Source organism: Calypte anna, chromosome 5A (genome assembly GCF_003957555.1).
Source record: "Calypte anna isolate BGI_N300 chromosome 5A, bCalAnn1_v1.p, whole genome shotgun sequence".
NCBI classification, from domain to species: domain Eukaryota; kingdom Metazoa; phylum Chordata; class Aves; order Apodiformes; family Trochilidae; genus Calypte; species Calypte anna.
The window spans coordinates 41,280,033-41,393,416 of NC_044251.1; the positions used below are offsets into that span (position 1 = coordinate 41,280,033).

The following is a 113,384-nucleotide window of genomic DNA, read 5'->3' on the forward strand; positions in this document are numbered from 1 at the left end:
TCTTTTGGGTTGTTTTGGGGTTTTTTTTTGGATATTAAATGCTGTGTCAAAGAGATTCTGCTCTCTTGAGGATTCACTGAGGATTCACCTCTCTCTCCTCTTGCCAGGCCACTTTGCAGCCCTGGTTAGCTTCATCTTCCTCTTCTGCTTTGCCTCTTTTGTCTGGAGACATCTCTGGGGGCTTCCAGGTGAGATTTGGTTGGGGGTTGGGACACCCATGAGGGGAGAAGTGTCACAGCTCCTGTCCAGTGAGCTCCAGCAGACCAGGGCACACTGCTGGGTGAGCTAAGCTGCTCTCTGCTTCTCACCCCAGGCCCCTCTCCTGTCTCTTCTAACACCCAGGACTCCTCAAACCTCCTTAAAACTGTTTTTGCTAGTTCCATGTTTGAAAGAAGAGCAGCTCAATGGCCCTCTGCTCTCCTCTCTCCGAACCTTCCTCTTCCTGACCCCATCCCAACTCCTGATTTCTCTCTCATCCACCCTCACCTCTCTCCCTAGCTTCTTGCCATCCTCTGTCTCCCCTCACAGCAAGGTCTGTCACATCCTAAGGACAATCAGCATTATGCCAAGCACTCATTTCCCACTCCAGCACCTTCCATTTTTCTTTCTCCCCTTCACATCCAAGCTGGCAAGAAACCATCACAAAGAAAAAAAAAAAAAAGAAAAAAAAATAGCTGAACAGGAGCCAGCAGTGTGCCCAGGTGGCCAAGAAGGCCAATGGCATCCTGGGCTGGCTCAGGAACAGCGTGGCCAGCAGGTCCAGGGAAGGGATTCTGCCCCTGTGCTCAGCCCTGGTGAGGCCACAGCTTGAGTCCTGTGTCCAGTTCTGGGCCCCTCAGCTCAGGAAGGAGATTGAGGTGCTGGAGCAGGTGCAGAGAAGAGCAAGGAGGCTGTGAAGGGATCCAGCACAAGTCCTGTGAGGAAGGGCTGAGGGAGCTGGGGGTGTTGAGGCTGGAGAAGAGGAGGCTCAGGGGAGACCTCATCACTCTCTCCAACTCCCTGAAAGGAGGTTGGAGCCAGGGGGGGTTGGGCTCTTTTCCCAGGCAACTCTCAGCAAGACAAGAGGGCAGGGTCTCAAGTTGTGCCAGGGGAGGTTTAGGTTGGAGATTAGAAAGAATTTCTTTCTGGAGAGGGTGATCAGGCATTGGAATGGGCTGCCCAGGGAAGTAGTGGATTCTCCATGTCTGGAGATCTTTCCAAAGAGCCTGGATGTGGCACTGAGTGCCATGGGCTGGGAACTGCAGTGGGAGTGGATCAAGGGTTGGACTTGATGATCTCTGAGGTCCCTTCCAACCCAGCCAGTTCTATGAATTCAGCTGCCTTCACTCTGTCCACAATTGCCTCAGTGCTCCCAGCACCTGCATTCATGGGCTTTCTGGGCATTAGCACAGCCCCTCTCAGAGCAGAGGTGTGTGCTGGGCAGGCTCCCAGAATTAACCAGAAAGCAAAGTCCTCATTTTCTTCCAGACCTCTGCCTTACTCTGCATGCCAGATTCCCTTACCAGGGATTCCCTTACCAAGGGAATTCAATATTCCCATATTTAAAGCCCACTGCTCCTCAGCCCCCTCCCCTGTGTCCTGCTGACCTCCTTCCCCTGCACTGAGGTGGGATTTCTCCTTTCCTCAGGAAATGTTGTTTCAGTTTCTGTTTCTCCACACTGTTTCTGTTCCCTGGCAGAAGCCCTTCAAGGAAAGCTCTGCTTCTGGTGGCAGCCACTTCATTTGCAGACCATTCAGCCCCGGGGCTGTGCCATAACAGCTGCTAGATGAGCTCCTGCTCCTCCCACCACCACCTCTCCTGTCAGAAATGCATCATGCAGGGACATTTTGGCCAGCTTTGATGGGAAGACATCCAGCCAAATGCATCTTCCTGAGCCTGAGCCACCAAATCTCCAATTTCTGATCCAAATCAGGGAAGAACAAGATAAGCTCAGAGAAATGTGGGTGGGAAGTAGTGTTGTGTAAGGAAAGCTTCCTGTTCTCTCTCATCCCAGACTGAATGATGAACTGATTTGAGCAGAAACCTTCCAGAATATTTGTTTGGAGGCTGCAAGGTGGCCAGGAAGACATCAGTGGGTGAGATTTCAGCTTGGGAAAGAATCTTGCAGACTCAAGAGCCAGGCACAAAAGGACCATCTCCTGCCCTCCAAGTAGTTACCTACTCCTGACAGATCCAGATGGAAATCCCCACTGACCTCCTGGTTTTAAACACTTGGCACCAAACTGGGGGTTGTTCCTTGTTTCAAGGGACAGCCACTGTTGTGCTGATTGAAACCCAGGTGCTGTATTTTAGTAACAAGAAACCTGTTGTCCCTTTTTCAGTTGCTCCACCCTTTCTAGTCACAATCTCCCTGTTGAGATCAAACTCAACCCACACCATGCCAGGCAGCGCCACAAATAGCCTTGTGGCACCTTGAAAAGCAGGACACATCTCTGCCTCCAGCAGGAGATGGGGCTGGCTGGCTGCTGGCAGAAAGCCCACTGCTAGTTAACTGGGGAAAAAAATAAGAGTTTGAAATCAAGCTGTTTTTTTAATTTTTCTTTAAACAAGGGATCTCAAATGGAGTGCTTAGCATCAAAGGATCAAGCAGAGTGGAAGAGAAATAGCAGCAAGAGCATCTAATGAGGCAAAGAACAAGACTCCTGACCTGAGTGAGTCTAACAAAGCAGACAGCACTTCCAAAGGCATCTTCTTTGAGCACATTTCTTTGGGTGACTTCTGTATTCCAGGAGAAGGAGAAGCAGAGTGGTAGGATGGCAACAGAACAAAATTGGTTCTTCCAGAAGGAACCATCTGTGTCTAGACAAATATTTTCTGATCAGCACTGGAGGGTTCTGAATCAGGCTCACAGGAGTATGAACAGCACATCAGGATTTTGCATTTAGCTCCACCTCCCCTCCACTCCTTTCCTTGGAAAGTCTTTCCATGAGTACCCAATGCTGGCTGGTGCTGATGGGTATTTGCTCTCCTGGGCTGGGATTAGGATGGCAGAACAAGAATGGAGCCTCAGATGAAGTTTGAAATCCAAAATCCCTGAGATCAGAAGAGTTTGGATCTCATTCTGGACAAATTATCATTTACAGTTTCTTTTCATGGCCACAGAACCCCCAGATTTAGCCCACAGAGTCAGTCTCTACTTGCAAATCCAGTTAACAAAGACTCTCTCTGACTTGTCCTCCTTGCTGGCTGAACCACAGAATCATGGAATGGTTTGGGTTGGAAAGGACCTTAAAGATCATCCAGTTCCAAACCCACCTGCATGGGCACCAACCCAGGTTGCTCCAAGCCCCATCCAACCTGACCTTCAACACTTCCAGGGAAGCAGCAACCACAATTTCTTTGGGCAACCTGTTCCAGTGTCTCACCACCCTCAAATTAAAGAATTTCTTCCTCATGTCCAACCTAAATCTCCCCTCTTCAAGTTTTAAACCATTTCCCCTCGTCCTCTCCTTACACACAGACATCATGAGTCCCTCCCTCCTCTGCTGGCCCCATGGAACCCAGCACTGGGCTACTCAGCAGCTCTAAGTGGCACTGAAGCTGTGGTGGTAACAACACAAGTCCTGCTGCCTGCTTACCCTCTTGGCTCTGGAAAAAAATGATATTTTTGCTTGCTGGCAGTGCCTCTGCACAGTGGGTGTGCACTGGCCTTGCTCATTCTAACAGCCATCTTGTAAGTTTTCTTAAAACTTCTCTTTAGATTTTTATAACTTAATTTATTTCTTTGGGAATTGCCATCCCTGCTGAGCCCCAGGGAGCTCTGACAGGCTGGGATAAGGATGGAGGTGCTGGCCCACTTGCAGGTTGGGTTTTTTTTGGTCACATTGTACTCCACTGCTGGCCCAAGGGCTTACACTGAGCCACTTGCAGAGCACCTCACATGCTGGCTGGAAATCCAAATTCAAAACCCTCTTTCCACTAACAAAATGTGGATTTATTCAGCCCCCTGCCATACACACCAGAGCCATTTTAATCTCCTCACAGGGAATAGTTGAGTCAATGATGCTGAAATAAGAGCTCTGCCCTCTGTTCCTCAGAGGTTGTTCTCTCTGGCACACAGAACTGCATTTCTGGTGTGAAGAGCCCTGCTCCACTTGCCCACACACAACTTCCTGAAGGTGCTGGAACTGCTGTGTAGGCTGATGCAAAATGTTCCTTCACCCACAGATCCCTGCCTGCCTCTGCCTGAAAATGTCATTGAGAAACCAACCAAGAAACCCTGCTCAGAAGAGGAGCTGCTCTCCTAGGAGTCCACTCCAGCATCAACCTCCCCACCTGCAGGTAGCAAAGGTAACACTGGGCCAGAAAAAAAAAAAAACCATCATGGAAGAGCTCAGTCTGCTCAGCCAGGGAGGAAACCCAAGTGAGCACCAGGAAGCTTTCACTGCAATCACAAACATTTTCTTCAGCCAGAATATGCTGAATAACACTGAGTGTCACAGGCTGAATCAGAAACCCTGCAGGGAGGTGCTGCTTATCACATGTAAACATTTTCCTGAGCACTTCTCAGGAGCACTGCCAGAGGCTTTTTATTATTATTATTTTTGTTATCCTGGTGTGGGATGGGCTAGGAAACAACAGAGTCATAGAATCATTTTGGTTGGAAAAGAGCCTTAATGGCATCAAGTCCAGCAGTGCCCAGGCCACCCCTGCCCCATGTCCCTCATCCCCACATCTCCAGGGCTCTGAAACCCCTCCAGGGATGATGGAGACTCCAGCCCTGCCCTGGGCAGCCTGGGCCAGGCCCTGACAACCCTTGCCAGGGAGAAATTGTTCCTCATCTCCAATTTAAACCTCCCCTGGCACAACTTGAGGTCATTTTCCCTTGTTCTGTCACTTGTAATTTGGAAGAGACCAAGCACCCCCTGGCTCCAGCCTCCTTTCAGGCAGGTCTCCAACACCAATTTCCTCCAATATGAGGAAAGGCTGAGAGAGCTTTAAGAAAAGCAAGAGGGAATATTATCAGTGATATAAATACCTACAGGGGGGGTGAAGAGGATGGGGCCAAGTGGTGCAACCTCCTGTGGGTTATCTGCAGAGGTTCCTTTCAGCCTCTGCTGTTCTGGGATTCTTGGTAACACAGTGCAGTGAGAGGAGGGAGGAGATTTCTCATTGCCATGAAGGTGAGCTCCACTTTGTAGCAAAATTCCTCATTCAAAATGGTGAATTCACCCCTTGCAATGCCTGGGCTGCAGTCCCATGAATCCACCACCTCCTGGCAGGACCTCCTGCATGAAGCTGTCTCTTGCTGCTTCCTCCCCTTTCTTCTGCAGCTCATCCTGCCTGTCTGCCAGCTGCATTATGGTAATGTCAGGCTTGATCATTTCCAAATCTTATTCATCCACCTTCCATTGTGCTTCAGCAGAAACCTTCTGCAGATCAGTTATGTACATACTGAACTCCTTAAAAAGGACAATTTCACCAAGTTCAAACCAGGTATGAGCTGGCAGCAAACTCACAGCAAATAATGTGCATAATAAGTGGAACAATTTAAGGATATTCTACCACCTCAAGTCTGCTGCAGGGAGGGTGGGCCGAGCTTGTTTTAACCAGCTGGATTTACAGGGACTGGGGAAGGAGCTGGGAGAAAATGAAAGGCACTCTCAGCAGCAAGTCAGCCTCCCCCTTTTTTGGGGAACAAAATCCCCTGCAAGCCTAGACAGGAGGGGGCTCAAGGTGGGCAATGCAGCTGGAGACAAGAGGAATGAGAAGGGAAAGGCAGAGAGCAGGGACACAGCTGTGGGGACAGCACAGGCCACCAAAGAGCAGAGCTCAGCTGTGCCATTCTGCTTGGCACACCTCATCACCACCACAGGTCCCCTGGCACATGGGGCTGGGCCTCTCTGCTGGCAGCACCACCAGCAAGCCCAGTTTGCAGCTGGCAAGCTCCCTAAGTGTGGCAGCCACAGAGAAAATCCACCCTAATGAAATGCTTCCCTGCAGTAATTGGATTTCCACTGCAAATGAAGTCATGATGCTGATTGTCCTTGTGCTTTGGAGGACAAGACAGTGCCAGGGAGCAGCATGGACACATTTACCTTTCTCCTGGTCAGGAGAGCAGGGGCCAGCATGCAGCAGGTTGAGGTGGCCCTGTGGCTCATGGTTCTGCTCCAAAAAGCCAGAAGGGCTGTAAAATTATTTGTGCAGTGGCCAGAGGACTTTCCAGGAGCTGTGGTGGCATTCCTGGGCTTGACTCCCTGTCCAGGCTGAGTCACTTCCCAACCTTTGGCTGGAGGGATCCTCATCCCAGGGCAGGCTGTGCCCAGCACCAGGAGCACAGAGGTGTCCAGGGATGAAACATGGGAGAAGAAGCAGTGGAAGGGCATGCACCAAAGCTGTGCATCACAGCAGAGAGAGGATCAGACCCAAGCTGCTCTCTGAGGTCTCCACTGGGTTTTTTGGCTTTGGAGACATGGGCTGAGCTGGTGCCATCATGGGGAAGGAGGTGAAGGCAGTTTCAGGATGCTCTGGGAACACCCACGATTCAAGTTGGGGCTTGAGCAGGGCTTTGTCATTGTGGTTCCATCAACAGCACCTCTCTGTCTGTGCCATCTCCTCCCCCCTTTGTTTTTAAGGTTCTTTAGTCACACAGGAAAATGTCAGGCTATAAAAAACCCTCACAGAACAGGAAGAAAAAGAAAAGCCCAAGTGAAATGGAAAAAAAAAAAAAAACCAACAAAAAAATAGTTTCAATTCCAAGGGAACTCTTTGGGTGGCTGTGACCAAAATCCTTTCAGCAGGTCTCAGGAACCAGGGCTCCTGAGCCACAAAACCAGAGATGCACAACTGGGAACAGAAGCCAAAAAGACCATTAGAGCCCAAAAAGCCTGTCTGGAGTGGGGACAGATGCAATAAACCAAACCTAAATGAACGACATGAATCATCTGTGAAAGGTGTCAACGAGTGGGACATCTCAGGGTGCATTTTTACCCCTTTCTTCCCAGGGAGAATTTATTGCTCTCAGTGGTGCAGGACCCAGATCAGGGGTTCTGCTCCCTGGGCTGGGGACAATGTGCTCAGCTCAAAGCCCCTGGCAGAGGCACTGCTCTGCTTCAGCTGGCATTTAGTCTGGGCTGGTGGAGCCTGATGCTCCTGTGGCCACACTGTCCCTGGGGGAACTGCTGTCACTGCCCTCCTGAGCTCCTCTGGGCTCACCTGGAGCTGGGCTGGCAAAGGGAACATCCTGGATGGTCCATGTGGGATGTGGCTGAAGCCAAACACATCAATGAGTCCAAGAAGGGATTAGGAAGATGGGCTCCTTGGTGGCTACTGAACATAATGGTCCCCAAGCCACTGCCAGCTCTGCAGGTCCCTGCTGCTGGGGCAGAGCCAAGGGAGAAGCAGAGCAGAGCAGAGCAGAGCAGAGCTGCTGGCTCCTGTGCCCACTGCCAAGGCTCTTGGGGACAAAGGAGTGGGGACACTGGGCCCAGCTCCAAACCCTGCAGCCATCCTGTCCCCAAGGCTAAGCTGAGCCTCTCTTCATCCCGATCCCAAGCCCCTTTGTCTCCCAGTTTCCAGGGAGCTCTGGGAGAGCACAACCACCTTCCAAGCTTAGGAATGCCACCACAAGCTCCTGGTGGCATCCCAGCTCCGGGATCCTTCTCCTGCCAGGGAGTCCCCGTGTGTCCTCAGAGCAGAAACTCCGTGCAGGTCCAGCTGGCAGCCAGCAGGAGCTCCACAAAGGCTGCAGTACGATTGATTTCCTCTCCAACCCAGCCCAGAGAAGGACCATGTCCCTGAGGAGCTGGTGGAGAGCCAGGGCTGCTCCTGGGAAAGCAGGGAAGCACTGCCTGAGGGATTTTAGTGTTCCAGCTGAGCACTGAAACCTGGAGACATGGAGTTGTGTGCCCAGAACTGGAGCTGCAGGACAGCACAGCCATGGCCTGGCTCTCCTCTGCTGTCACAAGTCCTTGTCCCCTCCACCTGGCCCACACACCACTGCAGGCTCACCTGCACTCCTTCCAACAGAGCTGCCAGGCAGAGGGGATCAGGAGCTGGGGCTGGATGCCAAGGGATAAGGCAGGGATGCCAGGAGGAGGCTTTGAAGAAATCTGGGCTGGAAGCCACTTGGCCAGGTCACAGTGTTATGCACGGAGTGTCTGCATCAGGAGAGGGGAGAGCTGAGCACAGAACTTCATGGGATACTGTCAGGGTTTAACACTGGCCCAGCAATTAAACTGAGTACCAGACGCTCTCTATTAATCTCTCTCTCCTCCTTGATAAAGAAAGGAGAGAGAATAAGGGAGAGAGACTGATGGGTTGGAAACTAAACTACACAACTTTAATGAAACAGTAATGATAAATAGGAAAAATTACTAAATCTATACAAATATACAGGAAAATGGAAACCACATTCCTCCCCCTTTTCCCCCAATAACTCTCCCATCCCCACTGAGGCTGCAGGGCAGCCCTGGGAAAGTCCAGGCTGGAATCCTGGGGTCAGGAGCAGTTGGGAGCTGGAGGCAGGAACACACAGATATGGGCTGGGATGGATCAGGAGCACAGGCAGAGGAAGGGATGGAATCCTCCCAGGATGCTGAAGCAAAGAGGGAGAGGGGAAGAAGGGGAAGCAGGAAGGGGTTTGACCCTGGTGATCCCTCCAGTTTATGCTGAGGATGAGGTGTATGGGATGGAATCCTCTGTTTGGTCAATTCTGGCATCTATCTTGTCCCTTCCTCCCCAAAGCAGGGCTGCAGGTGGGACCTCTTTATCCTCCTGGAGGGTAAAAGCTTTCCTCAGAGCTGAGCAGTGTCCTTGGCTCTGCACACCAGTCTCTAGCAGTAACTATCAACATCAAGTGTTATCAGCCCTAGAAGCACACACTGTCTGAGAAACTTGCTGTTCATTTCAGCAAGTGCAACTACTTACAAGAGACTGAGCTAAAAGCAAAAGTACAAGACAGAAAATCACCTTTATCCTGGCCCAAACCAGGACAGATACATGAGGGGCTCCTCTGCAGTGTGGAGTAAATCTGGAGAAATCCTTGCCTAAGGCCTGTGGGAAAGCCTAGAACTGGGGAGACAAGGATGGTTTCTGGGAAGGGAGACTTCTTGAGACTTAATAGACAAAGCATGTGTGAGTGAGGAAATGTGCAGGTGCTGGGAAAACACCTGGAGAATAAATCATACTTATTGTCCTGCTGGGACAGCATCTTCTGAAGCCCACAGCTGGAGAGGAGCAACACTTGATAGAATGAGAAGAAGGAAAGAGCCTCAAGTTGTGCCAGGGGAGGTTTAGGTTGGAGCTGGGGAAGAATTTCTCCCTGGCAAGGGTTGTCAGGGCCTGGCCCAGGCTGCCCAGGGCAGGGCTGGAGTCCCCATCATCCCTGGAGGGGTTTCAGAGCCCTGGAGATGTGGGGATGAGGGACATGGGGCAGGGGTGGCCTGGGCACTGCTGGGTTATGGTTGGACTTGATCATCTTAAAGGTCTTTTCCAACCAAAATGATTCTATGGACGATATGGACCATGGGTTGAACAGCATGGCTTTTTCTCTGATCTTTTTTTTACCCACTTGGCTGGTGCTTGGCAGCAAAGATTTAACCAAAATAGAAGAGAACAGCTGGAAAATTCAGAGGAAAAACAGAAAGCTTAATCCCCAAGCTAGAAAACCCCACAAGGGTTTTCCAGGGGATGGGATAAACTCCCCCTCAGAAGGCAACATTCTCCCCTCACCATGCTGCACCCCCCAACACCTCCAGCCACCATCTGGCCCTTGCTTGGCAGATCAAAACTGCTGCAGAGCGTGGTGCCTTCTGCCCTATAATCCAGAACATGCATTTTCCAGCAGAAAAATGGGCCTGAATCTGAGGGAGAGGGCTAAAACCCACTACTTTTTTCACACTCTACTTGAATAGCTGCTTCCCTCAGGCTTTTCCTGGCTCCCCACCAGTGGGAGTGGGTACCAGTGTGTCACCCCAGGCTTTGAGACCCCTAAGGTTTTAAAACAAGGGGGTATCTCTGGCTTTGCTTCAGTTCACTGCTGAGACACATCTCCACCTGCTCAGTGACCCAAAAATCATCACATCTTACTCAACAGAGCCAAAGAGGAGCCCAGGGAACACACTTCTACCACTGCCACTTAATTTATGCACAGCAATCAGATCAGTAAATGAAGATATGCCAAGCCCTGTCACTGTGGCAGGCCACGGGTATTTCTCCACGCCTGCCTCTGGATGTCTGGCACTTTGTTTACATGATCACCAGGATGAAAAACTCAAATTATTTGCCTTGGCATCAAGAGCAGCCTTTATTTGAGCAGCCTGCAGTGGCAGCTCCCAATGAATTTTAATCAGCCCTTGACAATGTGTGTGTGGTTTGTTGCTGTCAGTGGCAGTGTGTGGAAGGACAGGGTGACAGATGCTTCTTGTAGGACACAAAAAGATTCATAACCTGTTTCCTCTGCATCCTCTGGGGCTCAGCTGCCTCCCAAGGTGGTTTTTAACAGCAAGGAGCTGGGTCCCCATCAGCCCCAACCTGAGCCTTCCTCACTCCCCAGCTTGTCCTCACTGCTTGGAAGTGGTGGAGTCACCATTCCTGGAGGGATTTTAGAGTCTCATGGACACAGCACTTAGGGATATGGCTTAGTTAAGGTTTTGCCAGTGTTTGGTTAATCACTGGACTCAATGATCTTGAAGATCTTTTTCCTACCAAGGTAATTCTGTGACTCCCTGAGAGGTTTAAAGGGAAGGGAAGGGGCTGTGGTCACTGCCTGCTTCTCCTCCAGCCTTCTGGGAGCTTCCTCTCCAGTGCTGCTTTGTGTTGTCCACAACAAGCAGCTGGTTCTGAGTTCCCTGCTTCACAGCTCAAGCATCCAAGCCACCAGATGGGTGTCACTGGAGCTCGTCAGCATCTGGGTTGGGTTTCCAGCTGCTCTGGGCTTCCCTGGGGATTTGCTGCAGCCTTGGGAAGATGCTTTGCTCCATCCCCACCCTTGTGGGAGGACACAGAGAGCCACTTGTCACTGGGGCTGTGTCACCCAATAGTTACCCAGGAGAAGAAAAAGAGAGTGGGTTCACACAACAGGGGGAGAAACAGACGTGTCCAGGGATGGACAATGTGACAGAGACTCAGCTGGGGTGCTCAGGGGGGGTCTGTCTGTCTGTTCAGTCCGGAAAGCTCCTCCAGAGGCTCCTCCAGCATCTGGGACCAGATTTGTGCCAGCACTGACTGAGGTGAAGAGGCCCTGAGAGATCTTCTCGTGGGAGATTGGATTGTTCATCCCATCTGGTTGGCTCCAGAGGAGGCCCTGGAGCTGCTGGGAGGGCTGGAGCAGCTCTGCTCTGGAGCCAGGCTGAGAGAGTTGGGGGTGTTGAGGCTGGAGAAGAGAAGGCTGCAATGGGGAGACCTTAGAGCACCTTCCAGTGCCTGAAGGGGCTCCAGGAAAGCTGGGGAGGGACTGGGGACAAGGGCAGGGAGGGATGGGATGAGGGGGAAGGGTTTCCAGATGCAAGAGAGATGAGATGTGAGGGAGAAATAGTTTGGTGTGAGTGAGGGGATCTATATAAAAAAAGGGAACAGATTTCTCAGCAGGATCTGTTGTGACAGGACAAGGGGCCAGGTGCAGAAGGAAGGAATATTTAACCATGATGCTGGGGAGACCCTGGCCCAGGCTGCCCAGAGAGGTGGTGGATGCCCCATCCCTGGAAACATTCCAGGCCAGGCTGGATGGGGCTCTGAGCAACCTGACCCACTTGGAGATGTCCCTGCTCACTGCAGAGGGGTTGGACAAGATGGCTTTTGGGGGTCCCTTCCCACCCAAACCATTCTGTGGTTCTTTTCTACATGCAGAGAGGACAGAATTCATCAAATGGCCAGATGAGGCAGCAGGAGGACTTGATTTCAAACAGAAAAGCATCAAAAGCTCCTGAGACTTTATTTTCACCACCTACAAAGGGAAATTTCACCATGTGAATACTGCAGAGCCAGGGGACCATAACCAGCAGGTGGGGAAACAGCACACCCACAGTCTGCCCCAAGCTGGGGAGCTTCTAAAAACCAAAAGCTTTTACAAATCATTTATTAACTGAAGGAAAGTGCTGTCTTAGCCTCACTCTTTGTACCCATGAGGGCAGAGCAAGCAAAGCCCCTGGGTGGAGGGGGGCAGCACACAGGGACCACATCCATGGTGAGAGGGGGTGATGAGGGCTGTGAGACACCAAATTTTCCTGATCTGAAGGTAGGAGCCCTGCAGGAGGGGAGCCAGGAGGCTCTGCAGGAGCAGCTGAGAAGAGCTTTGCACACTCTGCTATTTTAGCAGAGCTTTAGTCACACCAACAACGTATTCCTGGATATTTTTATCAGCTGCATTTTGGGAGTGCACCTTCAGCTATCCCACTGACTTACACAACACCCAGGCACAGCCTGCCCAGACAGACCTCACCCACCCACCCACCCCCTGCCAGCCTCTCTCTGTCCCCTTGGCTGTCTCTCTGTGTCCCCTGCCTGTCCCGTGCTCTGCACTGCCAGTGTCACACACCATGTGGGGAGCTCAGCAAGAGTTAAGGGGGAAAGCAAGAATACTGCATGCTGCCAGTGCCTGAAGGGGCTCCAGGAAAGCTGGGGAGGGACTTTGGAGAAGTCCCTGGATGGACTGAATGGAGAGGGTGAAGGGGAAGGGTTTCCAGCTGGGAGAGGGGAGATGGGGATGAGATGGGAGGGAGAAGTAGTTTGGTGTGAGTGGTTTAATGGTTTGAATAGTTTGAGTTTATCTGAAGGGGCTACAAGAAAGCTGAGGGAGGGCTTTGGACACGGGGGGGTAGGGAGAGAAGGGAAATGGGTTAAAACTTGGAGAGAGAGGGGAGATTGAGGTTGGAGATGAGGAGGAAATTCCTTTATTTGAGGGTGCTGAGCCCCTGTGCCAGGTTTCCCAGAGAAGCTGTGGCTGCCCCATCCCTGGCAGTGTCTCAGCCCAGGTTGGATGGGGCTTGGAGCAACCTGGGCTGGTGGGAGGTGTCCCTGACCATGGCAGGGGGTGGCAATGGAGGAGCTTTAAGGTCCCTTCCAACCCAAACCAGTCTGGGATTCTGTGATTCTATGAAAGAAGCACCTTCTGGTGCTCAAAACCTCTGGAAGTTTCCAAGGGGAAATGTCCCCCTGCAATGACCACTTTGGAGGGGATCTTGGCAGCTGGGGGTCCCCATCTCACCCTCCTCCTGTTATGCACACAGAACAGGGGGAGCTTCCATGTCAACCTCACTTCCCAAGAGGATCCCTTCACTGATAAAATCCTCAGGCAGATTGAGCAGGCTCTGAAGTGCCACCCATGAGCTCTGCCTGGGTTTGAGTTTCCCTGCCATGTAGGAATTCAAACCAGCACCACAGGAGTCTCTCCCATACATCTTTATCTGTGAGTTAAAGCTTCCTACAGCTGCTTGAAGTTTTCCCATGAAAAGTAACTTCTCCTATAAATATAATGACTCAGTGAGGCTTGGGAAGAGTTTTCTTACTTCCAGAATCATCTTCTCCCTAAAAGGCAAATTTCTTATTTATTCCTTACTTTGATAAAGGTTTTTCTTTTGCATGTATTACTTCCTGCTGCTGCTCTGTGAGTCAGGGCACCTCACACAGACACTGTTAGGCTGTGTCATGCTACAGCTGGTTATTTATGTCAGGGTGCATAATTAAAGCCATTAATTGGGAATTAATGGATTGTATGCAATGCTCCAGCAGCTTTCTTGTGTCACAGAACCACAGTCACAATGAGCACCAGGACAGGAGGTCCTCACCAGGACTACTCAGGACTAAAGAACCACCCTAAAAATTGCATTTTAAGGCTCTACTTCGAAAAGCACCCCACTCCTGGAGGTGCTGGAGGCCAGGTTGGATGGGGCTTGGAAAGAATTGTCTAGTGGGGAATGCTCCTGCAGCCAAATGTCCCCCAACAGGGCTGGATTGGGTACCTCTATCAGGCAGCTGTGGCTTAAGTGGCAGTGTGGGGACATCTGCCATAAATAACTCATTCCTTCCCCTACTCTCTCCACCAATATTTTCTTCCCAGCCAGAATAATGCACATTTTCCCCTGTTGATGTTCCTGACACTTCTGGTGAGACTCAGGTGCTCTGAGATGTTCCTCATGCAGGAAGGTGAGACCCAGAGTGTGGCTTGGGGACATCTCTGCCACCCACCCCCCCTCCCTGGAGGTGACAACAAGGGCTGTAAAGCCAGCCTGGCATTGCCTCTGAGACTGTGGCACTGATCCCTGTCCAGCCTGGGATCCATCAGTTCCACTCAGAGATGTTCAGGTCTGGGCCCCTCACTACAAGAAGGACATTGAGTTGCTGGAGGATGGCTCCAGGGTCTGGAGAACAAGTCCTGTGAGGAGAGGCTGAGGGAGCTGGGGGGGTTTAGTTTGGAGAAGAGAAGGCTGAGGGAGCTGGGGGGGGGTTAGGTTGGAGGAGACTTGAGGGGAGACCTCATGCTCTGCAGTTCCCTGAATCCTGTAGGGAGGTGGGTGTTGGCCTCTTCTCCCAAGTAACTCATGACAGGATTAGAGGAAAAGGCTTGAAGGAGCACCAGGGGAGGTTTAGATCCTTCCTTCTTACCAGGAAGAATTTCTTTGCTGAAAGAGTGGTCAGGCAGAGGACTGGGCTGTGCTTGATGGGAACGGGACCCAGGGAGGTGGTGGAGTCACCATCCCTGGAGGCATCCAAACCCCTGCAGATGAGGCACTGCAGGACATGGTTCAGTTGGCATGGTGGGGTTTTTTTCTTGAGTTGATGGTTGGACTGCATGATCTTACAGGTCTTTCCCAACCGTGACACCTGTGATGCTGGCAGACCTTTCAATCCCCTCTCAGAATCCACAGCCAAGATTCCCCACCCTGCCCAGCACCCCACACTGGTGGGCAGGTTGGGTGAAGCACCTGCTGAACACCTATAAATCAGGGAGCTTGGGGACCCTGTTTCCCAGAGCAATCAGCAGTGCTCCAGAGACTGCTTTGCTCTGCTTGAATGGTGCTAAATTCTCCTGAGCTCCAGAGCAGAGAAAACACTGGAGATCTCAGGCACTGGGATCCTATTCTCCGGCTGCCTTCGCCTCGGGAAGTTTGTCTGCCCACCTCCTACTCCTGCTCCCTCGAATCTCCGCCTCCACAGGCACGGATGGAGCTGCAGCATCCCCCAAAGAGGATTCTGTGAGAAAGGGAGCTGGGAAAGACACTGCTGCTGCCTCCAGCTGCCAAAGTAACCGTGTCCTGTGCTGCATCACCAGAAGCAGAACCAGTGGGTCAAGGGAGGGGATTCTCCCCCTCTGCTCTGCTCCTGTCAGACCCCCCTGGAGCTCTGTGTCCAGTTCTGGAGTCCCCAGCATCAGAAGGACACAGAGCTCCTGGAAGGTGTCCAGAGCAGAGCCACTGAAATGCTGGGAGTGCTGGAGCAGCTCCCTGGGAAGCCAGGCTGAGGGATTGGGGTTGTTCAGCCTGGAGAAGAGGAGGCTCCCAGGGGAGCTCAGAGCAACCTTCCAATATCTGAAGGGGCTACAAGAAAGCTGGGGGAGGGCTTTGGACACGGGGGGGTAGGGAGAGGAGAAGGGAAATGGGTTAAAACTTGGAGAGAAAGGGGAGATTGAGGTTGGACATGAGGAGGAAAATCCTTAATTTGAGGGTGCTGAGCCCCTGTGCCAGGTTTCCCAGAGAAGCTGTGGCTGCCCCATCCCTGGCAGTGTCTCAGCCCAGGTTGGATGGGGCTTGGAGCAACCTGGGCTGGTGGGAGGTGTCCCTGACCATGGCAGGGGGGTGGCAATGGAGCAGCTTTAAGGTCCCTCCCAACCCAAACCATTCCATGATTCTATGATCCCTCCTGGGTCTCATCCTGCAAAGCTGGTGGAAAGGGTTTGTGCTGAGCCTTGCAGTATGGTGGGACACTTCACACCTTCCTGTGCTTCCCACTGGCACTTTCTGCTCCATCCCATTCCTTCCCCAGCCCTCACCACATCCCACCCATGCCCACAACCTCTGCGGGGTCTTCAAGAAAACATCTCAAATCCCCCCCAAGTCCCTGAGCCACCAGAGGAGGCTGCTTGGAGAAGGATCACCCTGAGCACTGCTGGAGAAGCTCCCAGCCCAGAGCCCAGCACCAGGGGCCAGTTTTGTGTTCTTAAATACTGCACCTTTCATTCCAGAGCTCCATGGAAGCTGCTCCCTCCTCCAGCCTCAGCCTCAGCTCCTGGGTTATGGTGTCCTGTTGCAGAGGAGATCATTTGATCTTCAGATTCCTCAGCAAAGTCACAGCCTGCAATTTCCTTCCAGATGTGTGAAGTCCCTGCAGAATTTTCAATTCCCTTCTCTTTTGTGGCTGATGAATAGAGAAGGGTGTTTTCCATCAAAGAAGGTTTATTAAAATGCAAATAAACTTCAGACTGAAGGCCCATTTGATCACTGAGAATCAAGTACATCAATGGAGAGCAGATAATTTGGGCTCAAGAAAAACTGAAGAGCAGAATTTTTTGGGTGGGGAGAACCAACATCATTCCTCAGCACAAACCCTGCCCACCTCCTCACACTGAAAAACCTTTACTGGGGGTTTATGGCATTGCCAGAGCTGACATCTCCCAGGCCAGGTCTCTTCTCTGTCTCTTTGGGAAGGCTCAGGCAGACCAGGTCAGCCCTTTCTGAAGAAGAAATAAAAGTTAAATGTTAAATAAAACACCAAGTTAATGAGAATTCAGCAGTAAAAAGGGTTGGTGAAGGTAAAATGTTGCCAAGTTCACCAGGACCTTTTCCTGAGTGTCCCAGGAGCCCAATCCCTGCCTGTGGACTCTGGAGAGGGTTCTGGAGAGGGTTCTGGATTGCTTCTCATCCTGCCTGAGCACAGCTGGAACACAGCTGCCCTGATGGGCTGAGTGGGGAACTCTGAAGCCCACCAGGGAGGCTCCAAAATCCCCCATGACTTCACACCAAGTTTGGCTACAAACCATTTCCACGGACTGCAGGGGAAGCTGGACAAGTCCATGGAAAAGGATTTTCTGGAGACTTTAAAGCTGTAGCAGAGCTGGGAGCAGTCTGCAGATCCACAGCTTTCCTGCTCTGGCTGTCTCTGAGCAAGGCCACACCACACCAGGGACCACCAGCAGCATTAGGGGAGCAGCACCCATCTCCCACCCCCTCAGGAGGGTGCAACAGAAAGCTGGAGGCAGGATTTCCATCCCTGAAACCTGGGATGGAAACCTTGGGCTTCCCCAAGGGAAGGTTTGGACTCAAGAGGGAGCTGAGAGTGGAATCGGGGAAAAGGAGGGAGCTGGGTTTGGGGGAGCCCTGGGGTGATGGCCATGGGTGCTGAGGCTGCCCAGAGAGAGACAACACATGGGGCAGGATCAGACCCAATAGCCCAGCTCTGGTTTCCCACTCACCAGACACTGTCCCAGTTCCTGCCACCCCTCTGGGCACCACGGGGGCAGAAGGGAGCACAGAGGGACCCAAAACAGACCCCTCAAAGCCTTCCAGGTCCTTGCAGAGGGAGGTGGGGAAGCTCTGCTCTTTGCTATGGGTCCAGCTGCCTGCAGGGGACATCCCCAGCTATGGCAGTGCCCAGGGAGCTGTGTCACTTCACTTGTGGATTGATGCCTCTCTGGCCATCCCTCTGCAGCTGGGAAGGCCAAAGCTATGACCAGAATCTCCCCAGGTTGCCATGGCAGCAAGGAAAAAAAAATAAGTAAGGAGAGGGGAAAAAAAGGAACAGGTGTGAGAGAAGGGATCTCCAAAAATAAATAAAAAGTCAAAAGGGTCTCAGTGCCAACACAGAACTGCTGGGAACTCTCAGGTCCCATGGGTTGCTCTGGGTTCCCCACTGCCCACCCAGCTCTCACCATTTCTGAGCACATCTTCTTCCAGGCATGAGGCTGAGTGCCTGGGTGCTGGATGCCCTAAATGGACAGGGGATGTGTGGGTCATTGGCAGAAACATCCCAAAAGGAAGATTTGGGGACTTTTTTGAACTGAGCCTTGATGAGTAGCAGGATGGTGTGTAGGAAGCACAGTGCTGAGCCCCTGGACCCACATTAGTCTCCAGGATGTTGCCCCAGATTCTGCTCATCCCCCCTGAGCCCAGCTGCCACCCAGAGGGGACACTGGCTTCTCTCCATGCCCTCCCACCCTCTTCCCCATTTATTGAGACCAAAAGTGGGGCTTTGCCAGCCAGAGGGGAGATTTCATGAGGAGTGGGCTTGTCAGGGCTGGCAACATTCCTGGTTTGCTTCCCTCCCATCTCCTCAGCACTTCCACCACCTCCTTGATCCATCTTTGGGATGTCACTGCATGGCCACGGGCTCGTGGGGACACCCACACCACGGTGTTCATGGCAGGTGGAGAGGGGGACTTGCTAAGGAGCTGGAAGCAGTAATTCCTCTGTGGAAGGTGAGCATGGGAACCATGGCACTGTCAGGGTTTAACACTGCCCAGCAATGAAACCCAGTGCCAGATGCTCCCTGTTCATCCCCCTCTCTGATAAAGGAAGGAGAGAGAATAAGGGAGAGAGACTGATGGGTTGGGAACTAAACTACACAGCTTGAATGGAACAGGAATGAAAAGTAGGAAAAATGACTAAATCTATACAATATACAGGAAAATTGATCCCAGGTTCCTCCCCCTCTCCCCCAATAACTCTCCCATCCCCACTGAGGCTGCAGGGCAGCCCTGGGAAAGTCCAGGCTGGAATCCTGGGCTCAGGAGCAGTTGGGAGCTGGAGGCAGGAACACACAGATTCAGGCTGGGATGGATCAGGAGCACAGGCAGAGGAAGGGATGGAATCCTCCCAGGATGCTGAAGCAAAGAGGGAGAGGGGAAGAAGGGGAAGCAGGAAGGGGTTTGACCCTGGGGATCCCTCCAGTTTATGCTGAGGATGAGGTGTATGGGATGGAATCCTCTGTTGGGTCAGTTTTGGTCATTTCTCTTGTCTGTTCCTCCCCAAAGGAGGTTCCAGGTGTGACCTCTTGACTCCTTTTCTCCTTCCAGAGGGCAAAATGTTCCTCAGAGCTGAGCAGTGCCCTTGGTTCTGCACCCCAGGCTCTGGCTGTACCTGTAAATATTGAGTGGGATCAGTCCCAGCAGCAGCCACTGCCTGAGAAACTTGCTGTTCATTTCAGCAGTGCAGCTGCCTGCAAGAAACTCAGCTGAAAGCAGAAGTACAAGGCAGAAAATCCCCTTTATCCTGGCCCAAAGCAGGACAGCCACACATTCCAGCCAGGCCTGGAGCTCAGCCACTGTCACTGAGCATGGCTGAGGATGCCATGACCTCTGCCAGGCTCTGGCTATCACCATGGCTTCAGGGCAGCTCAGATTCTGTGTACCAGGGTTTGGCACCTGGTTGGCAGAACGTGAGATCTGAGGCCAAGTGGCTCCAAAGAGACTGTGCTGTCACCTGCCCAGGGCTGTCCTTCACCCTTCTGGGGAGAAGTCACCTCCCATGTTGGGTGTCCTGGAAGGGAAGATGCAGGAGCATCAGCAGCCCCCATGGTGAGGGTTGGGGGTGCCTATGCTGCCCTCAGCCTCTTGTGCTGAGCAGGGAAAGCTCCTGTGGCCATGGGCTTCAGCTGGAGGGCAGTGAGAGCAGCAGACAACCTCAGCTCATGGGTCTCAAGCCCATCTCTCTCATCCCACCTCACATCAGATGTCCCCCATGAAGACAACCACACCCCAGTAGATCTCCCTTTCCAAACCCCTGCTTTATTTCTGCTGTCTCCTTCAGGAAGAGAGGAATGGAACCCTCAGACAGAAGCACCAACCAGGGGTCCCTTTTCCTGGGGGCTACAACCTGCTGAGATTCCTGCACAGCTGGGAGCAAGCAGCCCAAACACACCCTGTCCACCAAAGGGCTCCTCCAAGGGCTGTCCAAGTCACCTGCACACAGGGAGTTTTCCCAAAAGCTTCCACTTTTCCCCTCCTCGAGGTTGATTTCGTGGTTGTTGAGAGCAGAAGGACAATGGCACCAACCCAGTGAGCCCAACATCACCCCCACCCTCCACCCTGAGCAGCTCATTGCCACCTGAAGGACAGAAACACCAAAGAGCCCGGGGATGGAGGCTGAAGTTATGCAAGAAGTGGGAGCTGGAGACAATTTTCCCCCTGTAATTACTGCAACGTTAAAACATCCTTACATAAGGGCTGCAGATCCCAGGTCAGACACTCCACACGTCACAGCAGCATGGGGTGTTCTGACATTGATGGGAATACTTCTTATTTTTAGTTAGTTTGGTTACCATGGCAGCCAGAAGAAATCTGCACCAGGCTCAGCTACACGGTAGATTTCGGCCTCCCACTTCCTACAGCCAAAAAAAAACCCAAAAAAAGAACCAAAAAAGAAAAAACTTTTCAATCCATTTCCTCCTTCCCCAGCCCCCAAGATTCTCAGCCCTAAAGCTGTGAGGAGTGGCCCAAAAATTGTCCATAAAGTTGGTCCCTAATGGGGAAACTCTTCCTGACGGCCTCTCTGGTGCCTGGGTGAATGCAAGCACTCATTAGCACATCAAATTTTATTTATTTTGAGGCCTTAATGAAGGAACTTGTGCTGCAGAGGTGAGTAGGGGTTGAGTGGGTTTGGATAGTGATGAATGAGCCCTGTTCGTGCCCCAAGGGAGCAGGAGCTGCCCTGAAAACAAGAACCCCTTGCAAACACCTTGGGTCTCATTCCTCTGCACCACGGGAGCTGTGGGCAGAGCTGCTGGAGTTGGCCAGCAGGGATGTCACCCTGGTGGCCCATGAATGGGGTGGCTTTTACAGAAAAAGCTTTCTTTACAAAGAAAATCCCCTCATTGCCCTCCTGAGCCTCCCAGCACTACAAGACATGATGGAGGAGAAGCTGTGAGAAGCAAGTGCTATAGGCACTGGGTTGCTCCCACACTCCCTCTGGGATGAAACACCTCCAGGAGCTGCAAGCTGAGCAGGGGCTGCCTCCCAGCAATCACCCCTTAACTCCTGGAAAGCCTCTGGAGCTGGAAAACTGCAGAGGCAAAGGAAGAAGCAGAGTTAGGGCCAGTATGTTGAACCCCTTCTTCTGGAACATCACCTCCCAGCCTGGTGATGCAGAGAGGGGTAAAGCACTCCAAGGAGGGATGGGACAGACTTGGCCCTACCACTGGTGTCACCAGAGATGGGTTTGGGGTGTTGCTGAGGGTGACCTCCCTGGTGAGAAGCAAGGATGAAACTTACTGGGAGGCTGGTCTGGTGAATGAGTGCATTGGATTTCTGCTGGGGGAGAAAATGATCCCATCAGTCTTCCAGGTATTTCCCAAGGAGATTGTGAGAATTCATTGCAGACATCCCAGAATTTATCATTACTTGACAGCTCAGGAAATCCAGGGTTGCCCTGAGGCTCCTCTGCCTCAGCCAGCACAGCCTGAGAGTTGGGAGTGTTGAGGCTGGAGAAGAGAAGGCTGCAATGGGGAGACCTTAGAGCACCTTCCAGTGCCTGAAGGGGCTCCAGGAAAGCTGGGGAGGGACTGGGGACAAGGGCAGGGAGGGATGGGATGAGGGGGAATGGTTCTCATTGAGATGAGATGTGAGGAAGAACTAGTTTGTTGTGAGGGTGCTGAGCCCCTGTGCCAGGTTTCCCAGAGAAGCTGTGGCTGCCCCATCCCTGGCAGTGTCTCAGCCCAGGTTGGATGGGGCTTGGAGCAACCTGGGCTGCTGGGAGGTGTCCCTGACCATGGCAGGGGGTGGCACTGGAGGAGCTTTAAGGTCCCTCCCAATACAAACCAGTCTGGGATTCTATGATTCTGTGATGCACACTGAGCTTTGATCCACACATTCCAATCACCTACCAGACCCCCCCCAACAGACCTGGGGATCAGAACCTTGGGGATGAGAGAGAAAGGTTTTTGCATTCTGACTGACCCAAGCTGAGGGTCTGGAGGCACAGAAACCTCCCCAGCACCCAGCCAGGCCCTTGGGGAGATGCAAATTGCTGGTGGAGACAAGCAGCCCACACTGGCTGCCCCCCTGACTCTTCTGGAGGTGCTTCGCTGCCTTGGAGAGGAGCAGTTTCATTTCATTTCATTTCATTTTATTTCATCCTTCCCCAGATGCTGCTTTGGCTTGGGACCAAACAGGCTCCCAGGGCTGCTCAGCCTGTCTGGTTGTGCACATCCTCCCACATTTCCAGAGGCTCCATCCCCTCAGTGCCCCTGGACTTTTGAGGCAGCAGCAGAGCTGAGTCCTGCTGCTTTCCAAGCCTGCTGTGGGCAGGCAGTGCCAAGCAGCTCGGTGGTGCCATGGTCTTGGCCACGTGCTGACACATTGGTGCTCTCTGCTCTCTGTCTGCTCAGGAACAGCGTGGCCAGCAGGTCCAGGGAAGGGATTCTGCCCCTGTGCTCAGCCCTGGGGAGGCCACAGCTTGAGTCCTGTGTCCAGTTCTGGGCCCCTCAGCTCAGGAAGGAGATTGAGGTGCTGGAGCAGGTCCAGAGAAGAGCAAGGAGGCTGTGAAGGGATCCAGCACAAGTCCTGTGAGGAAGGGCTGAGAGAGCTGGGGGTGTTGAGGCTGGAGAAGAGGAGGCTCAGGGGAGACCTCATCACTCTCTCCAACTCCCTGAAAGGAGGTTGGAGCCAGGGGGGGGTTGGGCTCTTTTCCCAGGCAACTCTCAGCAAGACAAGAGGGCAGGGTCTCAAGTTGTGCCAGGGGAGGTTTAGGTTGGAGATGAGAAAGAATTTCTTTCTGGAGAGGGTGATCAGGCATTGGAATGGGCTGCCCAGGGAAGTAGTGGATTCTCCGTGTCTGGAGATATTTCCAAAGAGCCTGGATGTGGCACTGAGTGCCATGGGCTGGGAACTGCAGTGGGAGTGGATCAAGGGTTGGACTTGATGATCTCTGAGGTCCCTTCCAACCCAGCCAATTCTAGGATTCTGGGATTCTATGATTGCTTTCCTTGCAGCTCCTGGCTGGGTGCGTGGCCACAGGCTCCTCCTTCCCTCAGCATCTCCCTTGTGATCCCCCCCAAATCCCTTGGGACCTTGGAACCAGATGATCTTTAATGTCCCATCCAACCCAAAGCATCCTGTCCCCACTGGCTTAGCTATGGTGACATCTACATCACCTCCCCAAGTGTACCCAAGAGCTGCTTTCTTCTGGGCTGCACCAAAGGACACAAAAGAGACTGGAAGTGATGTATAAGTGGAACATCCCCCAAACCAGCATCTTGGGGACATCTCCCCTGCCTGCAGTTTCTCCACCTTTCTCCTGGAGTTGGCTGTGGCTCAGCTGAACCACTCAATGTGCCCCAGCTGGGCACAGGGCAGTGGAGAAAGGAGGAAGAGAAGAGAGCCAGGCTGTGGGAGGAAGGGGAGATTTCTCTAGTGGGATGAGTTGAATGTTGCTGTTCTCCAAAATGAGTCACAGGTCAGAGAAGTGGAACATTAATCTCAGGGGAGATGAGTAAGTGGGCAACAGGCAAAGGCAGTGGTCAAAGGAGCATCACAATTTATGTTTGCAGCTTAGATCTTCCCATGTATTAGCAATGGCTCCTTGATTAAAATCAGGAATCTTCCACCAGCTTCCCAAAGTTAAAAAAAAAAAAAAAAAAAAAAAGCTAAAAATAAATTATGTCACCTCTGAAAGCATTCAGCTAATATAGATGTGCAGATTTTTCAGTGCATCCCACTCTGAGGCACCACTGAAACATTTAAGCTCCTCTCTCCCAGTGCTCCTGCAGCAGTCAGCAAACATCCCCAGGTCCTGGCGTTTCGCCAGGCTGGGAGTTCACTTGATGGAACAATTCTGCATTCTTATTTCCAGAAGAGGTTTTCAGGAGGTGACAGAGAAGCAGTGCCACCCCCAGGGCTCAGCAACCTCCCAATGCCCATGGAAAGAACTCTGAGAGGAGCAGCAGTTCTGCAGCAGTTTGGGATTTCATCCCTGAATCATAGAATCATAGAACTGGCTGGGTTGGAAGGGACCTCAGAGATCATCAAGTCCAACCCTTGATCCACTCCCACTGCAGTTCCCAGCCCATGGCACTGAGTGCCACATCCAGTCTCTTTTGAAAGATCTCCAGACACGGAGAATACACTACTTCCCTGGGCAGCCCATTCCAATGCCTGATCACCCTCTCTGAACTGTGCTATCATTTCAGTGCTGGTTTTCCATAAGGAAAGTGCATCCTCAGCAGTGGCAATTAAAGTCTGTTAATGAAAAAGATGTTAAAATGTAAATGTAAGCCCTGCAATCTTGAGAAGAGTTGCAGTGCTCATGTTCTCACTGGTGTTCCTCAGGACCCATCCTCCCTGCTGGAGAGATTAAAGATCCCAGAGCAAACCCCCAGCACCTCCACAGGTTCCTCAGAGTGGTTTAAGAAATCAGGACCCAGGGAATATTTAACACCCCCTCTGGGTGGGGGGCAGTGAATAATCTTCTCTGGAAGGGAGGAGACCTTGGTCAGCAGGCAAAGCAGCCCTGAGTGCCCTGGTTGGGGTAGCAAGGGGGAGAAGGAAGCTGTGAGATGGTGATTCAAGTGGCTCCTGACTCAGAACCTGCCAAGGTCAGTGGAAACTTTCTTCCTGGTGCCAGTTCAGCCCCTTGGTAAAAATTGGTACCTGTCCTGTCACCCAGGGAGTGCTGCCTGACTGGAACAGCCCTGACAGCTCTGAGGTAGAGAGGATTTCAACATCACCACTTGCCTGTCTGCTGTACAAGAGGGAAAAGCTCTGACTCGGAAGGTTTTGCTTTTGGGAAGTTCTCCTCTTGCTTCTGAAATCCACTTACCCCCAGGAAATCTCATCACTACCCCAGGAAACTGCTGTACACTGCCAGAAGTGAGGCAACAGCTGGGAGCAGGCCCTGAAGGATGAAAATTTGGGATATTATTAAGATAAATATCTGAGGGGTGGGGGGCAAGAGGAAGGGGCCAATCTCTGTTCAGTGGTGCCCAGGAGTAGGACAAGGAATAATGGGGTGAAGGGAGAAGAGAGGAAGTTCCAGCTGAAGCTGAGGAGAAACTTCTCTGCTGGGAGGGTGAGGGAGCCCTGGCCCAGGCTGCCCAGAGAGGTTGTGGAGTCTCCTTCTCTGGAGCCTTTCCAACCCCCCCTGGATGTGTTCTGTGTGTCCTGCCCTGGGGGATCCTGCTGTGGATCCATCCTTGGACTGGATCAGCTCCAGAGCTCCCTCCCAACCCCTGATGCTCTATGAAGAGCAACCTGTCCCAGGCAAGGGGAGACTCCTGAGAACATCAGAACATCCCAAATGGGAAGGTCTGGCTACAGGCACAAAATATTTCCCAGATCCTGGGTGTTCAGACAAGTTGGCAACAGTGAGATGAAAGTTCAGTGCCCCCTGGGTTCAGTGGAAGTTGATCATTCACAGGAATTTGGCCCTTTCCCTCCTGTCCTGGTTTCACCTGGGACAGAGCTAAGGAGTTGGAATAGCAGCTGTGCTTGGGATTTAGTGTGGGATTTGGTATGGGAAGAACACTGATCACCTACTGGTGTTTTTAGGAGTTGGGAAGGAATCAAGGACTTGTCACCTTCCCATGTTTTGCTCAGATGCAGGCACTGAGAGGGAGCACAGGCAGAGGAATGGGTCCCAGTTGGCCAGTGGGATATTCCATACCATGCAAGGAATAAGGGTTGGCTGGGAAGCTCTTCCAGGATTGCAGTTTTGGGATTTCTGTCCTCCTGGGTCACAAGCCAGAGACAGGCTGGGCATTGCTCAGTGAGCAGCTGCACTGCACATCACTTGGGTTTATGTTCTATTATTATTATTATTACCATTATTCTATTTAAATCATTAAACTCTTTTTATCCCAACCCAGGAGCCTCTTTACTCTCACCTTTCTGATTCTCTCCCCCATTCCCTGGGGCTGAGGAAGTGAGTAGCTGTGTGGTGTTTAGCTGCCTGCTGGGCTAAAACCAGGACACCTTGGCAAGAAGAAACAAACTGGAGGCAGCTTCAACTTCCTGAGCTTCTCCAGTGCACCCAAAATGGTGCTGGGAGCAAGGGAAATAACCAGTAAATAGCTCTGAAAGAAGCAGCTCCAGTTCCTGCTGGAGTTTTAGAGCTGGGCTGCTGTAAAACTGAACATGAGCCAGCAGTGTGCCCAGGTGGCCAAGAAGGCCAATGGCATCCTGGCCTGGATCAGGAACAGCATGGCCAGCAGGTCCAGGGAAGGGATTCTGCCCCTGTGCTCAGCCCTGGGGAGGCCACAGCTTGAGTCCTGTGTCCAGTTCTGGGCCCCTCAGCTCAGGAAGGAGATTGAGGTGCTGGAGCAGGTCCAGAGAAGAGCAAGGAGGCTGTGAAGGGATCCAGCAGAATTGCTGTGAGGAAGGGCTGAGGGAGCTGGGGGTGTTGAGGCTGGAGAAGAGGAGGCTCAGGGAGACCTCATCACTCTCTCCAACTCCCTGAAAGGAGGTTGGAGCCAGGGGGGGGTTGGGCTCTTTTCCCAGGCAACTCTCAGCAAGACAAGAGGGCAGGGTCTCAAGTTGTGCCAGGGGAGGTTTAGGTTGGAGATTAGAAAGAATTTCTTTCTGGAGAGGGTGATCAGCCATTGGAATGGGCTGCCCAGGGAAGTAGTGGATTCTCCGTGTCTGGAGCTATTTCCAAAGAGCCTGGATGTGGCACTGAGTGCCATGGGCTGGGAACTGCAGTGGGAGTGGATCAAGGGTTGGACTTGATGATCTCTGAGGTCCCTTCCAACCCAGCCAATGCTATGATTGTATGAAAACTTTTCTGTGCACCAACTTGGCACCAAAGTGACCTCAACAAATGTGCTAACAGTGTAAAGCCAGGAGGTGTCCCCAGTGCAAAGGAGGAGCAGGATGTGCTACAAACTCTGAATGACCCGTGGGGAGTGGAATGACAGCAGGGATATGGATTTCAAGGTCACGCATGCATGCAGAGGGTAATAAACAAGGATTTCTGCTGTCAGCCAGGAGCTCATCTGCTCAAAATGACAGAGGAGAAGGAGGATCGGGGTGTGCTGGGTGATTGTGGGATGAATTACGAGCTGCCAAGGTCTGAAAGTCATAAAAGGGAACTGTAAGCCCAGGCTGCATCCACTGGTTGTTGTCAGCAGCCAGGGGAACACAGGGGAACACGAGTGTGCTGTGCACAAGAGGCCTCAGGGAGCAGGGAAGGTGCCACAAGAGAAGGACACATTTCCAGGGCCTCAAGAAGGTTTCTGTGGAAGAGCCAGAGAAATGATCACCTACCTGCTGGCAACCCACCTGCAAGGGGATCCAAGTGGTCCCCCCCTCTGCCCTGGGGATGGAGATTGGCATGGCAAGGATGGCTGTAGGCAGATTAATTAGAAGCATGGAATAATTAGGGCTGAAGAGCCCTCTGCAGGTCCCCCAGTCCATCCCCCTGCAGTACCAGGGACACCCTCACCTAGATCAGGGTGCTCAGAGCCTCCTCAAGCCTCACCTTGAATATCTCCAGGGATGAGACCTCAACCCCCTCCCTGGGCACCCTGTGCCATTGTGCCACTGCCCTCAGGGGACAGAATTTTCCAGCTTTGTGTTTGTCCCAGTGCTCCTCACTCCTGTCCCAGATGTGAATGTTACTGACTGCTCAACTCTCACCTCCCCTCTGGCCTGTAATCCTTTCACTGATGGGGATCTCAGGGTAATATTAGCAAGAGGAAAATACTTAGTTTTTAAGATGGAAGAAACCCCTCCCTAGCAGGAGTCTCTGTGCCCTCAGCATCCTGCCACCATCACTGGCTGATTTCACAAACCAAAACCCTGCAGAATTGCCATGGGGAAGGAAATACCAAGGGTTGGATGTTTTGTCTTGGTTTGCAGTGATAACTGCAGGATAACTTCAGAGCATCACACTAAATTCTTCCCCCCACCACCCAGACTTGGGCCTGGGGGCCACTGAGAGCATTGGTGGTTCTCATGCTCCCCATCCTTCTTCCTCTCTCAACTTAGTTTCCTGTGGCCTTCAAGATATCTCCTTATCCTCTTTTTCTCTCTATTTTTATCCCCCAAGGAACAACTCAGAGGCACAACACAGCTGATGAGTGCTATGAGCCAAAGGAGAGGTCTGGGATGGGGTTGGAGGGAAATGTGGGAGCAGGTCCCCTCCACCCCCTGTGTCACACATCAGTTACTGTGGTTTTCCCATCAGTCCCACAGAACCACAGTGGGGTTTTCATCTTTTTTTGGGGTGGAACACACCACACACAACCCAAACAGCATCACCCACTGCCCCATCTGACTCCTGTCAATCCCTTCAAGCCTGATCCTGATTTCTAACCTGCCTTTCCAGCAGCCCAAGCAAACACACCTGCAGGCCAGTGGGGAATGGCCAGGAGCAGGCAGCTGATGTTCATGCTAACAGTCTTTCTTCTTATTACAAATCACCAAGGGGATGCAACAGCTCTTAACACAGAGCCTCAACAACCTTAATTAATCTTCTTCTGCCTCCCCCAAAGCAGAGGATGGTTGGAACAGAGCCAGAGATGCTGCACCACTCCTGCAGTGGGAGCTGGGGACACTTGTAAAGTTGAGGCACCTGGCAAGAGGCACAGGAGTAAAGCAAGAGCCAGCTTAGAACCTGACACCTCCTTGATCCTTCCCCTTGTAATCGCTGATCACACTGACACGAGACAAATGAACATTGAAGCTGGGTCAAGTAATTATTGCAGGTTCCTAGCTGCACACTTCTCAGGGTAGTAACAAGTCTGCCAGTTGTAAATAAAGCACAGTCGGGGTGCAGGGATGCATGCCTCTTGCTGGGATGGAAGTGAAGGCAGAAGCTGCTGAGCCAAGAAGAAAACAGCTAAACGTTTATGATCAAGGGTTGCTTCCAAAGGAGGCACTGGCTGCTTTCCCCTTTGAAGAGCTTTTTTCACTTTCTGCCTATTTACATGATCAGCATATGACTGCAGCAGCAATGGCATCGTTTATCTGCCAGGGTGACAAATGGCCACTGGGAAACAAGAGGCAGAGCAAACAAGGAGTGATGGCTCCACTTTGGCAAAAGGGCAGCTAGAGGAATGAGAACTGGGGGGAAAAAATGACCAGCTCCAAAGCAGACACTAAAAAGGGAACAAATGAGGAATGCTGAGTGGAGTGGAGTGGAGTCCAGTCCAGAGGAAGCCACAGTGCCAGTGATGGATTTGAAGCCAGCAGGAGCCTGGAGAAGCAGGAAAGAAAAGTAACCCTGTGCTTAGTGCTGGTGAGGCCACAGCTTGAGTCCTGTGTCCAGTTCTGGGCCCCTCAGCTCAGGAAGGAGATTGAGGTGCTGGAGCAGGTCCAGAGAAGAGCAAGGAGGCTGTGAAGGGATCCAGCACAAGTCCTGTGAGGAAGGGCTGAGGGAGCTGGGGGTGTTGAGGCTGGAGAAGAGGAGGCTCAGGGGAGACCTCATCACTCTCTACAACTCCCTGAAAGGAGGTTGGAGCCAGGGGGGGGTTGGGCTCTTCTCCCAGGACAAGAGGCCATGGGCTTCAGCTCTGCCAGGGGAGGTTAGGTTGGAGATTAGGAAAAAATTCTTTATAGAGAGGGTGCTGAGGCATTGGGATGGGCTGCCCAGGGAGCGGGTGGATTCTCCATCCCTGGAGGTTTTTAAGAAGAGCCTGGATGTGGCACTGAGTGCCATGGGCTGGGAACCACGGGGGGAGTGGATCAAGGGTTGGACTTGAGGATCCCAGAGCTCTTTTCCAACCCAAATGATTCTATGACACAAAGCACCCCTGCTTGATACAGGGGAGCTAAACCCTTGGCTATTTCAGAAAATAACCTTGATTCCTGGGATCGCAGGATCCGTCGCATCTCCCAGCCTCGGATGCGCTCGTACAAGCAGCCAGAGGAGGGAGCACCGGCCACAATTCATTTTGTTTTGTCCAGCAGCAAGAGGAGCATCCCTGCTTCTCCTGAATGCCTCAAGATCATCATCCCCCCTACCCGGGGACTGTCACAGCCGTGTCAGGGCACTGGGGACACTTATTTACCCTGAGCAACCTCCCGGGGGCTTTCCCCAACAGGGTCCATCCAGCATCCTGGCACGGAGGCACAGAGCAGCTGGGCAAACCTGCAGCCCCAAACTGCATGCAGAGAGAGAGGGAAAAGAGAGATAAACGCAGGGACACCCCAAATAATCTTATTTTTCCCTTGGCTGAAAAGCAACCGCTGTTCCGCACTGCATGTTGCCAGGGTTAAAGACCTTAGACGACCTTCAGATTAAGCACGGTTGAGAAACCAGAGCCGGCAGACCCCGCCGGGCTCCCTTCCCGCTTTCTAATAGCAGAGAAGATGCCCACAGGGTCACTCCGGCTTCCCCCGGAGCCCCTCGCCGGTCAGGCTGCGGACCCGCGGCCACCGCAATGGAGATGCCCGAGGGAGGCCGCCATCTTGGGGGGCACCCCGGGGGCTTGGGGCAGGCTGCTTCGGGCACGGCGGGCTGCTCGCAGGCAAAACGAGAACCCGGCGGCGGTAGAGCCGCTCCTCCCGGGTGCGGAAGGGAGCCGAGAAGGGGAAGCCGAGGCGGGGGAAGCGGGGCAGCCCCCGGGGACAACCCCCGCACCCGGGCACCCGACCCGGCGGCTCCGCACACCGCAGCCCTGAGGAAAGACCCCCGTCTGCCGAGGGGGGCGGGACGATGGGCGGACAGGCAGGCTGCTCAGCCAATGGCAGGGCGCAGCCCGCCTCCCCCTCAGGCTCTCAGCCAATGGAGAGGCGCGGGGCGGAGTGGGGCGGGGCGGGCGGCGGGCGGGCGGCAGTCGGCGCCCAAGCGCGGTGCGGTGCGGGTGGCTCCTCGGGATCTGCCGCGGCCGCTGCCGGCGCCGCGCCGCCGCCCTGCTTCCCTCCCTATGGAAGAGATGGAAGAGGAGCTGAAATGCCCGGTGTGCGGCTCCTTTTACCGGGAGCCCATCATCCTCCCCTGCTCCCACAACCTCTGCCAGGCGTGCGCCCGCAACATCCTAGTGCAGACCCCGGAGTCGGAGTCGCCGCAGAGCCGCCGGGCTTCGGGTTCGGCCGTCTCCGACTATGACTACCTGGATCTGGACAAGATGAGCCTGTACAGCGAGGCGGATAGCGGCTACGGCTCCTACGGCGGCTTCGCCAGCGCTCCCACCACCCCTTGCCAGAAATCCCCCAACGGCGTCCGCGTCTTCCCCCCGACCGCTCCGCCGCCCCCCGCCACCCTGGCCCCGCCGCCGCCTCCCCGCAACGCCTGCTTGACCTGCCCGCAGTGCCACCGCAGCCTGGTGCTGGACGAGCGCGGTTTGCGGGGTTTCCCCCGCAACCGGCTGCTGGAAGGAGTCATCGACCGCTACCAGCAAGGCCGTGCGGCGGCCCTGCGCTGCCAGCTCTGCGAGAAGGCGCCCAAGGAGGCGGCCGTCATGTGCGAGCAGTGCGATGTCTTCTACTGCGATCCCTGTCGCTTGCGGTGCCACCCGCCGCGGGGTCCCTTGGCCAAGCATCGCCTGGTCCCGCCGGCCCAGGGCCGCGTCAGCCGCCGCCTCAGCCCCCGCAAGATTTCCACCTGCACCGACCACGAGCTGGAGAACCACAGCATGTACTGCGTCCAGTGCAAGAGTCCCGTCTGCTACCAGTGCCTGGAGGAGGGCAAGCACTCCAGCCATGAAGTCAAGGCGCTGGGAGCCATGTGGAAGCTTCACAAGGTGAGCCCTGGCTGAGCCCCCGCAACTGGGAGATGGCTGTGGAGGGGCTACCTGTCCAGCACAGCCCCCCTTCCCCGAGCTGGCAAAGTGGGAGCATTGCCACCCCCTCATTTCCCACACCAGGGCTGCATTTGGCACCTTTCTTTAAGAGGAGAGTTACTCCTTGTCCCAGGGATGCTGGCATTGGGCAGGTTGGGGTTGGATCTTGGTGCTCTTTAAGGTCCTTTCCAACCCTAACCACTCTATGATGCTCCCCGTGGGTCTCCAAATTGTGACCCCCAATGGGTCTCCAAGTCGTGGCCCCTGTGGGTCTGCGAATTGTGGCTTCATGGGTCTCCAAATTGTGGCCCCCGTGCCTCTCCAAATTATGGCCCTCGTGGGTCTTTGAATTGTGGCCCCCGTGGGTCTCCTAATTGTGGCTTCGTGGGTCTCCAAGTTGTGGCCCCCGTGGGTCTCCACATTGCAGCCCCCCTGAGCTGAGGCTGTGCCGTGTGTGGCTGTGGGTGCTGAGCTGGGCGTGGGTCACCTGTGGGGGGTGATGGTTTTGGGGAGGGAAGTGTGAAATCCGCTGTGGGGGAGGACAGAGATGCAATCCTGGGGTTGTTGCTGAGGAGGGGCGGCTGCCTCCTCCTGCACATCCATGCGTGGGGAGGAGGAGGAGGAGGGATGGGAATGGGCAGCGGAGCTGTTGGCTGAATGCTGATCAGCTCCTCTGGAGCCTGCTCACACCCACACGCGTCCCGGTGCTGTAGGCAGGGAGGCAGCTGTCATTTTTTTGTCATTTTTAGCTTCAGCTCAGCTCCAGCCACCCCCCTGCCTCCCTTCCTCTTCCCACCAGTGACCCCCTCGCCGAGGGAACTGGGGCAGAAGTGACTGGGACACGGGCAGACAGGGCACAAGGCGACGGATGTCACTCCTCGGATGAACATTGAGATAATTGTTTTTTCCCCCTTGGAGCAAATCAGTGCTGGCAGGAGCAGGTGGGGGGACCTGTGACGAGGAGATGGGGATGCCTGACCCCTCTCCTGTCAAAAGGGGCTCTTCTGGATCACTCCAGGAACATTCCTGCCCTGCTGTGGCAGGCTGGGTGATGCTGAACAGCTCCGTGGAGGATGCAGATCACTGGGCTGCAGCTCTGCATCCCATGTTGGGTCAGTGGGTGCCTGCAGGGACAGACAGTCACTTGTCATGCTGCTCCTTGGGAGGGGTCTGGGACAGGGGGGGTCACCACAACACCTTGCAGTGTGGGAGGAAAGGTCACAGTGGTGCCTGTTGCTGCTGGAAAGGGCTTATCCTGATCCCCTTTTGCTGAGAGGAGCAACACCTTCTCCCCAGCTTTCCTGTGCTCTTACAAAGGTGCAGCCCATGAGCTGGGGAGGTTTTGGTGCCCCACACCTTTGTCCTTACATATGGGGTGCAGCCACAGCTCCCAAGTGGTGCTGAGCATGGCCCAGTGACAGCTGACAGGAGCTGGGGGCTCTTTGCTGCTGTGTTGACACGAGCCATGGGATGCTGTGAGCACCTTGCTCCTCTTGCTGGTTATGAAACCCAGGAAGTGCTGCCTGGCCCAGTACCTCCTGGCCCAGCTTTCTGTAGAGGATCAACCTGTTTGGTTTGTGCTGACCCAGAGCAGGATCCATCTCTAGGTGTTCTTCAGCCAAGCAAGTGACACCTAATGAGTTCCTGGCCTTGTTTGTGAGGTTTGGGGTTCACCTTCCTGCCTTGATCCAGGTGCAGCCAAGGCACTTGCTAGGTACAGGCATGAGTGGACAGTCTCATATCTGAGGATGCTTCAGGTTCAGCCCTTGTGTTCTTGGTTAGGTTGTTTTTTATTTCCTTGAATGCTCAGCTTTTCTTTCAGAGAACCTTTTCCCAGGGGAGAACTTTAGCAGTGTGGTGTTTTGTTGATGCAGCCGTGGGACCGTGACCTTATTTCAAATGATGATTTTCGTGCAGTTTCTCTCAGATTGTTTTGAAATCAGAAGGTGAGGTCACACCTACCTCGAGTGAGTCTCTGTTTATTCAGGGATTTACTGCTCTTCCCTGAAGGTTTAGGGGGCAGAAAAGAATCTGTTGGGTCAAATGTGGCAGTTTGGTATAAGTGAAGCAGAGATTTCATGGCCAGAGCTCAGTTTGCTCCCTGGGATGCCGTGGAGCAAAATCAAGAGGAGATGCTGTTGCCATTTCAAGCTTTATCCTGGTTGGGGCTGGGCATTAGGAACCAAACCACCTGCAGATTCAAGCAAAAAGCAGCTGGGTGTCATTTTTGAGGGGACAAACTTCCTAAAAAAGGTGACAGTCCTTTTTCCACCCAATTTATTATTATTTTTTTTACAGCGATGAGCGGTTGTACCGGGTACCTCTGGCTCATCAGCTCTTGGGTTCTCTGCTGCAATTACAACACCCCTCAGTGCAAAATACTCTTTGGGCTACATCTGTGCTCTTCATTTCTGACCCGAGGAGACTGTGATCCTCTGTGTTGACCCCGGAGTGCCTTGATGAGCTGTTGTTCTTGAAAGCAGCATTCACGCCTCAGTACGTGATTGCCGGGCCCTGGGCAATTGCTGTTAAGTGCAGCGTGCTCCTCTTTGGAAAGGAAACCAAAGGGCTTTTTACAGACCTCTTTGGGAGCTGCCCCAATTTTTCTTTTCCTCTGACAGAGTGCTGATTGTGTGGCTCTTACAGATGAGGGTTTCAAAATAATCTGGGCTGAGGCACAATCAAACATAATTCAGGGAGCTCGGATTTCTAAGCCGGACACAGATCGTGGGAAATCCTCTCTCTTCCTATCTTCCTTTCAGGACAGCTGTTGGCAGAGGGGTAAATATTCAGAAAGAAAGAAAAAAACCCAAACCAAAACATAAAGGAAAATGGGTTTTTAATCTGAATTGTCCCAGTTTTGGAGATATATTGCAGCTGTCTGGATTTTATCCTGACGAGCTGGAGCGCTGCTTGGCATGTCAAAAGCAGGAACACAAGATGGAGCTGAATCATTTATTCTTTGCACATTTGAGTCTCTCTTGCTTTTTGCTGGGAAGTGTGTGGGGAGGGCAGGCTCAGCAGCTTGCTAATGGTTTTTTAGAGATAGACAGATAGATGTGTGCATGCACGTGTACAAATGGACTGGAAGAGACCTCCAGGGCCACACAGCTATCTCTGACAGCCCTGACATCCCATCCATCAGCTGATCAAGCTCTGTCTTAAAACCATTTTGCTTTTCCCAGTGCACAGGTCTCCCAGAAAGTTCATGGTTTCTGATAGCTTTTAGGCAGGTTTGAAAGCTTTCTGGGTTAGGCATTAGACAGTGATGTGATTCTTGCCCATCTCTCATGGTTCTGTCTGGGTGTCCTCTGCAGAGTCCTTGCTCCTTCTTGCCCCATGCCACTCCCTGGGGGGGGGTTGTGCCTGCCAGAGGCTGCTTTTGTCTTTGGGATTGGTATCCTGACTGCAGCAAACAACAACCTGGATTTACTGGGCAGGTTGCAGAGGTCAGTGTGTCCCCAGTGCTTGGTGGTGTAACCTCCTGCTCTCTTTTCTGGCAGTCAAGCAAGAAGATTCCCTCTTCTTTGGGTTGGGATGATGGCTTCTCTTTGCAGGGGCTCCTGGGGCTGTCCCTCTCTGCTCCACCAGCAGCTCTTTCACATTCCTTTTGCCTTAAACCAAGACTCTGGTTTGGGCCCACTGTCTGCTTTGCCTTGACACTGGAAGGGGAGCAGGTTAGGCAGCCCCTCCAGTTCCTCCTGCAGTGCAGCAGAAACAGCTCTTGGCTTCACTGGAAGATAAATAGTGCTTCCAGTTATACTTCTATGTGGGATTTTCCTGCCCAGGATGGGATTGCCCAGGCTGAGGACACAAACTGTCCTCAGATTGCAAACCCCTGCAGTGTCTCTGCACAGATTGCAGCAGAGACCAACCCCAGGAGCTGATGTTCCACACTCTGTTAAATCAGCTGTAATCATGGTTAGCAGCCAGAGGCTAATTAGCAGAGGTACTCCCTAGACCTCAGCTCATCCAGGCTGTCACTAGCACAGATGGGATGAGGGATGCAGGGAGAGCTCTTTTTAAAGACTCAAAAAATCCTGCCTGCACTGGGCATGATTTTGCACGTCTGGGGTGGAAAACACAACCATGCCTCTTAGTTTCTGCTCAGGGGAACAGCAGGCATCAACCCCAAGACAGGGACATGCAGACAGTGGTACTCATTAGCTTGCTTGGCTGGGCCTCTGGGTTAGCTGCCAGAGAAACTTTTGTGGGGTTTTCTTGAGGCACTGGGATGCTGTGGGGTCCCTGGGAATTCCTGCAACCCACGGAGCTTGTGGGGAGTATCCAGGGAGCTGCTGGATGACAAAGAGCTGTTTGCCTTTGCAAAGGGAAATATTTGCTGCTAAAACAGAAGCACTGAGAATCCTTCATCTTCCCCTCTTGCCAGCAGTGCACTTTCCCAAGCCTTGGTTTGATGACCTTCCTGAATCCCACCACCCTTGCTCCATCACCTGCCATCTGCAGCAGCAGCAGGGTCCCTCCTCTCCTTCTCTAGCTATGCCAAACAACCTTCTCCCTTGCTCCATTTTCCTGTGGCTAAATCCTCAGGGTGGCAAAGAGACTGTGAGATGCTTTGAAATCAGAAAAAAAACCCAAACCAAACCCACAAAACAAAGAAATGTCACTGGGGTCCATGGATTTACACCAGTTTGTGTCTGCTCAGGACCCAGAGGTGATGCTGCCTTCTTGTGTTAATTAATTTAGGGAAGAGCTTTCTGCCAGGTGGTTCTTTCCTTGGCATTCCCCTCAGTTAAGGGAGTAAAGAGCAAGCAGGAATATTGTGTTTATCACAGGTAACACAGCACAGCAAGTTCTACAAGGTGTTCTTGGAGCTCGAGTGGCACTTCATGCCAGGAGATGTCCCCTTGGATATTTGTAACTGGAAATGGGCCCAGGGCCATCTCAGAGCAGGTGTAAATCTCTGCAGCTTCATTGGTTCCTGTGGGAAGTCCAGAAATACCCAACAGGGAGATGCTGTGGTGCACCATCTGTGCTCAGCTCTCCAGAAGCTTTTAACACCTCAGCATCCAGACTGGAGGAGCCTCTTCAACCTCCAGAAAATTCCTGTGCTCTGTGACTCTCAAACCACCTCAATTCTTCCCACACAACTGAATCTGATTTTTATTTTTTTTTCTCTTGGCCACTTTAGGAATGAACTGTCCCACTGGTTTGCTGTTTCTTGCTGCTCTTACTGTGGTGCAAGCTGAACATGAGCCAGCAGTGTGCCCAGGTGGCCAAGAAGGCCAATGGCATCCTGGGCTGGCTCAGGAACAGCGTGGCCAGCAGGTCCAGGGAAGGGATTCTGCCCCTGTGCTCAGCCCTGGTGAGGCCACAGCTTGAGTCCTGTGTCCAGTTCTGGGCCCCTCAGCTCAGGAAGGAGATTGAGGTGCTGGAGCAGGTCCAGAGAAGAGCAAGGAGGCTGTGAAGGGATCCAGCAGAATTCCTGTGAGGAAGGGCTGAGGGAGCTGGGGGTGTTGAGGCTGGAGAAGAGGAGGCTCAGGGGAGACCTCATCACTCTCTCCAACTCCCTGAAAGGAGGTTGGAGCCAGGGGGGGGTTGGGCTCTTTTCCCAGGCAACTCTCAGCAAGACAAGAGGGCAGGGTCTCAAGTTGTGCCAGGGGAGGTTTAGGTTGGAGATGAGAAAGAATTTCTTTCTGGAGAGGGTGATCAGGCATTGGAATGGGCTGCCCAGGGAAGTAGTGGATTCTCCGTGTCTGGAGATCTTTCCAAAGAGCCTGGATGTGGCACTGAGTGCCATGGGCTGGGAACTGCAGTGGGAGTGGATCAAGGGTTGGACTTGATGATCTCTGAGGTCCCTTCCAACCCAGCCAATTCTATGATTCTAAGTCAGGAGCACCACAACCAAGGTGGGCAAAAAAAAAAAGAAAAAATCAGCCTGTGGACTAATTCTTGTCTCTTTTTCATGGAAATTTCAGCAGTGTGTCACCCAGGGATTCTCCTGTCACTACAGCCCTAGCCTGAAGAAAGAAAAAAAAAACAGGAAAATGAGGAAGCAGAGCAAACAGTGTTAAGTAAATGACATGAGAGTGAGGAAAAGGCTTTGCTGTTTGTACACCAGGTTTCACAAGGTGCACTCAGAGAGCTGGCAGCAGTGCAGGGTGGATCTTGGTTGGGAACATGCTCCCAAGAAGCTTATGGGCCTGCTCTCTGTCACTTGTTCCCACTTTACTAAGTAAAGCAGCACCCAAATGTTCAGGTTTTTTAAAGGGAAAACTGTTCTTGATGTCACTTGCCAGAACCTGTTCACAGATGACCCCAAAATCCCACTAAGGAATCTTGCCATGTTTCTCCCATAGACCCAGAGAGAGATTTGGAGTGATTTTCATTTTCTTTCCTAACACTTGAAGGAATTTCCTGCATCCCTTGATGAACTTGCATGATCCACATTTACAGCAGAGTGCATTTGCATGTGCTTTCCCCAGCTGTATGGCAGAGTAATTAAAAAGAAATAAACCTCCCCCCCAACCAAATCAAAACGTTACAGCTCCCCAGCTCCCCAAACTGCTCTTTTGTCAGCCCTGTTCCCTGCTTGGTTTGTTCTTGGGCTGAGAAGTTCTCTGTGGCTGCAATATGCATCTTACCTGTTAAATTGGCTTATAAATAAGCCAGCTCATTCCCTGCTCCTTCAGATAGTCCCGTTGGGATGAGTTGGACAATATCTATTTAGAGCAAGCACATAAGCCAAAGGGAGCTCACGGGATAAATCTCTGGTGACCCCAGCTCAGGTGGTGTCCTAGAAGGCCCAGTAAAGGCTGGTGTGGCAGAAGGCTGCTCTGAAGTCTGTACTGGGAGATTTTATAGCAGCCTTCTGGTACCTGAAGGGGCTCTAGGAAAGCTGGGGAGGGACTTGGGATAAGGGCAGGGAGGGATGAGATGAGGGGGAAGGGTTCTCATTGAGATGAGATGTGAGGAAGAAATCGTGGTGGCTTGTTCCCACCATGGCTTTTAATTACTGCAAGCCCAGTGCCATCCCCAGCCATGGATATGGATATGGATATGGATATGGATATGGATATGGATATGACAGGGTGAGAGAGATGGGGAAGAGAATGGGGAGACCTTAGAGCACCTTCCAGTGCCTGAAGGAGTTCCAGGAAAGCTGGGGAGGGACTGGGGACAAGGGCAGGGAGGGATGGGATGAGGGGGAAGGGTTTCCAGATGCAAGAGAGATGAGATGTGAGGAAGGAATAGTTTGGTGTGAGGGTGCTGAGCCCCTGTGCCAGGTTTCCCAGAGAAGCTGTGGCTGCCCCATCCCTGGCAGTGTCTCAGCCCAGGTTGGATGGGGCTTGGAGCAACCTGGGCTGGTGGGAGGTGTCCCTGGGCATGGCAGGGGGTGGCAATGGAGGAGCTTTAAGGTCCCTTCCAACCCAAACCAGTCTGGGATTCTATGAAGAATAAATCAATGGTACCAAAGCTCCCTGGGTCAAAGTTTCTTGAATCCTCATGGGTCATCCCAAGTTGTAACTGTGCTCTGTGTAGGATGGTTTGGTAAACCTGTGCTCTGGGACCAGCACTGAATTAAAATAGATTTATTTTAATTCATTAAAATTAAAATTTAATGCCTAGAATTGAAATAAAACAATACCAATGGTGGTGATGACAGCACTGAGGGCTTACTGGATGAGGGTCTAACCAGGCAGTCATGTAAAGCTATTAAACCTAACAGAGAGATACACAGAATATCTAGAAACTGGGCCCAGCTCTTACCTCTACCAGTGGCACCTCACTGATGAAGCAGAAAGGAAACACTTCCTTTTACAGTGCCCCAGAGAGCAGAGCTGAGAACAGCCTGTCAAAGGAGTCACCTTTCCTCTTCAAAGGATTCACCTGTCCTGTTCCAAGGCAGATCTTGTTGGCAATCTGAACTAACTCAGATGTTGCCTTCAGAACTGGATGTGGGTCTGGGGCACAGCCTGACCTGCAGCTGGCTGGAAAAGCTTAGCAGAGGCTCAGCTTTTTCTGACAAGAGCAGAATTTCCATCTAAAAAGTGTAAGACCAAGTTCATTTGGCAATTTTCTTCAGTCAGCTCTGGCTGTAGCAGCAGGTGAGATGGAAGAGGTCCTTCCTTACCTTGGGGGTGGGTGATGCCAAGCTACAACAGGGTCAGTGCATCATGGGGTAGATTTTAGGCTGCATATTTGCATTTGATTAGCTATTACCTTCCCTGTGTTACAGAAATACAGTGGGGAGGGTTCATAAGTGCCTGCTCTGTTCTGTAGCACAGCTGAAATTGCTCTGGAAGGGATTTACCAGCTGGGGGGGGGGTTCCCATCACTGTTCATTACTCCTTCCCCTCTACTAACCTTGCATTGGTCGATGGATTTTTAAAAAGGGTGGGAGTGGGGTGCTGCTGAGGGATGTGTGCTTGTTGTGGGTGCCAGGAGGAGGTCAGATCATCAGCTGGGGTCACTGAGCTTGGCTCTGCTGAAGCAGATGTGGCAGCACCAAGCCACTGGAGTGGAAGATTGTGTTTGTAGCCTGGAAACCAGCAGGCAGAGACCCCCAGACCCTGAGACTGCTGCTTCTTCCAGCTTGGAGAGGAGGTGTGGTGCCTAAACACCTGGGCAAATATCACTTAAATTATTTGCATGAAGCCTGGAACTGTGGCACATCTTTCAACCAGTGACCTCTTTTCTTTTTTGTACAATCCCAAACTGGTTTGGGTTGGGAGGGACCTTAAAGCTCCTCCATTGCCACCCCTTGCCATGGTCAGGGACACCTCCCACCAGCCCAGGTTGCTCCAAGCCCCATCCAACCTGGGCTGAGACACTGCCAGGGATGGGGCAGCCACAGCTTCTCTGGGAAACCTGGCACAGGGGCTCAGCACCCTCACACCAAACTATTTCTCCCTCACATCTCATCTCTCTTCCATCTGGAAACCCTTCCCCCTCATCCCATCCCTCCCTGCCCTTGTCCCCAGTCCCTCCCCAGCTTTCCTGGAGCCCCTTCAGGCACTGGAAGGTGCTCTAAGGTCTCCCCATTGCAGCCTTCTCTTCTCCAGCCTCAACACCCCCAACTCTCTCAGCCTGGCTCCAGAGCAGAGCTGCTCCATCTCTCTGGTCATCTTCATGGCCCTTCCTTTTTGGGGGCTTCAGACCTTTGCATTTCTTTCCTTTTTTTTTCCCTTTTTTCCCTTTCCCCCAGCTGTCCCCTCTGGCTCTGTGCCATCAGTTCCCCTCTCTTCTCACTGTGCCCTGGGGCAGGATTGTTTATTGTGTGGGATTTACCAGCAGCTCCTGGTTGTGCTTTCAGCTGGAGGGTGCACAATGCACCCGTAGCTTTGCTTGTTCAGTCCTTTGGTGCAGAACTGCAGCTGCTTCCCACCTGCAGCTCCTGGGCTATTCTCTGACAAAATCCCTCTGTCATCCCAGATAACCACTGCCCCTTCATCCAAGAAGCATTCAGTCACTAATTCTTCTGACTTCACTGCTCTCCTCCTCCCTGCTCTTTACCTCTTGACCTTTGCAGGCATCAGCTGCAAGGGAAGGGAAGGAGCTGCTGCTGCTCCTGGCCCTGCTCTTAGTACAAACTGAGTTATTTGGGGTCTGTCCCCTTGCCAGCTGAGGCTTCACTGTGCTGGTGGCTTTCTGCTTGGGGAGGACCTGTCTGGCTGCAGAGGCAGACTCAGAGGTCTGCTTTTAACTCCAGGTTGGTGACAGGAGAGCATCCTTTTCCAAATAAGTTTCTTTAAACTTGGAACATAGCAAGTTCCATCTAAAAATGAGGAGGGACTTTGGAGGTGACAGAGCACTGACACAGGCTGCCCAGAGAGGTGGTGGAGTCTCCATCTCTGGAGACTTTCAAAACAACCTTCCAGCCCCCACCATTCTGTGACTTTCTGCAGTGCTCTCACCACTGGAATATGTGAAGCTGGGAGAAGTGGGGGTTCCATCAAACTTTCAGCCATTTTCTACAAGGTGCATTTAATGATTTCAAGGCACAGACACACTGCTTTTTGAGGTCAGAGCCACCATTCCCTTCTTCCTCTTCCAGGCAGAGCTGAACTGTGTGTTACCCATGGCTCAGCCCAAAGCAAGGACCAGGATGCTGCCAAGAGTGGCTCCAGCTGTTTGTATCACAGCAAGGAAGGGAACTGTGGGAGCATCTTCCTGAGGATGCTGGAAAAAGAAGGGGGGAGGAGGGAGCATCTCATGGCTGTGACCTCAGGTCAGTTCTCTCTGCTGAGGATCTGCCTTGTGCTCCTGGACAAATAATTCCTTATGCCAATAATTCCTGTTGCCTTGTGCTCCAGGACAAATAATTCCAGGACAAATAATTGTTTACCCTCCCTGTCTGGCCTTTCCCCCTCCAAAGCTGCCTCTTAGAAATGGATGTTGAGCTCAGCTCTCTTCCTCCAGCACTGATCAGGATTCATGCAAATTCCCAACCCAGCACTGCCTGCTACACCTGGAGAAGCAGCAAGGATTTCCAGCCAGGCAGAGGACATCATGGATGGTCAGGGGGGGGAAATCCCATCAAAAAGACATCCTGGGGGCATCAGCCTCCTTCCCTAGGGAAAGCACTTCCATATGGAGAGGAGGAGGCTCAGGGGAGACCTCATCACTCTCTCCAACTCCCTGAAAGGAGGTTGGAGCCAGGGGGGGGTTGGGCTCTGCTCCCAGGACAAGAGGCCATGGGCTTCAGCTCTGCCAGGGGAGGGTTAGGTTGGATATTAGGAAGAAATTCTTTGCAGAGAGGGTGCTGAGGCATTGGAATGGGCTGCCCAGGGAGGGGGTGGATTCTCCATCCCTGGAGGTTTTTAAGAAGAGCCTGGATGTGGCACTCAGTGCCATGGGCTGGGAACCACGGGGGGAGTGGATCAAGGGTTGGACTTGAAGATCCCAGAGCTCTTTTCCAACCCAAATAATCCTGGGATTCTATGGTTCTACATGCTCTGTCTTTAACTGAAGTCACAGAGATTTAGGGGCATGACTGAGATGCTTTCTGGAGTTGGGATGCCTGAGCTGGTAAACTGGTGGGATGTGCAAACAGCATCGGATTAACAGTGTGCTGGGTGGGAGCTGGCCTTGTCACTTGGCTGGGTGACAGATGCCACTGTTCCTGGGAACACAGGGCTCTTTCTTTGCAGGCTGCGAGGCAGAAGTGTAAAACAAGCCTGGACTTTGATGGCAAAGCCAGTGAAGTCTTGGTCTTGCTGCCTGAGGAAGCAGTCAGAATGCCTTCTCTGATTGTCCTTATGTGCATTTCAGCCTCTTTCTCTTTTGGGTCTGTTCAGCCTGGAGAAGTCTGAGGGGAGACCTCCTGCCCATGATCCAGGACTTCAAGGGGGGTCCAGAGCAGCTGGAGACTCCCTATGGACAAGGAGTCCCATGGACAAGACAAGGGGCAATGGGCACAAGTTGCTACTGGGCAGATTCCCATTGGACACCAGAGGAAAATGTTTCCCCATGAGGACAGTCAGAGCTTGGAATGGTCTCCCAGGGGAAGGGGTGGATTCCCCCACTCTGGAAAGTTGGAAGTCTCAGCTCCAGGGGGTGCTGAGACATCTCAGAGAAACAAGAAGATGAGAAGGGTTGGAGCAGATGGGCCTTGGGGGCTCTTCCCACCTGGCACTCTGTGACTCTTAGGCCATTTTTAACCCACAGCTTTTGGGGAGGGTTTTTTCTAGGGGCAGCAGCAATAGTTCAAGCTGTGCTGTTGCATAAAACACCACCCAGCTCCACAGCTCAGACGTGGCTGAGTTTATCCTGTCTCCATCCCACAGCAACACTTCTTCCATCTTGGTGTTGCATTCCCAGGAAAACGAGGACCTGAAGGGGCGTTTGCCTCGCTCTGTGTCACCATCAGCCCACGGCTCAGTGAATCAGAGCAAGAAACAGTTTCTCACCTAGGAGATTATTTCTCACCTCCTCCAGAGCACAGCAGTTAAAAAAAAAAAACAGATAATAAAAATAATAATAAAAAAATATCCTCTACCCACAAAGACTTGGGGGGTCTGTGTCGTTTTAAATGACACAGGGGGGAGACAAGAGCTGCACCTTTCTCTCTGCTCTGCTGATGACAGCTCAGATCGAAGGGCAAGAGGGTTATTTGATCAGATTGACTGTGCAGATCCTGCTGAGCTCCTGGAGCCAGCAGGCAGATGACCCACCAGTCAATCCATCTGTGGCTTGGACAATGTTTGGGCTCTGGATTGATTTCCTGCCGTGGTGCTGGGGCTGTCAGATGGTGAAGGGCACGCTGAGAGCAGCTCCAAGGAGGATCCTTCCCTAGGTCCTGGCTGGCAGGTGACTTGCCCACATCTCCACTGGGCAGACCCTGCCAAGCTGCAGGGGAAAAGCTATTTTGTTTAATTGAAGTGCAGTTTTTTTATAGAATCATAGAATTGTTTTGGTTGGAAAAGACCTTCAAGTCCAACCCTCAGCCCAGCACTGCCCCATGTCCCTCATCCCCACATCTCCAGGGCTCTGAAACCCCTCCAGGGATGATGGGGACTCCAGGCCTGCCCTGGGCAGCCTGGGCCAGGCCCTGACAACCCTTGCCAGAGAGAAATGATTCCTCATCTCCAATTCAAACCTCCCCTGGCACAACTTGAGGCTCTTTCCTCTTGTTCTTGTTAACCCAGCACTGCCAAGGCCACCACCAAGGTTCTTTCTTCATGTTTATCATTAAGATCATGGTGCAGCACAGCAGGAACCAGCAAGCCACATCTTCTTAGTGGCATCCTGTGACATGGGTGAGTAGGTGATGAGAGGGAAAATTGTCAAAGGTGGTGGAGCTGGTTGTGTGGTGCTCCAGCTGCCTTTCAGCTCATGCCCCAGAGGTTTGAAGGCCAGGGATTCGTAGCTGTCTGGGTGCTGGGAGCTGCATGGTCCATGGGAAGCACTAGGAATGAAGTCACAAGATGAAATTTCTAAGCAGGTGCTCTTTACCCCAGGCTCCTGCCCAATTTCTCTGCTGGACTGAATTGACAGAGGTTCATCAAGTGAAATTTCTTCCTCTCTGAGTTTGATCCTTTCCTCGTGACTTCTCTAGAAACAAGGGGAACCCACAGACCTGAGCAGGACCTGAGGGATTGCCTTCTGCCATTACACAGGTTCTGGATAGGAAGGGTGTGGGGACTTTTGTGTGGGGCTGTTTTAGTGGCTGGGATGGTTTGCAACTCACCAGGATGGCACCAGGCAAGGTGGTGACTGTCAGAGCTCCTCTTTCTGCAGGAGCACATGTGCTGAGCACTTGGCATCTGGGTTTGTCTTGTGATGCAGAAAAAGGAAAATTGGGGGAATCATTTTTGTCACGACTGCAGCAGGCTGCATATGGTAGGATGAAAGCCCTTCCTGCCATATGCCACAGCTCTGGCTGCTGTAAAGATGGGAATTATTACATTTGTCATGAGTCATATCAGCTCCAAGAGTTTTACAAAGCAGCCCATGGCCCCAGAGAAGTCTGGGAGGGAGGGACAGGCTTTTCAGCAGGGCCTGTTTGGATAGGACAAGAGGTGATGGTTTTAAACTAAAAGAGGGTCAAGTCAGACCAGCTAGAAGGAAGAAATTTTTTAGTATGAGAGTGTGGAAGCCCTGGCCCAGGTTGCCCGGAGAGGTGGTAGATGCCTCATCCCTGGGAACATCCCAGCTCAGGTTGGAAAAGGGATCTGAGTGACCTGGTGTCCCTGCAGACTACAAGGGGGTTGGACAAGGTGGCCTTAAAGGTCCCTTTCAACCTGAACCCTTCTGAGATTTGGTGACAGTTTGAGCAGTTTGATGCTGAACAGTTTGGGCAGTGGTGCTGAACGGGGCTGCATCCAGTTGGCAGCTGGTCACTAGTGGTGTCCCCCAGGGATCAGTGCTGGGCCCAGTCCTGTTCAATATCTTCATTGATGACTTGGATGAGGGGACTGAGTCCATCATCAGCAAATTCACAGATGACACCAAGCTGGGGGGGAGTGTGGATCAGCTGGAAGGCAGGAGGGCTCTGCAGAGGGACCTGGACAGACTGGAGAGTTGGGATGATCCCAATGGGATGAGGTTCAACACAACAACCCCATGGGGAGTTCCAGGCTGGGCACAGAGTGGCAGAAAGGGACCTGGGAGTCTGGATTGCCAGGAAGCTGAACAGGAGCCAGCAGTGTGCCCAGGTGGCCAAGAAGGCCAATGGCATCCTGGGCTGGCTCAGGAACAGCGTGGCCAGCAGGTCCAGGGAAGGGATTCTGCCCCTGTGCTCAGCTCTGGTGAGGCCACAGCTTGAGTCCTGTGTCCAGTTCTGGGCCCCTCAGTTTAGGAAGGAGATTGAGGTGCTGGAGCAGGTCCAGAGAAGAGCAAGGAGGCTGTGAAGGGATCCAGCAGAATTCCTGTGAGGAAGGGCTGAGGGAGCTGGGGGTGTTGAGGCTGGAGAAGAGGAGGCTCAGGGGAGACCTCATCACTCTCTGCAACTCCCTGAAAGGAGGTTGGAGCCAGGGGGGGTTGGGCTCTTTTCCCAGGCAACTCTCAGCAAGACAAGAGGGCAGGGTCTCAAGTTGTGCCAGGGGAGGTTTAGGTTGGAGATGAGAAAGAATTTCTTTCTGGAGAGGGTGATCAGGCATTGGAATGGGCTGCCCAGGGAAGTAGTGGATTCTCCGTGTCTGGAGATCTTTCCAAAGAGCCTGGATGTGGCACTGAGTGCCATGGGCTGGGAACTGCAGTGGGAGTGGATCAAGGGTTGGACTTGATGATCTCTGAGGTCCCTTCCAACCCAGCCAGTTCTATGATTCTATGCCAGATTGGTCTGGACTGGCAACCTGTGCAGAACCTGACAGATGTAACCTTGTGCCATCAAATGCTGTTGGGTGCAGGGATTTGTCCCTTCCCCATGGTGTGTAATGAGGCTTGAGAGAAACCAAACTACCAACTCTTGCAAGACTGGAGGGATTTATGGTTGCCCAGCTCCAGATATGGCACCTAGCAGCACTCAACCCCAGTGATCCTTCCCAGCCCCCAGCAGAGCCCCTGTGTCAGCAGCACACATCTCAGGCTTCCCCACCCCCCAGTCCCACAAGGGCTCCTTGGGGTTTTGTCACTGAAGTGGTGCCAATTCCTCACTGCAGAGAGGAGTCAGACTCTGATGTGAGAGGAAAGGTGCTCACCAGAAAATGAGGTGAGCTCATACTGAGTCAGGAGGCTGGAATTTGAGGAGTGGGATGCTGGAGTTTTTCCTCAGCCAGCTGGTGGTTTTCAGCAGGGATCACCAAGGCTGTCTGAAGGGTATCAGGCACTGTGATTTATTCAGAGGTGTCTTCATGTGGAACCCCTGGGCATTCCCTTCCAGGGAATGTGGTTTTCATCACCATCTATGTTCTAAAAACATAGAAGGAAGGTTGGCACTTATGCAGTATTCAGCCAGTCTGGAAGAGTTGACATCATGGCAAGGTTCCTGAACCCTGAGAACATCCACTTTAGTTGTACATGCCCCAAAATACATTTGATTTAAATGAAATCTAATGAAGTTTACAGGACAAATGTCATCACCTAGTGAGAGCACACGTTGCAGGGTCAGGTTTGGGGGAGCTCTGCTGGTTTAACCTGCCTGAGAGCCCTGATAATGACTGACCTATTAATAAATGTGCTCACCAGGGACCCAGAGCAGAGCCTGGATGCCCATCTCTGTGAAAAGCTTTTAACCCAGGCAAATTGTTTACAAAAATCAATATTTATTATGTTGGAGTCATTTTGTTTAAACAATTTACATGGTTTGGGGTCGGGTCTCCAAGTTGAGTTGTAGTTACACTCTGGAGGAGCCAAGAGATCTCTGACTCCAAGCACCACCACAACCCTGTGCCTGGGGTGCCAGTTTAAAGCCAGATTTTGCCTCCTTTATTTGTTCCCTGCCCTCAGGAATAATGTGGTAGCTCCAGGTGATTTCCTCCTTCAGTGTGAGGTGGCTGGGGTTTGATTCTGACAGTTTCTGGGTAGGTGATTGCTACAGACTGGTTTGTGTAACCAAATCCTCACCTTGGCAGTTTTGTAGATAAAAATGTTCATCTCCCTCTTGGTTACCAGGAGTATTTTAAAAGGATGCAGCTGCAGAGCTCTGCCAGAAGGCATTGGTATTTATTCTTAGAACTGATACCTAGCTTGTCTCCAAGAAAGCTGGGGTAGGGCTTTATACACAAGTGTACAGTGAGAGGACAAGGGGAAATGGTTTTAAACTTGAAGAGGGGAGATTTAGGTTGGACATTAGGAAGAAATTCTTTCCTGGGAGGGTGGTGAGACCCTGGAACAGGTTGTCCAAGGAAGTTGTGGAAGCTCCATCCTTGGCAGTGTCTCAGGACAGGTTGGATGGGGCCATGAGCAGCCTGATTTAGTGGGAGGTGTCCCTGCCCGTGCAGGGGGGTTGGAACTGGGAGACCTTTAAGGTCCCTTCCAACCCAAACCATTCTAGGATTATTTTTAATGTATAAGTTCAGAGTGGCAGATAATACAATCTATAATTAAATACCAGGAGCATCCCTGGCTGTAGACAAGAGGTATGGAACTGACTGGATGCAAATGTGGTGGGCAAGGGATGGAAAGGGTTGATTATTCCACTGAGAAGCCTTTTGGCTCCAGCTCTGCTCAGCCCCCCAGGTGCTGCCTCCAGCACATCCTCTGGTGCCTGGTTCCCAGTTCCCCCCCAGCCATCCTTTGGGGTGACAAGGGACTATGCAGGGAGAGCTGTGGCCATACTGGTGCATTGTCCCCCAAAGGGTGGTGGGTCAAGTTAATTTGTCTTGCAAAACAGAGATTTTCTTTTGGGGGTGTTCCCTCTGGCAGCATGAAATGTGTCCCCATGGCAGGGGGGTTGGAAATAGATGATCTTTAAGGTCCCATCCAACCCAAACCAGTCTGGGATTCTATGAAATATATTCCTCCTCTTGTGGGCTCATCCTGGGGCACACAGGTGGCTCCTTGGGGATTTTCCCAGGTGGAAGCACCCATTGGTCCTGGTGCTGCTGCATTTGCAGCCTTTGGTGACTGCTTTGCTGGGAGCCCTGGGAGCTCCCTCCCTGTGCTTGAAGAGAAAAGGAAGGGCAGGCTGGGGCAAGCTTTGCTTAATGAGCTGGGTTTCCCTTCTGTATTCAAAATTGGTTGTAAGTTTAAATAGAAACCTTTAAGTAAGTCAGAATCTTCAAGGATGAAAGCTGAAACCCAAAGGAACAGGTCCTGGCAGCTCTGTAACTTAAGTCTCTTGCCTTGCAGCATGTTACTGAAAAAAAGCCCAAATTTCATATTCTAGACAAATATTAAGAGACTCTGTTTTTCTGCAGCATTTATGTTCAGAGCCTTTGTTATTTATTCCTTCCAAGCTGTTGTGAGAAGTATCTGTGGTTCTAAGCACAGTGCTTGTGCTGTGAAGCTGATGGGTGAGGTGAGCAGGGATGCTGCCCCATGCAACTTTCTGCCCCAAGTGGGGTGGTACAGATGGGCCAGAGAGTTCTGGGCAGCTGTGGGATAAACCCAGGTTTGTACTGTGTGTATGGATTGTGAAACCATGGGGCTATAGAATCCCAGAATCATTTGGGTTGGAAAGGAGCTCTGGGATCCTCAAGTCCAACCCTTGATCCTCTCCCCCCGTGGTTCCCAGCCCATGGCACTCAGTGCCACATCCAGGCTCTTTTTAAATATCTCCAGGGATGGAGAATCCACCCCCTCCCTGGGCAGCCCATTCCAATGCCATGGCAGGGATAACTCCAATCGACTGCCTAGGAGCTAATTAAGAGTCAGGGCTAATGAGCTAAGGCAGAGCAGCGGGGCTGATCCCACTGGAGCAGAGCTGTTGTTCATCAGGGTCTGTGGGACACCCATGGGAGTCACTGCACCCTTCTCTTCTGCCCCACCTTAACATACCTCATGAAACCAGTATCTTCCAGAGCACCTTTGAACACTGCCAGGCCACATGAAGCCCTTCTGCTCTGTGCCCAAACTGAGGTTCCCTTTCTCCTGAGCAGGAGCTCCTTGCCCAACCCATCAGGTCCTTGCTCCTCCCGACCACAATTCAATAGTAAAACTCAGCAGAGCTTCTCTCCTCCTGCTGCTCAGGGAGAACAAAGAGCATTTTCACAAGCTGCTTCCAGCCCTTGCCAGCACAGCACAGTTTGGTGTGTTTGCTTTCTGCACCCAGGAGATCCTTTCCCATTCTCTTTAAAGTTTGTTGGTGTCACCACGGAGCTGGAGATGGGAGGGAAGAGCTCCTGAGACATTGGGAGCCTCTGGCTCTGCTGGCTTGGAAGCTGAGCTTAAAAACAACCAAATCACCCGGAGCCCCCTGAGTTTCAGTCCCTCAGGGGAAGTGTTGCAAGAGATTTCTTTGCCTTAAGGAAAACCAGTGCCTTCCCACAAACCCTTCAAGGCAGTGGAAGGGATGGGGCTTTTGCTGACTTTGCAAAATGAGAGGGGGTCCCTGGCTGCCTGCTGAATACAGATTGCTCAAGGCCTGTTTAAAAAAAAAAAAATCTGTAAAAGAGATGAAATTTGTCTCATCTGCCTGCATTTGTGTTTGTGTGGTATCAAAGGGCTTTTGTGTGTGAAGATAAAGAGTGCCCAGCCTTGTCTGAGGTTTGAGGTGCTGCCTTCTGATCCCACAGCAGCCCTGTTACAAGGCAGCTTACAGCTTAAACCAACCATTTGATCTGCCTGCTGTGAGCAAAACCTCTTCTTTCCCCCCTTCCCTGCTCACATATTTAAATTACAAGAATTGCTTCATGTTTTTTCCTTTACCTTGACAGCTCTCAAGTCAGAAATCCCATGTTCCCCTGGGGTTGTCTCATTCCTATAGCTGGCAGCAGCAGCAAGACAGACATCATGGTGATGGGCTTCTTTTATTATGATTATTTTATTATTATCTGAGTTGGAAGGGACCCATCAGGATCATCAAGTGTGTAGGGCACACACACTGTGTAGGGCACCCCCAGGATCACACTCTCTGGTACCTGGTGTGATCCAACTCAGCACATTTTATGATTCTATGGTAGGATATTATTCTCTAGAGGTATTGACTGATTTTGTGGCTCCTTTCCTCCTTAGGCTGATTTTTCTTTAAGGTCTTGGGAGCACTTTTTTTTTTTTTTATTTCCCTCTTAAAAAAAGGAAAACTTACTACTGAAGTAAATGTGAATTATTTCCCCCCTCCCTTGGTACTTCCTGGGTTCTTCACTTCTTCAGAAATCATCATGAATGATTCAGTGGGTTCATTAACTGCTTTCCTGGTGACACTGAGATGTATTGCTCAGCTCCAGCCACTCAGTTATCCTCCAGCTCTGCCTGTGGAGCCCACTCACCTCCCCACTCTTGGTAGATACCCTGACAAGTCCTTCATGACTTCCTAATTAGCCATATGTCTTTCCTTATTAAAGAATAATTTCTTTAAAGGCACTCAGCTCAGCTCTTCCAGAATTATTGATTTATTCTTTCTCCTTTGTTATTAATGGGTCTACAACCTTCTCATGATCCATCCTGTTCATTGGAGCAGCCTTCCCAGGAATGACTCTCACCCTCCCCTTCCTGCTCTCTTACTGCCTCCAAGTGCTCTTGTCACTTTGTGCCTCTCTCTGGGACTTATTTTTCTGGAAAATCCAAGTGTGGGCTCTCAAGAGGCCACTTCAAACACATCTGCTGAGCTCGAGGGAGTGGGGTTTCCAAAAAGCTCATTCTTGGAGCTGTGAGTTGAGGTCCTCAGATCTTTTTAGATCTTTGCACTTGCTGAATTCACATCTTTGCCCTTGGCACCTTGCTGGCTTTGGCTCTTCCTGCAGGACCTGGTGTTAAACCAAATCCAGCAGCTCCTTGTTCCTTCCTGCCTTGTGCTGTGCCCCATGGCTCTGCTCCCACATGGGATAACAGGAAAGGAGACCAGAGATCTGGAAAGGAAACCGGAGATCTGGAGCTTCTGCCTCTCAGTGCCCTTTCAGTGCTCCTGGGCAAACAGAGGTGTTGTGTGGGTTTTGTTGTGTTGGTTTTTTTGGGTGGGTTTGGGTTGGGTGGGTTTTTGGTTGGGTGGGTTTGGTTGTGGTGTTCTCTGCACAGGCAGGGAGGGCTGGGGACCTCAGGGGGATGTCTGGTTCCAGAGCTGCTTCCCACTCAGCATCCCCAGAGGTGAAGCAGCCTGGTGTGTCCCAAGGGGTTGTGAGAAAAACTTAGAGAATCCATAAATTATTTTGGTTGGGAAAGAGCTTTAAAATCATCAGGTCCAACCATAACCCAGCAGTGCCAAGGCCACCCCTGCCCCATGTCCCTCATCCCCACATCTCCAGGGCTCTGAAACCCCTCCAGGGATGATGGGGACTCCAGCCCTGCCCTGGGCAGCCTGGGCCAGGCCCTGACAACCCTTGCCAGGCAGAAATTCTTCCCCAGCTCCAACCTAAACCTCCCCTGGCACAACTTGAGGCTCTTTCCTCTTGGCCCATCCTTTGTTCCTTGAGAGCAGAGCCCGACCCCCCCTGGCTCCAACCTCCTCTCAGGGGGTTGCAGAGAGCCAGAAGGTCTCCCCTCAGCCTCCTCTGCTCCAGGATCAACACCCCCAGCTCCTCCTGTTTGAAGGTGGACTTTTGGTTATTCTGGGAGTGAGATCCTTTCCCATCTCTGTCCTTCCCCATAAATCCTGTTCCCTCCTTGTTTTGAGGCCTCTGTAGTCCAGACTGGTGGGTTTGGGTATCTGCAGCACTCTGGGTACCATCCCATTTGGGGAGCAATACCAAATGCAGTGCTTTCCAACATGAGAAGCTTGGATCCAGATGCAGCGGCTTAAACTCCAGTGCCTGGAGGAGGGAGTTCCCAGGGTTCAGAGATGGATTTACTGTGTTTTTCCTGCCCTTGAGGTGAGGTCTGAGCTTCCTTGCTGTGCTCTAAGTGCTTTTCTGAGAGCAGCCACCTCAGCATCTCTGCTGCTGTGGGGAGTGTTCCCTTCCCAGTGCCCCAGTATCCATGGTGATGGGAAGTAGTTCTGAAGTGATGCTTCAAAGGAAATAGCAAATTCTGGTCCTAGGACTTGCCCTTTGATCTCTGTTACACCTGACCTTGGTTTTCTCCAAGAAAGAACCCTCCCTTGTCCACACAGGCAACACAGCTTGGATTAAATGCACAGGAGCTCAGTGCTTGCAGAGCTTCCCCCCTGCCAAGAGGGGCAAGAGGAGCTGCCCTTGGAGAAACTCCAAGTGTAGAGGTAGGAGTGCAGGAATCCCAAGGGCTTTGGCAGTGGCCTTGCTCTGCTGAAGAGCTTGGAGCTGCCTGGTCCCCACACTGATACCCCCATGGGCAACGAGGTGGGAGCACCTCTGCTCAGGCAGGGATGTTCACAGGAGGAAAAAGCTCTTTTGTTTAGTAAACAAGCTTTGGTCTTAGTGTTCTAGTACTTAAAGAGAGGTCCAGAGCAGCTGGAGACTCCCTATGGACAAGGAGTCCCATGGACAAGACAAGGGGCAATGGGCACAAGTTGCTCCTGGGCAGATTCCCATTGGACACCAGAGGAAAATGTTTCCCCATGAGGACAGTCAGAGCTTGGAATGGTCTCCCAGGGGAAGGGGTGGATTCCCCCACTCTGGAAAGTTGGAAGTCTCAGCTCCAGGGGGTGCTGAGACATCTCAGAGAAACAAGAAGATGAGAAGGGTTGGAGCAGAGGGGCCTTGAGGTCCTTTCCCACCTGGCAGTCTGGGATTCTCTGAAAACTTCAGATTAGGAAGGACTTCAGGGAGCTCAGTGCTGCTGAGAGCACCTTGTCTCTCACATGGGCTGGCTGTAGTCTACATGAGGCTCATGGCTGAAAGCAAACATCTGGAGTGGTGCTCTCCAGAGAGCCTTTTCCCATCCTGTTGGAAAGGGAAGGAATGAAGCAGAAAGGGAAATCAATCCATGTAATCAATCCATGTACACCTTGATTTCATTTCCCTGCTGCTGGGTGATATCAGCAATTGTATCACAAGAAAAAAGCATAAAATCAGTGATTTTTTGTTTCTGCTGTTTGCTGAAGATGTGCAGGAGATCTCAGGAGAGTGGCTGGAAATGCCCAGGTCCCTGAAGTGCAGGCTCAGGGCATCCTTGTTACACAGAACATCTCAGGAAAGTCAGTGTTTCACTTCCATGCTCATCAGGTGCTTGAATGCACGAATCAAGAGCAATGTTTAGGAAGAATAAACCAGGAATAAAGAGCACTCTCTTAAATATATGTTAGAGAAACAGGGAGAGGGGGTTGCTGGGTACTCCAAGGTTCAGTGGGTGGTGGTGTAGTTGCTTGAAGAGATGATGATGAGTTGGGATTTATTTGGTCAAGTCAAGAAACACCCCCAGATCTGGAGGATGATGGTGGTGTGGGGCATCCACGTGTCCAGGGAGCTGCAAAGTGTGGTTGTGGCACACAGGGAGAGTGGCTGGAGTGGCTTCAGGGGGTAAGTGAATATGAGGAGAGGAGAAGAGGAGGTTGGAGGGGGGTTTGGGATGCTTTTCAGTGGGACTGTGTGGGTTTTGGTTTTCCATGAATGCAGCAAAAAGTTTAGTGCTTAAATTACAGCAGTAGAAATGGGAAATTTACTCTTCTCCCAGAGCAGGCTTTGGGATTGGGAGTTTTGGCATATGGGCAATGACCAAAATAAGTGCTAATGCCATCTCCTTCAACAGGTATTAGCCAGTATCCCATTAGGAGCATCAGACTGGGACAGATGGTCTGAGGCTGAGATGGTCTGAGACTGCCCAGGGCAGTGGTGGAGTCCCCATCCCTGCAGGGGTTTCAAAGCCCTGGAGATGTGGGTCTGAGGGCCAGGGGTTAGTGGTGGCTTTGGCAGTGCTGGGTTACCAGTTGGACTGCCTGACCTTAAGGATCTTTTCCAAACAAAATTACTCTGATTCCAACACTGAGGTTTGGTGCAGTGATGGGTAGGACCAGCTGCAGGCTGTAGGCTTTCAGTTCTGGTGCTGTTTCACATGGAATCATAGACTCACAGGATGGTTTGGGTTGGAAGGAACTTGAAAGATCATCTAGTTCCAATCCCCTGCTGTGGGCAGGGGCACCTTCCACTAAACCAGGCTGCTCCAGAGCCCGTGCCAGCCTGCTTTCTGCAGGGACAGATGGTCAAGAGCAAACACCCAGAAGGAACACAAAGAGAAGAGCAATAATCTCGTAGTTATGTAGGACTTGGGATGTGCCCAAGGTAAGATTGGAGTGGGAGAGGAGATAACTGCTTTTAGGTTAATTCTATTGGGAGAGGCAGATGAGGTTTTGGGGTACCCAAAGTCCACCCATCTTTAGAAGCTGCAGCTTCAAGGATTCCTTAGGAAATGCCAGCAGGTGGGTTGTCTGTGAGGCCATGATGCAGCCCCACTTTGTGGAGATCCTGGGAGGATATCCATGCTTCCTCCCATCACAGGGAAGGCTGTGTTGGAAGCCAAAGGGAAGGAGATGTCACCTCCCATCTGTGCCTTTGAAAACCTCTCTTCAGCTAAGTCTGTGAGTGCTTGCTGATGTCCTGTAAAAATCTCACTTCTGGTCAGCAGCCAAAGAGGCAAAGGGCTGTGAAATGAGAAGCATTAAACCACTGGATGTGCTTTAAGGTCCCTTCCAACCCAAACCATTCTGTGATTCTACAATTCTATGATCATCCATTGCCACCCCCTGCCATGGTCAGGGACACCTCCCACCAGCCCAGGTTGCTCCAAGCCCCATCCAGCCTGGGCTGAGACACTGCCAGGGATGGGGCAGCCACAGCTTCTCTGGGAAACCTGGCACAGGGGCTCAGCACCCTCACAACAAACTATTTCTTCCTCACATCTCATCTCTCTTCCATCTGGAAACCCTTCCCCCTCATCCCATCCCTCCCTGCCCTTGTCCCCAGTCCCTCCCCAGCTTTCCTGGAGCCCCTTCAGGCACTGGAAGGTGCTCTAAGGTCTCCCCATTGCAGCCTTCTCTTCTCCAGCCTCAACACCCCCAACTCTCTCAGCCTGGCTCCAGAGCAGCTTCTCTGGGCAACTTGTTCCAGCTTGCTGCTGTTGTTTGAGAGTTGGGTTTGTACCTCTGTATGAAGAACATGAAGCCTCCTTAGGGTGCCTGCCCAGTTGCCCCAGAGCTTTCTGCTCCACACTGCAGGAGGTCAGAGAGCTGGGACTTGCCCAGTGTCACACTGGTCACCTCTGGGGGAGCAGAACTTGGACTCCAAGTCTCCTGAATTCTGTATCAGGACCCCAGCTGCCCTCTCTGGTGGGATTTTTAGGGGCTGATGAGTTGCTGCTGGTCCCCAGGCAGCCCCAGTGAGTGCAGTGAATGCTGGGTGGGGGCTCTGAGGGAGCTTTGGGCCTCTGGGTGCTGCTCAGAGCTGAGGAGCACAGAACAATTTCCATTTCTAAGCAATTAAATGTCAAAGCAAAGTCAAGATGTTGGCTTGCCATCAAACCTATTTATTACTCCACCAGCCTACAGCTCACAGATGGTTATTAAAGGCCACAGGAGAAGACAAAACCTTGGTCAATCCACTCACTGCAGACAGAGGAATTGCCCTGGGGGGGGTTTCAGCCTTCTTTTTCCTCTGTTTGGGCCAGCACTACTAAAAATCTTTGCTCGTGCAGTTAATCAGGTTTAAATTTAAACTCCAAACAAAGTAATCAGATTTAAAGAGTTAATGCAATAATGGGATGGAGGAGCTAAGTGTCAGGAAGCAGGGTGGCAGGCTGGGTGGGGAGGCAGGGATTGGATTGAGCAGAATTTGAAGCAGAAGTTCTGCAATGTGCTCCTGGCTGGGGACTGGGCAGCACCAGCACCAAACCCACTGCCAGAATGGTTCTGTGGGGGAAAGAGCTTTGGGGTGACACCCAGCAGTGGCCTGGCACCTCTGTACCCCAATAAGTGGCTTTGCTGAGCCCTGGCAGCTTGGTCTGCAGGCTGATGGTTTGGGTTTGTTTGCAGTCCTGTGTGTCCAGGACTTCTGTTCTGCCCAGGACACAGATCTTCAGCCAGGAGGTCAGAACCTGAGTGGGTGCTGATGTTGTTTTCACACTCACCATGGAGAAAAACAGGGGCTCAGGAGCCAGGGTTTGCCTGCTGGGACTTTGCTCACCATTTATAGGAATGTCCCTCACATTTTTTTGATTACAAGAAGTTTTTGCCATTCCACCCAAACCTTTCCCTGACTGGAAGGGGTTTAGAGCTCCTTGCCCTCAGCTGGCTGTCCTTGGTCTGCATCAGGAAGGGCATTTCATAGCTCTCCCCTGGGGGGTTCCTTTTCTTCTGGGTGGACTCTAGAACTCCTTGAGCCTGAAGAAGGGAGGTCAAGTGGAGCATTGGCCTTGGGGTTTGTTGGGAAGGTGGCAACAGGTTGCTGCTGCTTTGCTTTTCCTTCTTTCTGAGAGATACCAAACCTCTGTCCTGATCCCTCTGCCAGCAATTCCCAGTCCATCCTGTGGGAAATGGGCTGTTTGCTGGTCTCACAGCTGGGCTTGAGGAATTCTGCAAGGAAAAAAATAATGAAATGGTCTTGCTAGGGGAATGTAGACCCAAACTTGAGAGCTTTGGTGCAGCCCTGGGGATCAGCTCATCCTCACCAGGTGACAGCTGGGAGCCTTTCACAGCAAAGAGCTGAAGTTGGAGAGGGTTTTGCTGCTTCATGTGTGTAATTAACAGTGGCAATGACACTGACTCTGTTTCACATCCTCATTTTGATGCCATGGAAGTCCTTGGGAAGAGCTGACAAGCTTGAGCACAGGTAGATGTTCCTTGAGCATCATGTGGAGGCTTCTTTGATGTTCTCCATTCACCATGAAGGCTTCTTCTCTGTCCCTAAAAGCTTGGTGGGAATTCATTTGCCACGTGGCCAGCATGAACACCTTCCCTACTGCATGCTTTGGGTCTCAGCAGAAGTGATGCAGGGATGAAGAGCTGGGTGCTGGGGCCTGGCCTGGGTGGCTGCCTGCCATCCAGCTGCCAGATAAATCCAGATGTGCCATGGTCACAGGACACAAAAGCAGCATCTTGGGCCCATGGTGACTGTGCCTCCAGTGCTATGATGGGTGTGTGGCTTTCCACCTCTGGAAGAGGTTCCTTTGCCTCTTCTGAGGTCTGAAGGATGGTGCAGACCCTTCTCTTGGAGGCTGTTACTGGTCCAGTCCCTCACATCCCATGGTTTTCCCAAAGGACAAAGGCTGCTTTTGGTCACAGCAGTGTTTGGGGTCAGAAGGTGACCCAGTGTCCAGGTTTTTCCCCTTCAGCAACTTTTGCTCTTGTAAATACATTTTTAGGCAAGTTAAAGAACACACCTCAGGTTCTACCTCTGCTGCACAACAGGAATTTTCCTGGGGGGACAAACAGCAACAGCCAGAGAATTGGTTTGATCCTATTGGAGAGAGCAAGTGATGTTTGCCCCACTCCTTCTGTCTGCATGAGGCCAAGGAACATCACTTCTCTTGAGGGTAACACCACATGTCAGCTTACTTTTGCCTGGGGAATTTCCATGACCCCACACACACAGCAGGGATTGGAGAGCTGGATGGATGCAGCACCAGCACACTCCATTGCCCACAAAAATTCTGGATTTAAGCCCATTTCTCTGGTTCTTCTACTTTCCAGCAAGCCTGAGAGGCCCTAAAAAGAGCTTGTGCTCATTCCTGTTGATCCAGTTGTCTTTTTATTTTGTCCAACCTCCTCCCCTGACCCTTCTTGAGTCCCAGACCTCTTGTAGAGGCAGTTCCCTCTCTGATGTGCCCTGAGATGGTCCCTGGAGATGGCTGCTTGGGCTCCCTTGCATCTCCCACTTCACCAAACCAGGAGAACCATGAGGAATTGCTACTGGGAAAGTGACCTGGAGACATGGAGACCACACTTGGAGCTGGCCCAGGAGCTGAGGATACAAGTTGGGAGCTTAAGACCCTGTTCCCTCACATCTGCTGCAGCGTGGGAAGGGGAATCCAGGGCTCAGAGGTTTTTTAAGGGTGAAGGGAAAATACCACAAGGAGCAGTGATCTAAGGAGGGATGAGCTGCCCTGGGGATTAGCTGCTCAGGAAAGGCAGGGTCTCAGTTTATTAACTGCCTTTCTCTCTAATTAAAGCTGTGCAGCCAATTTATTGCTTTAAAAAAAAAAAAACAAACCAGCAATAATGCAATTTCAGTGGCTGTCTGAGATGTGGACATTGCTTCTGCTGCTGGGGGTTATAACTGAGACCTGGCTAAATAAAACCTACAAGATTCACAGAATCTTTCAGGTTGGGAAAAACCCTTGGGCTCATGGGGTCCAACCATCATCCCTACTCCACAAAGTTCTCCCCTAAACCATATCCCCCAACTCCACCTCTAAACAACCCTTAAACACATCCAGGGATGGTGACCCAACCATCACCCTGGGCAAACTCACCCCAAATTCAGCCTTTCCCACAGGAAGGGTGAGAGGAAGCTGAACCCTTACCCTAGGGCCAGGGAATCCCCACCCAGGAGGCTGGGAAAGAGAAAAGGGTTTTACCAAGGTGATGTTTGAAAAGAAGAAATCTTGTTTTCTTTCCAGGCTGGAGCTTCTGAATCAGTTCTGCCTGCTGAGGAAAGCCACTGCCCTGGTGTCTGCCTGAACAAAGCCACCAACCAGGGCCAGCTGTGTGCCCAGGGGACAGCAATGATGGCACCAGGGGCTTCACCCCCTGCTTATTGCAGTCCTCAGCTCCCAAAGAGTTTAGGGGAGGTGGTGGGGTAGGATGGGGAAAGAAAGAATCCTCCAAACACAGGCTGCAGACACAGAGTGAGCCACATCCAAGTTCTCCCCTGGATCCACCTCGGGGCAGGTGGGGATAAAACAACCTGGGCTGAGCTGATAAGGGCTCTGTCAGGGTGGGCAGTGGTTTCCCTCTGCCAGGGTGGGCAGTGGTTTCTCTCTGCCAGGATGGGCAGTGGTTTCCCTCTGCCAGGGTGGGCAGTGGTTTCCCTCTGCCAGGATGGGCAGTGGTTTCTGCTCCAGACACCTTTGCTGTACTAAAGAAAAAATAAAAGAAGTGGATTTAATAAAATCCTGCCAGCTGGCAGGCAGCAGCCCAGCTTTTCATGGGGCAAAACCTTGGGGCATTGCCCACCCCTGGCTGGTGGGAGGGAAGCAGGCAGCTTGGCTGGCTGGCAGAGGGGATGTCAGGTTGTTTTCCTGGCTGAATTCTCCACTCTCTCCAGCCTGGCCTGAGCCACAGTCCCTGCTGGGGTGAGGCAGCCCCTGGCCAGCTTTGGGTGGTGTGTGTGAGTCTGCTGTGTCACTGCCTGGGGATGGGGGAAGATAAAAGAAAGGAGAAGGTTTTCAGGAGGACAGGTCATAGATTCATGGAATAATTGAGGTTGTCAGGGCCCTCTGAATGTCCCCCAGTCCAACCCCCATGCAGTCAGCAAGTCTGAGGCTGCCCAGGGCAGGGCTGGAGTCCCCATCATCCCTGGAGGGGTCTCAGAGCCCTGGAGATGTGGGGATGAGGGACATGGGGCAGGGGTGGCCTTGGCAGTGCCATCAAGTTGGTGATCTGAAAGGTCTTTGCTATGGTTCTGGTCTGTGGTACTGCCCTGGTGTGAGGTTTGCTGGAGGTGGAACCCACATCTGTCACACGTCTGTGTTCCCAGGGCAGTTTCAGCAGCGTGGGCTTAGCAGGGCAGAATGGAGAGGAAAACAAAAGGACCTTTGAGGAGGTTCAGGTTTGATAGCTGTAGCTTCAAAGGTGAAGGGCATTTTGGGGAAGAGCAAAAACTCTCATTAGATGCTCTTTAAAAGTGCTCTTGACCTGCACAGGGGTGCTGAGTGCCTCCCCTTGTGATCACATCACATCGTGGGCATTAGGAGCTGGTGGGCAGAGCTTTAGGAGCTGCTGTCTGGGAGAAGTCATCACTGGATTCTTGTTTCTGAGCAGGTTTCAGGCTTTCTCTTCATCAGAATTAGTACCCAGGGATGTGCATGGGGAATGGGGAAGGGCTCCAGGCTGTGGGAGCAGAGGCAGCAGGGCCAGCAGGGCTGGGGTGTTGCTGGAGAGCAGCTGGGGATCCAGCAGGAAGCAGGGATGCTCCATCAGCCCCATCAGGACCAAGGGAGTGACTGGCAGGTGGGCAGAGGGGGAAGAAGGAGCAGGGTGAGGGGGTGAGTTCATTTTGGCTTTCAGGGACAGGTTCAGCCCAGGCTGCAGCTCCAGGGAGGGCTCCTGGTTCCTCCTCTTAGCCAGTGTTGAATTCCAAAGGCAGGTGCTCCTGACTGGAGCCCAAAGCCAATTAGCAGCAGTTGAGCTTCATCAACTTCCTGACTGAATGCATGTTTTAATTAGGCATCCCATTTTCATTAGTCAGGCATCACATAAAATAATCTTGCCTCAAGATTGAAAAGCTCTGGATCCTTTAATTATAAGGCAGAAGCACATGACTTCAACTCCAGCATTTGTGACAGCTCCTCACCCTTCCCAGGCTACAAGCAGAAGAGTTGGGAACAGCATCTTTTCCTGCCATGCTTGTTCCTCTTCTCTTTTACCTCCCTATGGATGCTCCAGCATAGGAACTGGGCCAGTGGGATGACTCAGTTGGGAGGAGAGAAGAAGCAGGGGCTGGTTGGAAGACTTGAGATGTCAGGGAAAGTCCTGGGCTCTTGATGTAATGCTGAGGGCTCTGTTGTGTCCTGGGCTGACAGGGAGCACTTGGCCCATCCGTGGCTTGTAGGGAGGTTCGGGCAGCTGAAACCTTAGGGGCAAGTTGGGGGAGGTGGCTTTTCCAGGGCATGAACTTGGAATCATGGAATCATTTAGGTTGTAAAAGAGCTTGGAGATCATGGAGTCCAACCAGAAGCCTCATTTTAAGCTCTGAACTCCTTGCTGCAGGACCTTGCTGCAGGGGATCAAAGCTTATCTTGGTCCACAAGGAGACAAGATGGGTCCATGGAAGAGAAATCCAAGGGGAACTGCACCTGAAAGCCATGCCAGCCTCCTGAGGTCCCTCAGCTGGGAGCTGCTGGAGGTTGCACAGAAGATGCTGCCCTGGGGTGAACATTTGTCTTGATCTCCAGCAGTCCCTTCTTGGTCTCTTTTGCATTTGTGACCTTTCTGCATGGCACACAAGCTCAGCCTCCTGCCTGGGAGTGCAGCTCTTGCAGGGACATGTGGAAGGGACTTCCAGCTGGCAGGGGGCCTGGGCTACCTTCTCTTGGCTTGCAGAGGAACCTTCCTCTCCACCAAGCAGAGAAGGAGACTGACTGGCATCTCTCCTGAGTGTCCCAGCTCCTCTCTTGAGTGTCAGAGCCTGCAGCCCAGTTGGGCTTTGAAACAAGAGAATCTGTTCTTGCTCTTGGTGGCCAATGCTGGCTGACATCAGGCTGTTCTCCAGGTGCCAGATGGAGCTGTCACACAGAGCTGGCCCCACAAATCCAGCATCTAATGGGGCCTCCTAAGACAAGAGGCTCAGCTCCCTCCTTGCCTCAAGGTGAACCTGGAGCAGCTCCATCCCTTGCAGCTGAGTTAACCAAGAGGAGAATCCCAGAGTCACAGAATCTGCTGAGTTGGAAGGGACCCCTGAGGATCCTGGAGTCCAACTCCTGTCCCTGTGTAGGGCACCCCCAGGATCACCCCATGTGCCTGAGAGCATCATCCAAACCCTTCTGGAACTCAGGCAGGTTTGGGGCTGTGACCACTTCCCTGGGGAGCTTGTTCCAGTGCTCAGCTCTCCTCTGGGTGAAAAGCCTTTTCCTGATACCTCACCTAAACCTCCCCTGATTCAGTTTCCTACCATCTTTGTAGGAATTGGTGCCAGTCCCATCTCTTCCCCTCCTGAGAAAGCCCCAGACTGCCCTGAGGTCACCCCTCAGCCTCCTCCAACAACCCAAGTGACCTCAGCCACCCCTTCCAGACCCTTCACCATCTCTCCCTTGGGCACTCTCCAGTAGTTTGATGTCTTTTTAATGCTGTGGGGCCCAAACCTGCCCACAGCACCCAAGGTGAGGCTGTACCAGTGCAGAGTGGGACAGTCACCCCCCTCAGCTGGCCAGAGAGCCCCTGCAGAGTTCAGATGATGCTTTTCTGCTTTGCTGGGAGGTGCTGAGCCACCACCTTCACCACCAACTGTGCTCACCCAGGCTCTGGGCCCAGGGAGAGCCAAGAGTGACAGAAATCCCTTTGTCAGCCCTGCAGAGGGAGGGGTTGCAGAGCTTTTAGCCAGCACAAAGAGGGCACAGATTCCCTCTAAGTGCTCTGGGGACAGAGGTTTAAATGCTTAACTCCCATTTAGTGCTAATGGGAATTGCAGGGGTCTCTTCTCATTGCCATGAGACAAGAGCATGGAAAAAGAGGCCAGCTTTCTGCACAGAACAAATCCACTCCATGGTAAGACACTGCTAAGTGGGATTTTTCTTTTATTTCCCACTCATTAACCCTCCTGCCTCTGCCAGATCCTGCCCAGCACTTGTGTGCTGGCTGTCCCACTGCACACTGGGGGACACCAGCTCTCCATCCACCAGCCCCTGAGTGGGGTTCCCAGTTCTGAGAAGCCCTAAAGATTTGATTCCCAGGGGGAGATGCAAAGTGCAACCCTGGATTTGCCAGAACCCTCTCCAGTGTGGCTCAGGAACATGAGCAGCACCTCGATTCCTGCAGGCTGGGACAGCAGGACAGGCACCCACGGGGACAAGACTCAAAATCATCTGAGCCCCAGCCCTTGTGTTGGGTTCTCCATCTCCTGCTCCCTTCCTGGAGGTTCCACACTTGTGGGAAACCTGGGACTCTGCCTCCTGTGCTGGGTGATTAAATCCTTCCTCCAAGTGGCTGCCTTAAAGCTTGGCTTTGCTCCAAGGGTCACAGAAGGTACCTCTGGAATTTACAGACCTGATCACTCATTTAATTTCTCTCCCCAGCCTCTGGCTTCTGAACACCAGAATAGAACCCAGAAGGACTTTCTTTTCCTGCCCTGCACAGTTAGGAATCCCATTCTCACCTCCTAACTATGTTCAGGAATGCTTTCTGGTCCCCATGTGCATTCCCATCCACACTCCTGTGTCCTATGGCATTAATTAACCTTCTTTAATGGGCTAACTGGGATGGGTTGCAGCTTTTGTGGCCCCAGAGGGGTGATTCTTGACTGATGAGCAGCAGGGATGCAGCAGGAGAGCTGGGTGATGTTTTTTTCAAAGGGAACATGTCCAGAAATGTGTCTTCACTCTAGAAGAACCTTGATGTGGTGGGGAACCTTCCTGGAGGTTGGCACAGAGCTTATGCTGATGAAAAAAAAAACTTCAGGGTTCCTAAATCCAGTGAGGAGCCTGTGGCCACCTGTGCATAGGAACTGGGGTCACCAGCTTTGCACAGGCAGTCCCAGACTGGTTTGGGTTGGGAGGGACCTTAAAGCTCCCCCATTGCCACCCCCAGGGACACCGCCCACCAGCCCAGGTTGCTCCAAGCCCCATCCAACCTGGGCTGAGACACTGCCAGGGATGGGGCAGCCACAGCTTCTCTGGGAAACCTGGGGCTCAGCACCCTCACACCAAAGAATTCCTTCCTCACATCTCATCTCCATCTCTCCTTTTCCAGTTTGAAACCTTTTCCCCTCATCTATCTCTGTGGGATCCAGGGGTAGTAGCAACAGGCTCACTTGGTGACCTGGGATGGATGTGGCTTGTCTCTGGTCAGCCAGGGAAGCCTGCAGAGCAGGTGGACACTGAAGTTCTGCTTCCCAAAGCCAGGGTGTCCATCCAGTGATGGATTCCTTCCTTTCCCTCTCCTTACACCCAGGGCAGCAGGAGCTCTCCTTGGTGGGTTGCTGAAAGCTGCAGACCCTGAGCAGGAGCTGCTGGGTGGATCCCCAGCCCAGATCACACAAACATCAGCTCCTCCAGCTCAAGGATGAGTCCAGGACATGGAAATGACCCTGTTCTTTCTTCTCCTTGCAGAGCCAGCTTTCCCAGGCCCTGAATGGGTTGTCAGACAGAGCCAAGGAAGCAAAAGAGTTCCTGGTCCAACTCCGCAACATGGTGCAGCAGATCCAGGTACTTTGGTTTCCTAGGTGAGGAGCAGCCCCTTCCCACCAGGATCAGCTGCTCTTCTGCCCCAAATCCCCAGCCTGGTTTGGTGGGTGATCTCCCAAACCTGACTTTTCATATTACCCATCTCCAGCTCTCCCATAAGCTGCCTGTGCCATGGAACAAGCAGCAGAGACCCCAACCCTTCCCTTCTCTGCCATAGGCAGATCCAAGGATGGAACAGGAGGCACCAAACCTGTTCCTCACTTGCCTGTTCCATGGGTCAAGGGCTTAGGGACCCCACGTGCTACAGATCTGTCAACTGCAAGGGTGCAGCTGGAAGTGTAAAAGTGGCCCTTGTGGTATCATTTAAAAAAATAATTTAAAAAAATAAAGTGAGCTTTTCCCAACTGAAATGGAGATGTATCCAAAGCTGTGATGCTCTACTCTGACCCACAGGAGAACAGTGTGGAGTTTGAGGCCTGCCTGGTGGCCCAGTGTGATGCCCTCATTGATGCCCTCAACAGAAGGAAAGCCCAGCTGCTGTCCAGGGTCAACAAGGAACATGAGCACAAGCTGAAGGTGAGACTCTGTCCCCCAGCTCGGGGGCTCAGAGAGCTTTCTGGTGGCACTGGACAGTTGGGCTGAAGCACCAGGGGAGGAGCAGGGAGGTTGGGCTAGATAGCTAGATGGGTTTGGCTGGATGTTAGGAAATATTTTTTCACTGGGAGGATTGTCAGGCACTGGGATGGCCCAGGATAGGAGTGGAGTCACCATCCCTGGAGGCACTGAAAAGGTATTTGGAGCTGGGCCATAAGGACTCAGCTCTGCCACCCAGGAGCCTTTTCAGATCCAAACCAGTTGCTCCAGCAGCTGGAGTGGAGCCAGAGCACCCTGACTGCATCTGACCTCTGGTTGTGCTGTCCCTCCTGCCTGCTGGGAGCTTGGCCATCAGGGCACAGTGTGGAGATGAGGCACAGAGGGGACAGAGCCTGCCAGCTGGCCCAAAGCCACCAGAGCCTTCCACCAGGAAGCCCAAGCTTCCATTTCTGTGCAGCACCCAGAGCTGGGGTCAGCTCAGCTTCAGGACTGACCTACTTTGCCCTGACACATATTTCATGGAGCAGGCACAAGTCCAGGTTTGCCTGTGGGCCAACACTCATTGCTCCAGAGCAGGAAATGGATTTGCAAAGGATGTTTCCTCACCTTTCCCCAGCCTCCCCCTTACCCTTGGATTCAGATTAAGAACCCAGGTTTTCAAAAACAACATCAGGAGGAGCAGTGGGACCAGGTGCCTGCTCCACCTCCTGGACAGACCTCTTTTTGTGTCCTGCACCTCATTGCTGGCTCTGCTTTCCAAAGGACCAGCATGGTTTTCCCCAAGGGAAGGTGCCCTGGAGTCTGGGCTGGTTTGCTCAGGGGATGTAGAAGCTCAAGTGTTCCAGGAAGGGATCTCTCCTCAGTCCACAGAATGCATAAACTGAGCTCTGAACACTTCCTTCAAGCCTTGGAGTGGATCCTTTTGGCCTCCTTTGGGCCTTCAGATTATGGGATGTCTTCACTCTGGGATTTTACCATGGTGCTTTGCCTGCAGACCCTTTGGATGGAGCCTTAAGCAACCTGACCCAGTGAGAGGTGTCCCTGCCCTTGCAGGGGGTTGAAACCAAATGAGCTTCAAGATCAAGGTGCCAAGATGGGCTTCAAGATCCCTTCCAAGCCAAACAAGTCTGGGATTCTGTGGCTGGTTGGGAGGAGCCAAGCAGCAGTTGTCACATTCTCCAGGGCAGCTGAGGATCCAGGAAACTCTCACCCAGAGCTCCTGTCCATAGCATTGGCTCTCCAGGGATGAAATTCTGGCCCATCACCCTTCTTCAGGGGTTACAGTCAGGATTTTCCAAGGGAAATCCAAGTTCTGAGGGAACCTGGTGTCTCCTGTTGGATTAGGGACTGGTGTGAAAGGATGAGAAGTGGGACAGAAGCAGAGTTTGGTTTCATGTCCTGTACCATTCCTGTCTGGAAACACCCGAGGGGACACACAGGTCAGAGGACACACCTCATCACCAGGTACATTATTTCCTGGAGATGCAGATCCCAGGCTTTCCCTACAGATCCCTCCATGCTCTGCCAGGTTCCCCTTTCCATGGTGTCTGAGCAGCTTGGGAAGGACAATGGCTCCAAGAGTTGGGCACTGAGCAGCTCTGCAGAGGGATTACAGAATCCCAGACTGGTTTGGGTTGGGAAGAACCTTAAAGCTCCTCCATTTCCCCCCCCTGCCATGGTCAGGGACACCTCCCACCAGCCCAGGTTGCTCCAAGCCCCATCCAACCTGGCCTTCAACATTTCCAAGGATGAGGATGCCTCTGGTTTCCTGATGTCCCTTAAGCTTTCTCCTTCTTTTGCTGAAGAACAGGATGAAGTTTGTCCTCCACAACATCTCCCCACGGGCTGTGTCCTCCACTGGTTCTCTCTGTGCTGCAGACCAGGTCTCACCTCACACCTTCTGAGGCTTTTTGGTGGCTTTGATCAAAAGGAACTTGTGTGAATCCCCAGGGTGATGCTGCCAGCACCACTCAGGCTTGTTAAGGCAGCAGCTCAGCTTTTCCCAGCTCCAGCCTGAGCCTCCTCTCCCAGTAGCAAGAGACAAATCACCATGGAAACATCCACCTGGAACTGCTTTGCTCAGAGGATTGCAGGATTCAACCCAACCAAACCCTTGGGATCTGTCCTGGGTATTTCTCCACCTGGGACTTTTTTTCATGTGGGTGTGCAGGGAAGCTCAGCAGCCCTGCTCCTCATAATGCCACCCTCTGTCCCCATGGCCCTGCAGGTGACCCTGCCCTGGCTGTGCTGTGCCTGGGGTGAGGAGGCTCCATCATCTCCACATGACATCCCCAGAAGGACTCAAGTCAAAGGTTTGAGGTCCTTCCAAATTTTGCTCTCAGCTCTCTTCAGGGAGATCAAAAAGATCAAGATCCTTCTTCTTGCCTTGGAAACACTTTGTTGGAGCTGAAGGGAAATGTGGATTTCTGCTGTCAGCTTGCATGCTGCAATTAAACAGCTCTTTCATGCTCTAGTTCCTCAGATGGATTTGATCCCAAAGGGGATTGTGGAGTTCCAGGAGGGCAGGATTGCTGGGGTAAAGGTGTGAGCTGGGACAGAGCTGCAGCCAGAACCCTGAGGGCAGTTTCTGAGCACCCCCAGGGCTGCCACCAGTTGGGGTTTGGATGTCTCCAAGGTTGGAAACTCCACAGTCTCTCTGTTCTGCTCTTTGACCATCTTTATGGGGAAAAAAAAGAGGATTTTACTTATGTTACTGGAGCAGCTCCCTGGGAAGCCAGGCTGAGGGATTGGGGTTGTTCAGCCTGGAGAAGAGGAGGCTCCCAGGGAAGCTCAGAGCAACCTTCCAATATCTGAAGGGGCTACAAGAAAGCTGGGGGAGGGCTTTGGACACGGGGGTGGGGAGAGGACAAGGGAAATGTGTTAAAACTTGGAGAGAAAGGGGAGATTGAGGTTGGACATGAGGAGGAAATTCCTTAATTCAAGGGTGCTGAGCCCCTGTGCCAGGTTTCCCAGAGAAGCTGTGGCTGCCCCATCCCTGGCAGTGTCTCAGCCCAGGTTGGATGGGGCTTGGAGCAACCTGGGCTGGTGGGAGGTGTCCCTGACCATGGCAGGGGGTGGCAATGAAGGAGCTTTAAGGTCCCTCCCAACCCAAACCAGTCTGGGATTCTGTGTTTACATGGAATTTCTTGTCTCTCAGTTTACCTGCTGATTTCCATCTCCTCAGTGGCAGCCTCCAGCGAGCTCTTCCACTCTGGACCAGCCCTTAATTAGCAGGGATTAAGCTGCCAGGAAGCTCAGTAATTAATCACCCTAGGGGTGGCCTCACCTCACCCCACAGCCAAGGAGCAGGCAGGGTAGAGGGACAAAGCCAGGGCTGGCATCTCCACGTCCCCACTCCCTCCTCCCAGGCACTGCCAGGAATTCCTGTGGACACCCAAGCAGGTCCCTTTGCCTTCCTGGTGTCCCTGTCCCTTAGCCAAGAGGGTGGTGGGTGCCAAGGAGGTCCCTTGGCCAAGAAGGTGATAGGTGCCAAGGAGGTCACTGGGCCAAAAGGGTGCCAAGGTGTCAGCCATGTGGCCAGGGCTGTCTGGGGACACCGTGCTGGTCTTCACTGAGTAAATGGATTTTTTTTGGAGGCTCCTGGCTGGTTGGTGGTAGCAGATGGTAATTCTGCTGGTAATACCTCAAAAGCATCTACTCGGGCAGGGAGAGGCTCACAAATTCATTATCCTGGGCAAACCAGGCAGAGATTTAAGCTACAAAGAAGATAAGAAGATTGTTTTTTTAGCAATCCCATCTTTGCTGTCTTCCTGGTGGCATGTGCATTTCCCTGGAGAGGGCTCTGGCATGAAGGAAGGAGGAGGGAGGCTGCTTTTCTGGGTGGGATTTTCCCCTTAGTCCATCTGCAGCCCAGCAGGCAGGGAAGGCAAACCCTTGTTCTGGCTCAGTTTGGCAGGCAGGACATGTTCTGACAGCTCAGAGCCTGCAGGCTGGGCTCATCTCCACACTCAGTGTTACTCCATGGTCTGCAGCTGGGAGCCCCAACATCCACAGGGCTGACAAGCTTTGCAAGAGCAGAACAAACCCCTCTGTCAGCAGAAGAGCTCCAAGAGATGCTTTGGGTTGCATGGAAGGGGCTGCAGGTTGCTTCAAGGCTTTGCAACCCCTCTGCACCTTCTGGGTCCTGCCCTGAAGGACTGAGCATCCCTATGGAGAAAGGATGCTCAGGAGTTTGCCCACCCTTTCCCAAAAGGTCAGGTCTCATCTCCAGGATTAGCTGTTGCCTCTGCTCCACCCCAGCAGAACCATTCCACTTCACCTGAGCCTTAGAAACTGGGGCTGAATGAAATTTTGCCTCTAATGACAGCTTTTGAGGCCAAAACCAGTGTGTGCCCATCATGCTGCTCCCTCTCCCCCTCCCAGTGCCATCCACTGCAAACTCCCTGGGCACCTCCCAGTCCAGAGGAGCAATGTGGGAGCTCCCTCTGCTGCCTTCTCCACCCAGGACGTGGGGTGTGCTGCCTGCAGGTCCTTCCCCAGCACTCAGGATTGCTCCAGCCACCCTGCCACAGGCTGGAAATACCAGGCTGGGATTGCTAAAAGCAGATTTTTAGGGAGCAGCCCTCCCCTTGCTCCTTGTCTAAAAAAATCAGGAGTTTTATGGCATCTCAGAGCAGCAAGATCCATTGTTCCAAGTTTCAAGACTGTTAAATCTTTTCTTCCTGTTGGATGATCAAGTAGAGGTGATTAAATTATAATTAAGCAGCACATGGTGTGATTGATTGCCCTGCAGGAGGCAGCACCCTCCCTGGAAACCCAGGTTGGTTCCTTCCAGGAGATTGAGTTGGGCTTTATTTCTCCTCCCCATCCCTCGGAGTGGGGTGCAGAGGAGGAGATGCAGACAGGAGGAGATGCAGACAGGAGGAAAAGCAGACAAGAGGAAAAGCAGACAGGAGGAGATGCTCCTCAGCCCAGGGTGCTCATCCCAGCTCAGTTGGTGGGCACACTTTTCCTTTGTCCCATTCCAGGTGGTGAGGGATCAGATTTCCCACTGCACGGTGAAGCTGCGCCAGACCACGGGGCTGATGGAATATTGCCTGGAGGTCATCAAGGAGAACGACCCCAGTGGGTTCCTGCAGGTTGGTGTTTGGGGTTGCCAGGGGAGTGGGAAAGGGTAACTCAATAGGGTCAGGGGAGCTGCACAAAGGATGATGTCCCCAGCAGCTTTTCCAGCCATAAAATCAAGGGCTGACTTCTCATTGCCAGGACAGAAGCAGGGCCAGGTCAGGGACATTTTCCCCAACACTGGATATTTTAAATCCTCAGCTTGAGAAGGTTCTGGGCCACCTCATCTAAACTGTGTTTCACCCTAGAAAGGTTGGACCAGGTGATCCTTGAAGTCCCTCCAATCTGTCATGCTCTGCTTTCTTACTCTGAGCAGAGAGTTGCAGCACTCTGTGGTGTATCTCTGGAGCAGGGATCATCACGTGCTGTCTCCAGGTTCTCCAACACTTGAGAGCTGCATCCCACCCTTCATTCTTTAACCTTTGGTCCTACACCCTACCTCTGAAAACGTCCCCAAAGCTCCTCAAGTCCCCCTGAGCCTGAAGCCAAGGGCTGTGGTGGAAACCCATGGGATGTCCCAGCCTTTGAGAGCCTGGAAGGGAGAGGGAAGGAGCAGAGCAGGGCAGGGACAAGGCAAGGCTGACAGCTGAGGCTCTTCCTTGCCACCAGATCTCTGATGCTCTCATCAGGAGAGTGCACTTGACTGAGGACCAGTGGGGAAAGGGGACACTCACACCCCGGATGACCACGGATTTTGACCTGAACCTTGACAATGCTCCCCTGCTGCAGTCCATCCATCAGCTGGACTTTGTGCAAATGAAAGGTAAGAACATTTCCAGCATCTTTCCAAAGCTCACCCTGAGGGCTTCCATCCGACTCCTCATGGAGAAGGAGCAGGAGAAGAGAATTTCTCCTTTTCTCCCAGCAAAACTGAGCACCCCAGACCCAGAGTCATGTTAGTTCCTGGGGTTTTTGCATCCCTGGGCCAGACATCTGCCTCCTTATCTCAGGTCTCTGGGCAGCTGTGTGCCAGACCAAGGAGCTGGGGGTTTGCTGTTCTCTGGCAGTACCTTAGGAGGTCCTCAGGCTTTCAGGAGCAGCAGAAGGCACTTCCCAAACCTCCTCACCCACTCTCAGAGCTGAGCAGCATCTGTCACAGGCCAGCAAGTCAGCTGCCTCCTGTCTCTCCAGACTCAAAGAGCCACACCACTGAGCTGGGAATATTCCTTCCCTTCCCTCTCCTCCCTGTTGTTGTTCCTTTCCTTGCAGTTTTCCTTTTCTCCTTGGTCTCTGCTCCCTCTGTGTTTGCTCTCCTGTAGCTGCAGCATCCTCAGGGAGCAGAGAGCTGCTGCAGCCTGTGGGTAACTTGCAACCCAGGAGCAAATTGCAGCCTGTGAGAAAGTTGCAGCTCACAAGAAAGTTGCAACCATGAGCAAGTTGCAGCCTGTGAGCACGTTGCAACTTGGGAAGCTGGGAGAAGCTTCGTGTGGGCTGTGATGCTGCAGGGAAGCTCAGGAGGACACTGACCTCACAGCCTGGCCCTGGTGCAAATGAGCTGGGGAAGCTGCAAGTCTGGTGTGGTTCCTCATCCCCATCCCAGCTGGTTGGGGGGTGGGGAATGTCCTTGGGATTGCTGTGATGTCCCCTCTGCTGCTGGCAGCCAGGGTCACACTAATTGGTGTTTAGTTTCCTCCCCAGTGCCGGCCCCCCCGATCCTGCAGCTCGAGGAGTGTTGTACCCACAACAACAGTGCCACCTTGTCCTGGAAACAGCCCCCCCTGTCCACAGTGCAGGTGGAAGGCTACATCTTGGAGCTGGATGATGGCAACGGGGGACAGTTCAGGGTAGGTGATGGGGGAGCAAGCACCAGCAGTGAGGTTCTGGCTCCAGAATGACCCTGCCATGGAGCAGCCAGAGAGTTGAAAGTCAGGTTGCTTGGGGTTTGGGGCAACCTGGGATGGTGGGAGGTGTCCCTGCACCTGGCAGGGGGTTGGAACTGGATGAGCTTTAAGGTCCAACCCAAACCATTCTGTGATTCTACAATTCTATGATCATCCACTGCCACCCCCCTGCCATGGTCAGGGACACCTCCCACCAGCCCAGGTTGCTCCAAGCCCCATCCAACCTGGGCTGAGACACTGCCAGGGATGGGGCAGCCACAGCTTCTCTGGGAAACCTGGCACAGGGGCTCAGCACCCTCACAACAAACTATTTCTCCCTCATATCTCCTCTCCATCTCCTCTCTTCCATCTGGAAACCCTTCCCCCTCATCCCATCCCTCCCTGCCCTTGTCCCCAGTCCCTCCCCAGCTTTCCTGGAGCCCCTTCAGGCACTGGAAGGTGCTCTAAGGTCTCCCCATTGCAGCCTTCTCTTCTCCAGCCTCAACACCCCCAACTCTCTCAGCCTGGCTCCAGAGCAGAGCTGCTCCAGCCCTCCCAGCAGCTCTAGGGCCTCCTCTGGACTTTGGAACTTTAAGGTCTCTTCCCACCCAAAGCATTCAATGATTCTCCAGATTTATTGGAAGTTCTCTTCTACCCTGGAAACTTGACACCTGCAGCTGGTGGTGCAGCCAAGCTGTGGGCTCTTTTTGAGGTCATTTGAGGGGGTGGGAATTTCTTTCCAGTGACCAATGACTTGCAATTGCAATGCAGACATTTGAAGCTCCATCTTTTTAGGTTGCTAAATATTTCATGCAAGGTGCAGGAAAGGCTCCTGGTTTGCCAGCTGCCAGCAAGCAGAGGTGTTTAAGGCCTGAGGGCTTTTAAATTGCTGTAATTAGACAATTAAAATATGATTTTGCTCTAATCCAACACACTGATAATTATCCTGGCGTGTTCCCAGCCACCAAGAGCAGGCACAGGGACCAACCCACCACTTTCTCTGGATTCACAGAATCCCAGACTGGGTTGGGCTGGGCAGCACCTAAAGCCCATCCATTCCCACCTCCCCTGCCATGGGCAGAGACACCTCCAACTAAGACCAGGTTGTTCCAAGCCCCAGATTCCTCCACAAGAAACTCACTCAGGCAGAGCCAAGACAGAAGATGGGTGATGTGGGTGGGATCTGGAGAGAGAAGGGAGCAGAGGACTGGGTGGAGGAAAAGCAAGGTGAGGGTAGTTTCCCAGTCTGCTCTCCTCCCATCCATCAGCAGTGGGAAGGGGCTTGGATGTGAGAGGCATTCCTGCCCCTGGAGTTACAGAGAGCTGCTCCAGCTGCTGGGCCATGGCTGGTGCCAGGAAGGGAATGTCACTGGGATCTCCAGTCACTGATCCAACATCCTGCTCAGACACAGCATGCTGGCCAACCATGTCATGACCAGCAAACTGGGAGTGCCAGCTGCCACAGAGGTGACAATGCCTGCTGAGACCATGCCAGTGGGTAGCACAGCCTGTTTGCTACCTCCCATCCAACCAGCCAGGAGAGACTGGGACAGAGCCCAGAGCCAGGAGGACTCTGCCTTTGGCCATCGAGCCAAAATGGGGCTTTTTGCAGCAAGTCTGAGGTGGTGAAGTGGGGGAGCTGGGCTCTCTCCTGGGGTGCTGGTTGCAGGAGAGCTCTCTGGGTGCTCTGTAGATCAGAACCACCTTAACATCCCATCACCAATCTCCCTTAGTTCATTAGGACACCTCCAAGGTGCTCCTTGTCCCCAGGCACTGACCATCCCTGTGGCTTGAGCTGCTCTCACCCCCAGGATGGGTGTCAGGAGGCTCAGCAGCCATCACCTCTGCTCTGCATCATTGGCACAGCTCCTCCAGGATTCAGTGGGAGTGTGGCTGGGATTGATGGTCCAGGAGGAAGAGCATCTCCTTCCTACCAGGGACTGATTTTATGGTGCATTTATTGTCCAGGAACAACTCTTTAGTGTGAGGTTGCTGAGCCCCTGTGCCAGGTTTCCCAGAGAAGCTGTGGCTGCCCCATCCCTGGCAGTGTCTCAGCCCAGGTTGGATGGGGCTTGGAGCAACCTGGGCTGGTGGGAGGTGTCCCTGCAGGAGTTTGGGACTTGAATGATCTTTAAGGTCCCTCCCAACCCAAACAACTCTGTGATTCTGGGATTTTGTGCAATCACAGGACCATTTTGCTGTGAGACTCCGTGGTCAGGGCACTAACCCAGAGCTGTGCTTGCTTTGCAGGAGGTGTATGTGGGCAAGGAGACCATGTGCACAGTGGATGGGCTTCACTTCAACAGCACCTACAGTGCACGAGTCAAAGCCTTCAACAAAACAGGAGTCAGCCCCTACAGCAAGACCCTGGTCCTCCAAACATCTGAGGGTAAGGCATTGCAGCAGCTCCAGCCCCTGATGCTCTGGACACTGCTGACATCAATGTGTGGTGCTCATCCAGCACACCCAAGCTTAGCATTGCAGAGAGGGAACCACTCTGCTGGTCCTCCAAGTCCTCAGCAATCACTGCAGGAAAGCCAGGGCTGGTAGGAGGAGGGAAGGTTGTGTCAGAAGCCTGGAACAGGGCCAGAATTGCTCCCTAACCCCTTTCCCTTGCAGAAGGTGTGCTTTGGGAAGGTACAGTGAGAGGTGGTAAATATTTGGTTGCAACAGAGTTTGTGTTACACAAAGGGAAACTCAGATGGTTTCCACAGGAAGGAGATGGAGGTGTTGGAGTGAGTCCAGAGGAGGCCCTGGAGCTGCTGGGAGGGCTGGAGCAGCTCTGCTCTGGAGCCAGGCTGAGAGAGTTGGGGGTGTTGAGGCTGGAGAAGAGAAGGCTGCAATGGGGAGACCTTAGAGCACCTTCCAGTGCCTGAAGGGGCTCCAGGAAAGCTGGGGAGGGACTGGGGACAAGGGCAGGGAGGGATGGGATGAGGGGGAAGGGTTTCCAGATGGAAGAGAGATGAGATGTGAGGGAGAAATAGTTTGTTGTGAGGGTGGGTGCTGAGCCCCTGTGCCAGGTTTCCCAGAGAAGCTGTGGCTGCCCCATCCCTGGCAGTGTCTCAGCCCAGGTTGGATGGGGCTTGGAGCAACCTGGGCTGGTGGGAGGTGTCCCTGACCATGGCAGGGGGGTTGTAACAAGAGGATAACTTTAAGGTCTCTCCCAACCCAACCCATTTGATGGTTCTATGAATCTGTGAATACAACACTGTCACCATTGCTCCTGGGATGCCAAGGGCTGTGCATGGCTGCACAAATCCATGACCTCACCATGTCAGCTCCAGCCCTGGCCGTGCATAACTCTGAGTGGAGGGACCATGAAGCCACAGGAATGTCCTTGCCACCCCAGGGGTTGTCCCAGCAGCCACACCAGCCTCATCTACATCCCCCACACACTGACAGGCCCACAGTTAAAATATTAAGTAAGCACTCCCTCATAGGCTGTGGTGGAGTCTCCCTGCCTGACTTTAAGCACATTTGTCACACCAGGCATTTAATCTGTCACGGAAAATTGGTGGAGAGTGGTAAGGCTGGCACCAAGGAACCAGCTGGGAGGCAGGAGGAGCAGGTGATGCAGCCTTGAGGGAAGGAATCCGTCCCTACCAGCACGTCTGCCACCCCATAGCCTGGCTGCCAGGCCAGAAACCCCTCCTTGGGAATTCTTCATGCTTGTTGGAATCCCTTTTCCTTACTCCCAGACTCAAATCCTCTCCAAGCCCTATGGAGATGTGTTTTGCTGTGGAGGCCCCAGCAGCTGCCAGCTGACAGAGTCTGGGGACAGGAAGGAACAAACACAACCCAGGGGGCTGCTGGTGGGGCAGAAGGAGAGAGAGATCCTTCTTCCCACAGAGAACCAGTGGTGGCTTCTTAGAGCAAGGAGAAAAAAGGAGTTTCTGCTGAAAAGTGATGTCCAGGTAGACACAGAGCAAGGCTACCTGGAGCATTTTCACTTGGTTGCCTGCTCAAACCTTCAGGAGCTCAGAGGGAACATCTGCCAGGTGGGATGCATGGGGATGGAGGTAGAGTGGGGAGCAAGCCTGTGATAAACCTGCTCATACAAGAGGCAGAGAACTCCAATCCCAGACCACAAAGGCCTCAGCACATCTGCCCACGAGCTCTGGGCACCTTTGCAAAGCTGGGCACCACCATCAAGGAGGCTCCAGAGTTCCTCTGGAGATCAGGAGTGGGACAACCCAGATCCAACCTACACTGGGTTAGCCAGGACCTCTCCCAAAGTTCTCACCCACTTCCCCACCCAGCTTCAGCAGCCTTCACAGGATACTGCAGAGCTTTGGCTTCTCATCACATCTTGGCCTCCTAAGACCCATTTGAGACAGTTTCCTAACCCAAACCAGGTGAGCTTTTAAGTTGTCCCAGCCAGGAGTTTGCAGAGGGAATCCTCTGACCTTTCCAGCTCTGCTTTCCCAGGGATTTTCCCTGTCCAGCCACTCTCACCTCTTGCACAGCTCCAAAATACAAAGGAACCTGAGAGAGAAGTTCATGGTCCCAGCAGACACGGAGCTGGTGCCTTGTTCTGTGCCAGCAAACACAAGTTTGGTTCTTCTCAGCATCTGCTGAAGGTTTGCTGCATCCCACCTGTCCACTGAGGAGCTTTTTGCATTTACTATTCCAGCACAGCTTTTAAAAAAAGGAGGAAAAGCCAAACGAGCTTGGAGCATTTTCTGCTCTTGGAGGCTTTCTGAGCTTCTTGGTCTCAAAGTGAAAGCAGTGACATCTCTGCAGCTTCCAGATATCCAAGTGCCTCGTTGAGAAGAGCCACCTGGCACATCACAGCTTTTATTTTTGGTCTTTTACAGCAGCCTCAGGCCTCTTCAGTGCTGTTTTGGGGGCTGAGCTCCACCATGCTCTGCAGCTTCTGCCTGCAGGACAAGGGGACAGCAGAAGAGATGGACTGAGTGGGAAGAGAACATCTCAACACAGCTGTCCTGCTGTTAGGGGGGGAGGAACTGGGGTTTGAGGGTGTGATTGAAAAGCTGACTGCTAGTCCTAGCACACCAGATCCCCATCTGCAGCCTGTGGAAGTTCACTGGAGCCTTTTTCTGCCTTTGGTGAGGGGTGAAACGGGCTGGAGAGGCCAGTGAGGAGTGAGAAGTCCTGCAAAGCTTCAGCATCTGGAGAGAAGAAGGATGAGAAGAGGGTAAAATTGTGTCAGGGCCTCTGAGGTCCTGTTCAGCCAAACAGCTGAGCTGAACCAGCCAGCAGGGACAGGAATGCAGAGCACTGTCCCAACCTGTGGTGTGTGCTTATCCCAAAGGAATTCTGTTTTCCAGCTGAGGAAGATGCAATTCCCTCTTCAGAGCTGGTGCCTGGTGCCACTAGCAGAACGAGGTGGCTCCTGCCTGAGGGAAGGAGCCTCAGAGCCCTTCCCATGTTCTCTGAAGCTGCCCAGGGATGAAGATGCTCAGCAGCAGCACAGCCCAAAGGCAGCAGGGGCTGAAGGCTCAAATCCCTTCAGCTGTGTCCTCTCCTTCTCTCTTGCCCTGCCACAACTCAGCTGCTGCCTCCCAGTGCCATCACTTCAGGCTCCAAGGCACTGAGATGTGGGACCTGTTTGACCTCTCTGTTTCTTCAGCACCTGCCTGAAGTTCAGCTCTAGGCTTGGAAGGAAGTTTGGGAGCTGACTCTGTCCCAAGGCACAGGCAGCTTAAAAAGTTTGGCTGGTGGCAACACTGCTGGGCTGTCCTTACCTCCAGGAGACCTCAGGTCTCCCCTCAGCCTCCTCCTCCTCCCTGTGGTCTTTCCTCCTCTTGGTCTTTCCTCATCCAGCAGATTTTCCAGCCTCTGGCCACTCTCCTGCTGACTTCAGGGCTCAGTCCTTGGGGCATTCATGGTTGGAGCAGCCCCTGAGAGGCTCTGCAAGAAGCTCCTGGCTCTGGTTTGCTGGTCATGGGGGGACACAAAGTGCTCCTAGGGACAGGCACCTCCTGCCTGGTGACCAGGAATGAAGAAATCCTCCCAGTTGCAGTGGGACTGGAGCCTGCAGCTGGGCTGACTGCTGGGCTGCTTTTCTCCACAAGGATTTCTGAGGTGGCTTCTGGACCCCTGCAGTGGTTTTTCTCCCCATGGGCAACCCAGCAAGCTGGATGGCAGGATGAAGATCCAGTTTGTCCCAGGTGGAGATGGAGAAGAGGAGCTCGGCCATGCTGGAGGGGACTGTCCCTGCCTGCTCCTGCAGAAGTTCAACCTCCCTCCTGCCAAAACCATTCTCAGCTTTCTCCAGGTCTCTGCCCACACCTCAGCCCTTCCACTGGGCTGCTCTGTGCCTTCAGACACATCCTCGTGGGCATGTGTTGCCTGTGCTGCCTGCAGGGCCATGGATAGCCAGCCCAGGGGACTCTGTGTCTCCTCTCCCCCTTTTCTGGGCTGCTCTGGGTCTCCAGCTTGAGGCACAGAGTTTCAAGGCAAGCCTGGTTTGGGCTTCTTGTTTCTTTGGTGGAACACAAGCCTAGGAGCAGAAGGGCAGAGAAGAACACCTGGCTTGTCACCCCCTGTGCCCTGCCATCCTCTCTCTCGGTTCCCAAACTTGGCCAAATCCCCCAACACCACCAGAAACTGCTCCTGGCCAGCTCTGCCATCCTGGGGATGTGGCAAAGGGGCTTGGGCACCACCCCACAGAGCCCATTCCCACCCTAGTCAAGCACCAGAAGCTTCCTTCTTCTTTCAAGCCCAGTTCCTCATCTGGAGCCCAACTAGAACTTCCTGACCATCCACAGAGAGACCTTACCAGGGCTTTTTAACCAGCAGCTTTCAGAAAGGTTTCAACACCCCCAGGGGAGGGACACTGCAAGTAGCTGTAGGAACATCAGGTGCTAATTAGGGAGATCCATGGGCTACTCCTGGTAGTAATTCCTCTCACTCTTCCCTCCTTACCCCTGAGCTGTGTTTATTGACCTGTCATGCAATGATTTGGTTTTTCCCATTCCTGACCCCCCTGATGCTCTTTGCTTCCCCAGCAAAGCTGCAGGAGTGACAGTCCCCTACACAAAGAAATTCTTCCCCTTGATCCAGTTTAATGCCATCTCCAGCTCAATCCACGTTGACAGCTGAGATGGGAAGGCTTGGGGGTACCCTGTGTGGGGGTTTATCTGCTGTGAATCCGTGGAAGATGGTGGATCCTACATTTCCATGCTAACATATTCCTTGACAAGGCTTGGGGAGGAGTTGCAGGAGGTGACCAGGGTGTGGTAACAGGGAAGAGAAACCAATGACCCAAGAGGCTCCTTCTCTCTTGACCTGGTGCTGTGAACCACATGAGTTAAAATTTTGCTGTAGGGCTCAGAGGTGTCTCGAGAGGTCCAGAGGGACACCCAGAACCCTTGAGTAAGGTGGGTGCTCAGTGGGATGTAAGGTAACACAGCTTAGTGCAGCCTGAGTGCAAAATGCTTTTCAGCCTCACCAACCCACCAGCTTTTACACCACTAGTTATGGTGCCCAGAATGTATTATTTGATGATCCAAGGGCTGGAGCAGCTCTGGTCTGGAGCCAGGCTGAGAGAGTTGGGGGTGTTGAGGCTGGAGAAGAGAAGGCTGCAATGGGGAGACCTTAGAGCACCTTCCAGTGCCTGAAGGGGCTCCAGGAAAGCTGGGGAGGGACTGGGGACAAGGGCAGGGAGGGATGGGATGAGGAGGAAGGGTTTTAAACTGAAAGAGAGCAGATTTAAGTTAGATATTAGGAAAAAAATTCTTCAGCATGAAGGCAGTAAGACATTGGAATAGGTTGCTTTGGGATGCTATTGATGCACCATCCCTGGCAGTGCCTCAGCCCAGGCTGGATGAAGCCTTGTGCAGCCTGGTGTAGTGGGAGGTGTCCCTGCCTATGCAGAGGGGTTGGATCTTGATGATCTTTAAGGTCCCTCCCAAGCCAAACCATTCCATGGTTTTGTGATTAAAGAGTGATGGGAAGTGTGCATGGTAACCTGTGAATTTTTTTAGGTGAAGAGGTGCAGGAGTCTCTTAAAAGATAAAGCCTGTTGGATTTGTGATGATGACCTGGGGACATTTGGGAAGGTGAAAATCTGTTTCTTGCTGATGCTTTGCAGAGGCAAAACTTTCCTGAGGGTTCTCTGCCCAGCTCCTGACGTTTCTGCTCCAGGCAAAGCTGGATCCATGTGTGTTGCAGCATCTCTGCTCTGCTCTGAGGTCTGATCTGGGGCGATGCAGTGCCACCCCCCCAGCAGCCCCCAGTTCTGATCTCTAGTTTGCCTTGATCTTACGTTTAGAGACACAGTCAGAAGAACAGACCCTCCCTTTTCCAGTGCCTTTGGAAAGATCGCAGCTTCGTAGGATGAGTCCTTTCTCCTCCACCCTTAATCTCCAGCCCAGCTTTCCGGGGAGATCCTACTTTGAGCTCAGATCTTCGGCCCACCAGCTGAGCTTGCATTCTTCTTTGCAGTCCCTGAATTCAGCTGGTGAGCTGAGTGCCTCTGGCATTGCCTCTTGCTCTGTGCTTCTGGGCATCTCCAAAAAATATTTGTTTGCTTTGTTCTGTTTGTTTTGCCCATGACGTGCGGGTGGCAGGGGGGGGGGAAGTCCTGCTGTTTGTCACTGGCCTGCTCCTGCCTTGGAGGGACTTTTGGTGGCCTGGTTCTCGTGGTGTGTCCATCTGTATGTGCTGGGCTGGGGTGATGGAGCAGCAGAGTAGCTCCTCTTTACCTGGGTGCTGTCCTCAGCAGGACCAGCCTGGCTGGACCATTTTAACCCATCCAACCAGCAGAGCAGATCCCTCATCTCTCCTCTTGATCTGGTGTCCAGGGGCAGTCAGAAGAACAGAACCTCCCTGGGAGAAACCCACGGGGACATCTTGGTGCTTGGTTTGCCCTGTGCAGCCAGAAAACAGTCTCTGCTGTGAGGTTTGTGCTGTGAAATGAGATGGCTTTATCAAACCCAGGCTCCACCTAAGCAAGAGGCAAGGTCAGACATGAGCAAGCTCTGCTCAGGCCATCTCACAGGCCCCTTCTTAAGACCCTGAAGATGTGGGCTCTGGGCTTGGCTTTTGCCAAACCAGCCAGGATCATACCCAAATCTTGGGTTTGGTGGAGCAGAGGAAACCACTGCTCATCTGGCAGCACCCACAAGCCCCTTGCTTGGCTCCTTCAGCTCCTGGGGGGACACCATGGGGACATAGGCAGTGGAAGCAGAATGAGTGACAGACAGGACTGGGTGGCTGGGGAAGGAGCCAGAGGCACAGCCCATCCCTCAGAGCTTTTTTTTCTAACTCCTCTTTGCTCATCTGACAAAGATCCTGGGCCCTGATTCTTCCCCCACATTTACACCTCTCTGAGCTCCAGCAGAGTCATTCGTGGCCTCTGATGGAAGCCCAGGAAGAATGGGAGCCCTTGATTCTTGATTTCCATCCCATAACCCGGAATGAGGAATGCTGCAGCATGACCCATGCCAGAATAACAACAGAGGGGGGGGCTTGCAACTTTTTTTTTTTTTTCCTGCTTTGTGCTTTTTCTGTTGTTTTGTTGGTTGCTCTGCACTGCTGGCTTGAACTCTGTCGTGTTGAGGACATTTCTTTGTGTCCAGCCTACTGAGGTCCTGTGTGGTGGCCCTGAGCCATACTTGTGTGTGCACTATGGATCTCTGCAGTCCAGGGTGGTTGGGGAAAGGCAAAATGGGGTCCTCAGTGTGCCCATGTGTCTGGGAGGTCAACATGGGGCACAGTGATGCTCAGAGATCTTGAGAACTGCTCTTGGAACAGGGGCACGGGGAGTGATTCATTAAAACAGCCTCAGGAGGTGCTGCTGGCAGGTGCTTTCTCACCAACGTGCACACCAGCAGGGTGAAAAGCCCAGAGGAGAGGTGAAAACCAGTTGCAGAGCAAGGCAGGGCTTTCCTGAAAATTTAGTACCCTTCATAAATGTCCTCCTGTGCAGTGCCAGCGTGGGGCTTCATGTTGCCCTCTCCTTCTGAAGAGGACGTGCTCCTGGATCAGGACGTGCTCCTGGATCAGGATGTGCTCCTGGATCAGGATGTGCTCCCAGATCAGGACATGTTCCCAGATAAGGACAGGCTCCTAGATCAGGACAAGCCCCTGGATCAGGATATGGTCCCAGATAAGGACAGGTACCTGGATCAGGATGTGCTCCTGGATCAGGATATGGTCCCAGATCAGGACATGTTCCCAGATAAGGACAGGCTCCTGGATCAAGATATGGTCCCAGATAAGGACAGGTACCTGGATCAGGATGTGCTCCTGGATCAGGACATGTTCCCACATCAGGATATGGTCCCAGATAAGGACAGGCTCCTGGATCAGGATGTGCTCCTGGATGGGTCCCCAGTGCAGCCCAGCTCCCAGGAGGTGTTTGGAGCTGGTGGTGAGGCACAGCCCCATGGCAGGAGGATGAAGGGCACCCCAACACATGCTGCAGTAGAAGCTACAGCCCTTTGGGTGCTGGTGGGGGTCTGAGATCAGGCAGCTGTCCCCAGGGACCCCCTCTCCAGCTCTGCTCCAGCCCAGAGCCCCCACAGGGCAGGGGAAGCAGCCCAGGAAAGCTCAGGGCTCACTGGACATCCCAGTGGCTGCTCTTCTCCCATTAGTCCCTGTTCCTCAAGGAGAAATTTAGAAATGATCCACCTGGGAGTCAAGCTAGAGAATATTCACCAAAGCAGCCCAAATATTCCACCAAGGTTAAAAATTTCCTGCCCCTTTCCTGGGGGAAAGTCCAATGATTTGGCTCCCCAGCAGGCTCAGGTGGGATCTGCCCACAGATTCTCCCTACACTCAAACTCCTGGGTGATGTTTGCACCCCCCCTTCTATGCTCTCTGGCTTTTAATGAATCAGGCCTCCCGTGGCCAGCTGGCTGCTCAGGTACTGGTGAAATGCTTGTGAGTGTTTTTTCAGGTGGCTGATGTCTCTTAGCTGTGATGTGTGAAATGCAGTATCTCTTTATAGGATGCAATTTTGAGACACAAGGAACGCCTTACTCTCAATTAGGCAAGTATAATTATTCCAATTAACTGGCACCTACTCCACGCTGCTCATCTCTGGTTTGGTTTTGGTTTCTTTTGGGTTTTGGTTTGTTTTTTCTTTTAATTTTTAACTTTTCCTTGGTGAGCAAGCAGCCTCTCTTGCACACCTCCTGCTTGCTGAGCGCTCTCGGATGTCGGGGCAGGAGGGAGACTTGGAGGAGGAATGGGAATTGTCCTTAGGATCTAAAGATGTTTGGAAGTTTTCCTCCAGATGGGTTTCTTGGTAAGACCTCACCTGGAGTGCTGCATCCAGGTCTGGAGCCCTCAACACAGGAAGGACATGGATCTGATGGAGTGGGTCCAGAGGAGGGACATGGAAATGATCAGGGGTCTGGAACACCTCTGCTATGGAACCAGGCTGAGGAATTGGGGGTGTGCAGCCTGGAGGCCTAACAGTGACCTTCCAGTATCTGAGGGGCTACAGGGAGGATGGAGAGGGACTGTGTGCAAGAACCTGGAGGGAAAATGGGTTTAAATTAGAGAAGAGCAGCTTTAGATTGGATGTGAGGAACAAGTTGTGTCCCATGAGGGCAGTGGCACAATGGCACAGGGTGCCCAGGGAGGGGGTTGAGGTCTCATCCCTGGAGATATTCAAGGTGAGGCTTGAAGAGGCTCTGAGCAACCTGATCTAGGTGAGGGTGTCCCTGATACTGCAGGGGGGTTGGGACCTGCAGAGGGCCCTGACAACCCCAATTATTCTGTGACCCTATAAAGAGAAACCTGAGGTCAGCGCTCTGGAACAGGCCCTGTAATTAAGAACTGGTCCTCCTGCTCTGAAATTCTCATTTATTAAGGGCACCATAACGTTGAACAAATGCCAAGGATGTTGCTGAGCCCCCCTGAAGCTCACTGGGGGGATTCCCTCCCCCATCCTGCTCCCAGAGCCCACCCTGACTCCGTCTTCCCCCTCCTCCCCACGGCGGGGTCCGTGTGCCGGCTGGAGGAGCGGGCGAGCAGGGATTGTCTCCTGGTTCCTTTCTTCCCCCAATTTCACCTGCTGTTTTCTCTCCTGCATGCCTTGCCTTGGGAATGACCACAGTTGACATTAAAAAAATGGTGGCAGGTATGGCACAGCCCCTGGCAGGTGACGGGGACACCCGCGTGCATGTGAGCTGCGCTCTCGTGGAACCACCCAATAAGTGGATGAATAAACCTCACCCCCAGTGTTTTCTTCTCCCAAGTCCTGTGGGTTCCTGGAGGCCTGAGAGTGTTTTGTGGATGTCTCAGTTGACTTTTTGTTTTTCCCCAGTGACCCGCTGGAGAAAACCACCTGGGGGAACCTGGGGGCTTGTCACCCCAGCCCCCTGCCTCTGTCTGGTTGGGGACGTGCCACTGTCTCTGTCACATTTGCCTGGGTCCTGTGTGTTTAAACCAGCAGCTGGACTGAAGTGTGGAGGGCTTTGGGTGTTCTTCAGCTTCCCCATGAGCTACCTCTTGTCTTATTTGTGGCCGGTGGCTGTGCAGGGAGGTTTCTTGGTGTGACATTGTGTCTCTCTCAATGTAGACCTTTTGTATCTTCCCTTTTTGTAGTGCTTTTGGTTCCCAGGACCAGCAGCCCTCCAAGGCACACACACAGATTCTCTGCTAAGCCTCAGTCTCCATCCCACATTAGGCCTGAGTCACCTGCACGAGTAACCTGCAGTCCTGTGGTGTCAGGTGGAGCTGGAGATCTGGCTGGGATCATCCATCTCCTTCTGCTAGGGCCAAATTTTAGGAGATTATGAGGATGCTGAGCCCCTGGTCTAGGTTTCCCAGAGAAGCTGTGGCTGCCCCATCCCTGGCAGTGTCTCAGCCCAGGTTGGATGGGGCTTGGAGCAACCTGGGCTGGTGGGAGGTGTCCCTGACTATGGCAGGGGGGTGGCAATGGAGGAGCTTTAAGGTCCCTCCCAACCCAGAGCAGTCTGGGATTCTGTGATCCTGTGGGCTCTCAAGCTGAGACAGACAGAGAGCAGGAGAGGATGGAGACAGACACAGCAGGGAACAGCAAGAGCAAAAGTCATCATTGAGTCCTGACCATAAAACCTCAAGCTCAAAGCATCCTTCCATGAGGAAAGCTGCTCTCCATGAGGGAAGGTGCTCTCCATGATGGAAGGTGCTCTCCATGATGGAAGGAGCTCTCCATGATGGGAGGTGCTCTCCATGATGGAAGGAGCTCTCCATGAGGGAAGGTGCTCTCCATGATGGAGGGTGACCCCCTCCCTGATGGAAGGAGCCTTCCCTGATGGAAGGAGCCCTCCAAGAGCCAGCAGCCTCCTTCCCTGTGCAGCTCCCTGCCTGCTTCTTGCTGCCATCTTGTTGGGCCCCAGCCCAAGCCCCCTCATGTCCTCACCCCCCGTGCCAGCCCTGCATGCAGCATGTTCCGTGTCCCCTCACACGGCTCCGTCCCCGGGGTGCCACCAGCCTGACCTCCCGTTCTTTCTGTGTTCCAGTGGCTTGGTTCTCTTTCGACCCTGGCTCTGCCCACGCTGACATCATCTTTTCCAATGACAACCTGACTGTCACCTGCAACAGCTATGATGACAGGGTGGTGCTGGGGAAAACGGGCTTTTCCAAAGGGCTCCATTACTGGGAGCTGTCGATCGATCGCTACGACAACCACCCCGACCCGGCCTTTGGGGTGGCACGTATTGATGTCCTCAAGGATGCCATGCTGGGCAAGGATGACAAGGCCTGGGCCATGTACGTGGACAATAACAGGAGCTGGTTCATGCACAACAATTCTCACACCAACAGGTAGGTGGTCTGGAAACGGGGTCTTCTTCCCACAGCCCACAGCCCGTGGATTTTCCCGGTGGCACCCACGGTGGTGTAGGATTTATGGTTGGGCTGGGTGATTGTCAGGGTTTAACACTGCCCAGCAATTAAACCCAGTGCCAGATGCTCCCTATTAATCCCCCTCCCTGATAATGGAAGGAGAGAGAATAAGGGAGAGAGACTTAGGGGTCATATACATACAAATATACAGGAAAATTGATCCCAGGTTCCTCCCCCTCTCCCCCAATAACTCTCCCATCCCCACTGAGGCTGCAGGGCAGCCCTGGGAAAGTCCAGGCTGGAATCCTGGGCTCAGGAGCAGTTGGGAGCTGGAGGCAGGAACACACAGATTCAGGCTGGGATGGATCAGGAGCACAGGCAGAGGAAGGGATGGAATCCTCCCAGGATGCTGAAGCAAACAGGGAGAGGGGAAGAAGGGGAAGCAGGAAGGGGTTTGACCCTGGTGATCCCTCCAATTTCTGCTGAGGATGAGGTGTATGGGATGGAATCCTCTGTTTGGTCAGTTTTGGTCATTTCTCTTGTCTGTTCCTCCCCAAAGGAGGTTCCAGGTGTGACCTCTTGACTCCTTTTCTCCTTCCAGAGGGCAAAATGTTCCTCAGAGCTGAGCAGTGCCCTTGGTTCTGCACCCCAGGCTCTGGCTGTACCTGTAAATATTGAGTGGGATCAGTCCCAGCAGCAGCCACTGCCTGAGAAACTTGCTGTTCATTTCAGCAGTGCAGCTGCCTGCAAGAAACTCAGCTGAAAGCAGAATGACAAGACAGAAAATCCCCTTTATCCTGGCCCAAAGCAGGACAATGATCTTGAAGGTCCTTTCCAGCCATGATGATGACTCTGTGATTCTACAGGTGCCCATGGGACATTGCTCCCCATCACCTCTTCTAGAGGTTGTGCCCTCACCTAAAGCAAAGGATGATCCAGGGAAATGGTGGTTTCCCCAACTTTGGACACTTTTAAGACTCAGCTGGACAAGGTGCTGGGCCATCTTGTCTAGACCAAGCTTTTACCAGGAAAGGTTAGACTGGAGGGTCCTTCAGGTCCCTTCCAACCTGGAATTCTCTGACTCCCAGCCTCCATGGTTCTGCCTTGCTCCAGTTCCCCTTCCCTGCCTCCTGCAATTCTTTCTCTGCTGACTCTGTCCCTGAGCACCTGTGGCACCAATCCTGCCAACCCCCCCTTCCCACTAACACCCAAAGCCTTGCAACTTGTGCAACAGGAAAGTAGTGTTTGATATTGTCCTTGTGCCTCAGTTTCCCCGTGGCACAGTAGGGATGGGGGCTGTGAATCTTTGGGGGAACCTGGGGTCACCTTTCTGCAGCCATTCCCTGATGGCTCAGGAGGTTTTGGAGTGGTCCCTGCTCCAGTGGCTTTTCCCCTGGGAGGTGTTGCTGTGGCTGCTCTGCTCAGTAGCTTGGGTTTTGGGGACATCTCAGCAAGCTGAGGGGACCTCTGCAAGAAGCTTGAGGAGGAGGAGGTGTCCATGGACTTGGGAGCACAGCTGGGATGGGTACAGGTCATCACCTGGATCCTGGGAGCTGGGAAGTTCAGCACCCTTGAGGTCCAGGAGCTTGAGGGACATTCAGCCACAAAAATGTCCTGATTTTCTTCTTGTCCCCACAGAACTGAGGGCGGGATAACAAAAGGTGCCACAGTGGGAGTGCTGCTGGATTTGACCAGAAGGACCTTGACTTTCTCCATCAATGAGGACCAGCAAGGGCCTGTTGCCTTTGAGAACCTGGAGGGCCTTTTCTTCCCTGCAGTCAGCCTCAACAGAAACGTGCAGGTATGTGCTTTGCCCCTGCTCTGCATCTCCACAGCAGGACATCCCATGGCTGTCCTCCAGCTGGCTGGAGAGCCCCTCCAGTGATGCTGTCACTCTTGATGCTTCCTTCTGGGGACTTTGTGGAGTTGGGGAGGGCTCTTGTGCAACAGGACTGGCTTGGAAAGAGCTGAACTTACACCCTAAACCACCTGTGGGGCTCTAAAATCAGGACAGGCCTCCCTGCTGCCTCTGGCTTCCCACTCCAGAATTCTCCATCAGGGCTGCTGAAGCACCAGAGTTCCCCAGCCCTCCCTGGTTGGTGGGGTTTGACAGCTCCACTTGGTGGAGCTGACAGGTATGGAGGGACACAGAATCCCAGAATCATTTGGGTTGGAAAGGAGCTCTGGGATCCTCAAGTCCAACCCTTGATCCACTCCCCCCGTGGTTCCCAGCCCATGGCACTCAGTGCCACATCCAGGCTCTTTTTAAAAACCTCCAGGGATGGAGAATCCACCCCTTCCCTGGGCAGCCCATTCCAGTGTCTGATCACTCTCTCCATAAAGAATTTCTTCCTAATCTCCAACCTAAACCTCCCCTGGCAGAGCTGAAGCCCATGGCCTCTTGTCCTGGGAGCAGAGCCCAACCCCCCCCTGGCTCCAACCTCCTTTCAGGGAGTTGGAGAGAGTGATGAGGTCTCCCCTGAGCCTCCTCTTCTCCAGCCTCAACACCCCCAGCTCCCTCAGCCTCTCCTCATAGGGTCTGTGCTCCAGTCCCTTCACCAGCCCAGTTGCCCTCCTTTGGACCTGCTCCAGCACCTCAATCTCCTTCCTGAACTGGGGGGCCCAGAACTGGACTCAGTTCTCAAGCTGTGGCCTCCCCAGCAGAGGGAACTTTTCTTTCCTGCTTCTCCAGGCTCCTGCTGGCTTCACATCCATCACTGGCACCGTGGCTTCCCCTGGACTCCACTCAGCATTCCTCATTCGTTCCCTTTTTAGTGCCTGCTTTGGAGCTGCTCATTTTTTTTTCCCCTGGAGGAAATTGAAGGGATTTTCCCCTCCACATCCCCCTGGAGCTCAGTTCCCTGTCTCTCATTCCAGGTGACTCTGCACACCGGGCTGCCCGTCCCGGAATTCTACACCTCACGCTCAGCCATGCCATGAGGATGCTCCCGGAGCCGGCTGCCTCTTCCCGGGATGGGAGGAGCCAGCCCGTTCCCTCCCGCGGGATGAGCCCACCGGGTCCCTCTCTGCCACCAGCCCAGGGAGGCAAAACGGGAAGGAAGAACCTGGGGCTTTTTTGGCCATCTCTGGGCTCCCCCCTCCCGCGCTGTCCTGTGTGTGTGCTTTGCTGTTTAGCTCTTTTTTGGCTGATGAAGTCCTTAGGTAGCCTGAGATGTTCCTCTGTGTCTGCTTTTAGGTTTGGGTTTATTGATTTGAGTTCGGGTTTGGGTTTGTTTGGGGTTTTTCTTTTTTTTTTTTTTTGGGGGGGGGGTGGGGTTAAAGGGGGGCAGCTTCATCTCGTTTGGAAATGCACTTTTCCCTCCAGTGGGAGTGGCTGGAGGCACCAAGGAAGGACCAGACCAACCCCTCTGGCCCACACCAGCCCTGGGACTTTGCAGGACAGTTCTTTCCTCCTCCCCATGGCCTTCTTGCAGAGCACCCTTGGTCACATGTAGAGGTGGGTCCTGGATTACCAGTCAAGTCTCCATGTCCTTACTGGCCCTGTCCCTCGTCCCCATGAGGCATTTCTGTGGGGTGCAGGAGGATGCCACCCTGTCCCTGGGTGCTCTGGGTGCCAGCAGACCCTCAGTCTGGTGCCCCCCCAGCTCCCCACAGCCTGGCACACGTGCCACAGCCATACAGTCAGGGAGCCTTCACCTGGCTCTCTGCAGATTAGTCTTTATTTTTTTATAGTTGCCAAGCCTTAAAAACTACCTGATAGTGTCCTTCCATTCACAGGAGAACTCATTCTACAGTGAGGGAGCCCAGGGATGGGGATGGGGATGGGGATAGGGATGGGGATAGATGAGGATGGAGACAGGTGAGGATGGGGATGGGGATGGGGATGGGGATGGGGATGGGGATAGGGATGGGGATAGATGAGGATGGAGACAGGTGAGGATGGAGATGGGGATGGGGATAGGGATAGGGATAGGGATAGGGATAGGGATAGGGATAGGGGTGGGGATGGGGATGGGGATGGAGATGGAGATGGAGATGGAGATGGAGATGGAGATGGAGATGGAGATGGAAATAGACATGGAGATGAAGATGAAGTTAGAGATTGATGAGGATGGAGATGGGGATAGGGATGGGGATGAAGATGGAAATGGAGATGGAGGTGGAGATAGATGGAGATGGAGATGGAGATGGAGATGGAGATGGAGATGGAGATGGAGATGGAGATAGGGATGGAGGTGGAGGTGGACATGGACATGGAGATTGAGTCAGAAATAGGAGGATGGAGGTAGATGAGGAGGGAGATGGGGATGAGACAGGGATGGGAATGGAGATAGGGATGGAAATTGAGATGGAGATGGAGATGATGGGGATGGGGGTGAGAGTCGGGGTGGGGATGGGGAGAGGATGGGGATGGGGATGGGGATGGGGAGGAAGGAGAGCTGGCCACAGCCCTGCCACGCACTCAGGAATTGGCACCCCCTGCCTTGCCTGCTCCTGCTGCTGGCAGCAGTTCATCCCCTTCAGCCTCCACTCCCTCCCATGACTTCCTGGTAATTCAGAGGCAGGAGAAGAGCAGGAGGTGGTTGGCCCCATGGCCCAGGGTGCCTGCATGCACATGTCCCCACACACCTGGCTCTTTGGTCCCTGGCTGTCCCCAGGTGACAGGGCTACCAGGGGGATGCTCCAGGAGAACCAGGTCCAGCAGACAACTGTAAATAAACCTTCCCTCCCAGGCTGCCCTCCTCCAGGCCGGGTCCATGCCTTCCCCTGTTACTCTGGTTTTAAGTTTACCTGATTTCTTGTATGGGTGCTACAACCTTGTCAGCTCACACGAGGAGTTCCTCTCAGCTGCTGGGGAGCCGTGTTGCAGGACAACACCCGGCAGCATTTTGGTCAATGCCTGAGGAGCCCCCGTGGCTGGCACACCCGGGGCTCCTCAGCCATTCTCCCCCCTTTCTTTAGGATGTTCATGGTGCTTATTAGACCCCCAGTGATTGTAAAACGTTGCCCTGTGCTGCCATGATAGCTGCCTACAGCCGCCGTACTGAAGAGAAGTGTCATGTGTGCTGTTCCAATAAAGGACTTTTATGAGAGAAGGGCAGAGCTTCCCAGAGCATCTCTGTGACAAGGCAGCCCCTGCCAACACTCCACACCTTGTCCCCTTCCTGCAGCACCCTGCACTCTCCCCATCAGGCAGCAGAACTCGGTTCATGGGATGGAGGGGGGCATGGGAGGCAGCTGAAGCCCACCCTGAGGAGGGCAGAATGGGAGCTTTTTATTTTCTACCCCATGACCACGAGATGCTGTGCTACCCCTATGGGGCTCTTGGGGAGCTAACCCAGGCACAGTCATGAGCCCCAGATCCAGCAGCCCTACCTGTCATAGTCACAGACTGGTTTGGGTTGGGAGGGACCTTAAAGCTCCTCCATTGCCACCCCCTGCCATGGTCAGGGACACCTCCCACCAGCCCAGGTTGCTCCAAGCCCCATCCAACCTGGCCTGAGACACTGCCAGGGATGGGGCAGCCACAGCTTCTCTGGGAAACCTGGCACAGGGGCTCAGCACCCTCACAACAAACTATTTCTTCCTCACATCTCATTTTAATCTCCTGTCTTCCAACTTCCCTCATCCCATCCCTCCCTGCCCTTGTCCCCAGTCCCTCCCCAGCTTTCCTGGAGCCCCTTCAGGCACTGGAAGGTGCTCTAAGGTCTCCCCATTGCAGCCTTCTCTTCTCCAGCCTCAACACCCCCAACTCTCTCAGCCTGGCTCCAGAGCAGAGCTGCTCCAGCCCTCCCAGCAGCTCCAGGGACTCTGGACTCACTCCAACACCTCCATCTCCTTCTGGGCTTGGGGACCCCAGAACTGAACCCAGCACTGCAGAGGGGGTCTCACAAGACTCTCATGAGCATGAGGAGCAGTGACATTCCCCATTCCACACGTGGGTGCTGAGCTGGGACAGTAGGAGAGGGAAGGGTGACATGGGCCTATGGCTGCAGCCATCAGGATGGGAGCCTGGGTGCTGAGGGATGATCCTGGGTGCTGAGGGATGGCCCTGGGTGCCAAGCAGCCAGGATGTAAGGCAGGAGGGATGGCACCCAGCAGGAGGGAGGAATTACTTGGGCTGGATCCCAAGAAGCATCTCCCTGAGGGGCAAATAGTGCAGCCACCCCAAGACCAGACCCTGCCCAGAGACCCATCCAAGCCAAGAGATGGTGGCAAGGTCCAGGTGGGGAAGACAAAGTTTTGAAACAATGAGATGTCAAGAAGTGATGGCTGCAATGCAGTGCTGGCAACATTTAAATCCCCTGGGTGTGTGTGGGGGGGGAAGTCTTTTTTTCAGAAATAGGGGTAAATGCTAAAGGGCTGAGTGGTGGCAGGGGCATTTCTGAAAGGAAGACAAGGAAGGTTTTCCAGGGGCCTGAGAAGGTCTCTCCCTTGGGTTAGTGGATCCTGCTCTACATTTCCTCAGGCCCTCAGGGGAGGTTTGCACTGTGAGCTCAGCATGGGCTCGAATCCAGGGCTCCAGAAAAAAAGCCTCCAGTATGTTGCATTAAGTCCATTTATGTCTCAGGGCAATCCTCATCCTTCCCAGAGAGGGAACATGTCCTTGAACTGGGGATACTGGGAACTCCATCATCCCTGCAGCGTGTGAGGAGGGGGCCAGAGGACACCCACCACCCAGAAACAGGTGTCAGGGGAGAGATCCTGGCAAGGATCCCACCTGGACAGCCACCCCCTGGCACATCAGCGAGAGGAGTCCCATCCCCTTCCCCTTCCCCCAGATGGATTTCGGGAGGGGAGGGCAGGCAGGGGAGGGCAGAGCCGGCACCGAGCCCCGAGGAGGCAGCTGGGAAAGTCCTGGAGCTGCTGGGAAGAGCTTCCCCGCCATTTCCAGAGGGGTTGTGGAGCAGGAAGAGAGTGAGGAGGAGGTGACGGGAGTGAGGGCAGGGAGATGGCAGCAAAGGGGGGTCAGGGAGCAGGGATGCTGGGGGGGGGATGCAGAGGGGGGTATCGGGGGAGAGAGTGCACGGAGAGGGGGTGCAGGGGGAGGGAGGGGGTTAAAGGAGAGGGTGGGATGGGAACACTTTCCCTCTCGTCCTTGCCACCCGCATTTCTCTCCGGGACGGACCTCGCACGGACCCCCAGAGCCCCCCACCCCCTGCCCCCTGCCCGGGCGGGGCTCTGCGGGGGGCGGTCCCACGCACCCGTCCCAAGTGCCCCCTCCTCCTGTCACATCCCCGGGACACCCCCTCTCTGCACCTTCCTGGGGTCTCTCCCCTCCCCTTCGATGCATCCCCAGGGCGGTGACACCTTCGGAGACACCCCCGCTCCCTGTTGCACACCCCCCCCTGGACACCCCGGGTGTGGGGCCTCTTGAGCACCCCCTTTGCGCGTTCCTGGGGTCCCCCCTTTGTACCCCTCCCTCTACATCCCCGGGACAGTGGTCCCAAGCGTGCCCCCCGCTTTGTGCGGGGTCCCCAAGTTCCCCACTTTGTCACATACACCCTCCCGTGTACCCCCAGGGGCAGTCCCCAGGCTCCCCCCTTAGAAACCACCATTGTGCACCCTTGGGGGTGGTCTCCAGGGCCCCCCCTTTATAGCCTCCCTCTTACGCCCCCCGCGGGGCAGTCCCCAGAGCCCCCCACTTTGTAGCCCCGCTGGTGGCTGTCCCCAACTCCCTCACTTAGTCGCCCCCCACCGTGTACCCCCGGGGGGCAGTCCCCAGAGCCCTCCCACTTTACAACCCCCTTGGGGGCGGTCCCTAAGGTCGCCCTCCCTCCGTAACCCTTTTGGGGTGCTCTCCAGGGTCCCCCCATTGTAGCCCCTCCCATGCACCCCCAAGGGCGGTCCCCAGGGTCCCCCCTTTGTAGCCCCCCTTGCGCACCTCTGGGGGGCGGTCCCCAGAGTCCCCCTCCCCTTGTAACCCCCCATACACCTCGGGGGGGCGGTCCCCAGAGCCCTCTCCCCTTACAACCCCCCATACACCCCGGGGGGCGGTCCCCAGAGTCCTCCTCCCCTTGTAACCCCTCCATACACCCCGGGGGGCGGTCCCCGGGCCCCCCCTTTGCCGTTCCCACCCCAGGAATGGGCGGTCCGTCCCGGTGCCCTCCCCGAGGTGCCGGTAGCCCGGCCCAGCCGCCCAGCTCAGCCCCGGGGCGGTGCCATCCCGGGGCGGAGGCGGAACCCGGTGCCGATTGTGGTCAAACCCCGACGGCGACAGTGTTTATTACCCACCCCCCCACTAACTCCCCCCTCCCCCCCAAAGCCCCCCGTGTGTGTGTCCCCCCGCAGCTCTGTCGGGATGTCGCGACCCTTGTCGGATCAGGAGCGGCGGCGGCAGATCAGCATCCGCGGGATCGTGGGAGCTGAGAACGTGGCGGAGCTGAAGCGGGGCTTCAACCGGCACCTCCACTTCACCCTGGTCAAGGACCGCAACGTGGCCACCCCCCGGGACTACTACTTCGCCCTGGCCCACACCGTGAGGGACCACCTGGTGGGACGATGGATCCGAACCCAACAGTACTACTATGAGAAGGACCCCAAGGTGGGAGTCGGGGGGGATTGGGATGGGGGGGGGGGGAAACACCCCTCTTTTCCAGGGAGGCTGGTGGGAATCAGAGAATGGGTTGGGTTGGAAAAATCCTTTTAAGATCTTTAAGCTCAGCAAATCCAACTGTTGAAGCCCCCCCCACCTGACCCCCAAGGTGGGGCTCATGTCATGGGATTTTATCCAGCCTTGGGTGCTCCTTTCCTCTGGGAGCCCGCGGTGGGGAAAGCAGAGAACGGAGAGAGGGGGGGGGAAAGGGAGGGAGAGGACACGCTCTTTTTTGGGGGGGCGTTTAGGGCTATTCCCCTTAACTTTGCCAAGTTGAAGGACTGGACTTTAACAGGCAAGGCCATTGGCCTTTGCTTTGCAAAACAAACAGAGCTGAGGCTGCCCGGCAGCTGGGAGCAGGGCATGGGAACAGCGCTTGTTGTCCCGCAGCGCTGGCGTGGGTGCGGTCTAACCCGGAGCAGCTGCAAAGCCTTCTAAGGGTGAAGGAGCTGAAAAGCTCAACCGAACCCCGAACCGGCTGCGAACGAGTCTGGTTTCAAATAAATGCAAGCTCAGGCATCCTGAGGGTGAGAGACCTCGGGAGGTTCTGGGCTGCTGCTCTTCTGCTCTGGCTTGTAGGGAGCTCGGGGCTCCAGCTGCTCTGGGATTAAGGAGTAAATCCCCTCCTGACACCTGGGCAAGGCTGTCTGCTCCAATTTTCTCCCCACAAACACCTCACTGGGACCATGCCAGCCCCTGGTAACTCAACACCCCCTTCACTCATGTCCTGTAGGCGTGAGAAAAAAAGCTGAGCTTCTTCCAGGGCTTGGATGTGGGGTGTCTCCAGTATGGCTGACCCACGCCGGGTCTCATCCACCCAGCACTGCTGCCCCCAGCTCTGCTGGGATCAAACCAGTAATCCCAACCCGTCCTGCCCAGCACATCCCATCACCGTCCCCAGCCCGACCCCACACAGCTCCTGGGGGAGAAACCCGTGGAGTCAGCACCTTCCTCCAGCTTAAATCCATCCTTAAAACCTGCCAGTGCTGACACTGGGGGTGGCTCACACAATCCTCTGCTTCCCTGGCCTCATCCTGCACCCATCATATCAGCCAGAGGGGACACGAGAGCACCCAGTCCTCCTGGGGCCGACCCCCCGCTCGTCCTCCTGGGACCGACCCCCCCTCGTCCTCCTGGGACCGACCCCCCCTCGTCCTCCTGGGACCAACCCCCCCTCATCCTCCTGGGACAAATTCCCCCATCCTCCTCGGACTGACCCCCCCGTTATCCTGGGACTGACCCCCCCATTATCCTGGGACCAACCCCCTGTGCTCCTGGGACCAACATCCCCATCCTCTTGGGACTGACCCCCCCGTTCTGGGACCAATCCCCTGTTCTGGGACCGAGCTCCCCCTCTCCTCCTGGGACTGACCCCCCTGTGCTTTTAGGACCAATTCCCCCGTCCTCCTGGAACCAACTGCCCCGTACTCCTGGGAACAGTTCCCCCATCCTCCTGGGACTGACCCCCCCATCCTCCTGGGACCAATTCCTCCATCCTCCTGGGACCCACCCCACCCCATTCTCCTGGGACCAGACCCCCTCTGTGCTCCTGGGACACCGACCCCCTGGGGACAGCAGAGGACAGCGGTGTCCCCGCAGCTTTGGGATGTGCCTGCCCCCAGTGGCTCACTTGGTTTTCCGGTTGCTTTGCAGCTTGGGGGACGTTTCCTAATTCCTCTTAAACTTTAAACTTTGTACTGACTGCCAGGGCCACCAGCACGCTGGGAGTGACCATCCTGAAGCTGTCCCTGTTCTTGGGCAGGACTCCAGGGCTTCTCCAAATAAAACCAGCTCAGGAACTGGCAGCAGCAGGAGCTTGGCCACCTCCAAAGAACTCCAGTCCACAAATTCCTGGTGCAGGCCCCCCTGAGATTTGGGATTTTCCCTCTTGCTTTGAGATAACACCCAGCAGCAGCTTCTGGGGGCCACAGGAGCCTCCTCTGACCCCATGAGGGTGACCAGGAGGGTGGTTTTCTCTTTCAGAGGATTTACTACCTCTCCCTGGAGTTTTACATGGGGCGGACACTGCAGAACACCATGATTAACCTGGGGCTGCAGAATGCTTGTGATGAAGCCATCTACCAGGTAAGGACCCAAACCAGGTGGGCTCCAGGCTCTCCAACTCCTGGAAATGTTTGTGTTTTATGGCACTGACTGCACACACTGCTCCTGGAGCCACAGGAGAGGCTTTCACAGATAAATAACAGCTCCAGAACCTGCTCTCCAAATGCTCAGCTGGTGCTGGGGCTGTGTGCTGGGGGATGCCAACCCTGCTGAGGTGGAGGGTGAAGCCCAAACAGTGCATGGAAACTTGTGGTTGGGTGTTTAAGGGCATTAATAGTGAGATATGACATAAAATAATCAGTGGCAGAGGGGATGAAAACCTTGATCTGACTCCACCACAGCCTGGTGCTGGCATTGTCTGGCACCTGAGTTATCAGAAGGGTTTTGGGTGGCTCCTTTCCCTCCTGCCCTGTGCTTGCACCCCTGGGGACCAACGTGGCTGGGGCAGGAGCAGCATTCCAGCAAATGTATTCAAAGGAGAGGAACCTATTTTTAGGGTTTTTTGTTGTTGTTGTGGTGGTGTTTGGGTTTTTTTGTTGGTGTTTTGGTTTGGGTTTTTTTATTTGTGGTTGCCCCCTGCTTGGCAGTCTTCAAGGCCAGGTTGGACAAGGCTTGGAGTAACCTGATCTTGTGGGAGGAATCCTTGCCTATGGCAGTGGGGTTGGAGCTGGGTGGTCTTTAAGGTCTCTCCCAAGCCAAACTAGTCTGTGGTCCTATGATTTTTTAAATTTTTTTATCTCCTGACCTTGCCATGAGTGCTGCCCAGCTGGGGTGAGGGTGGAGGGGAAGAGCCTGGGATGCTGGGTGGTGGAAGACTTAGAGAAGCATAAAGTAGGAAGTCCTTTGGGAATCATCCTCTTTGTGGTGATGGCAGGTAAAGCTCTGGAGGGAAATCCTCCTTCCTGCATGTGCTGAGGCCCCTGGACACCTAAATACAAATTTCAGGTATTTCTGTTGGCATTCAGGGCTGGTGATGATGCTCAGAGCTGTGCAGCTGTAACCACACGTGAGAGCAGGGCTGTCCCTGCTTGCTGTGACCATGAGACATCAGATCAAAGGGTTTCCATGTGAAAAGGTGGCTCAGCCCTGGCAGGGCACCATCTCTTTTTTTCCTGCTGAGCTGTCTGTGGATCTTTGCATAGGCAAAACCTCTTCCTCCCTCCCACAGCATTCCAGGCTGGAAAGTTTCAATTTCCTTGTAGAAGTGGTGGAACTTCTCTGTGTGTCACCATTAAAGGGCAAGCCTGGAGCCAGGAGGTGCTGGGAGACAGGAGCCTGGTGCCTGCCCCATGGGGCTGGGGAGGGAGGGCATGATTCCTGGGAGACCTGCCTGGAATGTCTGGGACCACCAGAGCAGCACCCTGGTGTCCTCCACACCCCCAGGATCTTATCCATGTCCCTATGGCTCATCAAGGCCATGTTCAAGGTCAGGGGCACGTGTGTCCCTTGTAAAGTGACTTGGACACCAGAGATGGTCCCCACGACACCATGGGGTGGCAGCTGTGGGGGAAAGGAGCTGCTTTGGGTGGGAAGCTCCATGTCCCAGCTGCAGGGGTGGGTCTTGCCTTTCCACTTCTCCTGGAACCCACCTGCTAGGGGCACTAGGGGCAGCACCCAGGGGTGCACACCAGCAGCACCTCCCCACCATGGTGCTGGGCAACTCTGAGAACCTCAAGCCCATCACCTTCTTCTTCTCCTCCCTAGCTTGGGCTGGACATGGAAGAGCTGGAGGAAATTGAGGAGGATGCTGGGCTTGGCAATGGTGGGCTTGGCAGGCTTGCTGGTGAGTCAGCCCCAAAAAGGTCTCGTGCATTGGGAGATACCTCATTTTGGGGGGGTTACTGCTCCATCCTTTCCCTTCATGGAGCCAGAGGTGCTGGGTGGCCAGCAGTGCCTGCTGGGCTTGTGTCCCTGAGGGGTGGCTGTCACCTTCCTCTGGGGAGAAGGAGCTGGTGTGTCCTGAGCAGCTCATCTGGCTGCTGCCTTCTCTCCTGGCAGCTTGTTTCCTCGACTCCATGGCCACCCTGGGGCTGGCTGCCTACGGCTACGGCATCCGCTACGAGTACGGCATCTTCAACCAGAAGATCCGGGATGGGTGGCAGGTACTGCTGGAGATGTCTGGCCCTTACCTTCCCCTGGCACAGCCAAAACCAGCCCCACCCCATAGAGCAGGCCAAAATCAGGGGGTAGGGACACTCCTGTAGCTCAAGGCAGAGTCAGGGCTGTGATATTTAAAGCTTGTCAGATGTTTCCTCAAACGGGTTTAACTCCCATGCAAGCACAGAGCATCCCTCCCTGAGCTGTCCCTGCTTGTCCTTCATCCCAGCTGGCTCCAGTGCATGGGGTTGGGGATCAGCCTGGTGTCACCATTCCCAGCAGAGCCCATTAGTGGCTGAGAGGAGGGGAGAAGATCCATCCCACTAATTAGCAAAGCTGTGGAGCAGGTGAGGGTGGAGAAGTCCTATCCCAGCTCCTTGGGGGGCTGTGGGGGGTGGTTTCACTCAGGGGGTGCAGGCGTGGGGAATCACAGAATCATTAAGGTTGGAAAAGATCTTTAAGATCATCAAGTCCAGTCATCAACCCAGCACCACCATGACCACTGAGCCATGTCTGGAAGTGCTGCATCCACACATCTTTTGAACACCTTCAGGGATGGGGACTCCACCACTGCTCTGGGCAGCCTGGGCCAAGGTCTGACCACTCTTTCAGTAAAGAAATTGTTCCCAATAGCCAACCTGAGCCTCTCCTGCTCAACTCGAGTCCAGATTCACCCCCCTCATCCCTTCTCCACCTGCTTGGGTAGAAGCATCAGAGGTTGGTTTGTAACTGGAGTGGACAAGGTGTGGTGTGTAGCAGCGAAACCCCTGGTGGGAGACAATCCCATGGAGTCAAAATCCAGGTTTAGAGCAGGCAGGCTCCAAAGCATCATCCCATGGCACGACCCGGGGTGGTCCCCAGGCCTGGGTGGACTCATCAGTGCTCTCCATCCCTCTGGCAGGTGGAAGAAGCTGATGACTGGCTCCGACATGGCAACCCCTGGGAGAAAGCCCGTCCTGAGTACATGCTGCCCGTGCACTTCTACGGCCGGGTGGAACACGGTGCTGCCGGTGCCAAGTGGGTCGACACCCAGGTATGGCTTGAGGTTCATCACCTGCTCTGCCTGGCTGGCTCTGTCCCAGGCACGGGTCCTGCTGGCATCCTGGCTGGAGTGGGTGGCACTGGTGAGGTTGCTTCCCTGGGGTGGAAAAGGTGGTGATGAAGCAGAATGAGGAGGAGATGAACACAGGAACACGTTTTGCTTCTCCGTGTCTGCAGCCCAAAGCACCTTCAGCAGGTCTGTGTGCAATGCACAGCCTGGCACAAAGGCTTAAACAAAGCTTCTCCTGACCCTCATGACCTTCTCTCCATCCCCTGAGAGCTTTGGGCAAACCCCAGCCACTGGGCAAGCCCAGGGACCCAGCCTTGGTGGGGTCTACCAGGCACATCCCCAGCATGGGCACCTCCTGAAGGTGGATGCAACCCCAAGCTCCCTCCTGTAGGAGGGTGTGTGGGATGGAAGGGCTCCACAAGGGACACCAGCCCTGCTCCAGCTGCCTTGCCCATCTCCTAGGTGGTGCTGGCCCTGCCCTATGACACCCCTGTGCCCGGGTACATGAACAACACCGTCAACACCATGCGCCTCTGGTCAGCCCGGGCACCCAATGACTTCAACCTGCAGGACTGTAAGTGGGTGCTGGGGGGGTGCTGAGGGGGGAGAGGGCACACAACAGGGTCCCACATCCACCTCGTTTCTCTGTTCCTCCCCAGTCAACGTTGGAGACTACATCCAGGCTGTGCTGGACAGAAACCTGGCAGAGAACATATCCCGTGTCCTCTACCCCAATGACAACGTAAGTTGGGGTGGGGGTGTTCATGGTTTGGGGGGGGTAAAGGTTGTGGAGGAGTTCCTCTTGCTTGGACATTTTTACCAAGGGGGACTTCATGTAAAAATGGAGTGATGGGATGAGGGGGAAGGGTTTCCAGATGGAAGAGGAGAGATGGAGAGGAGATGTGAGGGAGAACTAGTTTGTTGTGAGGGTGCTGAGCCCCTGTGCCAGGTTTTCCAGAGAAGCTGTGGCTGCCCCATCCCTGGCAGTGTCTCAGCCCAGGTTGGATGGGGCTTGGAGCAACCTGGGCTGGTGGGAGGTGTCCCTGACCGTGGCAGGGGGTGGCACTGGGTGATTTTTCAGACCAGGGAGAACAGGTTTTGACAAAGCTCTGGATGTAAACATCTCAATCTCCATGCTAAAATCAGGGCAGTGAGAAGGTGCTGGGGTTATTGCTGCTGGGGGAAAGCTCTGGAGGTTTGCAGCTCCTCCTGGGCAGCATGGTGCCATCCTCCCTGTCCTCTGCTCCCAGTTTTTCGAGGGGAAGGAGCTGAGGCTGAAGCAGGAGTACTTCGTGGTGGCTGCCACTCTCCAGGACATCATCCGACGCTACAAAGCCTCCAAATTCGGGAGCACGGAGAGCGTCCGGACTGTGTTTGATTCCTTCCCTGACCAGGTAGGAGCCAGGGTTGCTCTGAGCTGTGCCTCAGAACTCCTTTCACTGTCTCCCAGATGCACACCCATAGCTGGAAAGGTTTTGTGGACCTTCCATGGGTGCCAGTGTCCAGCTGACATGGGCAGTGGGATGCCCGTGGTTCACAGAATCGTGGAACCACCATGCTGGGAAAGGACCTTCAAGGTCATTCAGTCACACCATTAGTGTCCCCATGTGCCACCCCTGCTCTTCCCCACAGGTTGCCATCCAGCTGAACGACACACACCCTGCCATGGCCATCCCTGAGCTGATGAGGATTTTTGTGGACATCGAGAAGCTGCCATGGAACAAGGTAGGGAGACCCAAGGAGACCCGAGTTAGGGCTCCTGGGTCCCTTCTGCTTCCACCCACCCACAGCCAAGGAGCTGAGGAACCAGTTCTGTAGCTGCTGGTGGCCTGGGGAGTGATGTGGAGCAGTCAGGTCAGGTTTAACCAGCCCAGACTTGGAGAAGCCAGCTCAACCGTGCTGCTGGCCACTGTGGGAGGACCATTAGTGGGTGCTGGCACCCACCAGGAGCTGCCTCCACCCTCACCACTGGTCCTCACCCTGGCAGGCCTGGGACATCACCAAGCAAACCTTTGCCTACACCAACCACACAGTGCTGCCTGAAGCCCTGGAGAGGTGGCCCGTGGACCTGGTGGAGAAGCTGCTCCCCAGACACCTGCAGATCATCTATGAGATCAACCAGAGACACCTGGATGTGAGTGCCTCAGGGCTGCATGGGGGACCTCTCCAGAGCAGGTGATGAGGGTGTGCACGAGTTGTGCAGCCAGGATGCACAACCTGATGGTGTCGGGTGTGTGGCCAGGGGGTTTTGGGAGGGTGATGTCTAGGAAAATCCTTCCCACCAGTCTATCTGCTCCCTCCAGTCTTTTCAAGACTTCACCCAGTGCTCCAGGAGCCTCCCCAGTGGCATTTCTTTGCTCTTTAAATTCAATCCTGGAGAAGGATGAGGGTGGGGGGTACAAAGGGGATGGTGGTTTGGCCTCCTGCTCCTGGCACATGGCGTTTTGGGGAGCCATTGAGTGGGACATCCCAAAACACTGCTCACCACCTCTCTGGCCTCCACCTGCAGCACATTGCATCCCTCTATCCTAATGACGTGGACCGGCTGAGGAGGATGTCCCTGATAGAGGAGGAAGGCACCAAGAGGATCAACATGGCCCATCTCTGCATCGTGGGCTCCCACGCTGTCAATGGCGTGGCCAGGATCCACTCTGAAATTGTCAAGACTGAGGTGTAAGCAGGGAGAGGGAGGTGGTGGTGGCTCAGCCTCAGCTTGGCAATGGTGGTGGTGCCAGGTGGGTGAGCCTGAGGCTGTCCCCTCCTCACCCTTGCAGGTTCAAGGACTTCGCAGCCCTGGAGCCAGAGAAGTTTCAGAACAAAACCAACGGCATCACCCCACGGCGCTGGCTCCTGCTCTGCAACCCGGGGCTGGCAGAGCTCATTGCAGAGGTGACAGCACAACCCCCACCCTTCCCAGCCCCCACGGATGCTGCTCAGCCTCAGACATCTGCATCTTGTGGATCACAGAATCCCAGACTGGTTTGAGTTGGGATGGACCTAAAAAAAAACCAAAAACGGAGTCCCAACCCCCCTGCCATGGTCAGGGACACCTCCCACCAGCCCAGGTTGCTCCAAGCCCCATCCAACCTGGGCTGAGACACTGCCAGGGATGGGGCAGCCACAGCTTCTCTGGGAAACCTGGCACAGGGGCTCAGCACCCTCACACCAAACTATTTCTTCCTCACATCTCATCTCTCTTCCATCTGGAAACCCTTCCCCCTCATCCCATCCCTCCCTGCCCTTGTCCCCAGTCCCTCCCCAGCTTTCCTGGAGCCCCTTCAGGCACTGGAAGGTGCTCTAAGGTCTCCCCATTGCAGCCTTCTCTTCTCCAGCCTCAACACCCCCAACTCTCTCAGCCTGGCTCCAGAGCAGAGCTGCTCCAGCCCTCCCAGCAGCTCCAGGGCCTTCTCTGGTTGCCTCTCACCCAAGTCCCCTTCTGCTTTCTGAGTGCTGGTGGCTTTGCTGGATGGGAGCCACATGTCCAGTGAAGGCGACTGTCCCCATTCCAGGATCAACCTCTGCTTCTTGCTCCTTTTGCAGAAAATAGGGGAGGAGTACGTGCGGGACCTGAGCCAGCTGACAAAGCTGCAGGAGTTTGTGGATGATGAGCTCTTCATCCGAGAGGTTGCCAAAGTGAAGCAGGTGAGGAGTGGGAGGCAGAAGGGATGCAGGGTGGAGGAGAGGCTGGGGATTGATGTTCTCTCTGTTCCACACTCAGGAGAACAAGGTGAAGTTCGCTCTGTACCTGGAGAAGGAGTACAAAGTGAAGATCAACCCTTCCTCCATGTTCGACGTGCATGTGAAGAGGATCCACGAGTACAAGAGGCAGCTGATGAACTGTCTGCACATCATCACCATGTTCAACCGTAAGCTACCACGTGCCCCAAGGGACAGCCTGCCCGGGAGGGTGTGTATGAGCATCCCTGTTCCCCTAAGCAGAGAGTGACACCGTGCTGTTGTCTTCTTCAGGCATCAGGAGGGATCCCTCAAAGGTCTTTGTGCCAAGGACGGTGATCATCGGGGGCAAGGTGAGTGGGGTCAGGAGTTTGGGGCACTTCTGGAGGGAGTCCTTTAAAAAAAATCACAATCCCAGACTGGTTTGGGTTGGAAAGGACCTTAAAGCTCATCCAGTCCCAACAGCCCTGCCATGGTCAAGCCCAAGCCCCATCCAGCCTGGGCTGAGACACTGCCAGGGATTGGGCAGCCACAGCTTCTCTGGGAAACCTGGCACAGGGGCTCAGCACCCTCACAACACAGAATTTCTCCCTCCCATCTCATCTCCATCTCCCCTCTTCCAGCTGGAAACCCTTTCCCCTGTCCTATCACTCCAGACCCTTGTCCCAAGTCCCTCCCCATCTTTCCTGGAGCCTCTTGAGGCACTGGAGGATGCCCCAAGGGGTTGGGTGCAGATGTTCTCATGGAGCTGAGTCCTCTAAACCCCCTGGGAAGCCCTGAGGCAGCACTTCCTGGCTTCAACCCAAGCAAACTTCTGCTGGTCAGGCAACTCCCCAAAAGTTGGTGGCACAACACATGGATGGGATGAGGGATGGGAGCATAGGAGAGTGGGTGCTTCTCTGGGCACCTGGGAGCTGGTTGGTCCTTGCCTGCTCCCAGCACCAGCCCTGTGGGCTCATCCATGCTTTTCTCCTAGGCTGCTCCAGGATATCACATGGCAAAAATGATCATCAAGCTCATCAATGCTGTGGCTCACGTGGTGAACAATGACCCTGCTGTGGGGAACAAGCTGAAGGTCATCTTCCTGGAGAACTACAGAGTCTCCCTGGCAGAGAAAGGTAGACCCCGTGGGGCAACTTGTGGGGATGGGATGTCCACCCTGTGGCTGTCCAGCAGCCCATCCCCACAAGACAGCAGATCTAAAGGCCACAACACAGACCCAAAAGTGGTGACCGTAAGCCCCTTGTGTCCCTATGTTTGGTTGGCAGTGATCCCTGCTACTGACCTGTCAGAGCAGATCTCCACAGCAGGCACGGAGGCATCTGGCACAGGGAACATGAAGTTCATGCTGAACGGGGCTCTGACCATCGGCACCATGGATGGAGCCAACGTGGAGATGGCTGAGGAGGCGGAGAGGAAACCTGTTCATCTTTGGCATGAGGGTGGAGGACGTCATGGAGCTGGACAAGGAAGGTGAGGGCTGGGGATGCCCCGGGGTGCCCCACAAGCAGCTGAAGCAGCAGCATCTGGTCTCAACCCTTCCCTCCAGGTACAACGCCCAGGGGTACTACAACCGGCTCCCCGAGTTGAAACAAGCCATCGACCAGATCCAGATGGCTTCTTCTCCCCAGAGGAGCCTGACCTCTTCAAAGATGTGGTCAACATGCTCTTCCACCATGACCGGTGAGCCCCGAGATGCCACCCATCCCATGGGTTGGGTCTCTCCACTAAACTCACCACCCACCCACCCACCCCCTGGTTGATGAGGTCCCATTTCCAGTTGGTTTTCCACAGATCCAGGAGGCTCCCACGCATGGCACATGAAAGCCTGGGATACATCCAGGCCAAGAAGCATTTGGTTGTGCAGCTCTTTATCAGTTGATAGATGGTTTTAGATATGTCAGGGCTTTCCTGGCCAGAGCACTCAGCCAAGGGCTGGAGGTGTTGGCATTGCAGAAATGTTTTCCCAGTGAGCTGACACAGGGTGTGTCCTCCTGGGGCACCCACCCAACCTCTGCTGCAGCACCCACGGGCTGCCAGGGCTCTGTTCAAACATGGCTTGGGGAGGATGGACCTCTCTGAAGCGTTTGTGTTGGAGAAAGCTCCAGATCTGGCAGCAGGAGCCCCGTGTGCTGCAGCCACCAACCACCACTGTGTTCCCACCTACACCTTTCTGGTCTTGTTGACTTCTCTTTTCATCACTTCTGCAGGTTTAAAGTCTTTGCAGACTATGAGGCTTATGTCAAATGCCAGGAGAAGGTCAACGAGCTCTACCTGGTGAGTGCCAGCCCAAGGAGAAGGTGGGGAGTGGTGATGGGAACAACATCCCATCTAGAGAAGGGGTCTGGTGGGACTGTACTCATTAGATGGGCTTCTGGCAAGGAGACTCCTGTCCCAACACCCCAACCAGAAGGGGTCTGGTGGGGCTTTACACATAGATGGGGTCCTGGCAAGAAGGTTCCTCGCCCAACATCTGGAGAAGAGGTCTGGTGAGGCTCTGGTGGGTTCCCACTGAGGAGACTCCCAGCCAGAAGTCTACCAGGGCTTTGCACGTGGATGGTGTTCTTGGTGAGAAAGCTGCTCTTAAGGCTAACATGTCACCCTCTGGCTGCTCCATCCCACCAATTCTCCTTGCAGAATTCCAAGGCATGGACCAAGATGGTGATCAAGAACATCGCTGCGGCCGGCAAGTTCTCCAGTGACCGGACCATCAAGGAATATGCCCGGGATATCTGGCACGTGGAACCCTCTGACCTGAAGATCCCACCCCCCAACGAGCCCCGGGATGCTGTTGAGGACAAGACCCTCAATGGCAGGGTGGCATAGGGGCCTGGGGCCACCACCGGGGGACACGAGCACGTAAAATGGTCCTTGCTGCTGTCTAATGTCTCTGTGGCTGCTGTTGGCCATGCCAGGGATGGGGAAGGAGGGGAAGAGGGGTGGGATTTTGGTGAGGGAAGCGTGGTGGGGAAAGCAAACCCGTTTGGTCACCCTGTCACTGCAGAGGGGCTAAAAATAAAGTGCCACCAGAGTCCAAAGGGCTGTTTGCCAAAGCCTAAAAACGAGGGCCTGGGCTGGCATCTTCCAACACTGCTCCAGGCCGGGAGGTGCAGGGGGTGAGGTGCTGGGGACAGGGTGGCAGCTGAGCCCCTGAGGTGATGCCAAAGCAGGACTTGGGGTGAAGAGTTAACGGCGGTCTGTGCACAGTCACCCCCCCCAGTGCTGCCCCATGGATGGCTCACCACTTGCATGGTCCCATCCTGGGAGCAGGAACCAGCTGGCAAGGAGGATCTCCATCCCCTGAGGAACCTGCGTAGCATCCTTGAGGAGTTCTAGAACAGTTTAGAAAGTTATTTATTTTTCTGCAGTAGTTTATGTTTTTATTATAATAATTCTATGATTACATACAGCAGCTCAAGTGCCATGCAGGGGTGTTCCTGGCTTGTGGGGGGGGAGGATGAGGGGAGTGTGCACCAAGCCTGCCATCACTTGATGTTCAAGAAGTCTCTGCAAGAAGATGTAATAAACCTCACGCTGTGTCACCATCCATGCTTCCCTGCTGCTCCAGACCTTGGTTTTCTGAGCCCTGGATGTGAGGGCTGAGCTGGCTTAGGGCAAAAAGGACCCTGGGGACAGGTTTCTAGGGCCACCTCCCCATGGCACTTGGGGGTGAGGATGGGCTCAGAGCACGCAAAGAGCCAGGAGAGCTCCAAAATCAAGAACCAAGGAGTACTGGACAGGCAGGAAGGAGAAGGGGGAGGTACCTTCTGCCTTCATGGCATGGGGAGGATGGACCCCATGGAAGAAGGCCCCAAGGTTTATTTGGTGCTCAACACCCTCCCCCCTCCTCCTGTTTCTGCAGAGCAGCACTTACTTCACCAGGGCAGGCAGCTCTGGGGTTAAGGATATTAGTCATGGCCCAGACCCAGCTTTTCTGGGAAGGTGATCATCTTCACCTTGGTTTTGTCCCTGTAGGCACTGCGTGCCATCTCGAAGATGAGACTGCCATGGGGTGGGGGGGGAGACATGGGTTAAATGGCGAGGCAAAGGGGACACCCCAAAAGCCCCTCCTATGCACTCTTGGGGTTACTGGCCACCCACCACCTCCTCTTCTTGTTTCTCCCCAAAAAACTAGGCTAAGCCAAGAAAGTTCCCCAAGCCTACGAAGGAGAATGAAGGTGTTGGGAGTGAAGTCCAGAGGAGGCCCCTGGAGCTGCCTGGGAGGGCTGGGAGCAGCTCTGCTCTGGAGCCCAGGCTTGGAGAGGAGTTGGGGGTGTTGAGGCTGGACGAAGAGAAGGCTGGTCAATTGCGGGAGACCTTAGAGCACCTTCCATGTGCCTAAGGGGCTCCAGGAAAATGCCTGCCGCGGAGGGACTGGGGACAAGGGCAGGGAGGGATGGGATGAGGGGGAAGGAGTTTCCAGGACGGAGAGAGATGAGATGTGAGGGAAGAAATAGTTTGTTGATGAGGGTGCTGACAAGGCCCCTGGTGCCAGGTTTCCACAGAGAAGCTGTGGCTGCCCCCATCCCTGGCAGTGTCTCAGCCCAGGTTGGATGGGGCTTGGAGCAACCTGGGCTGGTGGGAGGTGTCCCTGACCATGGCAGAGAACAGGGATTGGATGGTTTTTAAGGTCCTTTCCAACCCAAACCAGGCTGGGATTCTGATTAGCCCAGCACCCACCCAGGAGGTGAGGGTGGTCCCCACCTTGCGTCCCAGGTGCAGAGGCACCACAGTGTCATCTTCTGCATGCAGGAGGAGGAGTGGACAGGCCAGGACCTTCACACTGTGGGCAGCAAGCACAGAGGAGTCATTCCAGAGTCACCACAGACCATCTGGAGGCTCCCTGGGTGCTGCTAAACCCCCCCACAGCAACCCTTGCCCCCCACACATTCACAGCTCTCCCAGCCCATGGGTGATGCCCACACCACTCTTCCCAGCACAGCAGCACCCAAATAACCTTAACCCCCCCCAAAAAATCAGGGTGCTCAAGCTCCAGAACCACCTGTGAAGCTGGTGGCTTCTAGCAAAGGCTCCCCCAAACATGGAGGGGGAAGGTGCCACCTTCCACAACATGTGGATGCAGCAATGTGGAGGGGGCACCATGTGCTCAAAAGCAGGAGGATGTTGGGTCATGGACTTCGCTCAGCAGGAATATTGATACCTGAAGTTATGCATATTTTAAAAAAAAGGTAAATTAAAGCATGAGTAAGCTGAGCAAGGACAAAGAGTGTGGGGAGGGCATCATAGGACACGTCCAACTGCTCACTCCTTGGCCAGGTGGTCCCAATATCACCTCCACCCCACCCCATCTCCATCCCTCCGGGCACTCACTTCTCATCACTGCTGAAGAACATGTTGTTCAGGGCCAGTGAGTCCAAGAAGAGGTACTCAAAACCTGGGAACTGGCGGTAGATCTGCCAAGGAGAAGGGTTGGAGGGATGCTGGATGGTGGCTTTGCTGGCTGCACCCTTCCTCTGCCACATGGAGGGGGGGGGGAAGAGACTGAGGTGTCTGGGATTGTCACCCCATGGCCCCAGCCCTCAGACTCACCAGGGCCACAGGGATGTTGGCAGCTGCTTCACGGATGTTGGTGTAGGGTGACTCCAGGATGACAGCACCAACCTGGACCCCTGAGGACAGAGTGGGGTGAGGACATGGCTGCAGGGGGACTGTCCCCTCTGCTGGGCTGCTGCCACCCTCCCATCCCAGCTGCTGCTGTGATGCCCCTGTCCTGCTAAGGAGTTGGGGACAGCCACTTGTCTTGATGCTGGAGCAGGGTGACAGGACTCTCCAGCTCCTCTGCACCCCCCTCTAAAATCCATCCAGGGGTGTTCAGAGCCCCCAGGGTGGGGACATGGCACAGGGTCAACTCAGCCATACTGTCCCTTACCTCTCTCCTCCTGCAGTTTCCTCGCTGTGTTGGTGGCAACCCTGTGAGAGAGGAGGTGACAATGAGGGGGGGCAGTGGCACTGCCCCAGCACCCTCGGACCCCCCCCCTTTTCCCACTGGGTTTTGCTTTGTGGGTGTCTCCACCAAGGAGCTGCTCCAAGCCTTAGGTCCATCTGCAGGTGGCAGTGGTCTGGCAGCAGTGTTCCAGCTCAGGGACAGGCTGGTGGTCACACCCATGGGTCACCCAGCCCTACACCTACCCTGTCCCCAAGGAGTGTCCCCAGAAGAGGATGCTGCTGTTCCCACTCCTTGCTTTGGCCCAGTCATAGAGGGCCAGGGCATCCGTGGTTAAGCCCCTCTCTGTGGGGTGCCCACTGGAGTCCCCATAGCCTGTGGAGGGGACACACAGGTGAGTGTCACCCCTCATGGGGAGGTCACCAGCGTCAGGGTGCAGGGTGTGGGGGGGTGTGGGGGGGGCATTCAGTGGGTGTTTTTACCTCTGTAGTCCAGAGCCAAGATGTGGAAGTCAGCAGCTCCCATTGCCTGTCAGAGGAGCAGCACCAGATGATGTCTTGGGGGGGGGGGTTTGCACACCCAGGACCCCCAGCATGGCCAGGCTCACACTGCCCCAGGTCCCTCATGGGTCCCCAGAGCCAGCGTGAGCCTCGTCCCCATCAGGTCCCTTGTCCCCCCCCCAAGGGATCACTTACCTTCAAGAACTGGATGCGGTGGCTTGCAGCCCTGAGGGGAAAGGGAGGTTAGAGATGGGGGGACTCCATCCCCAGCTCCAGGGACCCTCTTCTTCTCCCATGGGTCACCTTTTCCCAGGAGGGGGCTGCTCTGGGATGTTCTGACACTTCCCTTGAACTCAAGGAGACTTTTCTTGGCTGGTGGGGTCAGAAACCACCACAGCAGCCCCAGCCTGGCAGCTCTGCTGCACTGAGTTAGTTCTCACCAGCAAAGCCACAAGACACATGTCCCAAAAATGTTCTCTGGTACTCACCTGGTCCCCCCATTGCCATGCAGGTAGATGATGATGGGGTGAGTGTCACCAAGTGCCTCCTCATACCAGCGCTGGTCCTTGCCCTGTGCCTCAGCCCCTCTGCTGCCCGGTACCGTGTGCCTGGGGGGGTCAGAGCAGAGTTACCCTGGGGATCTCCCCCCCCTCAGCATCCCCTAATTTAGGACCCTGGTGTAGCTCCACGATGGGTGCTGGTGCTCACCAGATGCCCACGGTGACTCCAGGCTCGGTGGGGAGGTAGAGGCTGATGGTGTTGTTCAGCAGCAGCTCCGGGCGCCGAAGGTCAGTGAGGAAGGGGATGGTCACTGAGAATCATAGAGCCACAGAATCATGGAATCAGTGTCAGGGGTTGGGAGGGAGCTGTGGAGCTGCTCCAGTGCCAGCCCTGCCCCAGCAGGATCCCCCAGGGCAGGACACACAGAACACATCCAGGGGGGGTTGGAAAGGCTCCAGAGAAGGAGACTCCACAACCTCTCTGGGCAGCCTGGGCCAGGGCTCCCTCACCCTCCCAGCAGAGGAGTTTCTCCTCAGCTTCAGCTGGAACTTCCTCTCTTCTCCCTTCACCCCATTATTCCTTGTCCTACTCCTGGGCACCACTGAACAGAGATTGGCCCCTTCCTCTTGCCCCCCACCCCTCAGCTCTTGATGGACATTCAGAGATCCCCTCTCAGCCTTCTCTTCTCCAGGCTGAACAGCCCCAGGGCTCTCAGTCTCTTTTTAAAAAGCACAGAAAAAAGAAAAATAGAAAAGAAAATCACAGCCATCACATGAACCCTCACACCCAGCTGGATCTGGTTTGTTTTGTTTTGTTTTTTCCAATTTTGCCAAAGCAACGTGTTACACATATATACATATGTATTAATTTTTTTTTCTAACCAACCTGCCTGCCAGCCAAGGGCTGTGCTGGGGCATGGATAGGTGAGCCACCTCCTCACACCCCAATTTCTCACCCCATCCCTGCTGTGCCTGCCCAGATGTGTTGCAACCTTTCAGGAGTAACACGGGGTGGCCAGCAAGTGGGTTGTTGCAGCTTGCAGAACACCGGGTGCCAAGGAGCAAGATCCCCCCCCCGAGCCACCCCCCACCAACCCACAGCAAGGAGGGGGTGCAGCCCCATCCGAGCTTTGGGGACAACCCCCTTCTCCTCCTTTCTCGAGCTGGAAGAGCCTGATGGCACTCACGGAAATTCAGGAAGACAGCTTTGGTCAGCAGGGCAGGGAAGAGGCGGACGAGGAAGGGCACGGAGGTGTAGATGAGGAGCAGCCCCAGGAGGAGGGTACGCAGCAGGGACCACCATGCCAGCCGGCCCCTGCAAGGCAGACACCCCCTTAGCACGTCCCCTCCCGTCCCCAAGGATTTTGGGACACGACAGAGTGGTGTCCCCCATCCCCAAGCTCAGAGGTTATGGTTGGATGCAGCTGCTTCTCCCCAGCCAGGGACCCAAGGCTGCCATTTGTGTCTCCCCGGGTCTTCTCGGTTCTTCTCCGCTCTGGGTTTGTGTTCGGCTTCGGGGAATGGAGCCCAGGTGTTGGAGCAGCCCCGCTGTGACACAGCGGCCATGATCCCATCCCTGGCAGCTTCCCACGGGATACGGGCAGGCAGGAAGGGCAGGGCACATGCCAGGGCCAGGAGCTGCAAGCCCAACCAGCAAGAAGGAGCAATCGATACTCTGAGCCACCACCCCCAGCCCTGGATGGTGACACACGGAGCACGGAGATGTCCCCAAGCTTTAGGGGACGCACTAGGAAAGGGGCCTGGAGAGTCAGCCGGGGATGGGGATCACCTCCAGCTCCAGGGAGGGAAGGGAAAGCCAAGAGCTGCAGCTTGCCCGGCATGGCCGTCCCTCGTGGGCTGCCGGGAGATGGGGAAACCGGGTCCGGGTGCCCGGGGATTGAGGGCAGAGGTTTCTGACAAGCGGCCAAGCACAGCTCCCTCCCTGGCACCACACGCCTGGGGCCACCGTCACTCCGTAAGAAGCGGATTTAGCCCATTGCCTGCCCCAGGGAGTGCTGCAAGAGCCTGGGGAAGGGTTGCAAAAGCAGTGCCATGGGGCAAGGTGGCATGGTCACCTTCCCGGGAGGGGGCATCAGTCATGCCGGAGCCACGGGGGGCTCCTTCCACGCCAGCTGCCTCCCTCCCCCCCCCAAGATTTTGTCCCAGTGTCCCCGACGTCGGTGCAGGTGGTTATTAGGTGCAGGTTTTGGTTACACCTTCAGGTTCGGGGCGGGTGCTCACGCCCACCCTTGTACAACACCTGTAGCAGGGGAGCACCCGCGGGTCCCCACCTGGGGGACAGCGAAGGGACACGGGGACACAGTGGCAGCGTGAGGAGGGGAGGCATAGCCACGGGATGGGAGTACGGCCGTGGCTGGTGACATAGAGACGTGGCAACGGTACGGGATCATGGCAGTGGCCAGGTGACATGGGGACATTGCTGTGGCTCAGGACCACGGCTGTGGCAAGGTCACGGGGCCGGGATACACACAGATGGGATGACAACGTGACAAAGCCATGGCGTGGGGACACAGAAGCAGTGCCACAGCGCAGGGTGACAGCTTCGGCAGGGTAGCACGGACAGGGGACACAGCGGTGGCACATGCCACCGGGGGACACGGCCGGAGGACAGAGCACGGCCACGGCAGGAGACAGGAGGACCCGGAGCGCAAACACCGCGTGGGGACAGGGACACAAATCACGGGGAAGCGCAGCGCGGCACCGCCAGCCCCAGTGGCAGCCGGGGCTCCTGTCAGTGCCAGTCCGCCGGCCTGGGCTGCTTCCCCGCTGCCTGCACTCACCTCTCCCGCCGACCGGAGCCGTTCTTGCCTTTTCCCCGGCCGCTGTCGCCACCGCTGCCGCCATCCCGCCCCCCATCTCCCCGCTCTCCCCGCTCCCCCCGCCGCCGCATCCTCCCGCTGCGCGCTCCCGACGCCAGGCCCCGCCCACCGCCGCCGTCAGCCACGCCCACTCCCTAAACCACGCCCACACACGGGTCACGTCTACAGCTCCAAGCCACGCCTACGTCATCCAAGCCACGCCCACTCCGGAGCAACCTCGTTCTCTATGTAGGCCACGCCCCCCGCACACCACGCCCCCTCTTCCAAATCAGGCCACGCCCCTCCCTTCAGGCCACGCCCCTTCCCGCCTCGCTGAGATTTGGGGTGCGGAGGGACCCCCGCAGCCCCTTTGTCCCCGAAGGGTGGGACAGGGGCACCCCGGAGGGAGCAGGGAGGTGACACGGGGAGGGAGTCAGCCTTACCGTGGCAAGGGGTGGGCAGGGAAAGCTTGGGAAAGCTTC

The 113,384-nt window shown here is 54.0% G+C and overlaps 3 protein-coding genes across 3 annotated transcripts; 2 read left to right on the forward strand and 1 right to left on the reverse strand.

The window, feature by feature from the left end:
• Positions 1–30,727: 30,727 nt before the first annotated feature.
• On the forward strand, positions 30,728–88,674 carry TRIM9 (tripartite motif containing 9). Its single transcript, XM_030452314.1, has 13 exons — positions 30,728–31,543; positions 64,409–64,504; positions 64,937–65,059; positions 70,066–70,176; positions 70,772–70,925; positions 71,789–71,946; positions 74,233–74,371; positions 80,222–80,410; positions 82,904–82,945; positions 84,020–84,043; positions 85,410–85,713; positions 87,373–87,535; positions 88,612–88,674. The coding sequence occupies exons 1-13, from the start codon at positions 30,728–30,730 to the stop codon at positions 88,672–88,674; spliced, it is 2,382 nt and encodes a 793-aa protein (XP_030308174.1).
• A 5,163-nt stretch (positions 88,675–93,837) lies between these two features.
• On the forward strand, positions 93,838–106,216 carry PYGL (glycogen phosphorylase L). The gene is given in 22 exon segments (XM_030451725.1): positions 93,838–94,240; positions 96,275–96,376; positions 98,060–98,138; positions 98,354–98,457; positions 99,354–99,485; positions 99,966–100,077; positions 100,163–100,245; positions 100,754–100,897; positions 101,136–101,228; positions 101,491–101,637; positions 102,013–102,176; positions 102,278–102,392; positions 103,044–103,145; positions 103,222–103,369; positions 103,473–103,531; positions 104,155–104,296; positions 104,447–104,588; positions 104,590–104,651; positions 104,727–104,786; positions 104,789–104,861; positions 105,389–105,455; positions 105,816–106,216. Coding segments are annotated over 22 exon segments (2,562 nt in total). The 5' UTR covers positions 93,838–93,997; the 3' UTR covers positions 106,005–106,216.
• Positions 106,217–106,585: 369 nt separating this feature from the next.
• Positions 106,586–112,995, reverse strand: ABHD12B (abhydrolase domain containing 12B). The gene is given in 14 exon segments (XM_030451726.1): positions 106,586–106,685; positions 107,053–107,089; positions 107,092–107,176; positions 107,883–107,961; positions 108,510–108,592; positions 108,729–108,808; positions 109,069–109,109; positions 109,329–109,458; positions 109,566–109,611; positions 109,779–109,809; positions 110,072–110,191; positions 110,292–110,394; positions 111,271–111,398; positions 112,885–112,995. Coding segments are annotated over 14 exon segments (1,095 nt in total). The 5' UTR covers position 112,995; the 3' UTR covers positions 106,586–106,663.
• Between the last annotated feature and the right edge of the window lie 389 nt (positions 112,996–113,384).

Bases quoted from the DNA above. Each gene is read 5' to 3' on its own strand.
- TRIM9 (XM_030452314.1), top strand. From the start codon at position 30,728: ATGGAAGAGATGGAAGAGGAGCTGAAATGCCCGGTGTGCGGCTCCTTT. The intron at 65,060-70,065 runs GTGAGACTCTGT...GTCCCATTCCAG, and splicing joins AACATGAGCACAAGCTGAAG to GTGGTGAGGGATCAGATTTC. The intron at 82,946-84,019 runs GCAAGTATAATT...GAATGACCACAG, and splicing joins AACGCCTTACTCTCAATTAG to TTGACATTAAAAAAATGGTG.